Source organism: Henckelia pumila, chromosome 3 (genome assembly GCF_033568475.1).
Source record: "Henckelia pumila isolate YLH828 chromosome 3, ASM3356847v2, whole genome shotgun sequence".
Lineage (NCBI taxonomy): Eukaryota > Viridiplantae > Streptophyta > Magnoliopsida > Lamiales > Gesneriaceae > Henckelia > Henckelia pumila.
Genome location: NC_133122.1, coordinates 191,871,848 through 192,016,026, shown reverse-complemented (window position 1 = coordinate 192,016,026; position 144,179 = coordinate 191,871,848). Strand labels below are relative to the sequence as shown.

Here is a 144,179-nt window from a genome sequence, read left to right as displayed (position 1 = left end):
GATTTTTCCTTCTATAATCCAGAGCTGGTTAAGATTTTTTGGGTGATTACAATTTGAAGTAGGTTATTCTTGTATATGATAATGCAACCGGGAGTTAGTGGGGTTCTTGTCTTGGATGCTCCATCAAATTTTAATTTTCTTCAGATGTGAAGGACTACAGTTCGAAGACCTATGAACTATGTTATTAAAAAACAGTTGGTGTAATTTTGTTCCTGCGGTAATTTAGACAATGTAACGGTTATGCAGACCTAATTGTCTTTTTATTTGTTTTTTTTTTAAAAATTCTTTGATCAAACAAATGTGTATTAATATTGCAGACAATGTAACCATCGATTGTTATTTAGTTTTTTTCTTTTAGTTATTTATGGTTTGATTTGAGAAAACCATTTTCAAATATTGTCACAATGCCAATAGTTACATTCAATCCAAATTTTATTTGAGTTTTTTGTTTAAATTATGGCCACATATTACTACAAATGACTGGAAATTTTGAGGGAAAAAATCTCAAAATTACTCGTTTGCATTGCATTTTTTTCGTAAGAAATCTAAGTGAGTTATGCTAATTAATTAACCAACAATATTATAGTCCCAAACCAACAGTTATATATAAACACCAAATTCAAAAGCAAACGATGATCGTCGACTTTGCGTTCAATCTACATAGACGAAAATGTGCAAATATGAGATGCTAATCTTTACAATCACCTAAAGTTCGCAAAAAACTAATTGCACTGAACCGGTCTAGGATTACATTTTCTAACTAATTCAATCACATCTCTTGAAACTTTTTTTTGACGCATCCATTTTCTCTGCAATCTGCAAAGCATCCATTTTGTCGTCACTAGCCTTGGATGAAATAGTTGGATGCCGCTTTTTCACATATTCCTCACGAGCAATTATCGTTTTTTCTCTACTTGAGAACTTCTAGTATAAAGCACTTTAAATTTGTTGAGTTCAGCATGTATTCCTACCCAAGTCCCCTAAACACCAATATTTTCCCCTTTGAAAAGAAGGTACATTTTTCCCTGATAAGAAAAAATAATAATCACATTAAAAATAACTAAAAATTGAGTGACACACTGTTTAAATAAATAGAAGTATATCAAAAGCAATTGATCTAGCTAGGTATGCAACTGCAAGTGCACGCTCTGATAGTCTTCCAACCAAAAGCAAATAGTGTGGTTAGTATGATTTCCATCAATAATTATGTCATCGTGTTTTAAAGGATTGATTTAGTATCTAATTTGATAAGTGAAAATCCATCAACAACGAAGTATCACAACAAAAACTTTGGCTATTAACTTGATTAAATAGAAGACAAATTTGATGGACAACATACACTCGCATCAGCATAACCTTTAATCCAAGCATTTGTTGTTAATCATGATCCCGAAACTTGGAACTCTATTATGAGAAATAACCATCTCACATTTCACAAGATAAATGCTAAAAAGCAAGCTAACAAACACCAACATCGTGCTCATGAGCTCATGCACCGAACCAACTTATACATCAAAGAACATTATGTCATCATGGATCAATGCTTATGCTTCATGTTGTCATAATGGTGAAAAAAAAACACAAGCCAATATGTAACATGATGATTACGAAGCAACATAGTGCAAATATTGCAAGACTCTTTCTACAACAGAAAGTAAAAGCAAGAACAAATGCATCCAACTCGAAAAAGTAAAAAAGAAAAGAAAAAATGAAAAACAAGAAGACGTAGGGATGGAAATACCAGATATCTCGAGAGAAGAGAATGAATCAACAACGCAGTCGAGGGCCGAGATCTGTGCAGCAATAACGGTCACTGGAGGAATTAAGCTAGCGGCGGGCATCAGTGTCGGAGTCCGGGACGGAGGGAGTGAAAGGGAGGAGATCTGGGCGGCAGCAGCGGGTCACCAGTGGAGTGGATCTTGATGACCTTCACGAGAATGACCGAGGAGAAATGGTTTGAAGATTTGAATTGTTTTAGATTTAAATTAGCCTTTAACCATGGTTGGGTTTAAAGTGAGAAGTTGAGCGGCTCCTTCGAGAAATTAACCCAATTCAATGTTTTTTTAAAAGGTTCAAAATTAAATTCCAGATGTCGACATTTGAATGGTTATGGGCACTGCCGGTGTAGGCAACATCGACTTTCCCCATTTTTTTAAGTCTCGCCGTTTCCCATGGCATGACTCTATTTTTACTACACGTCGGTCGTGTGACTCCCGGGGCTGAAGAGGTAGGGAGTGATCGCCGGTGCCAAGAGGTTGCACGGACAATGAGCGGCTCCTGGTAGGCTTCTAGGCGGAGGGAGACATGAATGAACCGATCCCATGCCGGAATGAGAGGGATTCTGAGACTGTGTAGGTATGGGACTACATGGTTGAGGAGGGCTTAAAAGATTTCATATGTACTATTCATATCAAGAAGGTACATCTTCTTTTTGGAAGCTCATCACATAAGAACTTCAAAGTTAAGCGTGCTTGACTTGGAAAAATTATAGGATGGGTGACCCCCTGGAAAGTTTCTCAGGGTGCGTGTGAGTGAGGACATAAGCACGTTGAAAAGACCCGTCTTGATACAGTGGGCCGTTACAAATGGTATCAGAGCCGACCTCTCTTAGTACGGTATGGTTCGGGGATGAACCAAGCGGAAGCTGGTGGGCATGTGACGCCCGGGGCTGAAGAGGCAGGGAGTGATCGCCGGTGCCAAGAGGTTGCACGGACAATGAGCGGCTCCTGGTAGGCTTCTAGGCGGAGGGAGACATGAATGAACCGATCTCATGCCGGAATGAGAGAGATTCTGAGACTGTGTAGGTATGGGACTACATGGTTGAGGAGGGCTTAAAAGATTTCATATGTACTATTCATATCAAGAAGGTGCATCTTCTTTTCGGAAGCTCATCACATAAGAACTCCAAAGTTAAGCGTGCTTGACTTGGGAAAATTATAGGATGAGTGACCCCCTGGAAAGTTTCTCAGGGTGCGTGTGAGTGAGGACATAAGCACGCTGAAAAGACCCGTCTTGATACAGTGGGCCGTTACAGGTTGAGTAGAATTGCTACGGTGGAAACAAAAATTCTCCACAATTACTTTAAACACAAAATATTTTTTGGATTTTGCTATAAACAGTTAAAAAAACCGTAGAGAGAATGTAGCATGCGCAGCTTAAATAAGAGAAATGAGTTGGGGACAATTTTAGTGACGGAAAATTGTTGTGGTAGAGATCGGACAGGGCCATGGCAAAGGTGGTAATAAGTATTGAGATAATTAGGTCTTGGATGAAATTTAAATAATAGAGTCTCTTGCATTAACTTGAAATGTGATTATATTGAGAAACAATAGTTGAATATTGGAATCAAAATAATTCATTATATATAATTGAAAACTAGATATCGGGATGGATGATAGGACCGTTCTTTGCTGACTTGGGTTACTCGAAACTACCGAATAACTGATAATGCAAATCACTGAAGCAGTTGACCCTTCAAGACTCCTTGACTTGGTTCAGTTAAGGTTGGTCAATTTAACCATTTTCTTCTCATGTAAATTTATTTGAGTTAATGGAGGGTTGCTCAGAAGTTTGTTATTTGCTTGCATGAGTGATCTTCAAGAGCCATGAAGCAGTTTTCTTCATCATTATTTGTGATTTCATTCGAGCAGCAGGATTCTCCATTAGACTCGATATATGGACTCGTGCTATTTTCTGCTTTGATTTCCTCATCACTTGTTTCTAGTAGTTGCTGCCATAGATTTCTGGTTGTTGAACATGTCTCTAAATTTTTGGCAGAGCAGTTGTCAATGGTTGCACTCCAGAAACTCTTGGTCATAATTCCAAATGTGTCCATCTTACTACGTTCAGAAGTTCAGAAACGAGAAAAATCTTTGCTCTGATATCACTTGATAGGATCATTCTTTGCTGACTTGGGTTACTTGAAACTACTGAATAAATTGATAATGCAAATCACTGAAGCATTTGATCCTTGAAGACTCCTTGACTTGGTTCTGTTGAGGTTTATCAAATATTAATTGGCAAACAATTATATTGTGCAGAATGATGTCAACTAACAGATTTAAACTTGTAAAGTGATGGATTGTGTGTGTGAGTGATGAACAAGAAATATTAAGGACACAGATATCTCAAAGACTCATACGTAAACTCTTCTTCCACCTCGGAAGAATTCACCCTAGAAAACTTTGATTATTACAATCAAATTGCAACAGCTCACTCTAAGACTAGGACTTACACACTCTCTATCTCAGAACTCCTAGAAACTCAAGAACACACAGTTCACGACTACTTTTAGTTACAAAAGAGGTTTGCAGCACCTCAATTGATACAACAAGTGTGCTATTTCACAGCTTTAATCTCAACACTTAGCACTAGTATTCTTCATTATGCAAGATGTTCTTTTTAGTGTTCTTCGGCTCTTTGAAGATGTTCTTTTCTAAGCTTTTTCTTTCCTCGGATGATTGTGTATGGGTAGACTGGATGTGCTCAGATTATCTCTGATAGTATTGCGAGTATTTTTTCAAGCAGCCGGATGTTTGAAGTGTCCCAAAGATAGGTATTTATGCTTGACAGATAATGACATTATTCAAATTCAAATTATTGGCGTCAGCTTGTATTTTCCGCGACATTCTCTGGAAACATCGTACACTGATGTATTTCTACTTCTGCGCTTTTTTCGTAAGTTGAGTTAAGTTTGATAAACTGAATCCATTTTTCTTTATTTTATCAATTTAGCTCTGCTCAACTGTTCTAATATCTGAGTAAGACTGGTTCTATTATGACCAAGTTCAATTTATGTGTCACGCCATTGGCTTTGTTAACAATTTAACATTGAAACAACAAGCCTCGTAGTACAAATCTTGCCAAAAACTAGTATATTTCATAAACCATAACTATTTTTACAGAGAAAAACAAAAAGTGCGAAAACAATAACGTAGTAATAAATAAGACTAATATATTCTCTAATTTCCATATCTTGAACTTGATCACCAACCCCAAAATATGTGTAGTTCATCATCTTCCAACTGATCTTCGCTCGTATCTAGGAAGGGAAGTAAGAGGTGAGTGTTTTGAAAAACACTCCACAAGTAGGGGCTAATTGTACACACAAATATCGAATATATATACGTTATACGAATTCAAAAGGAGACATGTTCCAGAACATGTCGCAACAGAAGTAAATACAGGAGACAAACATAATTCGAAAAAAGAATCAAGACATATCATAACTGAATCATAACTTATACATGGTACTGTTATTCATCTCGTTAATGGTGACTACTGATCAGTCCCTAATTGTTATTCCTCTAAGGGAACGAGGCCTTAAATAGTTATTATAACCCACCGCATCAGGGTCTTATCATATCTTATCATATTTTTGGAAATTTCCTTACCATTTCTTAATTCAAATCATAACAGTGCATTTCAAGATCTCATAGCATAAAAGAGGAATAATACAGAGTGAAACATGAAACGAAATCAAAGGACATGAAACGAGGAATGCACGATCAAGTTTTCAAAATCAAGAACATCATTATCTTAAAACATATATATAAGCCCACTTACCTCTAATGCTTAAATAGGTTTCGGTAGTCTTTTAACTTGCTCAACTAGATTAAAAATGTGAAAGAAACTTTTCGACATGATCGAACATGAAAGCTTTAAAATCCTCGAACTTTTGCAGAATCTGGTGCTTTAAATTTGTAGTATCTAGTCGGTCTTGGGTAGTAGCTCCTTGTGTGATTCTTGGATGGAATTTAGGCCCTTGTTTGGCTTTGAAATTGGTCAGAAAAGGGTACGAGATCTGCTGCACTTCTTGCTCAAAAATAGGAGAGCTCTCGGATTTGCATATTCTTGATAACCAGTCATCTTGCAGAAGCGTTTGCGTCATGTTGAACCGTTGGATCGTCATGAAAATTTTAAAAAAAAACGTTTATAGAGACTAGAAAAAAATTCTGAACGGTGAGATTGACTTTTGTTGCAATTTGGATTGGTTTCCGGACAAAAAACAGAAGCTGCTCTCTTCTCACTTAGAATCTATGCAGTATTCTTGAGAAGACCTTTTACCAAAATCTAACCGTTGAATTGATTTGAAATGTGGATAGAACATGTATATCATACAAAAGTACATTGTGAACGGTGAAGATCATATTATAATCTTTGTAATGGCAAAAGAGGTTCTGGAAGATGATCTTATACCTACTGCAGAAATGCTTAAATTTTAGGAGCTTATGATCGAAATTTGGGAGGTGTTTTGCTGCGTTTTTGGGTGTGATTTCTCCCTTAAGCTGATGTATATTTATAGGTGCAGTATAAGAGCTTGAAGGGTCATTAAATCCTAGCATTATGGACATTATGTCTTGATATAATTATGAAATAATGGTGATTCATGACCCTTGGTTTTCTTGAAACTGAAATTAGCCTTCCTTATTGGTTTTAGTCTTGTTTAACTACCCACAAAAGCCAATCTAAATGATATTTTCGAAATATTCCTTGTTTGTGGTTCAAAATCAAAATGTAAATGTCATCTCCCTTCATGGTTGGTCCGAGTCTTCACATTACGTCTTCTCTTTCGATATGATGCAGTTGATGGTCAACTTAGTTGATCTCTTCTCTTTCCTTGAGAGGTTTGATCAGTTTGCCTCTTTAATGCTCGGTTCTTGATAGTTTCAATTGATATTTAGATGTAATCTGGAGGTCAATATCAAAACATTGTAGTTATAACATTAATTGATATTTTACATACTTTCTCAAAATAACTTATTCGAAAATCCACTGTTCTTGTGTTTTTTTGAAACAAAGCATTCAATTATATTGTCATGTGATATATCATCCAATATAATTTTTTACTTTTTCGTGTAAAAAATTGTCAACTCATTAATCTCTTGACTCATTATGTTTCTCAAATAATATTTCAGTATTTTAGGCAGGCGCTACCCTGAGGTAGGACGGATGGGGCGACCACCCAAGACTTCATCTTAAGATGGGCGAATTATTTTAAGTTAGTATTTATATTATTACTTTTATAATTTTAGTTAATAAAAAATTATATAACAAAATAAAAAAATTTTGATTGTAGGTTTTTATGGAAAAACTTTATTTTGAACGTATTGGGTTAAATCACGACAAACTCTCTTACGCTATTAACTTTTAATCTCATCTTTTCTCATGTACCCTGCAAACATTTTACTCTAAACACGAGCATTCATTGTTTTATAGATAGAAATATTGTTAATTTTTTTTCTTACTTATTATATAATTAAACTATGCTTATTACTCAGATTGTAAATTTGAAAAAAAGGAAACATTTTTTTATTTTTTTCATTTACTAATTAATAATTGATTGTTGCATTGTTATTTTATTAATTCATATTACACTAGTTTATTATTCTCATATATATGTATGTGTGTGTGTGTGTGTGTTTATGTATGTTCGTTTTTTAGTTCATTATTCAGTACTATTTTATATTGCATACGAGTTTAGTTAAAATATTTTTATTATTGCAAAATTATTCACTGTATGTAAAATGTAAAAAAAAAATGATGACTTTGCTTCAAAATATACGAGAATATTGCGTTCTAAATAATATTGTTTGTTGAATATGTTCTCATTTGAGAAACTATGTGGAACGTTTGTGATGTGTAATATTTTTTTTAATTACATATTATGGTTTACTTTGATTTATACATGTATATATCACACTATTCAAGTAATGAAATTAACAATTTTTTTTATTCACTCCGGGCACAATTTATCTCAAGACCATATATCCCTGCTTTTAGGGTTTTGAAGCAACCAAGGACGAAACTAATATATTCTTGAATCCATTCAAGAGTTCTTTATCTTTAGACAAAACCCAAAAGTGGGTTTGAAACTGAAAGATTTGCAATCCAAGGATAATTGTAGAATAACATAAAATATATTTAACCAACATTAATTATCTATGCAATATTTAAATTTGGTATATATAATTTAAACTTCATGAGAATGATATATACAATTCGAGTCCGACTATAATTCATCGAACCCTAGCCTTTCCTATATATATACTGTTAGATTATATTAGATTATATTATTATTATTAGGCTTTTCTATTTATTAGCTAATAAGGATAGAGTAGTCTTTTTATTGTTTGCTTGTATTTAATCTAACTATATAAACATCTTGTTGTGTAACTTTTATACACAATTTTTTATGATATAGAAAACCTAGTTTTCTCTCCTTTAATTTCAACATGGTATCAAAGCCTCCATCTCTATGGATTTCGATCGTTTGATTGTAGGACTGTTAATCTCGTCCACAGCTTTCGCGGATCGTCCTTCCAGTTTTTCTCCGCTCTTCGTATTTTGATTTTTTTTTCTTGTTCTCGCATCAACTTGGTTTTCTGCTTCCTATTTGGTTGTCCATGCACACTGTTTGTTGTCACCATGGCTGGTCGTAAAGATGATTCGCTTCAATCGATTAGTGTCCAATTGGATGGAAAAAATTATTCGTATTGGACCTATGTTATGAAGAATTTCTTGCGGCGAAAATCTATGTGGGGTTATGTTACTGGTGTGTGTGTTAAACCTGCTGACATCAAAGCTGCTGATTATGCAAAGTCGTTGGATACTTGGGAGGCCGATAATGCGAAGATTATAACGTGGATCAATAATTCTGTTACACACTCCATTGGTGCTCAGCTGGCCAAGTATGAGACTGCCAAACAGGTTTGGGATCATCTGTCAAAATTGTACACACAGTCTAACTTTGCCAAACAATATCAATTGGAAGCAGATATTCGTGCTCTTCGGCAGAGAGATATGGACATCCAAGATTTTTATTCTGCCATGTCTAAACTATGGGACCAGTTGGCACTCACAGAATCTTCAGAATTGCAAGCATTCTCGGCTTACGTCACTCATAGAGAAGAAAAACGTCTGGTCCAATTTTTGATGGCTCTTCGTGATGATTTTGAAGGATTGCGTGGGACAATCTTGCATCATAGTCCTCTTCCTTCCGTTGATTTGGTGGTACATGAATTGCTTGCTGAGGAGATTCGCTGTAGTAACCCAGATACCATTTTAAGATAATAATATGTTAAACATGATTAAGGGTTGGTATTTAACCAATTTCGAAGTGTTATTGGACTTCAGAAGTAAAATTTGGGCTTTTTCATTTTGGGCCGGATAGTAAGCTCCGATCGGAACGGAAGCTCCGATCCTGGAACGGAAGTTCCGATCCCCAGCTATCAAAAATGATCGATGACTCAGTCGCGAATTTTGACAAGTGTCGGTCATAGAGCAGATCGGAAGCTCCGATCGTAGATCGGAAGTTCCGATCCTGGCATGGCAGACATGCACGCAATGAGCTGGATCGGAAGCTCTGATCCCGAAATCGGAAGTTCCGATCCTGGCCGAGAAATTTGGCTATAAATAGGGCCGTTCAGAGTTTATTTTCAATTACGAATTCCCGAGTTTCCTTCTTCAGTTATATAGTGTGAGATATACACTTGAGGGCCCTATCGGTTATAATAGAGGTTCTGGAATAACCAAGATATGGTTATAGTCATCCGGGACTAGCGACTCCAAAGGGCTAACTACGGACGAAGGTATGGTTCGGGAATCTATTTAAGTTTTGGGAGTACTTATTAGCTTAGTTAAGGCTTATAGAACTTGTGTAGTGATACGGTGAACTTTTGAATATAGGCTTGGAATCTAAGATCCTATTATACTTGAACTAGCCTAGAGGTACGTACACATTGACTGAGATTGCCAGCGAGTATACATGTTTATATGTTGCATTGATTTGGCATTATTATATGGCATGATGTATGCTTTACCATTTTCTATACTCATATGTCATGTGCATATACACGTTGAGCCTATTCCTTGTTATACCTGATTATAGAGCCGCTCAGCTCTATACTCGATAGTCTGTCACTGAGAGTACCGCGACGGCGGGGGCATTTATGTCTGTCTACTCTGGTGTACTAGACGAGTGTGGTTGCACCCAGAGGTTGATCCGTGCGGTGGCAGCACTCATGTGGCGCCGGTTCTGAGCATGACTTTTTAGATGATCCTGTACCAGTCATCATGTTGCATGCATTATATACATATGTTTACTCATGTCTATGTACTGGGCGTAGCGCTCACATCCTAGTTGTTATCTTGGACACCCTATTCCATGGGGCAGGTCGCAGGATGGACGGAGCTGGTAGTTCAAGGCAGGACTAGGGAGCAGGAGCCTTGAGGATTTTATTATACAGCAGGATTCGATATAGCTGTATAATGTTTACTGTTTAAGATTTCGATTTGGTTGTATCACTACAGTATTAAGCCTGAATTATATTACTACGCTGATATGTAAATTATGGTTTTGTTTCCGCATGTCTTACTCTGTTAAGTATGTTGCTGTATTAAGTTTAATGCATGCTATTAGTTGCCAGTTAGTAGGTGATTCCATGCAGGGTCACTACATTCGCTTTAAGTCTGAAGCTGATAAGGGGACTCATGTCCCCTCCACGCCATCTGTTTTTGCCGCACCACAGCGCCCTCTGCCTCATAACCAAAATCGGTCTACTTTGAAGATTTCTACTGATGAGTGTGCTTATTGCAAAGAAAAGGAACATTGGAAGTCACAATGTCCACAATTGTTGAACAAAGGTAAACCACAGCCGCAGCAACAGAAACGACCACCGCAACAACGACCTCAGCAGCCGTCCTTGCTACCTCAGAATGCTTCATGGAAACCTGGTACTCAACCACAACAGTTTCCATATCGACCACCACAGTCCAGTAATGCAGTGGCTGCCCCCTCTTTGGATCCGTATCTGTTTGAGCAGTTTCAGCAGTTCCTTGCTTCACTGTCCTTTGCCCAGCCATCTGCCAAGCCCCTCTTGGATCCACCCGCCTCATCTAATCGCAAACCTGCCCCATGAAATGGGGTGTCCAGAAACACAGAGTACGAGACGTGAGCATAAAACGCTCAGCACGAGAGTATGAGTATACATGCATGCAAAGTGAACTCCCTATAAACTCGAGGTCAAGGATCAGATAACAGAGATAGACCGGGCCCTGGTATGTAGCACGCTGTGCCGTCGCTTTAGGAGGTGGCTCCCATACCATAATACCAGTGGATATACTGGACCCAAATCGATGGAAGTCCAACCACTAACAAGATAGGGAAAAACCCTACTAACAGACATCTCGAAGGAGATAGCTCAATATGCAAATGAATGCAGCATAAATCAATGACATATAAATCATGCAGTCACATAATACATGCATATTCAGTCAGGATATCTCGAACAGTACTTTCGTACCTCAAATACTAGGCAAGTGCTATCAGCCCTAGGTCCACGCCTATAATCTGCGCTACACTGCCAAATGATACTACTATCATTATAGCGCTCTAAAAGCCTTAACTAATCTAAAGCATACTCCTAAATATTTTTAGGAAGCAAAAGCTATACCTTCGTCCGTCGTTGGCCCTTTGCTGTCGATTGCCTCAAAACTAGGCCACAGCTCCGCTACGATGCCTGGATCGCTATGTCACTTCCGGATTCTCGATGGGACGCCTAGAATTCCCTAGATCTGAGTTAGAAGGCTAAGGAATCAAGAGAGAAGAGGTGATTGGTGCGTCTAAATCTGAATCTCGGCCCTCCTATTTATAGACGGAGTTCGGATCGTCCGAACTGGACTTCGAAGCGTCCAAACACGATCGGACCATACAATCTCGACTTTGGGTCGTCTGAACCCAAAAATACGTCATTGCTTATGTCAGCACAATGACGTCATCCATGACGACTGTCGGCAGCACGTTCGGAGCGTCCGAACCACTCTTCGGATCATCTGAACCCTGACTTCGGAGCCTCCGAACTCGATGACCCTCAAACCATTTTCAAGTGTTCTGAATCCAATTCGGACTCCGTTAACCTATTAAGAGTTCCCTTAATCACGTTTGCTCTTAACTAATAGGATTAATGAATTGATTAACATTTAATCACTGATTTCGGGTACGGGCTACTACATTCTCCCCCACTTAAGATGTTTCGTCCTCGAAAACAGATCTTAAGTACTGAATGTAAAACAAAAATCAGAAACATTCTTTATTCCAGTCAAACGCTTACAGAGTTTACAACTGAATACAACTCAAACCGAAATTAAAACAACTCAGGATGGTCTTCACGCATCCTGTCCTCAAGTTTCCAAGTAGCTTCTTCAGTGCCTCGGCGCTGCCACTGAACTAAAATCAAAGGAATGACTTTGTTCCGCAAAACCTTATCCTTATAATCCAGGATACGAATAGGTTTCTCAACATAGGTCAAATCCTTGCTCACCTGAACCTCAGACCGCTGCAGAATATGAGACTCATCCGCCACATACCGTCGCAACAGAGATACATGGAACACGTCGTGAATACTGAAAAGATGCGGTGGCAAAGCTAGTCGATAAGCCAAATCGCCAATGCTCTCCAAGATCTCAAACGGACCGATAAACCTGGGAGACAACTTGCCCTTAAGGCCAAATCTGAGAATTTTGCGAAAAGGTGACACTCTCAAAAACGCTTTCTCCCCGACATCGAACTGCAAAGGCCTACGCTTAGTGTTAGCATAGCTGGCCTGACAATCCTGTGCAGTCTTAATCCGTTTCTTGATCTGATCAACAATGTCTACTGCCTGCTGGATAAACTCCGGTCCCTCAGCCTGTCTCTTCCCCACTTCTTCCCAGAAGAGTGGAGTACAACAACGTCGCCCGTACAACGCCTCAAAAGGTGCCATCCCAATACTAGTATGATAGCTGTTGTTGTACGCGAACTCAATCAATGGCAAATGATCCTGCCAGGCTGAACCAAAATCCATGACGCATGCTCTAAGCATATCCTCCAAAGTACGGATAGTGTGCTCTGACTGACCATTAGTCTCCGGATGATAGGCAGTACTCAAACTGAGAGTAGTACCCATCGCACGCTGAACACTCCCCCTGAATCTAGAAGTAAACCTGGGGTCTCGATCGCTGACAATGCTCACAGGCACTCCATGAAGTCGAACGATCTCATGAATGTACAACCGAGCCATACGATCCACATTGTACTCCCGACTATAGGCAATGAAATGCGCTGACTTGGTGAGTCGGTCCACCACAACCCAGATAGCATCACAGTTCCTCGGGGATACCGGCAAATGGGTCACAAAGTCCATTGTGATAAACTCCCATTTCCATTCAGGAATAGGCAGACTGTGAAGCAATCCTCCAGGTTGTCGGTTCTCTGCCTTGACCTGTTGACACACCAAACATCTCGAAACAAACTGATAAACACTGCGTTTCATTCCCTTCCACCAGAAACGAGTACGTAGATCATTGTACATCTTGTTGCTCCCAGGATGAATGCTCAACTTAGTGTGATGCGCCTGAGACAAAATCTCCTCTCGCAACTCTACATCCTGCGGAATCACAAGCCTACTAGACAAACACAGAAAGCCATCTGACTGATAATGAAATCCAGACGAGCTACCCTCGTTAGCTAGACGAGCTAAATGCTGGGTCTTCGAATCAGACATCTGAGCATCTCGAATCCGCGAATACAAAGCTGGCTCAGATAATATCGCAAACATCTGGATACTATGCATACCTTTCTTATGCTTGAAGGTATAACCTGAAGTACAACAGTCACTGATCGCACTAAACATCGAACAAGTCTGAAGTGCGGATAGTCGCACCTTGCGACTCAAAGCATCAGCGGTGAGATTAGCAGCTCTCGGATGGTACTTAATCTCGCAATCATAGTCCTTAAGCAAGTCCATCCAACGTCTCTGCCTCATGTTCAACTCCGCCTGAGTGAACAAATACTTGAGACTCTTATGGTCGGTGAAGATCTCAAATTTCTCGCCATAGAGATAATGACGCCAGATCTTCAAAGCGAACACAATGGCTACCAATTCCAAATCATGGACTGGATAGTTGTCCTCATGAAGCTTCAGCTGTCTAGAAGCATATGTGATCATATGCCCATTCTGAGTCAGGACACAACCTAACCCCTGAAGGAAAGTATCAGTGTACACCACATATCCTCCAGATCCTGACGGTAATGCCAACACCGGCGCAGAAGTCAACTGCCGTCGAAGCTCACAGAAATTCTCCTCACACTCGAAGGACCACTCGAAATCCACACTCTTGCGGGTAAGCTGCGTCAAAGGTCGAGCTAGTTGAGAGAAGTTCAGAATAAAGCGACGATAATAACCTGCTAGACCCAGAAAGCTACGGATCTCAGCAACCGTCGTCGGACGCGACCAATTAATCACCGCCTCAATCTTGCTTGGATCAACAGAAATCCCCTCCCTGGATATGATATGGCCAAGAAAGACCACTCGATCCATCCAGAACTCACACTTGCTCAGCTTGGCGTACAACTGCTCATCTCGAAGAGTCTGCAGTACCAACCGCAACTGAGAAATATGTTCTTCCGTATTACGCGAATACACCAGAATGTCGTCAATGAAGACCATGACAAACTTGTCCAAATACTCCCTGAAGACACGGTTCATCAGATCCATGAATATAGCCGGCGCATTAGTCAAACCAAATGGCATCACTAGGAACTCGTAATGCCCATAGCGAGTACGGAATGCAGTCTTGGCTACGTCCTAATCACGGACTCTCAACTGATGATACCCAGATCTCAAGTCAATCTTGGAGTAAACTGAAGTGCCCTGCAGCTGATCAAACAAATCATCAATACGAGGCAAAGGATATTTGTTCTTCACAGTAACTCGATTTAGCTGCCGATAGTCAATGCACAACTGCATAGACCCATCCTTCTTCTTTACAAAAAGAACAGGATCTCCCCAAGGAGATACACTAGGACGAATGTATCCCTTGTCCAAAAGATCCTATAGCTGATTCTTCAACTCACGCATCTCTAACGGAGCCAGACGATACGGTGCTCGAGAAATAGGCGAAGTACTCAGCATCAACTCTATGCCAAACTCGACTTCCCTAACAGGAGGAAAACCAGGAATCTCATCAGGAAAAACATCTGGGAATTCATCTACAAGAGGAATACTCTCTATCCCAATGCTCTCAGCGGACAAATCAATTTCATAGATAAGGTAGCCTTCCCCGCCAGACTCTAGAGCTCGACAGGCTCTCAAAGCTGATACCAAAGGCATCGGGGGTCGCGCTCCCTCACCATAGAAAAACCAGCTATTACTCCCCTCCGGATGAAAGCGTACTAATCTCTGGTAGCAGTCCACTGAAGCTCGATAGGTAGTCAACATATCTATTCCCAGAATGCAATCAAAGTCGTCCATCGCAAGAACAATGAGATTCGCTAACAGAATGTTCCCTTCGAACTCTAAAGGGCAACCCATCACTAGACGCTTAGCCAAAGCAGATTGGCCCGTCGGAGTAGAAACAGACATCACTACATCTAGTGCAATGTATGGTAACTTATGCCTTTTAACAAAACGTGCAGAAATGAAGGAATGAGATGCACCAGTGTCAATAAGTACAAGAGCGGGTATACCATAAAGCAGAAATGTACCTGCGATGACTTTCTCATTCTCCTCCACTGCCTGATCATGTCTCAGGGCAAACACCTGGCCAGAAGCTCGTGGCCTCAAATGAGAACTCCCAGCAGGCTGTCCCTGCGACCTCTGCTGAACGGTTGCCTGAGAACCAGATCCTGAACCAGAACCTGAACCGCCTCCCCAGATAAAGGACAATCCCTCCATATATGACCAGTCTCCCCACAACGGAAACAAGCTCTAGAAGCTCTACGGTACTTGTCGGATGGATGGTTCTTCCCACAGTGATCACACTTGTCTTTCCTTCCGAAACGGACAACACCAGCAGAGCCAGAGGAAGAAGAAATAGATCCAGACTTCTTGAAAGATTGGGTACGGGGACCCAAAGAACTAGCAGGTCTCGACTGAGAGAAAGACCTGTTCCGTCGAATGCTGTCCTCCGCCTGGTGACAACGGCTCACCAAACCCTCATAGGACATGTCGTCACCAACCACCACACGGTCATGGATCTCATGGTTAAGGCCTTGAAGGAACAGATTATACTTCATCTCGGAGCTGTCGGCAATCTCGAGGAAATAGGATAGCAGATCAACGAACTTCTGCTGATACTCATCAATAGACATGGCTCCCTGTCGCAGACTCAGTAGCTCACCTGCCTTCGACTGACGGAGTTCAGGAGGAAAATACAGCTTCTGAAAAGCTGTGCGGAACTCGGCCCAGGTGGCCACTCCTCTCGCCGCAACAAAAGGTGCAGAAGTAAACCTCCACTACCTACGCGCACGTCCATCCAGAAGATAACCAAGGGTCTCCATCTTCTGCTCCTCGGTGCATTGGAAAGTCTGAAAATTCGTCTTCATACGGTCTAACCAGTTCTCCGCATCCTTCGGAGACTCATCTCCAACCAAGGGCTTAGGTGCCATCTGCAAGAATCGACGAACACTGAAACGGTCCTCATCTCGATGACGATGGCGGCGTTCCCGACGTGGCTCCCGGTCGGCATCACCCCAACGCCCACCAATACTGCCATGAGAAATCTGGTCGTCACGATCTGCCATCTACAAAATTAACCTGACGGTTATCTTTATGTAGAATCTAAATCCCAAGAATACTTTGCATGCTCTGATACCATAAATGTAGTGACCCTTACCTGGATCACCTACTAAACAGAACTTAGGCATGCAATTAACTTATTTAAATGGATATCAGAATAAACTGCGGAAACCATAAACAATATACAATCCCAAAGCAAGGAATCTGTAAATACCCAAATATTATACAACCATATCGAACAGTTGTATTAATTTCAAATGACAACAGAATAAAACCTAGGCGAAGCTCCAGCTGACCAACCACTGCCTAGCTCCTCTTGGATCCACCCGCCTCATCCAATCGCAAACCTGCCCCATGGAATAGGGTGTCCAGAAACACAGAGTACGAGACGTGAGCATAAAATGCTCAGCACGATAGTATGAGTATACATGCATGCAAAGTGAACTCTCTATAAACTCGAGGTCAAGGATCAGATAACAGAGACAGACCGGGCCCTGGTATGTAGCACGCTGTGCCGTCGCTTCAGGAGGTGGCTCCCATACCATAATACCAGTGGATATGTCGGACCCAAATCGATGGAAGTCCAACCACTAACAGGATAGGGAAAAACCCTACTAACAGACATCTCGAAGGATATAGCTCAGTATGCAAATGAATGCAGCATAAATCAATGACATATAAACCATGCAGTCACATAATACATGCATACTCAGTCAAGATATCTCGAACAGTACTTTCGTACCTCAAATACTAGGCAAGTGCTATCAGCCCTAGGTCCACGCCTATAATCCGCGCTACACTGCCAAATGATACTACTATCATTATAGCGCTCTAAAAGCCTTAACTAAGCTAAAGCATACTCCTAAATATTTTTAGAAAGCAAAAGTTATACCTTCGTCCGTCGTTAGCCCTTTGCTGTCGATTCGCTCAAAACTAGGCCACAGCTCCGCTACGATGCCTGGATCGCTATGCCACTTCCGGATTCCCAATGGGACGCCTAGAATTCCCTAGATCTGAGTTAGAAGGCTAAGGAATCGAGAGAGAAGAGGTGATTGATGCGTCTAAATTTGAATCTCGGCCCTTCTATTTATAGACGGAGTTTGGATTGTCCGAACTGGACTTCGGAGCGTCCGAACATGATCGGACCATCCGATCTCAACTTCGGGTTGTTCAAACCCAAAAATACGTCATTGCTTACGTCAACACAATGATGTCATCCATGACGATTGTCGACAGCACATTCGGAGCGTCCGAACCACTCTTCGGATCGTCCGAACCCTGACTTCGGACCGTCCGAACCTTGACTTCGGAGCCTCCGAACTCGATGACCCTCAAACCATTTTCAAGTGTTCTGAATCCAATTCCGGACTCCGTTAACCTATTAAGAGTTCCCTTAATCACATTTACTCTTAACTAGTAGGATTAATGAATTGATTAATACTTAATCACTGATTTCGGGTACGGGCTACTACACGCAAACTCAGAGGCTGATTGGGACAGGACGTAGGCAAGGAGGACTCTATGTCTTGGATTATCTCAAAGTACCAGATGTTGCAGCTTCGAGTGTGGATTTATCTTCTTTTCGTTTGAGTCGTTTGTCTTTTGAGTTTTATTTGTGTCATTCTCATTTAGGTCACGTTTCAGCGTCGCGTTTGCAGTTTTTAGCTTCTACAGGAGTTGTAGGATCTTTCAAAAGTTCTGATATTTCTGATTGTAGTGGTTGTAAACTGGCTAAATTCTCTGCTTTACCGTTTAATAAAAGTATTTCATTTTCTTCTGCTCCATTTGATCTTATTCATTCTGATGTGTGGGGACCCTCTCCTGTTTCTACAAAATGGGGGTCACGATACTATGTTTCATTTATTGATGATTTCACTTGTTACTCTTGGATTTATCTTATGAAACGTAGGACTGATTACCTTACTATTTTCAATAACTTTAGAGCTCTTGTGAAAACTCAACATTCTAGTGTCATAAGTGCTTTCGTTGTGATTTGGGGGGTGAATACACTTCGACTGAATTTTCCCGTTTACTGGCTTCTGATGGTACTATTCATCAAACCTCTTGTACGGATACTCCTGAACAAAATGGTGTAGCTGAAAGGAAACATAAGCATCTTGTTGAAACAGCTCGGTCATTTTTATTGTCTGCTAGTGTTCCTAGTGCCTTTTGGGGGGAAGCAATCCTTACCACTGCTCACGTGATTAATAGAATTCCAACCTCACACAATTCAGGCTTGTCACCTTTTTAAAAATTATATGGACATGCTCCTGACTATTCCTCTTTGCGTGTTTTTGGTTGTACTTGTTTCGTCCTACGTCCTACGTCCACATGTCGAGCGTAATAAATTAGCCCCTCGGTCTGCTCTGTGTGTCTTTTTGGGTTATGGTGTTGGTCAAAAAGGATATCGTTGCTATGATCCTGTTAGTCAAAAATTGTATATTTCTCGTCATGTTATGTTTCTTGAGCATATTTCATTCTTTTCTATTCCTGCTGGTTCACATAATATAACAAAGTTAGATCTTCTCTGCATTGATCCCTTCGAAACTGATACTGAAGAAGCTTCACAAACAACCCCTACTGGTAGCTCAACCGAATCTGGTACTGAGACACCTACAACACCTCCTCCTGCTTCTGTCACTACCCAACCATCTCCTGAGGTTGCGGATGATCCTTCTAGCCGTCGTCAGTCTACTCGTGTTCGTAAGTCTTCTAAGCTACCAGATTTTGCTTACTCTTGCTATTCTCGTTCTGTTGCTTCATTTATTACATATGTTCGTTGTCTATCTGAGCATGTTTCCTATAGAGAAGCTGTTCGTAACCCTGTTTGGCAGAATGCTATGGCCGAGGAACTGACTGCTCTGCATCAAACTCATACATGGGATTTGGTACCGCTGTCACTAGAAAAACACACAATTGGTTCTCATTGGGTCTATAAGATCAAAACTAAATCTGATGGGTCTATTGAACGATACAAAGCTCGTCTTGTTGCTAAAGGATATTCTCAGGAGTATGTCATGGATTATGAGGAAACATTTGCCCCTGCAAAAATGACGACTGTTCGTACTCTGATTGTTGTTGCTTCTATTTGTTGATGGAGAATATCTCAGACGGATGTCAAGAATGCATTTCTTAATGGTGATCTGCATGAAGAATTTTATATTACACCTCCTCCTGGTGTTCCTCACCAACCTGGTGAAGTTTGCAGGCTTCGTAAAGCACTTTATGGTCTCAAACAAGCACCCCGTGCTTGGTTTTAGAAGTTCTCTATAGTTATCACTTTGCTTGGTTTTCTGCCTAATAATCATGATTCAGCATTGTTTGTTAAATGTACTAGTGCAGGTCGTATTCTCTTATCATTATATGTTGATGACATGATAATTACTGGTGATGATTCTGATGAAATTGCTTCCTTGAAGTCTGAGTTGGCTCGTTGTTTTTTGCTATGAAAGATTTGGGTATACTACGCTACTTTCTGGGCATTGAGGTCGCTTCTTCGCCAAAGGGTTATCTCTTATCTCATTCAAAGTATATATCTGATCTGTTTGAGCGTGCACGTCTCACTGATAATAGAGTTGCTGATACTCCTCTTGAGACTAATGCTCGGTATTTACCGTGTGATGGCCCACCTTTGTCGGATCCTAGTTTGTACCGAACTATTGTTGGGAGTTTGGTTTATCTCACCGTGACTCATCCAGATATTGCGCATGCTGTTCATGTGGTTAGTCAGTTTGTCACTGCACCAACTACAGTTCATTGGGCTGCTGTTCTCCGTATTCTCAGGTATATTCGGGGAACTCAATTTCAAAGTTTTTTATTTCTTTCTACTTCATCTTTGGAGCTGCGTCTAGGGGTGCAAATGAGTCGAGCCGAGTCGAGTATCACACTGCCGCCATCTCCTCCTCCTACCGCTCTTTCTACTCCGACTGCTCTCTCTCCGCCAGCTACCGACTTCCGAGGCTAACCTGCTTATCAGACACCAAGAAACTAATATCCGCGGTCGATATCTACTACGACGATCAGGTGATATTCTCCAAAGTCCTGGAAACGGAAACCGTATCAGATGAGTTTCTCAGCAGTCCTTTGAAACGGAGCCTTTTGGAGACGGTACCGATTACGCCATTGAAATACGACACCGATGACCGCACATCCATGTACCTTACGAAAGAAAACTTGAGTGTAAGCTGGATTGTGATCGACCTGTCCACCAAACGGGCCATTAACATCGCGGTTAACTATGATATGTTGCAGTGCTCCGATCGTGTAGATCTAAGTTACGCGACTGTGGCAACCGCAGCGACTGGGAAACTGGTTGAATTCTCTGTGTGGATCAGTTGTGGCTGGAAAGGACGGGAAATAATAGTGAAAAACGTGACAATGGATATTATGGACCAATTTCATGAGAGTCTCAACGGGAGGGAGAGTATGGTGATTCTACAGGCCGCCATGGAAGGGAGCAGACAGAGGATCGATACCAAAATGGAGAAACATAATTATAACAAGTTAAAGTATAAGAGAAGGTGATTCTATCCTAGCTAGCTCATAGAATTTATTTTTATTAAATGTCCAAATTAGAGTGATTTCATATATATATATATATATTGGTGTTTATTTTCTCGTGCATAAATGTTAAATATATTGTGTTAATATGATTTTTTTTTTTGACATATAGCTGATTTGATATTACTTACATTATAGAAATTTAATGGATGTGATCAATAATATTTTTTTTTCTAGACCAAACAATTTCGTACGTGGATAAATTTGTTATATGTTACCTCAAATATCGTACTTCTATGTTCAATTGACATGATCCCCGCAAAATATAAAAAAGATTCATACATTAATGCTAGTCCATGCTATATCCACATATTTTACAGAAATAAAATTGCTTTATAAAAAAAAATTAAAAACCAATTAAGATGATAAATTAAATTATATTTAACTCATATTTCATTCTAAAGATATCCCCGCAAGATCGAAAATCCATGCATACGAGAAGATCGATTAAAATCTACAATGAATATATCCAATCTGCATCAAGTACAGCTAGCAAACGTATAAAACTGCGCGCGAACCTGAACTCATTGGCTCACATAAACAGTCTCCTCTTTAACTGTGTAAAGGTCCAAACTGTATATATATTCGGGCAGCCGCGCCTAAGAAACATGATCTCTAGTCCTAGGCCATCCAAATTTGATGAAGAGTCTTTTAACGTACACCAAAAAAAACCAGATAAGAGAAGCAGCTCTTCTGATGTTCACAAAGATGACATTAATTCGTAACCTCAGTCACAGATATGATCTGCTATGCTTCAGCTTAGTAAAGCCTTTTTTTTTTTTTTATGTTAGATTTCACCAATGGCAAAAATCTCAAGTTTAGCTGACAGATCAATCAATGTCGAAATTTAAATAAATAGGAGAACCGATTCATGCATCCACAACAATCCCAAGCGCAAATAAGTATCTTCTGCAATATATAGAATGGTCTAAGTGGAGAGCATTTTTTTAAGTTCTTCAAAACGTGCACGAACTTCTTGATCAGTTAGTGCACCAAAAATCATTCATTGCTTCCGGGCTTGTACTGCCTCCATTCTTTCCTCAACTGTGCCCTGCATCCTATAATTATTGCATAATTAAGCATATGTTGTCTCATAACAACATTGTGCGGCTCATTAACTATCGAAAAAAATAATTTGAGTTTGATTTCAACTCGAATAAAATTCCAACTTGTTCAATTTTGTATTTGATTCAATAATTTCACGTAGTAATTAAATATTTTTTGAGCCGAGTTCATTCGTTAACAAGTAACAAGCCTTAATTGTAAGTGATCCTCCTCACACTATTATGGCCATATTAGTATTTCATGTCATTTTTTCATGGTTGTAAATCCAATTTCTATTAACATCTATGCTGATCTTCCTTCGTGGTGTTTTTGCTAGCGGAACTACTCGTGAACAAGTAGAAGGGTGTTTGTGTTGTTCTGAAAAATAGATAGTACTTGATTTATAAAATAATATATATATTGACATGTACATAAGTTAAAAGAGAAACAATAATAAGTTGGAAATTAAATCGAGAAGATTGTTGTTGATGAGGTACAATAATTGTATTTGTTAGGTAGAACGATCGAACTATGATGCTTGTGTTGCTGTCGATTTAAAATATTTGAATTGCATCATTACAACCAACTATAATTCTTGTTAAAACAATAAGTACTTGGTCCTACATTATTATTTATTTATTCTTATATATGACAATGAAATCCTAGTCGTTACTCTTTCGTACACATGCACTAGATAAACTTACGAGCTAACACACTAGAATATTGTTATTAGTCACATAAAAGAGCAATAATAATATGATATCTTCCATAATTGAAAATAAGGAAGAATCTTATATTGGGTTAATATATAGTTGATGTTGGGACTTGGGAAAGCGATTAGAATTTATGCTTTGAAAATATTTGGAAATTTTTAATTTTAATTCTTATAAGATTTTTTATTTGAGAAAAATTAAAGAACGATAAAATCATATTTGTTTATTTTATTTTATTTTATTTTTATATAATTAAAAAATTTAAGGAAAAATTGAGGGGACTGGTGGAGGCATTTCGTCTCTATTTTCGAGGTTCTACGATAGAGATATATATTTGCGATATGAAACAAAGGCTTCAATATTTGCTTACAATTTTTATGGACTGGTGATATATGATTAGACACAATTTCTCATCATATTTAAGATTCGATTTAGACTTTGATTTATTGTATGAAATTTATGAAAGAGTGGGTGCCCGGTGAGCCAACTTGTGGCTAAGGGCTTTTATGACTCTATGTATAAACAATCTTTTATTTAATATAATTTACACTTTTATAATGGCATTTACTTTATCTTTTATCATATTATTATGTTGTGACATACTATAAGATGTTTAGATGAAGACCTTGAATATATTATAGTGTATGTAAGATGTGGTGGCACATGGGGATGGCTATCATGAAACACATCTTATAGTCACTGTATATTCTAAACAGTTCCTAGTCGATTGAGCCGTCCGTTAATAAGGATAAGGATCGCTCAAGATTGAGACTAGCATTTGCGATGCCGAGTACCACGTTTCATTGGTATGGAACATAGAGATGTTCAAAGCATGCAAATGGATATTCATACGATGAATGATCGAACTACCCTATCCGGACTTTCCAAGTGGTTATCACTTATCGAGTGGATAAAGTCCGCGGTTTTGGTTGTACACCATTAGTCCTTACTACTTGAAACATCATTGAGACTCTATATGCTAGTACTGTACTTTGACTCGTTTACCGACTCTATTGGGGTCATCAGGTGTCGGGATTGGGTACAGTTACGACACATATAAGAGTCGATGCTTTGTTGTCAAGGATTCACCACATACTTGCTAGTGTGGATATCCTATGCAATCTGAGGAGATATTAGTGTGACGAATCTCTGGCCAGAGTACATGATGTGTTTTAAGAAATGGTTTCTTAGTAGCACATGCGATGTCACTATTTGATCTTCAAGATGCATTGCATAGTTATCGAATCTCGAACAACTCTCGATTTACCAATAGTTGTTGATTCGATCGGGATATATGGATGAAGGGACCGTACTGTACGCTAACCAAAATCTATTGGTTCTTGCAGGCACTATCAGTGATACCTAGGGAATCATGGGGCGATGTTGCTAGGCGCTCTTACCATGATTCGATGGGCAAGTCGGAAATTGTTGTTCCGAGTCACAAGGAGTTGTGAGCCCACGGCTAGCTGTATCCCTGAACCATTGAGGGTCACACAAGTAATGGATTTCTAATTCCCGTTGAGATAGTTAAATTTAAAGAGTTAAATTTAATGAACAAAGAAGTAGGACTTCTTATATCAGAGTAGAAGAGTAAGATTTCCTAAAATGACATAGGGATGGGCATTTTTGAAAATCACTGAATTCGGATTCAGAAAATTTATCTTGACTTTAAAAGATGCAGAAATGGTTTCTGTGCACATTGGTGAAATTGGTTTATCAATCTGAGTCACGATGAATTTTATATTAATTTCTGAATATGCAGACTTTGCTTGTCAGACTTTAACTTATGACTAATGGGCCCTAAGCTGTTAGCAGCCCACATTATAAATAAGTTATTGCAGTGCAGAAATTAGACATAAGTCTCATAATTTTCGAACACTAGGGTTTTGAGACCTAGAGTGGCCGCCCCCCTCTCTGTGTTTTTCTCTCTAAAATCCAGTCTGTGAATTTCGAATTTGCAGTCTAGTTTAACGGATCAAATTCGTTAATTCTCTTCGTAGAAACTTCTGATAGATTTTCTAGTGCAATCTATCAGAGGGATTCGAATTCTGTTCGTGGACCTGATTGAAGAATTGTTCGTCCATCAGTTCCTGGGATATACAACAAGAGCAGAGTTATCTGTTGGTGTCCATAATCTCGTTTCGAGATTCAAGGTAAAAATTTAATTGTTATTTAATTTTTACATGCACAATTTAATCGTAAAGTTTTGATACCCATAATATGGAATCGTTCCATATAAAATTTTAAAACTTCCGCTGCACCGGGTATCAATTGTGATTGATCTGAACACCGTTTTCCAACAGTGGTATCAGAGCCAGGTTGCTCAGATCAAGCGATTAAATTAATCGATTGTACAAAATTTTTAAGCCTTGGTTTTTTTGAAACAAAAGGATTTTAAAAATTTAAAATTAATGGGCAAACCCGGGGCAGCGATTGGATCGCTGCCCAGGGCAGTGATTGGATCGCTGCCCAAGGGCAGCGAGTCCATCGCTGCCCATGGGCAGCGATTTGATCGCTTCCCGGCCCGAGCCCCTTTTGGGGCGCGGGCTGCCCGGGATCGTCCCGGGCGGCCCGGGAAAATTAATTTTTATTTTTAATTAAAATTTTAATATGTTAAAATTCTATTTTTGGTCCGATCGAAAATTGTTTTTGATTGGTCCACGAGGCGTCGGATCGAATTGTTCGAGTCCAAAAATTTTAAAATTGATTTTTGGATAAATTTGAATTTTTGGAAAATTTATAGATTTTATCTGTTAAATCAGATTTTATGAAATTAATTATTTTTGGTACAATTGATGATAAGATATGATCTTATGGAAATATTGAGTAAAATATGATTTTATGTATAAAATTGGATTTTATATGTAAAATATGATTTTATTTGATAAAAAGGTAAAATATGATTTTGTATGTAAAATAAGATTTTATATATGGAATATGATTTTATCCTTTTTAATTTAATTGTCATTGCATGTTATCCAATAAATTAATTTTGAATTAAATATTATTGGATAAGGATGATCGATTACCATGACCAATTTTGTAGGTGTATGTTAGGGAATTTACATTTGTTTTTATTGTTGTTGGATTTATTAATGGGCCTGGTTTATGGCCCAATATGAATTGTCATATGTAATAAAAGTGGGTCTGGTTTATGGCCCGTTCCCACCCCTTAAAATGTATCCCCTACTTATCATAGTTATTTATTGTAAATACATTATACTTAGTGGGAGATGAAGATTTGAAGACGAATGTGGGCCCAGCAGACAATAAAGACTGAAGAAATGTAAATTGGAAGCACAATGTAATAGGATTGCATTGCATACTTGCATATCACCTAGGATTGGACTTAGACTCGTGATTGGCAACCACGGGTCGATTAGTAATGGAATCGATCATCCTAAAATATAATATATGATATTATCGTTGTATGCATGTTTAGACTAAATTGTATGAATCCCGCAAGCATACAAATTTTAAATGATTAGACAAATTTTCAAAATTAAAATCCCTCATTTTAAATATGATTTAAAATTAATATCAAGATAAATAAAGGAAATTTAAATATTGTTTAAATGTTCCTACCTTCCATCAACGATCAATGTATGAGATGCTACCCGCGGATACGGTCCGGCTCATATTATTGGGGGGGCCCGTTCGTCGGAAAGCTGTACATTGGATCGACACATGTTGTAAGTTGGATGGAACTCCCATGGGATTGGCTCATATTATTGGGGATCCACATGGCGACCGTCCATCACAACTTGATATTGATGGGTCATCTTGACATGTCACAATAAACGGCGTCATATTATTGGGCCCTTATTGGACATGAGGTAAAAACATGGAGGTTGCTTTGGAAGCAATTGGGCTCTACCTTTTGAAAATTGTGGTTGGCTGATATTATTCGGGACTATAGTTTGTCAATTGGACTCCATGTTCCCACTAAAGAAAATGTTTCTCGTTTTCACTAGAGGGTAGTGAAATCATTAAAATAGTGGGAGTGAGATTCATAAAATAAATTTCGCCTATTTTATGTCTTAGTAAATTATTAAGCAAATCATCGATTATTGTCTGTTTCGTCTCAGTATTTCATTACAATGAATTCGTAATCCACATGTTTCAATTCTCGAACAAAACAAATTTTCTGGCGCAATCTATACAGGATGGTTCCATAAGTAAAGATTGTCATGAGTTCGGAAAAAATTTTCTAAGTGTTAGAAAAGGCTTCTCCGAAAACAGCCTCGGCTGATGTAACTGCCGAAAGGTTGGCCGAACTAGAGAAATGGTTGGACCATGATCTCAAGGCCAAATGTTACATGCAAAATTCGACAAGTCTAAACAAGTTTGCCATTACTGCAAGAAACCCGGTCATTGGAAACGTAACTGCAAGGAATATCTAGAGCAGTTGCGAACTGCGAAGGGTATGTTTTATATTGAAATAAATGTTTCACTTAATACTACTTCTTGGGTATTGGATATCGGATGTGGATCTCACATTTGCAATGATTTGCAGGTGATGACAAGAAGTCGCAAGCTTAGAATGGGTGAGACCCAGCTGAGGCTCGGAAATGGTTCTAGAGTTGAAGCCAAAGTTGTGGGAGACGTTTATTTAATTTTGCAGAAGGATTTTAAGTTACTTTTGAGAGATGTTTTATTTGTTCCAGACTTGATTAAAAATATTATTTCTGTTTCTATGCTTGATAGAGATGGTTTTTCTTGCAATTTTGTGAATGGGATTTGCAATATTTACAAGAATGAATGTTTGATTGGAAATGGACAACTTGAAAACGATCTATATAACTTAAAATTAAAAGACGTTCCAATAAATTATGTTGATAAACTGGTAACAACGAACAAAAGGAAAATCGATAGTCAAAACCCGGCAAACCTTTGGCATGCTAGGCTAGGTCATATTTCATCAAGGAGGATGAACAAGCTAGTGGGAGAGGGCATGTTTGATATGTCTGATATTAACTCTCTATCTACTTGTGAGTCCTGCCTGAAAGGAAAAATGACTAAATCTCCTTTCAAAGGAAAACCTGAGCGTAGTCAAAATCTATTGGATTTGATCCATACGGATGTTTGCGGACATTTAGTATTGGTACAAAATTTGGTCACACATACTTCATTACCTTTATTGATGATTATTCTAGGTATGGGTACTTATATTTGATGAAATATAAGTCTGAATCATTTGAAAAGTTCAAAGAATTCAAGGCTGAAGTAGAAAACAAACTAGGTAAGATGATTAAAGCACTTCGATCAGATCGAGGTGGAGAATACTTGAGTACCGAGTTTTTGAGCTATCTAAAAGAGAATGGGATTCTCTCTCAGTGGACTCCTCCTATGACACCTCAGCTTAATGGTGTTTCGGAGCGTCGCAATCGAACTTTGTTGGACATGGTTCGATCCATGATGAGCTTCACTGAGCTCCCACCTTCGTTTTGGGGCTATGCTCTTGAAACGGCGGTATTGTTGTTGAACAACGTTCACACTAAAGCAGTGAACAAAACACCATACGAGTTATGGAATGGCAAAGCTCCTAAGTATTCGTACTTGAGGATTTGGGGATGTCCTGCTTACGTGAAGCAGACAGTGGGAGATAAGTTGGATAGTCGATCCACCTTATGTTATTTTGTAGGGTATCCGACGAATTCAATCGGATATTATTTCTATCATCCTACTGAAACAAAAGTGTTTGTTTCAAGGAATGCCACCTTCTTGGAGAAGGAGTTCTTATTGGATAAGAAAGGCAAGATGATGGAACTCGAAGAAATTCGAGAAGAACCCAAGATACAAAATAATGATCCTACACCTCAGGAACCATTGATTGACACGCCTATTACTAAAAGATCCGAGAGGACTTCTAGACCTCCTATTCGATATGGTCTTCTTCTTGAAGGGGATCAAGATGAACCCGACGTTGGATGTGATCCAAAAAACTTCAAGGAAGCAATTTTTGATGCGGATTCAAATTTATGGCTTGAAGCTATGCAGTCGGAAATAGATTCGATGCATACAAACCAAGTTTGGACTTTAGTAGATCCTCCCGATGGAATTGTTCCAATAGGGTGTAAATGGATCTATAAGAGAAAACTTGGGCCTGATGGAAAGGTACTGATCTACAAGGCACGATTGGTGGCAAAAGGTTATACTCAAAGACAAGGAGTTGACTATGATGAAACTTTTTCACCAGTCGCAATGTTCAAGTTCATAAGAATCCTTATTGCCATAGCAGCATGGTATGACTATGAGATATGAAAAATGGATGTAAAGACTGCATTTCTTAATGGAAACATTAAGGAAGAGATCTATATGACGCAGCCTGAGGGATACACATCCATGGGAAGCGAGCATAAGGTATGCAAGCTTCAGAGATCAATCTATGGTCTCAAACAAGCATCAAGAAGTTGGAACCAAAAATTTGATTAAACAATAAAGGATTTTGGTTTCATCAAGAACCCGAAGGAACCGTGCGTGTACAAGAAAGTAGTTAAGGATGCTGTGACATTCTTAGTACTTTATGTTGATGACATCTTACTCATTGGGAATGATGTAGGGATGTTGCAGTCAACAAAGATATGGTTATCAGGTAGATTCTCGATGAAGGATTTAGGTGAGGCATCCTATATTCTAGGAATTCAGATCTATAGAGATAGATCTAAAAGAATGATAGGACTCACTCAATCAACTTATATCGAAACCATATTGAAAAGGTTTTCAATGGATGGGTCCAAGAGAGGACATCTACCTATGTGTCATGGAGTTTCTCTATCCAACTCCATGTGTCCCAAGACTGATGAAGAGATAGAGAAAATGACACATGTACCATATGCGTCAGCCATAGGTAGTATCATGTATGGGATGATATCTACCAGATCGGATGTAGCATTTGCTCTGAGTGTCACGAGCAGATATCAAGCCAATCCCGGTCAAATGCATTGGAAAGCTGTGAAGGACATTCTTAAGTACTTACGAAGGACTAAGAATATGTTCATGGTATATGGAGGAAGAGAATTGAGATTGGAAGGCTACACCGACTCTAGCTTCCAAAGTGACGTGGATGAATCGAAGTCAACCTCTGGGTTTGTGTTCATGCTCAATGGCGGTGCTGTCTCTTGGAAGAGTTCCAAGCAGGACACCACAGCGGATTCCACCACTGAGGCAGAATACATTGCGGCATCAGCTGCTGCTAAAGAGGCCGTTTGGATGAGGAATTTCGTCCAAGAGTTGGGCGTCATTCCTGAAGATGTTGGTCCAGTCCCGGTGTACTGTGACAACACGGGTGTCGTTGCTCAGGCAAAGGAACCAAGGTCTCATCAAAGATCCAAACACGTACTGAGGAAATACCACATCATCCGGGAGATCGTGGAAAGAGGAGACATCACTGTCGAGAGAGTGGCCTCTGCAGACAATATCGCTGATCCACTTACTAAGCCCTTGCCAGGACCATTATTTGACAAACATCGCAAAGCAATGGGACTACGTAGTATGACTAGTTGGCTTTAGGGCAAGTGGGAGATTGAAAGAGTGGGTGCCCGGTGAGCCAACTTGTGGCTAAGGGCTTTTATGACTCTATGTATAAACAATATTTTGTTTAATATAATTTACATTTTTATAATGGCATTTACTTTATATTTTATCATATTATTATGTGGTGACATACTATAAGATGTTTAGATGAAGACCTTGAATATACTATAGTGTATGTAAGATGTGGTGGCACATGGGGATGGCTATCATGAAACACATCTTATAGTCACTGTATATTCTAAACAGTTCCTAGTCGATTGAGCCTTCTGTTAATAAGGATAAGGATCGCTCAAGATTGAGACTAGCATTTGCGATGCCGAGTACCACGTTTCATTGGTATGGAACATAGAGATGTTCAAAGCATGCAAATGGATATTCATACGATGAATGATCGAACTATCCTATCCGGACTTTCCAAGTGGTTATCACTTATCGAGTGGATAAAGTCCGTGGTTTTGGTTGTACACCATTAGTCCTTACTACTTGAAACATCATTGAGACTCTATATGCTAGTACTGTACTTTGACTCATTTACCGACTCTATTGGGGTCATCAGGTGTCGGGATTGGGTACAGTTACGACACATATAGGAGTCGATGCTTTGTTGTCAAGGATTCACCACATACTTGCTAGTGTGGATATCCTATGCAATCTGAGGAGATATTAGTGTGACCAATCTCTGGCCAGAGTACATGATGTGTTTTAAGAAATGGTTTTTTAGTAGCACATGCGATGTCACTATTTGATCTTCAAGATGCATTGCATAGTTATCGAATCTCGAACGACTCTTGATTTACCAATAGTTGTTGATTCGATCGGGATATATGGATGAAGGGACCGTATTGTACGCTAACCAAAATCTATTGGTTCTTGCAGGCACTATCAGTGATACCTAGGGAATCATGGGGCGATGTTGCTAGGCGCTCTTACCATGATTCGATGGGCAAGTCGGAAATTGTTGTTCCGAGTCACAAGGAGTTGTGAGCCCACGGCTAGCTGTATCCCTGAACCATTGAGGGTCACACAAGTAATGGATTTCTAATTCCCGTTGAGATAGTTAAATTTAAAGAGTTAAATTTAATGAACAAAGAAGTAGGACTTCTTATATCAGAGTAGAAGAGTAAGATTTCCTAAAATGACATAGGGATGGGCATTTTTGGAAATCACTGAATTCGGATTCAGAAAATTTATCTTGACTTTAAAAGATACAGAAATGATTTTTGTGCACATTGGTGAAATTGGTTTATCAATCTGAGTCACGATGAATTTTATATTAATTTTTGAATATGCAGACTTTGCTTGTCAGGCTTTAACTTATGACTAATGGGCCCTAAGCTGTTAGCAGCCCACATTATAAATAAGTTATTGCAGTGCAGAAATTAAACATAAGTCTCATAATTTTCGAACACTAGGGTTTTGAGACCTAGAGTGGCCGCCCCCCTCTCTGTGTTTTTCTCTCTGAAATCCAGTCTGTGAATTTCGAATTTGCAGTCTGGTTTAACGGATCAAATTCGTTAATTCTCTTCGTAGAAACTTCTGATAGATTTTCTAGTGCAATCTATCAGAGGGATTCGAATTCTGTTCGTGGACCTGATTGAAGAATTGTTCGTCCATCAGTTCCTGGGATATACAACAAGAGCAGAGTTATCTGTTGGTGTCCATAATCTCGTTTCGAGATTCAAGGTAAAAATTTAATTGTTATTTAATTTTTACACGCACAATTTAATCGTAAAGTTTTGATACCCATGATATGGAATCGTTCCATATAAAATTTTAAAACTTCCGCTGCACCGGGTATCAATTCTGATTGATCTGAACACCGTTTTCCAACAATTTAATGCTTTTATGATTTTATTTATTTGTTATTGTTGGGTGCATATATATATCTTTTTCTTGGGTTTTTTTTATAGGCTATAGCTTAAACTCTGCCTAGACCAAACTCCACGAGAGAAAAGGAGAGGAAGAAAATTCACCCCAACTTCTGTTACAAATGTTGAATGACTGTGGTAAGTGTCGGGAATAAAGCATTTACCACCGGGGCGAATGGAGAAGCAGTCAACAGTAGTAAGTCACTCTCACGTCAGTCACCACTCTCTTGTATTGTTCGGTGTTATTTGTTAGTGAGGTAAATTTAATTATTTTTTCTTCATATTTTCAAATTAAATTAGTATTTCTAATTAAGGGGAAAAATCCCAAAATTTTTATTGAATATTAATGAGTAAACAAAGTGTTGTTTTGTTCAATTTATAATGATATATTATTTTGTCAGAAATTTTAAATGATATATATTTGACAATTGGTAAAATGACCGTTATATATTTTTAAATTATCTTTGTTTTCTAATTCGAATTTATCAAATGATAAAAGATATATATTATGCCAAATAATATTTAAAAAAATACATTAAAATGGAGAGGGACGGTTTTATTATAATAAAATTGAACGGAGATGCCGTTAATCGTTATAATAAATTCCCGATATAAGTTTTAACATCCTCATATATGACGTCCCTTCAACGTCCTCTAGTCTAAATATTGTTATCAAAAACCTTTCGATCTGTGTTATTCACTCCCAGACTCAAGTCTTTACCATGGCCGACGAGATCAATTCTGAGGACAAATTGAAATCTATGAAGGAGTTACAGAAGTTGAAGGTTGAATTGATGGGCTGGATTCAATCGCTTGAGAAATTTGCATTCTCTGTAGCAAATTTTCCTTTTGATTGCGTTTTTGTAGCGGTTGTCTCTTCGATGTTCTCCTGCTTCGATGCGTGGTATGTATGCATGCCTAGTGTCCATCCTTACAGGATTTCCTATATTAAGTGTTATTTTTGTAATCGGGGAGAAATACAAGAGACTAGTTGAAATATATGAAAAATTTATACAAAAAAACAACAACTTGGATGTTTGAAAGAAGAAACCGGCCGTTAGAAATGAGACTTGGACCTAACTTGCCTTTGTTCATATAAACGGCTCTCAGGTTATTTAACCAATCGATGTGGGACACAAATTAATCGATGTTTGAAAGAAGAAACTGGCGGGCGGCGAGGACTCGAAACCGCATGATCCTTGGCAAATAAAGCTCTCAAGAAAATGTCACCTCTATGACACTCCACTCATGGGAAAAATTGGTTTGATGTGGGTGGCGGTGTTATATCTGTTTCTTGCACTATTTATAATCATCACCCCGTGGTTCATTATATGCAAACATGACAAGAACTGGAGCCAAGAAAAAAAAGGTTTCGCGTGTTTTCCTCTGTGTAATCACTCTCGGTGCATCATGATATGCTATGACTCTCATTCTTAGCTAGAGAAGATTCGAGGTTTTTTTTGTCTTCTCGTCCTTGCTTGGAAAAATGAACTTTGACATAGGGTTTCTTTCCCCCCAAAACATTAACAGTGATTCTTGGTTGAAAGATCTTATTAGTTGGAATATTATGGTATTCATTAATATTTCCATGTCTTTGATATTCATTAATTCCTGGGATATTTTTCATTGTGTTTTATTTTGTTCCTAATTTTCTGTTTGATTAATGTCATTTAATTTGATTTTATTTTGTGGATGTCAACGATCATGGATGGAATTACCAGGATACTTAAGTTCTTAATTATACCAACAGATTTTGTTAATTATTGAAAGCTAACTTAAAAATCAAGTTATAAAGTTGGAAATCGAAATATTGTTACGGATTAATTAATCGATTAAAATTTATATAAGCTTATTCGTTTTTATTATAATATTTAAGATACATACAAATATAGGCTATAGCCTATAAGTAAGTTTTATAAATAATGGAATGACTCATTTTGCACTCTGCAGTGAGTCCTTCTCATCAAAGAATCCACAGACTTGCACAATTGCACTCTGCAGTAAGTAATGGTATGACCGTCGATTAGATTTTGTGGTGCCATGTGGTAAAGCAAGTGAAATGGGTTTTGCTTCTTAGGGCTAAATGGCTAATCGAGTTGTCGGCTATGTGGCTTGGATTGGAGCCATTTTACGAGGTCTTCTTGGAGCCATCAAAAAGAGGTTGATCTTCAAACAAGGAGTGACTTTTGCCAGAGAGAAACTGGGAAAGGATAAAAATGTTGAAAGTTATAATAAAGTCATTTTTAATGATTTTATTGGGAATTCTTGGTTTTGAGGTTGTAGCTTATTTCAAAGGGTGACATTATTTTGAGAATCCATATCTTTAAATTCCCCACACTTATGATGTAACGCCCCAAATTATCTTAATTGCCTTTATTTGAGATAATCAGTTATTTCAGAATTCGAAAGCCGACTATTTATTGATCAGGGTCTATTTTGAAATTTTCGGAAATTTCAGGGACTAAAACGCAAAGATGGATTTTGTTATAAGGTTGAGACTTTGACTAAGTCTTAACTTCATCCCTTCATCACCTCCAACCTTCCCCTCCTCCATTGAAGCGACAAAAGCTTCCCCAAGCTTTTGTGATTTCTTTTTTAGCTCGATCCGTCCGTTGGAATTCAATCTCGAGTAGATATCTGCGATCACAACATCAAGTGCTCCGTTTGGAAGTAAGTTTCTCTTATTTCTACGAGGTTTGAATTTTTGGATGTCTTTAGAATTGATTGATATTCGGAGAGGATGTTCTTAAGGTTGCTGTGATAGTATATCTAAGACGGTTCGGAGAAATTTCAACGATCGGATTTGATATGATTTTTCTTATGATTTTCGAAACTTAGATTTTTGAGATGTGTTGGGTTTGACTTGGAAATGATTTTAGATGATTGGTTTGAGTATTTGGAACTGATATTCTGCTGTCTGCGATTTCGGTTTGATCAGTTTTTAGCCGTTATGCCGTCAGTTTGAGTTTCGGGATATCGTTTCTATTGATTTGATTATACCGAGTTTGAAGAGGTTTTGCTATCGATATTGATCTTATGACTTCTTCTGTTAGATTGATTCGAAGTCCTTGGAGTTGCGAGATTGTAGATTCGATCAGTTTGGAAGATTGAGACGGTATAGTATCAAACTTTTTGTTTATCAATCGAAGAAGTTTGATTGAGTTTGAATTGAGAATTATTGTTTTACAGATTGAAGATTGTTTCACGACGAGTTGTCGGCTATGTGGCTTGGATTGGAGCCATTTTACGGGGTCTTCTTGGAGCCATCAAAAAGAGATTGATCTTCAAGCAAGGAGTGACTTTTTCCAGAGAGAAACTGGGAAAGGGTAAAAATGTTGAAAGTTATAATAAAGTCATTTTTAATTATTTTATTGGGAATTCTTGGTTTTGAGGTTGTAGCTTATTTCAAAGGGTGACATTATTTTGAGAATCCATATCTTTAAATTCCCCACACACTTATGATATCCAAGGCTTGTTCGAACTGTTTTATGTGGCTTGTTTGGAGTTTTGAGCTCGATATATTGCACCATTTGTGCTATCTTTATCGATTTTTTGTATTTTTATGTTCTTAATCCAATTGTTGGATCAGTTGATTCTGCATCTGTGATTCTTATACATCAAGTTGAAGAAGATATATATATATATATATATATATATATATATATATTAACAATGTCGTTTAATTTTTAGAATGACATGACGATGAGATCAATTCCATGTTATAAATATTTCGAAATTGATCAGTCTTATAAATGAAAAGGACTGATGTTAGGCAACAATGATTTAATATTAGGAATTTAAAATAGACTAATGTTGGTATATTTGAACTCTATCATGATTATTATACATTAAATATTTTTAAAATATTTAATGTATCTCAATATGTAATGTTCAATGATCTTGTTGGAATCGACTTATGGGGGTTGTGGCTAGAGTGATTGTTTACTTTGTCACTGTAGCAGTCTACCCCACAATCTTCAACAATCGAGTTCAGTTGGGGTTGGTCAACTGATCTCTTGTTTTCTCGGTGTCGATGTTAATCAGCAAACAATTGTTATGCGAAAAATGCCGATTAACATATTTGAACTCAACAATCAATTGGACTACTTGTTACGTGAGTGGGTGATAGTGATGAACTGAAAATAAGATTACGATAGTTGCTTATAGATAATCGGATATTTCAACGACTCCTACGTCATCCCTTCTTCCACCTCGGAAGGATTAACTCTAGAAGACTTTGACTATTACCAGCAAATTTGCAGCAGTCCACTCGAAGTCTAGGACTTATACTATAGCCTATCTCTAAAATCCTAGAATCAAGAACACAGCCCTAGACGGCTTCTTGTCACAAAAATAATGTTTTTACAGAACACTCAACTGATCTATTACAGAGTTTACAACTCGATTTAACTTTGCACAAATTGATCATGATCTGATCAGATAATACCTTAAGCGTGTGCTTGATCAGTCTGCTTGCTTGATGAGTTGTGTGTGAGCATTCAACATAATCTCTTTTTCGTGTTGTTGTTCATCGTCCTCTTTTTAATGTTCTTGAAGACAATTTATAGGCACCGGTTACAACGGTCATCTTGATTCAACTCTAATATCTTTTCAAATGAAAGATCTGATGTAGAGATTACGTTGTCTTATGGATGGCTCAGTCTAGCAATTGTTTAGTCTGGTGCTTCAGTTTGGTCAACGGTCAACTCAGTTTAGTTCTAAACCCTTCAGTTTAGCTCGGATGACTATCCAGTTTACCTCTCTGATTCTGCTTGTGACTTCGCGTAGTTTAGCTTGAATAAATGTTCAGCTTACGTCTCTTGCTTTGTTGACTTCAACTGGAGTGGTTTGTCAAACACCGAAACTTAGATACTCCAATTCCTAACAGATCCACACTATGTACTCGCAAGGAAAATAAATTTCTTTAATAAATTTTTAATGTTTTTAAATGTTTAAATATATGTGTTGTATGTGCAGGATAAGAAAACTTTATGTCACAAGTAATTAAACGCCTTTCAGTATGAGATACGACGCTTGCCACAAAGAGGACCAAAACTAGCTACACAAATAAGGAAAATTTCTATAAATAAAAAGTACGAGCCTAAAAATTGGTTGTAAATGAGGTAAAGTTTTTGAATTAAAACTTATTTGAGGGAAATTATGATTCTATCTTATGAGGAATTGGGACCAAAAAAACTCATTTTTTTTATTTTTTTTGTTGTTGAAGTATGCTTCTATCAGATTGAATGGGTGTAGAGAAGAGATCGGATCGAATAGTACAGATCAGATGAGCTCGGTGATCAGATGAGTTCATGGACAGATCAAATACTGGGATCAGATCGAAGTGATGGTTAGATGAGTCTTCGGATGAGTTCATGCAGATAGATTGCTCGAGTATTGTGACTTGGTTAAGAAGTCAGATGAAGTGTCCAAGAAAGATATACGCTTGCAGGCAGATCCATGCAGATCAAAATACGAGGGCAGATCAGACTGATGAATGAAGGCTTATCAGGCTGGACCAGGTTGACTTTATATTTGGGTCGTAAGTTACTGTTGACCTAAAGCCCAAGATGAAAGTCGGTCTAATTCTCTATATAAGCAGATGGAAGCTGGCCGCAACGAGAACAAGAGAAAATCAAAATTCTTCAGAATATATTGTGAGAGAAGAAGGAGAGATTTCGGAGGAGAAAACTAAGCATAGATTGTGACGGGAAGATTCAAGTATCAATAGCTTGAATCGTGTCTGTATCTAGCTTGATAGTTTGTCTGAGTCCATCTCTGTAATAAGCTCTGTTCTTGAGCTTGGTTGTTTCTGTTGGTAATTAATAAAAGTGTGTGTGTTGATCTCCCGTGGACGTAGGCAAATTCATTGCCGAACCACGTAAATACTTGCGTCGTTTAATCGCTTTCGCGTGAGTTGATTGATTGATCTGTGTGCGTTGGTTTTATCTGTTCTGGGATTGTGTTGTTGTTCTTGTGTGTTCGTTTTCTTGGTGAATTCTCGAATACCAAATTTTGGATTGATTCCTAACAAGTGGCGCCGTCTGTGGGAAACTAAGCAAAGATGGTGGGATCAATGAAGTTTGATATTGAGAAGTTTACGGGCAAGAACGATTTTTCGCTCTGGAGAATTAAGATGCGGGCAATCCTGATACAACAAGGATTGGTGGAAGCTCTTAAGAAGAAGGAGGAGATGTCGGATGAGATAAAGAACAAGGATGAATTACTCGAGAAAGCACACAGTGCAATTATTCTCTGTCTCGGTGATAGACCTCTTCGGAAGGTGGCCAGAGAAGAATCTGCAGCGGCTGTGTGGCTTAAAATTGAGAATCTATACATGACAAAATCCCTGGATAACCGTCTGTACATGAAACAGAGGTTGTATTCATTTGTGATCAAGGATGAGAAGAACCTTGAAGACCAGATCGAAGAATTCACCAAGATATTGGATGACTTGGAGAATATTGAAGTAAAGCTTGAGGATGAAGATCGGGCTTTAATACTTCTGAATGCTCTTCCTAAAGCATATGAAAATTTCAGGGATGCTTTGTTATATGGAAGAGAACAGACGATAACATTAGAAGAAGTTATGTCTGCTATTCAATCCAAGGAACTTCAAAGAAAATCGAACACAAACATTGAATCACATGGAGAAGGTCTTACGGCGAGGGGCAGAAGTGATAAGAGGACATCCAGTGGGAAATATAGGCCAAAGTACAGATCGAAGAGTCAAGGAAGATACCAGAATAGAAACTTGGGTAATATGAAGTGTTCTTCCAGTTAGAAGGTTGGACATCTGCGAAGAGATTGTCCTGAAAGGAAAGGGAAGCAACAGGAAAAACCCAAGGATGATGGTAATCTGGCCGTAGCTACAGATTGATATGACTCAGCAGAAGTATTGGTGGTTTCTAAAGGTGATCAAAACCACGAGTGGATACTGGATTCAAGATGCTCATTTCACATGTGTCCTATAAGATCTTGGTTTGAAAAATTGGAGGAATCAGATCAGGGCATGGTGCTGTTGGGGAATAATCAATCATGCAGAATAAAGGGCTCTGGAAATATCAGAATAAGGATGCATGATGGGATTGACAGAGTACTCACCAAGGTGAGCCAAGTTGAAGAGAAATTTGATATCATTGGGAACGCTTGATGCTCAGGGATATTCATTCAAATCAGGAGCAGGCAGTATCTCAGTGTCAAAAGGATCTCTTGTTGTTATGAAAGTTGTCAAGAGGAACCTCATGTATATACTACAAGGTGAAACGATTATTGGAAGTACAGCAAGTATTCAGGAACAGCAAGACAGGACCAAGCTATGGCATCTGAGGCTTGGATATGTAAGTGAGAAGGGATTACATGAGCTGTCTAAACAGGGTCTATTAGGTAGAGATAAGATCGAATCACTTGAGCTGTGTGATAGTTGTGCTCTTGGGAAATCAAAAAGAGTATCGTTTGGTCAAGGAAGTCACACAACTGAGCAACCATTGGCCTATATTCATTCAGATCTATGGGGTCCTTCTCGGACAGAAACTCATGGTGGAGGCAGATACTTCATGTCTTTGATAGATGATTACTCAAGGAGAGTATGGATATTCATCTTAAATACTAAGGATAAAGCATATGATAAGTTCAGAGAATGGCTGTTGGCAGTTGAGAACAAGAGTGATCGAAGAGTTAAACACCTGAGAACAGATAATGGGCTGGAATACTTATCAGATAAGTTTGTCAAGCTATGTAAGGAGAAAGGCATTACTAGACACAGAACAGTGGCAGGAACGCCACTGCAAAATGGTCTGGCAGAGAGAATGAACAGAACTCTTCTGGAAAGAGTCAGATGTATGTTTATCAATGTTTCTCTTCCTAAGTCCTTCTGGGGAGAAGCATTATCTACTGCGTGCTATTTGGTAAATAGGTGTCCATCCAGTGCGATTGGTTTCAAGACACCAATGGAAAAGTGGAGTGGAACACCTGCAGACTACTCAAACTTGAGGGTATTCAGATGTCTTGCATATGCTCATCTGAAACAGGACAAGTTGGAAGCAAGGGCAGTCAGATGTATATTCATTGGGTATCCGGATGGTGTGAAGGGTTATATGGTTTGGAACCTGGAATCAAGAGGTCCAAAGTGCTTCAACACCAGGGATGTGAAGTTTGATGAATCCAAACTGAGATATAAAATGAATACAGATGAAAAGGACAGTCAGATCAGTGTGAATGATAAACTACCGATTGAGGTGGAGTCTTCTGTGTCAGATGAAGGGTCAGAAGAGATGCAAGATGAGATTGTTACAGCAAGAGATCAAACAGAGGATTTGAGCACTTACAATCTTGCAAGGGACAGAACCAGAAGGGAGATCAGAGCTCCTAAGAGGTTTGGTGAAGCTGATCTGGCTTGGTATGCACTTACAGTAGCTGAGGAGGTGGAGTATTCAGAGCCAAATACTTATGATGAAGCTATGGCGAGTAAACAGAAAAACAAGTGGATTGAAGCTATGAATGAAGAGATGAACTCACTCGAGAAGAATCAAACCTGGAAGCTAGTAGATAGACCGAAGCATCAAAAGACATTGGGATGCAAGTGGATCTATAAACAGAAGGAAGGAACTCCTGGTATAGATCAGATCAAGTATAAAGCAAGATTGGTTGCAAAGAGTTTTGGTCAAGTAGAAGGGATAGATTTTAATGAGGTTTATTTTCCAGTGGTCAAACATTGTTCCATCCGGATTATGTTAGCACTGGTGAACCAGCTCAACTTGGAGCTTGAGCAGATGGATGTAAAAACTGCGTTTCTACACGGTGACCTGGAAGAAATCATTTACATGGAACAACCAAAGGGCTTCATACATCAGAAAACCCAGAACAAAGTCTGCTTACTGAGAAAATCATTGTATGGGCTGAAGCAGAGTCCGAGGCAGTGGAACAAAAGGTTTGATGAGTTCATGATTGATATTGGTTTTATGTGAAGCCAATATGACAGATGTGTCTATCTGAAGAAGGATGAAAGGCAGGTTATCTTGTACCTACTGATTTACGTTGATGATATATTGATTGCAAGTAAAAGTAGGACAGAGATATCATTCTTGAAACAACAGCTCAACACAGAGTTTGAGATGAAAGATCTGGGTGAAGCAAAGAGAATTCTGGGCATGGATATAGTGAGAAATAGGAAAAGACAGGAGATTCATCTGAGTCAGAGGAACTACTTGAAGAAGGTTGTTCTGAGGTATAACATGAATCAAGCAAAATCTGTCTTGACCCCTTTGGGGCAGTATTTGAAGCTATCTGCGAATCAGTCACCTGAAAGTGAGGAAGACAAGATGAAGATGGCTGGTATTCCATATGCTAGTGGAGTGGGGAGTCTCATATATGGAATGGTGTGTAGTAGGCCTGATCTGGCATATGCAATCAGTGTAGTGTCAAGATTTATGACTAATCCGGGAACATATCATTGGGAAGCACTTAAGTGGATTCTCCGATATCTCATAAACACAACTAGGTTGGGATTGAAGTTTGAGAAACAGCAAGATGGAATTGATCCGGTAGTTGGATATGTGGATTCGGATTTTGCTGGGAACTTAGACATGAGAAAGTCATTGACTGGTTATGTGTTCACCTTTTATGGCACAACGATCACCTGGAAGTCAAATTTACAGTCAGTGATTGCTCTTTCTACCACTGAGGCAGAATTCATAGCTGTTACTGAGGCCATAAAGGAAGGGTTGTGGTTAAAAGGGATGATAGCAGAGTTGGGTGTAAAACAAGATCAAGTTGTAGTACACTGTGACAACCAAAGTGCAATACACTTGACGAAACACCAAGTCTATCATGAACGATCGAAACACATAGATGTGAAGATGCATTTCGTGAGAGATGTAATTGAAAAAGGAGATGTGATCCTTGTGAAGATAGCATCAGAAGAAAACCCTGCAGATGCTATGACTAAGTTACTGCCGTATGCTAAGTTCAAGAAATGTTTGGACTTAGTTAATGCGGTGATTGGAAATTAGCCAAGGCGGCTAGGATGGAGAGCAGCATTCAACCTGAAAGAATCAAGGTGGAGATTGTTGAAGTATGTTTTTATCAGATTGAATGGGTATAGAGAAGAGATCGGATCGAATAGTACAGACCAGATGAGCTCGGTGATTAGATGAGTTCATGGCCAGATCAAATACTGGGATCAGATCGAAGTGATGGTCAGATGAGTCTTCGGATGAGTTCATGCAGATAGATTTCTCGAGTATTGTGACTTGGTTAAGAAGTCAAATGAAGTGTCCGAGAAAGCTATACGCTTGCAGGCAGATCAATGCAGATCGAAATACGAGGGCAGATCAGACTGATGAATGAAGGCTTATCGGGCTGGACCAGGTTGACTTTATATTTGGGTCGTAAGTTACTGTTGACCTAAAGCCCAAGATGAAAGTCGGTCTAATTCTCTATATAAGCAGATGGAAGCTGGCCGCAACGAGAACAACAGAAAATCAAAATTCTTCAGAATATATTGTGAGAGAAGAATGAGAGATTTCGGAGGAGAAAACTAAGCGTAGATTGTGACAGGAAGATTCAAGTATCAATAGCTTGAATCGTGTCTGTATCTAGCTTGATAGTTTGTCTGAGTCCATCTCTGTAATAAGCTCTGTTCTTGAGATTGGTTGTTTCTGTTGGTGATTAATAAAAGTATGTGTGTTGCTCTCCCGTGGACGTAGGCAAATTCATTGCCGAACCACGTAAATACTTGCGTCGTTTAATCGCTTTCGCGTGAGTTGGTTGATTGATATGTGTGCGTTGGTTTTATCTGTTCTGGGATTGTGTTGTTGTTCTTGTGTGTTCGTTTGCTTGGTGAATTCTCGAATACCAAATTTCGGATTGATTCCTAACATTTGTGACGTGAAAACTCGCAGTCGCTACCTTCGGTGCGCATTGGGTAAACTCTCGGACTAACGCAATAGCCTGCAAACTACGTTAGTCAGGCAAACCACACTTGACAAGTCTTGTGTGACATGCTAGTTCAAGAAGATGTTGGTATGGAGAACCGAACTCCTGACTTCTGACCAAAAGCTCACATACTCCACCAACTTAGGCACCCCCTTAGGGGAAAAAAATCAAGGTTCTAAAAAGCGTGAAGCGCGTCGAAGCATGGAGGTCAAGCTTCAAGCTTTTCAATCTTAAGCGAGCTTAGAACGAGCTTAAGCGTGAAAATTAAAGTGTTTTCAATTTTTACTATAATTTTAATTATTTTAAGACAAACATTAAATAAAATGTTAGATTAATCATAAATATATGATTTAATAGATAATTCAACTTTTAAACTATAAATATACATATTTATAAATATGTTTTCATTTTAAAAAATAAATGAAATCTTCCGTTCTAAAAAGCGGTCGCTTAATCGAGTTTAAACTTATTAAAGCTTAAGCGAGATTAAGCATCGCTTAAGCGAGCTTTTTAGAACATTGCAAAAAATAACTCATTTTAATTTGGCTAAAAGATGCATTATTAGAAGTTACGTAAACTAGGACTTTCAAAAATTCTTATCACTCTTTTCACGAGAGTTTGATTTGTCTGAATATCTCATCCAAACGAAAATATACAATTTTTTTTTAACTTACAGTATCGATGTAAATATGTAATCCTTTTCATTTGATGTGTGAATTATAAGACTAGTCTATTTTCGTTTTCTTGGCAGGGTACTTCCATTTCATACGTGTATGCATTATTTCATGAAACGAATTAGTTTAAAGTATACAAGCATGGTTTTATTTACCAAGTGATCAAAATGTTCTTGCATGGACATGATATTTTCCATTGTTTGAACTTTGAAGCACGAGTGGGTTGCATCACATGATCAACGATTTTTGAAAAAGAATGAACTAATTGAAATGATTTGAGATACGATGATGTTATATTTGTTTTGTGGTGCCAAGTACGGCAGAGACGAATTTAGGATTTAGAGTTGAGGGGGCTTGAAATATATTTGTTGATGAGTTTTCTTTCTCTCCTTTTCTCTCGTGGAGTTTGGTCTGACCTGGAGTTAGGTGTTGGCTTTAATGGATTGATTAGATAATAATAGGCAAAAAAAAAAAAAAAATAGGTTGGACTATAGCGCAGGATAGCACCGGAGAAGATCCGTTTCTGCAAGTACGCATCGACATTTGGGGTAGTATATCTGGAAATACTACATCAGATTGAGCATTCAGTGAGGCCTAACTCTTCCAACTTATATATGCGTATGCGACGTTTATGCTCTGGGCGTAGGGCATCAGAGAAATTTTATGATCCATCGGATGTAACAATGAGGGCTATTTCAACCCATGTAAGGATGCAATGTTTTTGCTCTGGGCACTGGATACCGAAGAAGTTCTATTCTACATCAGTTGGATCTTAATCGTTCACTAAGATCTAGTGGAGCACACGCAAACGGGGGGCTACGCTCCCCATAAACGATTGATGCTAGTTGCTACACCAAGTGTAGCATAGAACTTCCCCGTGCACGCCTATGCTGTCCAAAATGTCTTCCTTTTTTTCTTACGTTCGTCTATTTCTAGCTTGTAGAAAAAGAGTGACGAATTCTATGTACTTTATAGTAAAATAAAATGAGAAACAACGTATACAGAAAAATGCTAGAGGAGGTGTCATAGAAAAATGAGAGTTGTGCGTGGATATACGTACACAATCACACAAAAATAAATTACAAAGCTTGAACATCTAGAGCGTAACAAAGATCTTCCGAAAACTCGCGGGAAGATCACAAATCACACAACAAAATGGTGGTTAAAACAAGAACCAGAGCTAATGTCAACATCCGAATAAAGCCTGATATCTGTTGAGCGTCACTGTAATATGCTTGGATCATAACCTTAAACTGGCAACTCCCGGTAGACGGATTGACTTTAGTGACCGTCCCAAGACCGGAGAACTTGCAGGCCACGTCAAGCTGATTGTTCTTCTGGTAGTAACTGTTGAAGGCATATGAAATGTTACCCGCAGAATCCAAATTGCCACAAGAAGTTTGATAACCAAGGCTCGTGCAGTCTGCAAGCGAGCAGGCGTAGCTCACACTAGGAGCGATCTGGGGGTCGTCTGGGTTTGCATTCGGCTTCAATATGCACCATTTATTCTCCAAGTAAGTGACATTTCTGGCTGCGATCAAGCCGGAATTTGTGGTGCCAAGGTTGAGAGAGTACTTCGGTTGGCCATCGTACCCCAAAACACCCCAATGGCGCTCGAAATTCCCAGGGTCGATGCTTTTTTCATCCTCATCGATCAAACTGAATAGGTATGCATTGATCGGACTAGGCCTCATTGGGGTTCCTTTTCCACCTGATATATGAGTCATGAAACCTTGGTTGAATCGTTGGGCATACTGTAGGTTAGCATTTCGATCACCATCCGTAGGCCAACCGATTTCACCAATAATTATGGGCAAATTCCCAAAACCATTCTTCTGTAATGCCCAGACAAGGGTATCGTGGTTCGCATCAAACATATTGTAATAAGACATGCCACCATCATTCAAGGGGGAAGCATTTCCATCAAAAAAGGCATACTCCACAGGAAAGTTTGAGTCTGTGTAAAGGCTAATGAATGGGTAGATGTTGACTGTAAATGGTGCTCCATTTTCACTCAAAAACCGCACAATTTGGATCATAAAATCGTGGATATCGGTCCGAAAATCCCCTCCTGAAGGGAAGGTGGTTGAGGTCGAATAGACATCAGCGTTGAGGGGAACAGTGACCTTCACTTGGTTGCTAAGCCGTGCTTTGTTCAGGGCATCTTGAACATTTTTGAGAGCCGGGTAAGTAGTCCCAAGAAAGCTTCCATTATATGTTGCCAAGAAAGGCTCGTTCCCGACAGCAACGTATCTGTAAATCAATTGGAAGGCCGTTCGCATTAAACAAAAATATGATCGGACTCAAATAATTTCACAAATGAGACATCTAGGATGCGAATTGTGAACTGTGCAAACAACATGAGAATAAATATTTGCATGGTAGGCCCTAGTTGGAAAAAGATAATTATCTATATATCTTTCATTAAAAAAACAGATTCAAGACTACTCGATACAAAAATGAACCGGGTTACAAAATGACCTGATGATGACATTGTTTGTGGTCATATGATGAGACACATTCTCAGATACCCATTTTTCAGCAGCCTTCGGACTCGAAGCGAAAGATGAAAGCATGTCATTTGGAATTCCAACCATAACTTCAATCCCGGACTTGCCCAATGCTCGTAAAGTATCGTAATCAGCATCAAAAAGCTTAACTTTTTGAATACCATTCTCTCGTAGCATCCTCACCACTATATCAGGTGGCAAGTTATGAGACGTTTGTGAGCCCCAGTTGGCACCGATTCCACCCGCTGGAAGGCATTAAAAGTAATATTGTGAGAGCACTTGAATAGTACCCCAAACGACATTCGATGAATAAAACTGTTCGAATCAATGGAAATTTTGAAGTACTCTGACTACGGTTTCTCCAACCTCCTGAAAAGTAGCTTTGACGCAAACTAGGTCCAAAATAAATGACATTGATTAGTGTACTAGCACTTCAGTCTAATGTGATGTGCACCAATAATGTTATGAGCAATTCAGTCTTAAAATATAATTTGTATTCAACCTTCTTATCCCTTCATATATTTCTAGCTGAAAGTTATATAAGGCACACTAAGGTAGTTATCTAGAGACTCTCTCGCATAGCACAATAACAGTACTAGTACAAATGGGTATGGGTATGGGTATTAACTAGAGCTAGAAAAATAAATTCGTGAATCCAACTCCACTAATTGTACAGGTCTCTAGCATTGAAGTTTTGGTGGGGAATTTTAAACAGAACTCAGCAATTTCATAAGCAACCAACTACATTCTTCATCTTATAGCAGATGCATTTTGCAATGTTAACAACTAGATGTAACTGGGAAACAAAAGCCAGTTGTCCTAAATAAGTGAACAGTATAAAGCATTGGTGAAACCAAACACAACGATCGAACATAAATTATCAGACAAGATTCTCAGGGAGGCATATCTAAGGTACAAACCTGCCACATTTTGCCTTTCAGTAGTCACTTCGAATGAGCTGAATGATTCTATGTTCCCAGCTTCTGTACATATACGAGGAGAAAAATGGAAAAAACAAAGGGTGAGGAAAGCCAATTCCAACGAGTTAAGAGAAAATATCCAACAATAGAAAAGAATATCACTATAAAGTTATATCTGAATGCCTGTCCTAAATAGAAAACAATTAACAATCACAAAGAGAACATAAATTACAAGTTACAAACTTACCTGCCTTCTGAATTTTGTCTCAGTTTCAAGTTCAATGAATTAAATTTCTTAGTTTATTATCTCATTGAATATATTCTCTTCTCTGGACATCAAATTTCTTAAGTTGCAACAGAAAAACATAAAAAGATTAGAAGAAGCTTCTAGGAAAATAGTTTTAATAATGAGTGTAAATCCTATTAGCACAAAAGATAAGTAAAAGCTGATTCTTGACAAATGAGTAGCACGAATAACCAGTTTCACGAAACAATATCAAATTTAAATCAAATGTTTATGATACGAACTCAAAACCAGATCAAGTTTTGGTAATTTCAAGGATGATCCTGATACAAGGGCAAGTAGCTGCCTTGAGGTGACCAAAATCATTAACTTTGTTTGGCTTAAATGACGCGTGATCACTAACATCTGTAAAATTTATAGATTACTTTTATATATATATAAAAAAAACGCAGTGAAAAAATGCTCATAGTATAATCTCTTGGAAGATTAACAAATTGCATAAAAACAGTGGATATATGTAAGTACCATTGTCAACAATGGACTCGCCCAAGATTGGAATGAATCCATTCAACTGAGCCCCAAGCAGCTGAGATTGACATCACAGCATGAATCAGTACATTTTCATCAATATTCCAATAACAAAGCTCTCTCCACACAGGACACAAGAACAATATAATTATCAAATGGTTTCTAAATCAGAAATCTCTGCAAAAATAAAATCGCAATTTAAGTCTGATTATTGAACAAAATCAGTCTCCTAAAACAAAACAGAGGGCCCAAAAGATCATCTTTTGTACTTTGAGCAAAATATTCACCTGATATTTGAGTTTCTTTTTTCAGTTTTTTTTTCCCCTTTTTTGCAATTTAAATGAGATAACCTAACATTAGGGGCAATTAATCTTTTAAACACCATCCTATAAATATAGCCTAACCAAAGAAATCATCGAGTTAACTGCGCAAAGGCAAATTTAGAAACACAGCCAAATTTAATCACTTTCAGCAGGTAAAAGATACCATTTTATTAACAACTAAGCATGCCAAACACATCAAATAAGGAAAAAGAACATTTTTTTCCCACCATCTCCTTAATATATCAGCTTCTAAAAAACAAGAAAAAAAAAAGGGTTAAAAAGAGAACTTACCAGAAAGAATATGAAGAAGGGCAGAGAGTAAAAAACAAAGGAAGGAAACATCTGCATCAGATCTTTAATTTGAACTCTACTTTCTTGGCCAACAAAATCAAACTCGAAAAATAAAGCAAAAAAGCAGACTTAAAAATAAATCTTTTGCCTCTTCACTTCCCTTCAATAGATTTGAGGAGCTGGTAAGAGAGTAAAGAAAGTAGCAAGTACTGCATTCAAGATTGGAAGTTACAGAGTTTTGGAGAGAGAACTGAGGTGTAAAGGGTTCACATGAATGTTTTCAGAGGAGAATCCGCTCAAATTCGAACCTTTTGAAATGAAATGTGGGGGCATCTGGGTTTAGGACAGGTTCCTTTCCTTCTTGGTTTTTTGTCGCTTTTTTAGCCAAGATCATATTTTTCTGCGAGCTTTGAGGTTTATTTTTATATTTTCAGCGGACTAGATTGTAATGTTGTAGTCAAATCACTTGGGAAATCTCAGTGATGTTATATCGAATTGAGTTACAAGTTACAAACAGTTGGTTAAATTTGTGTCGCTCTAAGGATGAAATTATTTTATTTGTTTATTATTTTTATTACAATGAATCTCGAATCTATATCTTATTTTAGCGGTAAATCATGGATAAAGTTTTATTATTATTATTATTATTGTTATTATATTATTATATTATTACAGTGTCATTATTGGAGTTTTATCATGTGTTTGGATTAAAATAGCATCGGATGATATTTGAAATCCATTTTTGTTACTAATCTATTTGTCTAGTTCAATTGGTTGAATTTTTTTCAAGAGATTGCGATTTTTTAAAATCTATTGCACTGAATTTTATATTTGTACTTATTGGATATTATTGTAATCTTATATACCATTCTAAAAAAAAAACAAGGTTTAATCTTATTTATTGAATATTTTTTTCAAATTCAAAAATATTTATTGTTTGTATTTACCCTATTCATTTCTTATCTAAAATATTTTAAATTACTTCGATTAAAAAAAAAAAAAAAATCGGTGATGACTGACGTGGCTTGGACTTGTGGATAAAAAATGTAACAAATTATGAATGAAAAAGCGAAACACACTCAGCAAAAGAAAAGGTACCAAATTTTAAAAAGTAGAGAAAATGTAGCATGTGCAGCTTAAACAAGAGAAATGAGTCGGGGACAATTTTAGTGACGGAAAATTGTTGTGGGGGAGATCGACGGGCCGATGGTGTAGGCGGTATTGAGATAAATTAGGTCATGGATAAAATTTAAATAATAGCGTTTTTTTGCATTAATTTAAATGTCAGATTATAATGAGAAACACTAACTGAATATCGGAATCAAAATAAATCACTATATGTAATTGAAAACTAAATATCGAGATGAATATTTTACATAATTTCTTAAAATAACTTATTCGAAAATCAAAATTACTTAAATGCATTGTTTTTATGTTTTTTGAAACAAATCCTTCAATTATATTGTTATGTGATATATCATCCAATATAATTTTTTTTCTTTTTGTGTAAAAAATTGTCAACTCATTCAATCTCTTGCTCATTATGTTTCCCAAATAAGATTTTAGTATTTTAAGGTTCAGGGTAGAAGCAACAAAAGACGAAACTAATATATTCTTGAATCCATTCAAGAATTCTTTATCTTTAGACAAAATTTACCCATAAATCTAATTAATTTTATTCAAAACGGTTAACTTAATTAACTAAACCCTTAACCAAAATCATCAAAAGGTCAATTGAATTAAATTTGAAATAAATAACATAAGAATGCAATCTTAATATATTGCTCAATTGGAGAAGACAATTAAAATATGGTTTGGTCAAAGTGAAAAGTTTTGAGCTATTAAAACGCCGTCGAATACTCCATTAGGGTGTGTTTGAAGTGGTATATAAATAGTCTACCTATAAATTATTTTATCTATCTCATGTTTTTTTGGTCATATTATTATTCATCTTTTAATTATTTATCTTACATCAATCAAATCATAAATTATTTATCTTACATCAATCAAATCATTGAATTTAAATTACTATATTACCCTTTATAAATAATATTATTCATATTTTTATTAATTATTACAAGGATAAAATAATAATTTACTATTTTCATATAATATATAATCAATCAAATCAAACAAATCATAATCTATCAATCAAATCAAGTCTTATATTAACTATCATTTCTTATTTATTTTTTATTAAAATATATTACTTATCTCTATATTATTTATCTTATCTTCAACTCCAAACGGACCCTATATATATTTTTTTAATCTTTTAAGTTTTTAAATTAAATGTATAAAAAAACATAAATTAGAGAAAGTAGGTTATATATATAGTACTATCTTCTATAAATAAAACCCAACAAAGGTGTCAGTACTAAATAAATAAAAATTTTACGAAAATGGGAAAATTGTTCTTCAATTAGTTCCTGGTTAGTATAATTAAGCAGACTCTAAAAAAATATGTCTGATTCTCAATCAAGTGTAAATGGGCTGGGCTTATAAGTTGGATCAATTTTCAGTGGATTGGATCGGATTTTCACATGTACATACGTTAGTTGCTAGTCTATATATAAGAATTTTTTGAAATTTTATCGGGTTATTAATTAAACTAGACTACAAATATAACATATATATTATTTCAAAAAATAAATATATGACATCGATCGTGTATAATAACATGAAAAGTAAGATAATATAATTGTTAAAAATATATGGTAAACGGCGACTTTATTTCTTGCGTGAGATACACTCTTTACTGCATGTAATAAAAATAAATAAATAGCATATATATCGATGATAGATGCATAATTGTTGCGATTTTTAAATTTTTCCTGAAAAATAAATAATCGAATGATAAAAGATGACATTAATATGTGAAATACGTGTGTGTGCACGTGTGAACGGTTTTTTTTTTGTGTTCATGCATGAGTTTCAATGCGTTCGCTTGCGCGAGTTGAACTTGGCGCCGCGTGTACAGTGTGTCAAATATGCGGTTGTGTGTGTAGTAAAAATCGTGAAGAGGTGGTGAGAAAGGGTGCACGAATTGCCGGAAAATGAGTTGATCGCGTAATTTGTTTATTTTAAAATATCGTGAAAAAATTATTTTAAGCATTGAATTAAATCTTGATACATGCTAGATTGTTTTTCTTTCCAGAGTTTTCTTCAAATTCTAAAGTGTTGAGATTTAATCCAAGAACAGCATGCGAGAGAGATGAAAACAATTCAATCAAAGACAAACACGCCAGAAATAATAAGAACTCACGCGACACAAGATTTTACTTGGTTCGGATATGAATATCCTACATCCAAGGTTTTTGGGGTATACCCAATATGAATCCACTATAAGATTGTTCTTCAAGATACAACACTCTCAATCTCACGGAGAAACTATCGTACAAGACTTAAGATTCACTAAACTCTCTAATGAACATAGAAGAATATAGAAGCAGCTTCGATCTTCCTCGAGTTGATAATCTCGAGTTTTGTTTCAGAGAAAAGTGCTAATTCCCAGCAGCCTCAAAGTCGAAGATGAGAATGAAAGATTAATCCGTTAGTCTAACTAACTCTCGTGTTAACTATTTAAACTGAAGGCTAATCTTCTTCCTTCAATCTCAGCCGTTGAATAAGATTAAGTAGACACATTTAATCTTGGCCATTGATTCTGATATTGAGTCAAAAATAGTCTTCACAAATCTCCACCTATTTGGCTCAATCTCTTACAATCCAACGATTCAATATGAGTAACCCCAATATTACAATGTTTAGCATTCATTCCTGTATATTGAGCATTCTCAAAGCATCCTTGAGTTTGCTTACTGGAATCACTTTTGTTAACATATCAGCTGGATTCACTTGAGTATCTATCTTCTTCAAAGTGACAAGCTTTCTTGAAACAATATCTCTAACAAAGTGTAATCTCACATCGATATGCTTAGTTTTTTCATGAAACATAGCATTCTTTGATAGATGGATTGCACTTTGAGAATCACAGAAAACACTTGTAGACCTCTGATCATATCCTAGCTCAATGAGAAATCCCTTTAACCAAAGAGCTTCTTTTACAGCTTCTGTGAGAGAGATGTACTCAGCTTCTGTTGTTGACAAAGCTACTACATGTTGTAGACAAGATTTCCAGCTTACAACATTTCCTCCAACTGTGAAAATATATCCAGACAAAGACCTTCTCTTATCTAAGTCTGCGGCATAATCCGAATCACAATATCCAGCTACCTCACAAGTTAGTGAATCCGATGCAGAGTAAACTAACTTTAGTTTTACTGTCTCCTTCAAATACCTAAGCAACCGTTTTACAGCTTGCCAATGCTCTGCGCTCGGATTGCTCTACTAATCAGTCCTAATGCATAAGCAATGTCAGGTCTGGACGAAACCATGGAATACATTATGCTTCCAACTGCGTTTGAATAAGGTACTGCCTTCATCTTTATAGATTCAGCTGATGCTTCTTTCATCCTTACAGATTTTAGTTTGAAATGAGCTCCCATTGGAGTACTAACTCCTTTTGCATCCTTCATTCCGAATATATCAACCACCTTCCTAATATATCCTTCTTGAGAAATTGTCAAGGTTCTCATTTTCTTGTTCCTTTGAATATCCATTCCCAGAATTCTTTTTGCTGGTCCAAGATTTTTCATGTCAAACTCAGAGTTGAGAACATCTTTTAGCTTTTGTATTTCCTTATGATCTTTGCATGCTATAAGCATGTCGTCTACATAAATGAGTAGATATATGTATAAGCCATTTGGAAGATTTTGACAGTATACACAGCTGTCATATTTTGATCTTTGGAAGCCCCTTCGAAGCATAAAATCATCAAATCTTCGATACCATTGTCTTGGTGATTGTTTAAGTCCATAAAGAGACTTTTGTAGCAAACAGACTTTTCCAGCTTCTTCCTTTTTAACAAAACCTTCAGGTTGTGACATTAGGATCCTTTCCTCTAAATTTCCATGTAGAAAAGCTGTTTTGACATCTAGTTGTTCTAGTTCCATGTCATGAACAGCAGTGATGGCTAGTATGATCCTAATTGAAGTATGTTTCACAACCGGAGAGAAGACTTCGTGATAGTCAATACCTTCAACTTGAGAAAAGCCTTTTGCTACTAATCTGGCCTTGAACCTAGCTGATTCAACTCCTGGAATACCTTTCTTCCTTTTAAACACCCACTTACTCCCAATGACTTTAATTCCTTTCGGTTTGTCAATCAAAATCCAAGTGCTATTTTTTCTTAATGATTCAAGTTCCTCTTCCATGGCTCTCTTCCAATCAGGCCAGTTTTTACTTTTTACAGCTTTAATGTAATTGGTTGGCTCTTCAAGCTCAATAAGATCAGCTACATTCAATGCAAAAGCTGTAAAATTGGAACTTGCAAACCTTGGAGGCGGTCTTATTTCTCTTCTCACTCTGTCTCTAGCAAGCATGTAATCACCTAGTTGTTGATCACTTCGAATATCATTGTATTGTCCTTCCTCATTTAGCACTTCATATATCCTAGAGTTAGGTTCTGTTGGTTCATGTCCAGTAATTCCATCATCGTGCTTCTCAGGTTTTGCATGAGTTTCTCCACCTTAATCTTGATTCATTGTGTTTTTTGAATCAGAAAAGATGTCCAGATCTTGAGACTCCACCTGGAATCTTAAATCCTGTTCAGCTTGTTTAGAGCTGGCTGTGGCTGAATTTTTCATGTTAGAGATATAGGATTCATTTTCATTAAAGATTACATCCCTGCTAATTATGCATTTAAGATCATCCAACAACCATACTTTGTAACCTTTAACACCAACAGGATATCCTATAAAGACACCTTTCATTGCTCTAGGATTTAACTTTCCTTGATTAACATGAACATATGCTATGCATCCAAATACTTTCAAGTGATTATAATCTGGTTTTAGTTTAGACCATTTAAACTCAGGGACCAAGAAATCTATGGCAGAAGATGGTGATCTGTTAATAAGATAACAAGCTGTTGAAGCAGCTTCAGCCCAAAACTTGCTAGGCAGCCCACTTTCACTTAGCATGCATCTAACTTTATTCATAATTGTTCGATTTATACGTTCTGCTACACCGTTTTTTTGTGGTGTGTATGTGCATGTTCTATGCCTTGCAATGCCAAATTTCTTGCAAAAGTTATCAAAATCATGATTACAGAACTCCAGCCCATTATCAGTCCTTAATCTCTTGATTTTATTTCCTGTTTGATTCTCAATTAATGTCTTCCATTCAACAAATTTATCAAAAGCTTCATCCCTTGTTTTCAAAAAATAGATCCAAACTTTTCTAGAGTAATCATCAATCAAAGTGATAAAATATTGAGCTTTAGAAAGTGAGAATGGTACCTTTGGAGAACCCCACAAATCAGAATGTATATGGTCAAGAGTTGATTTTGTTTTGTGAGTTCAAGTGCTGAATTTCAGTCTATGAGCCTTACCAAGTATGCAATTTTCACAAAATACAAGATTGTTGATCTGCTTTGGATCGAGCAGACCTTGTTTTCCAAGCTCCTGCAATCCTTTGAGGCTCATATGACCGAGCCTCTTATGCCAAAGCTCAGTTTGATCCTTATTTGCCACCACTGTATTTGTTTCAGCTGTAATGGTGTTTGCTCGCAGAACATACAAGCCTTGCTCCAGAATTCCTTTCATTACTACTAAGGAACCTTTAATAACCTTTAGAACTCCATTTTGTGCCTTGTAGATGAAGCCTTTTTTATCCAGTGCACCTAAGGAAATTAAGTTCCTTTTAAGATCAGGAATAAATCTGACTTCAGTGATGATTTTCACTGATCCAGCCTCCATCCTTAGCTTTACAGAGCCTATTCCATGTAATTTGCATGATTGATTATTTCCCATCAGAACTTGCCCTGTATTTACTTCTCTAAAATCAAAGAACCAATCCTTTCTTGGAGACATGTGATATGTACAGCCGGAATCTAAAATCCATTCCTCCTTTGGATCATTTGTTGATATGGTTAGTACCTCAGCTTCCTCAAAATCCTCAAGCACATTTGCTGCTTCATTTACTTGATTTGAGTCATGTCTTGGACCATTCTTTCTTTGAGGACAGTATCTCCTGAAGTGGCCTTCTTTCTTGCAGAACCAACAAGTTTTCTTAGGCTTGGACTTAGATCTCGATTGTCTTCTGCCTCTCATTCCATAATCCTTCCTTTCAACTGATCTTCCCCGGATATTTAATCCTTCTCCAGCTGTCTTGAGTTGTTTCCCAGTTTCCCTCAAATCTAATTCCTTCGAGTAGGCTGCTCCAATTACTTCTTCAAGTGTAAGAGTTTCTCTCCCATATTTCAGGGTATCCCTCAATTGATCATAAGCCTTAGGTAAGGAATTTAGCAAGAAAATGGCTTGATCTTCTTCATCTACTGTTACATCCAAATTCTTCAGATCAGATAGCAACTTTGTAAATTCATCTGTATTTTCATCTATGGATTTATTTTCATCCATTTTAAATCCATAGAACCGCTGCTTCAGGTAGATTCTATTGGGTAGAGTCTTGGTCATATACAATTGTTCTAGTTTCATCCATATTTCACAGGCAGTCTTTTCCTTCACTACTTTTCTGAGAATTTGATCTCCTAAACTTAGAACAATTGTATTTCTTGCCTTTTTAAGTATCTCTTCTTTGTTCTTTATTGAATCGGGCATCTTTGACTCTCCTTTTAGAGCATCGTCCAGCCCCAAATTTCCAAGGTGAGCCATCATTTTTTCTCTCCAGAGGTTGAAATCATTTTTCCCGTCAAATTTTTCCAGCTCGAATCTTGATGTTGGCATATTGTGAGATAGCCCCTGGCCAGTAGACATCTTCTATAGAACAACTCAAGAACTTCACTTAGACAGAAAAACAAACACCTCTAGAGCAACTCAAGATAGACCTCTCGATCAATGAATAACCACGCTCTCTGATACCAGTTTGTTGAGATTTAATCCAAGAACAGCATGCGAGAGAGATGAAAACAATTCAATCAAAGACAAACACGCCAGAAATAATAAGAACTCACGTAACACAAGATTTTACTTGGTTCGGATATGAATATCCTACATCCAAGGTTCTTGGGGTGTACCCAATATGAATCCACTATAAGATTGTTCTTCAAGATACAACACTCTCAATCTCACAGAGAAACGATCGTACAAGACTTAAGATTCACTAAACTCTCTAATGAACATAGAAGAATATAGAAGCAGCTTCGATCTTACTCGAGTTGATAATCTCGAGCTCTGTTTCAGAGAAAAGTGCTAATTCCCAGCAGCCTCAAAGTCGAAGATGAGAATGAAAGATTAATCCGTTAGTCTAACTAACTCTCGTGTTAACTATTTAAACTGAAGGCTAATCTTCTTCCTTCAATCTCAGCCATTGAATAAGATTAAGTAGACACATTTAATCTTGGCCATTGATTCTGATATTGAGTCAAAAATAGTCTTCACATAAAGTAGATGTGTCAAGTCGTCTCGTCCATGCATAGCTCATTCGTTCCATGCTGTCATCTAAAAATATGGCTATTCCTATTGCAATTGTGTTTTTAATGTTCGGTACTTAATTGAAACTCGAAGCAAACCTAATCATCATATTGGTTTTTTTAAAATCGATTCTTGATGATGACTTGCAGCTCACCTAGCACAGTTTGAGACGAGATCTCCTGTTCGAGACTCAATTATAACAAATCTCATCTCCCAATTAAAAAAAAAATCTGGTATGAATCCAATAAGAATTTTTTTTAAAAAAAAATCAATATAAAAGTTGTAATTAATTTATAAAAAGACAAATCTCCCAAAACAAGGTAGCACATATATGGCAGTTAGAGCACCGACGCACCAGTGCAAGAATCTCATTCCCATCAATCATGCACTCGATTTACGTGATTTCGATTGCAAAAAATTTATGCACTTGATTTAAGCGCATTTTTCTATTAAGTTTCGGGTTTCTTTTAATTTTACTTTAATTTCAATAAAAAATATTTATTTTTTAAATATATTAAAATATATTTTAACTGTTTATATGATATGTTTCATAGTTATGATGAGCTAATTATGAATACTTTAGTGATGATTATTGATGTAGCAAAAAATTGATATTATTCGATTAGAAAAAAATTGGCTAACTTGTGAAGATTTGAATAGCCGAATCAATACTTGAACTATTTCAAATTTCAATTTTCGTGGGTTGTTATCTGCATCACAAAGCAAAGTGAGTGGCGCCGGGGGTTGCCCGGCGGACACTCCGACGTTCAAGCCAGTATTTGTTCAATAAAAGTTCTAGAGAACTAGAGCAGGTGACTATAGAGAGCGTACCTTAAAAATGAGAGAATTTGAATTATTTATAGATAGTCAAAGAGTTTCATGGGTTTGAGCATCTTATGGGCTTTTAGAAATTTATGACTCTTGATAGAATGTCCAAATAAATAACTAAATAATTTGAGATCCAAATGAATTGAGTCACTGAACTTGGGCCCGAAAAAAAGTCAAATTGAAAAATAACCTATCTGTTGGGGTTTGGCCCCACTAATAAATTAATTACCCAGCCCACTACCTTAGCCCCATATTATTCCCCCTACTTTGTCCCCTTACTTTATTCCAGTGTTTTCTGCTTGTGCGCCTCCTCCCCTTTTAATGCATGTGCCCCTCTCATTTTGTTTTCTTCTTCGTGAGGCTGTGTGCCCGTTCCATTCCTTCTCTGTGAGATTGAGAGAGAGCCGAGAGAGCGAGGCCGAGAGGATTGAGTGCTGGGCGAGAGAGTGAGGCGGCCGGGCTTAGTGTTGCTGCCCTCTCTCGCCCTCGGTTCTGTGTGAGCCGATCCCGTGTGCTCTCATTCGTGGACTGGCCAGAGATTCCTACTGTGTGTAGGTGTGTGTAGAGGGCAGTGAGTTTGGGGTGCTACTACTTTGTGTAGTGCGGGCAGAGAGCGTGAGTTTGGGTTGGGAGGAACCTTTGTGGTCTTCGTCGTGGATTGCCGGTGGTTTGGAGAGTTGTAGCATCTGAGCCCCGGAATCTCTTTGTGTTACTCACGTTATGGCTGCTCTTGTTTTGTTTTCCTTTGTTATCTGTTTTGTGCAGGTTAGGAACAAAGATGAAAGGTGGCGGATCGGTCGAAAAATTCCCAACACTATCAATCATGTTTTCTCGTATGGTACAAATCGGGTTTTCAGTAAGATTTAACATTTGCTTAGATCTGATTTGGCAACATATATATATAAGACGTTAGTTCACAGTGTGTTGAGTATTATCATTATTCAATGCATGGGCGGAGCTTGTGTAGGCCCAGTGTGGGCAGCTGCCCATACTGGGCCTCCAAAAAAAAAAGCCTATATAGTCATATAGGTTGGCCCAAAAAAATAAAATGACTAATATGTTTTAGTAGAAATAGGCTTTTAAAAAAAGGCTTCAACCCATCAAAAAAAGAAATAAACTTTACAAATGTGTGAGATCTAGAAAGGCTTACCCAAATTTTTGGATAATCACATCATACAAACAAACAAACATGAGAATTAAATACATAAATTTTACTAAGATTTAGGAATTAAAAAAAATATATCCGACATAGATTTATGTTATATTTCAGATATTTTTTTTAAAAAAAGAAACCACGTAAATACATATTTATTTCATGCACATAATCATTAGTTTTAAATAAGATTGAGTGGCATATGTGCATAACATATAAAGATTAAAATTTTATCATGTTTTGTGCTGAATAAAGAAAGAAAAAAAAGATCAAAAAACATTGAGCAAAATCTAATGTTTTTTTAATGAATTTCGACCCTAGCTAATGTCTCAATAAATAAGTTTAAAATGAAAAATATTTTGAAATTTTTTTAACAATAAACTATTGATTAAAAAAATTATCATTCCAAAGATTAAGAAGAAAGTATAAAGTCATTTTCACATAGTTAATAACTTAGATAAATTTTTTAAGAAAAAATTTTAAGGTAATTATTTTGTGGTGTTTTAGAATATTTTGTTTTATTTTTTGCTTTATTATTTATAGTTTATAATCGCCCACACTGAATTAAAATTCTAGCTCCGCCCCTGAATTTCAATGCATGATCTTATGATATATTCTTAATTACATGCACTTAGATTATTAAGAAAATATTTGCAACCACTAAAAAACAGTGACTATTAAATTGTGATTTTAAAAACTCATTTTTCTGCATTTCTTAAAATCAAATTATGTGTTAGCTTATGTTTAACTTAATTAAAATCCATAAGCTAATCATATGATGATTATGATTCTCCAAAAGTGATTCTAATAAAAAAAAGTCAATGTTAAAATCATTACTCTAATCACTTATTTATCAAACACTACCCAACTTTGATTTTTAAATTTTCACATTTGTTTCCAAACACTACCAACTTTTGATTTTTCTTAATTTTTATATAATCTATAAATTTAATCTCTTCTACAAAAGCATAATCTTTTGCAAACACTGTCTATATAAATAAATAATATAAATTAAAATAATCTAAAATATATATATGCTCTTATTCTTTTCCTTCTTTTTTTTTTTGAATGAATATATGCTCTTATTCAATATGTTTATAAGACTATAACTAAATGATTTTAAAAAAAAAAACTCTTAATAAAATTTTTTCATTGTTTTGACTCAAATACTAGTGAAGTGAATTTGTTAAACAAAATAATAAGGCGACGTATATCAAATATATAGACACAAAAACTAATAGAGTACATGGAATTTTTCAAAATATTCATAAAAATAGAAAAATTAATTGAGAGTCTTTACATTATTTGTATAAAAATCATCTCAATTTATCATGATAATCTCCCTTATCGCAATATAATTATTTTTATAATGTGTAAGAAGTCACACGTTTGTCAGATGATGCACACAAAACTTCTATGAAATAGTTAATTTCATGAGTCAATTTTATGATACAAATATCTAATTTAATCCGAGCGATGAAAAAATATTATTTTTTATGTTAAATTATTAATTTCATTATAAGTATGGACATGATCAACCCATCTCACAACAAATTTACTGAAAAATTAGGACATTTTATATGAAAACTAAAACAAAAATCTCGACCCTGTCAAAATCATTATTTTATTTATGTAGAAGCACTTTTTTCTTTTGATTGAGGAATTTAAAAGCAAGTACCCCATAATGTAACCTCTTGTTTCCTACAATATTAAAATAATTAATCGTTTTATAGTGCTTTTTGTTAATAATAATTAACATCAGCAACTAAAGATGCTTGTTTTTAACAGCCAATGATCCACCCGACAGCATTTGCTCCATCTACTATCATTATTAATCATTTATCATGATTACCATTAGGCTAAATATCATATTGTTATTGGATTAATGAGTGATGCGTGTACTACTAAAAAGTGAAAAGCTAGCAAGCTGGCCTAATCAACTTTGAAGATGGATGCAAATAATTTGGCCTATCTTCGGTTTTAATTAGGGGATTTTTTTCCAAGTTATATATTTTCTAAATTACATTATGTTCTATTTTCATTTTATAAATTATTAAAATAGGGTCTTAATTGTGTTAAGAATCAACATTGTTTTAGTGTTGAGATAACAATATTTACCGGTTAGAGTCGTTAGACTATATATCTAACTGGATTTATATTGGTTGTTGGATAAAATTATTGGATGTTTTCCTTTATTTTTCAGCTCACTCGGAGCAAGCCGAGTTATCTCATGTCACCCAACCGATCAACTTCAAGCTTTACGGTTGACTTATATCAAGCCATATATGTCAACTTTTACTAAAAAACACATTACAGAGACATGATGGGAGGCTTATATTATGGTAGTGTTTGGGAGAACTTTAGATCTGAGCCAAGTGCAGGGTCAAACCAGGAACCGGCCCATGATCAACGGGTTTGACCCGGAACAGTGACTGGCTAGCCGGTCCGATAAATGTTTTTCATTTTGAAAACAGTTGACCCGACGGGTTTGTCCGGGCCAATTAGGTGGGTCGATCTATTTTTAAATAATAATAATATTCACACATGTTGAATTTGAACCCAAAATCATGTTGGATTTGAACCCAAAATCAAACGGTATTGGAAAATCACTCTTATCACTATACTAAGATATCATTGATTAATAAAATGTGATTGAATATAATTAAATATAATAAATTCTTTATACAAAATCAATCCTATATATATATATATATAACTCAAATTTTAATAATAAAAGCTTAAACTTTAATTTTGTTTCACCAAAATTTTATTTTGAGATAAAAAACAAAAAATCTTAAAATTTAATATTAATAATTAATTTGTTTTATATTTTATGATTATCATATACTTCGGATGATATTAACAAAATAAAGTCTAATGAAATGAAAAACAACATTAGCTTCATTTTCTCTTTGTTTAGTTCATATCAAATATAACATATATAGGTTTATAATTTATGAGTTTTGATATGGTGATCACCTATCATGTGCACTTATATGTGTATCGTTGACGTGAGATTCTTTACATCCAATAAGTGAATGTTACATCAGCAGGAGAACAATCATATATATATATATATATATATACAATTTTGCTATCCTGCCCACTCACCGTGTCCACCTAATGTGCCCACCATGAGGTGGCACTCAGCTATTGGATGTGATGAATTGTGCGTCCAATAGTTGAGTGCCACCTCATGGTGGCACATTATGTGGGCACGGTGGGTGGGCAGGATAGCAAAACTCTATATATATATATATAACTCAAATTTTTAATAATAAAAGCTTAAAATTTAATTTTGTTTTACGCAAATTTTATTTTGAGATAAAACACAAAATATCTTAAAATTTAATATTAATAATTATTTTGTTTTATATTTTATGATTATCATATATTTCGGATGATATTAACAAAATAGAGTCTAATGAAATGAAAAAGAACATTAGCTTCATTTTCTTCATGTTGGGTGCTCATCATATCAAAACTCTATAATTTATATGTATTTAGTAATTTTGTTTACATCATTAATACATGTCTATAGTTATGAAAAATATGAGAACATTTTTTCATACATTAAACATGAATAAAATAAGAAGCTTTTATACATTGTTTTTCAGTAAATTTTTTTTATCTGTGTGAAGAAAAAACTAGGTTTATATAATTGAGATGGAAAGATTATGATATAAATTTTAAAACACATTATCGCGTCGATATATTTTAAAAAAATAATTAAATCATTATATATAATTTGTAATAAAATCATTAAGAGAATTTATGAAATAATAATTCATTTTATATGTGTAGGTAATAAAATTAAGTTTATCAATGATCAAATAAATTCTAAAACTTAATTTTAATACGATTATGTTGGGATCGGTTCAGAGGGTAGAGGGGGGGGTGAATACACTCTGAAACTTTTCTTCTTCTTCTTTAAAATGATCAAGTGAGGTTTAGTTCACTTAATCAGTTTTCTCAACTTCTAAAACGTTTTGAACAACTTAAATAGTGCGGAAATAGTTCAGAGGTTTTAGTGATGCAAAGTTTATAATGCAATGTATGAGCAGGATGTAAGATAAATGGCAGTAAATGCTAAAGCACGATTTTATGGAAGTTCGAAGGCTTAATCCTTCTACGTCTCCCCTTCTTCCACTTAGGAAGGAATTCACTAGAAGACTTTGGTTATTACAACGTCTTGTAATACACCCACTTCAGACTTAGGACTTATCCAATGCCTAATCCGAAACTCCTAGATTTACACAGATAAGATTCTCAGTTCTTATCAGACTGGTGGAAGCTTTCAGAGCAGCTTCAAGTCTCTTCAACACTGAGTATAGTTGAGTTGAGCTTCTCAGACTGCAGAGCGGTCGAGAGGCTTGAAAACCCTAGGATGATCCTTGACGATCAGATGTGTGAACTGTAGGCGAGGGTTTATTTGAGCAGCAGATGAATGATCTTGTAAGTGTGCTCAAGTATATCAGATGAGGACTTCTGATATTATTCAAGTGATTGAAATTTTTCTGAGTTGCTTGTCTCTCTTCGTTGTCTCGTATCACTTGTTGTTGTTCACGTTGTATATCTTTTCTTTTTGAGCAATCTTCCCTTTATATAGGTCAATCATCAACGTCTTTATTTTGAACGTTCTGATGCTGCATTGAATGCACATTTAATGCTCATAAATGCATTGATGATTCTGCATGAGGATCGTACACTGCAGACAACTTCCAGGGTCCAAAACTGGAATAAACGGTCGAATGCTTTATCTGCAGTCATTCTGTGTTTTTGCCATTTTGGTACAACCTGTTGTCTTGATTTGCAGGAGTCAACAAATCTTCTGAAACGCCGGTTCTGCTTTTAATAAAAGATCCTGCAAAGAACATCTTGTCACAGGTACTTGTCTCGAGATATCTAGATAGGCAGTTGGCATTCTACTGGTAGAGATATTTGTCCTCTGCTGGTTTGAATAACCAGTCGATAAGCTTGTGACTTCAACCGGTCGAGAGATAAAGGCGGTTGACAAGCTTCCGGTAGATAGATTTATCCTCTGCTGGTTTTGATAGCCAGTCGATAGGCTTGTGACTTCAGCCGGTCGAGAGCAAAGGCGGTTGACAAGCTTCCGGTAGAAGTTGTAGTAGATTCCTGAAATACAATGGTTGGCAGCACATTCCTATACAATGAGTTGTTGTTTGTTATCACCAAAATATCGGATTCAACAATTTCCCCCTTTTTGGTGATGACAAAACTTAAGTGCTCCAAGAACAATATGAAAGCATTAAAATGAACTTCATTGAGAGAATGAATTTCATTAAGTACAATAAGCATTTTTATTACACCTACAGAAAAAAAATAAGATGCGGCTGCGATAAGTAAAAAAGAGATAAGTTGTTCATCTTTTGAACCAACTGGCTCCTCCTGACCTATCGCCTTCTCTTCTTCTTCTGTCGGCTTCTTCTTTTCTTCTGGACTCTTCTTCACGTCTTCTTGCCTCTGCTGCTCTACGTTGCTCTTCTTCCCCCTTTTTGGCATCACCTTGGTTGAGCCGAAGGATGACCTCAGTGAGTTGAGTGCCAATGCAGGCTTGCATAGTGTCTATTTTTGCATCGATTTGAGCAAGTAGAGTGGCTTGCATAGTGTCCATCCGATCATTCAACTGCTTATGAAGGCGATTTTCGGATCGGATAACTTGTTCGGAGACGGTAGAGAGCGTGTTGATTTGAGTGCGATGATGATTAGTGATCTCTGTGGACAGACGAGCAAGGTCTCGAGACACGGTCTCGAAATGCCGAATCATCGTCTGGCGTGAATTATCGACCGATAAGGATGAGTTTGTTATGTCTTGAGAGAAGGACCTAACCGTTTGCATGAGCTCATGAAGCCGATTTATCAAGGTATGATCTAGAGCTGCGGCCATGGCTTCAATTAAAGAATCATCAGTCTGAAGCATTTGCCCTTCTGGGTCATTTCTTGGTGAAACCGGGCTAGACTCACGATGATGTGGTGCGGGTGAATTTGCTGGAGAGCTGCCCGATGGACCTTCCAATAATGGTACAGTTGGAGATGTAATAGTTTCGACTGCAGCCAATATGGTTGGTGGAGTACCAGGATCAGCACTTGGTTCATCCATAATGAGATCTTCCATAAACTTTTCAGTAGATGGAGACGGTTGAAGTGCTGGATCAGCATCAGTCACTTGCTGTTCTGGAGATGCAGGTGATACAATAGTGCTTGATATCTCCGTTGGGGGCACTGTTGCTTCACTACTGCAAGAAGCCTCTGTCACAGAGGTGACAGGTATCTCTTGTGCAACCACTTCTAAAACATCTTGTGAATGACCGGGAGAAGTGTGAGCGGTCGTCACGGGAGAGGAGTGAGCAATCACAACTGCTTCCGGTTGAGTAACTGCTTGGACTGCGGTTGAGGAGGGGTCGACCGATGAAGATGCTGCCACATTCGATCTTAGAGCATATGATTGAAAGAGGTCAGCAGTGATGAGATCGGTCAAAATCCCATCTGAAGAAGGGAGAGCATAGACGTCTTCTTCACCCTGATCTTGAGTGAGAAAGGTTTTCATCATCACTTGTGCTTCCAGCACATAAGCTTGTAAACAGGCTGCTGAAGCTGGTGTTTTGACATTGTTGAGAGCTTGGAAGTGCTGAAGTAGTTGAGTGATTTGACGTAGACTATCCTGTAGTCCAGTCAAAATCACAAAGTCATCGGCAGCGGTAGGACTCTTGGATTTGAAATTCTTGACACGCTCATTAATTAGCAGTGATAGCAGGCTTCCTCGAAGCTTCAAGTCTATGAGATGTCTTCTTCCCAGAGCCTCCACGATGTCTTCAGTATCAGCAAATAGAAGCATCTTCTGCTCAATGACGTTTAGAGATTTCCATTTAGGAAATATTTGAGCGAGTGTCAAGTGAGTGCGGGAGTGATGCCATCTGTCAAAACGTTGTAGATGACGCTTGACAGTACGGAGCACGTGAGAGATGATCATATTGAGTTCTATCGTAGCTGCTGGTTGAGCCTTGGGTGTGTATATCATCACACCTTTCCCTTTGTCTTTGGGATCAGCTAGAGTGACCTCAGGAGCTGATGAGGCACCTTCCCGGATTATCACACCTTTTGTAGGACGAGGAGCAGTAGAAGCAACAACGGTGGTAGTCTCGACCGTTGGCAGGGTAGGAGCAAGTCCAGAAAGAGACTTTAGCTTCTTGTGCTGCCTCTTCTTCTCGCCTGCAGGCGTGGATGACACAGCTGCTTTGGAGACCGAAGGGGATGACTTGCTGAAGGCTTGAATCAGTGGAACATTCTCACGTGATTCATCTTCAGAGTCAGATTCGATGATCAGTTGACGCTTGGCAGACTTTTTGGTATGGACTGGTTTGGCCACGACCGAAACCGTTGAAAGCGGTTGAGGGATAGCAATAACCTTTGCGGTTGAGGGCAAGGTGTCGACCGCAGTCTCTTTCTTGTTCAGGAATTTGAGAATCGTAGACTTGTTGAGCCATTTGGTGGGATGCAGAGGCTCAGTCTTGGAAAAGTCCACTCCAAGGACGCCCAAGATGTGGCAGATTTGCAAAGCAAATCCCTCGGATTGCCCTTTGCCCCTGATCATTTCACATAGAATATTGAACAGAATGTCTGACCAGTTTATGTTGATCTTGGAGGCAATACAAGCCATGTATTGAAATTTCTCCAGCGTCACCTTGTCGTAAGATCCAGCCTTGGCCAGAAGATTCTTGGCCACGATATTAGTCAGTAGTCTGAATGGAGCTTTGAGAGATGTCTTCTGGGCCGGCAGTTTGATCGGAGCATCAGTAGTTGAGAACTCCTTCAACCAATAAGAGCAGTTACCATCTGGAAGATCCGTGCATTTTGTCAAACCCCTGGAGGGCAGATCAAATGTGCTGGCGAAGAACTTCTGATTGAAGGAGTAGACCTCTGTCTTAATCAAGCATTTGATAGTCCCATGCTCGATTTGAGCGGTTGCGAAGAACTCCTTCAAAATAGGCAAATCGCAGATGGCGCTGCATTCCAGAAATTTCTTTAGTCCAGAGGCTTCAAGCATGGTGAAGACCTCAGTTATTCCTGCGTTGTTTGCCTTAACAACGGAATCAAAGTTGATGGCAAGGCAAGTCTTCTGGATCGACATGATATCTGTAGATAAGAACTCGAGCAAAGAGTAAGCAAGAGCTTGAGAGTAATTCGATGGAGCGTTTAATACAATATGAAAGCTTTTAGCAAAGGTGAAAGATTGATATACGAGTGTAAAGAAGTATATATAGGAACCTATGGGCCATAGGGTGACGTCATGAAAAGTATTTTTGAAATTCAAAAAGTTTTGAAGTGCATAATCACGGCGCCTCAATTAATGTCATTTGGTTCAAAGCACCAAGCTGCTAGTACGAAGCCTGTCAGAGACTAGTTAAAGGCGGATGATATGCCAATATTTATGGCAATCGTAACAGCTAATCTATTAATGTCATATTGACAATCATTCCCCCTAAACACATGCATACTAACTTAAATCTACTAAGCCAAGAATATTTCGAAAATATGAAAACTTAGCGTCCGGTAGAGGCTTGGTGAATATGTCTGCTGCTTGCTGATCGGTAGAGATGTATTCCAGCCTGATTTCCTTCTTTAAGACATGATCTCGGATAAAGTGATGCCTGACATCAATGTGCTTTGTCCGAGAGTGCATCACTGGATTGTGAGTGATGGCTATGGCACTTGTATTGTCACAGTAGATTGGAGCTTCACTCGACCGAATCCCATAATCATTAAGCTGCTGTTGAATCCAGAGTATTTGAGCACAACAGCTGCCAGCAGCAAGGTATTCTGCTTCGGCGGTCGAGGTAGCAATTGATGTCTGCTTCTTACTTGACCACGAAATTAGTCTATCTCCAAGGAATTGACATGTGCCACTTGTACTTTTGCGATCAATTCTACAACCTGCATAATCTGCATCTGAATAGCCAATAAGATTAAGATTTGAATCTTTGGGATACCAAAGACCCACATTAGTAGTTCCTTTAATATATTTAAGTATTCGTTTGGTAGCAATGAAATGAGATTGCTTAGGTGCGGCTTGAAATCTAGCACATAAACAAACTGAATACATGATATCCGGTCGACTGGCAGTCAAATAGAGCAGTGAACCAATAAGGCCTCGATACATGGTTACCTCGACCGGAATTCCCCCTTCATCTTTATCAAGCTTAATTGATGTACTCATGGGGGTAGATACAGTTGAGCATTGTTCCATTCCAAACTTCTTTACCAATTCCTTGGCATACTTGGACTGATTGATGAATATTCCAGTTTCAAGTTGCTTTACTTGAAGTCCAAGAAAGAAGTTTAGCTCGCCCATCATGCTCATTTCAAACTTCTCCTTCATCAGTTTAGAGAACTTTGAGCACAACTTGGGGTTAGTTGACCCAAATATAATGTCATCAACATAAATTTGTACTAGTAACACATGATCACCTTTTACAAATTTAAACAGGGTCTTATCGACCGTTCCAATTTGGAAATCATGTTCCAGTAAAAATTTTAGCAAAGTGTCATACCAAGCACGCGGTGCTTGTTTTAATCCATAGAGAGCTTTGTCAAGTTTATAGATATATTGAGGATGAGTAGGATTGACAAAACCTGGTGGTTGTTCAACGTACACCTCTTCTTGAAGTAGACCATTGAGGAATGCAGACTTCACATCCATTTGATAAACTTTAAAATTCTTGAAGGCTGCATAAGCAAGAAAGATGCGGATTGCTTCTAGTCTTGCAACTGGCGCGAAAGATTCCTCAAAGTCTATGCCTTCTTCTTGTCTGAATCCTTGAGCAACAAGTCGAGCTTTGTTACGCACAACAGTGCCATGTTCATCGAGCTTGTTACGAAACACCCATCTAGTTCCAATCACATTTTGATTTTTCGGTCGAGGAACTAGATGCCAAACATTGTTGCGGGTGAATTGATTCAACTCTTCTTGCATAGCTTCAATCCAGCTGGCATCTGATAGAGCTTCATCTATTTTCTTGGGCTCTACCTGAGATATGAAAGCGGCATGCAAGAATTCATTAATCATTTGACCACGTGTTTTTCGAGGAGCAGAAGGGTCACCTATGACCAACCCAGGTGGATGATCTTTGTTCCACCTAAAATAATTCCCTAAAGGGTTGTCATCAATTGGTTGATGAACGTCCTCGTTTACTGGATCATCATTGGCTGGAGGATTGTTATCAACCGGTGGATCCACTTCTGGCCTTGTTTGATCACACCCGGTAGAGGGAACTGGATCATCCTTCTTTGGAGGATATAGATCACTGTCACTCTCTTCCTGTAGATTTGTGTTTTCCAGTCTGTGACTCAGATCATTTATGCTCCCTTGAGTTTGTTCTGTACATAGAGTAGATTCATCAAAAACAACATGAATGGTTTCCTCGACCGTTAGTGATCTTTGATTGAACACTCGATAAGCTCTGCTAACGGCTGAGTAACCAATAAAAGTTCCTTCGTCTGCTTTGGCATCGAAGGCTGTCAAATGGTTTTTGCCATTGTTGTGGATAAAGCATTTGCACCCAAAAATTTTGAAATAAGAAATATCAGGTTTTGTGCCATTCCAGATCTCATATGGAGTTTTGTTAAATCGTTTATTAATCATAGATCTGTTTTGAGTATAGCAAGCTGTGTTAACTGCTTCTGCCCAAAGTCTTTGAGAAACATTTGAATCAGCAATCATAGTTCTGGCTGCTTCTTTTAAAGTACGGTTCCTTCTTTCAGCCACCCCATTTTGCTGTGGGGATCTAGCAGCTGACAACTCATGCTTGATTCCCTGATCATCTAGATAAGTCATAAGAGTGGTGTTTAAAAATTCAGTCCCTCTATCACTCCTGATTCTATCTATCACAGTAGATTGTTCATTTTGCAAGCGTTTAAAAAGCTTAATCAGGTGAGGTGCAGTTTGATCTTTTGAAGAGAGAAAGATGACCCAAGTAAATCGAGAAAAGTCATCTATAACAACAAGAGCATATCTCATTCCCCCTATGCTTCTTACTGGTATAGGACCAAATAGGTCCATGTGAAGTAAGTCTAAACATTTGGAAGAAGACATACACCCTTTATTTTTAAAAGTTGCTCTCACCTGCTTTCCTAGTTGACAAGCAGGACAAACTTTGTCTTTTATAAAATCTCCTTCGGGCAGACCAGAAACCAAATCATGCTTCCTCAAGTTAAAAATGGACTTAAAATTTAGATGATTTAACCGCTTATGCCACAACCAATGTTTATCATGATGAGCAGTAAGACAAGTAGGTGAAGAACTATGTGAGCAAGACCAGTTTACCTTGTAGGTGTTTAGGTCTCGTACACCGGTCATAAGAGTCTCACCTTTGTCATTTTTTATGAGGCAAGTGTGTTTGTGAAACTCGACCGAATGATCATTGTCACATAGTTGACTAATACTTATCAAATTATAGCATAGTTTGTCAACAAGTAACACATCTTTAATAATGATGTTACCATGGATGATCTTACCCTTACCCACGGTTTTACCTTTGGAGTTGTCTCCAAAGCTGATCTTTGGTCCTTTGCACAACACCACTTCTGTTAGAAGTTCTGGATTCCCTGTCATGTGTCGTGAGCAACCGCTATCTAAATACCAAGTAGTGTCCTTGATAGAAGTGGTTTTCTCGCCCGTTTGGACTTTTAGTACCTGCAAAGAGTGAAGAACTTTTGGTACCCATATCTAGTAGGGTCCAGGTCGGATTAGCCCTTTCGGGACCCACACCTGGAACACCCTTACAGGTTTGCCCGTGTGTGTGTCCAGAAATCTGTGCGGTCGATAGGCAGTAAATGTGTGTGCTTGTGAGGTTGCTGTGTGCTGCTTGCCTTTTTTATTTTCATCAGTTAGCCTGTACCTCTTTTGAACTGGCCTGCAATTAAAGTACTGGTAAGGCTTCTCCTTTGACCATCTTTTCTTAGAGTAGTTAGACTCATTCCATGGCCTTTTGAAATTAGATTGGTTTCCCTTTCTTCTTTCATTAGGTTTTGGTTTGATCCAAGTTCCTCTTTGATTAGAGGTCTGGGGATCCACATATCCCAGCCCTCTATGCTTAGAGCTTCGTTCGTTCGATACTTTCTGATTTTTGTCAAAGCTGCACTTATCGTGTTCATATATCGTGCTCGACCTGACAAATCTTATTTTGTTAAGATTGCCTTTGTCCAGGCTTGACTGAATACAGGATTCCATAGACTGTTCATTTGTTCCAAACCCTAGACCGGTTTTATCATGTACCGGTCTTTGGATTTCTTGAATCTTGTCAATGGTTACCGAAGATTTATTCCAAGCCTTAATGGTTTCAAGTAGTTTTTTATTCTCAATCAAGGTAGCTTGGAATACTCTTTTCAAGGTGTCGTTCTCAGTAGCCAGCAGACTTAGCTTGACCTTAAGACCATCAAGCTCTTTTTGCTGCATGCAGCTTGATTTGCTTGACTTATCTTTTAGGTCAGCTCTTTCTGCCTTTACTTCCTCGAACTCCTTGGATAATGCTTTGTATTCATTAGCCATTTCGTGTAAAGCAGTAACTAAATCATTGTGAGTAAATTCAGGTGAGCCAAAGTCAAATACCTCCTCAGCTTCTTCTTCGATGTCGGCCATAAGGCATTCCACTTTTTCATCATCGCTGTCATCTGAAGAGCTTCCGGTATTGGAGTTGTCAGAGTCAGACTCAGCCCACTTGTTTTTGCTTTCGTCTGCTACTAGAACCCTTTGGTCTCTTCCTTTTCTAAACGTCCTTTTATCCTCCTTACCCCTTCTTCTTTCGGAGAATTGCTTCTGATCATTGTTCTTAGGCTTGGTGCAGTCTGCAATGAAGTGGCCTGGCTTTCCACAGTTAAAACAAGTAGGACCATCGTTTGTATGGTCCGATTTATGATAATTTTTAAATTTAGAATTGTTTTTACGCATAAATTTACCAAATTTCTTGACAAAGAGTGTCATGGCTTCATTGCTGATTTGCTCAGCTGATCTCTTTGGAGGTTCCTCGACCGGTGGACGTATCACGGTTGAGGTTAAGGCCTTGGTTGGTTGAGATGTAGATGGTTCATCTTCTGTTCTCATGTTGAGCTCGAACTCGTAGGCTTTGAGATCTGCAAAGAGATCATGCAGTTCAACCTTGCTCAAGTCTTTTGACTCTCTCATGGCCACTGTCTTGATCTCCCATTCTTTGGGCAGAGCTCTCATAACCTTCACAGCAATTTCACGGTTAGTATAAGTTTTACCTAAAGCTATAAGATCACAGATGATACTACTGAACCGTTCATCAAATTCAGCCATGGTTTCCCCTGGCTTCATTTTGGCGTTGTCATATTTTTGAATGGCCAGAGTGAGCTTGTTTTCCTTTGTCTGGTCATTCCCTTCACACAGCTGAGTGAGCTTCTCCCAAATCTCCTTTGCTGTGGAACATGACTTGATTTTGCTGAACATATTCTTGTCCAGTGTTTTGTATAGGATGTCCCGGGCCACATTGTCAAGATTGGCCTTCTTTTTGTCCTCAGTGGTCCACTCAGCTCTTGGTTTCTCAATCATTTGTCCTGCACCATCGGCTAGAGCTGGGTTGACCTTCATAATTTTGATAGGACCGTCTGTTATGACATATAGCATGTCATCATCCTGTGCTGCAAGATGTGCCTGCATGCGAATTTTCCAATCATCATACTCTTCTTTAGAAAACATAGGAATTCTGTTGAAAGAAGTCATGATTTGACAACTTCAGATCAGCAGTTGAGAAAGGAACCCGCTCTGATACCACTTGTTGGGATCGGTTCAGAGGGTAGAGGGGGGGGTGAATACACTCTGAAACTTTTCTTCTTCTTCTTTAAAATGATCAAGTGAGGTTTAGTTCACTTAATCAGTTTTCTCAACTTCTAAAACGTTTTGAACAACTTAAATAGTGCGGAAATAGTTCAGAGGTTTTAGTGATGCAAAGTTTATAATGCAATGTATGAGCAGGATGTAAGATAAATGGCAGTAAATGCTAAAGCACGATTTTATGGAAGTTCGAAGGCTTAATCCTTCTACGTCTCCCCTTCTTCCACTTAGGAAGGAATTCACTAGAAGACTTTGGTTATTACAACGTCTTGTAATACACCCACTTCAGACTTAGGACTTATCCAATGCCTAATCCGAAACTCCTAGATTTACACAGATAAGATTCTCAGTTCTTATCAGACTGGTGGAAGCTTTCAGAGCAGCTTCAAGTCTCTTCAACACTGAGTATAGTTGAGTTGAGCTTCTCAGACTGCAGAGCGGTCGAGAGGCTTGAAAACCCTAGGATGATCCTTGACGATCAGATGTGTGAACTGTAGGCGAGGGTTTATTTGAGCAGCAGATGAATGATCTTGTAAGTGTGCTCAAGTATATCAGATGAGGACTTCTGATATTATTCAAGTGATTGAAATTTTTCTGAGTTGCTTGTCTCTCTTCGTTGTCTCGTATCACTTGTTGTTGTTCACGTTGTATATCTTTTCTTTTTGAGCAATCTTCCCTTTATATAGGTCAATCATCAACGTCTTTATTTTGAACGTTCTGATGCTGCATTGAATGCACATTTAATGCTCATAAATGCATTGATGATTCTGCATGAGGATCGTACACTGCAGACAACTTCCAGGGTCCAAAACTGGAATAAACGGTCGAATGCTTTATCTGCAGTCATTCTGTGTTTTTGCCATTTTGGTACAACCTGTTGTCTTGATTTGCAGGAGTCAACAAATCTTCTGAAACGCCGGTTCTGCTTTTAATAAAAGATCCTGCAAAGAACATCTTGTCACAGGTACTTGTCTCGAGATATCTAGATAGGCAGTTGGCATTCTACCGGTAGAGATATTTGTCCTCTGCTGGTTTGAATAACCAGTCGATAAGCTTGTGACTTCAACCGGTCGAGAGATAAAGGCGGTTGACAAGCTTCCGGTAGATAGATTTATCCTCTGCTGGTTTTGATAGCCAGTCGATAGGCTTGTGACTTCAGCCGGTCGAGAGCAAAGGCGGTTGACAAGCTTCCGGTAGAAGTTGTAGTAGATTCCTGAAATACAATGGTTGGCAGCACATTCCTATACAATGAGTTGTTGTTTGTTATCACCAAAATATCGGATTCAACAGATTATAAAACTTAATACTATGAATCCCTCTTGTTAAAAATATGATGTTTAATATGTGATCATTGGAACTATTATGTTGAGTGATATTTTAGAACTCTACTAAAACAATATTTTTAATCGTTGTGTTTTTCTATTTTTTATGCAGACTATGACAACACTTTTGTTAAACCATTGTATTTTCTTTTCCTTTATTGTTTAAGAAAAGAACTATGCAAATTGAGTTTTCTTCTTAATTATTTTAGCTCAATTTTTTTTTCCTGCTCGCAGTATTTGTAAAGACCGATGCTATTGATAAGATTTATTGATAGTTATTTTAAGTGCTAAATTAAAATAATTAAGTTAGATAATATAATTGTATGTTAAAAATATGTATTAGTAAATTTCGAAACAGATATAAATATATATATATATATTTAATTTTTATATAATATATAAAATAAGTTTAAAATATGTATTTTAGAATATCGATATAATGATATAAGATACATATTATATAGTTAAAATAACTCACGAGAAGTTGAAATTAATAGATTAAAGTAGTATTTGGGAAAGCTTTTAGGAAGCACTTCTCAGATTTTTCTTAACAAAAATTTGAAAATTTTGTTAAGCAAAAACTAAGAATTTCTAAAAGCTCTTTCAAATGCCTAAGTCAATCTTTAAGACTGTATTTATTTGTTATAATAAGTATACGATTATATTAATAATCAATCACATGTTGTTGAGAATTCAGCTTTGGTGTTTAAGGAATTTAAGTCTTAGTGATCTTGAAAAAACACAAGCTAAAATTGTTAGAGTAGATGCCCTGCAAGCCAAATGTTGGTCAGGGATTTTATTGACTCAAGTGTAATAACAATCTTTATTTTAATATAATTAATATTTTATCTGGCATTTTCTTTATCTGTATACCCATGCAAGTTGCATAGATAAAGACCTTGAATATACTATAGTAAGATATGAGGTTGTACATGTGATGGCAATCATGAAACACATATTATTAATTACTGTATATTCTAAATCAAGTTCCTAGTCGATTGAGCCGTCCGAAATAAGGATAAGGATCGCTCGAGTTCGAGACTAGAATCTGTGATGATGTGTACCACGTTTCATTGGTATGGACATAGAGATGTTCAATCATACAGATTGGTGCTCATACGATGAGTTCACTGAACTACCCTCCCTCGGACTTCCCAAGTGGTTATCATTCATCGAGTGGATAAGTCCGTGGTTATGGTTGTACACCATTAGTCCTTACGACCCGGGACAACACTGAGGCTCTACATGCTAGGACTTTACTTTGACTCGTTTACCGACTCCATGAGGGTCATCAGGTGGCGAGGTTGGGTATAGTTGCGACACATGTAGGAGCCAATGCATTGTAGTCGGGGATTCACCGCTCACCTACGGGTGTGGATATCCTATGTGATAAAATAAGATAATAGTGCATGGAATCTCTGGCCAGAGTGTAAGATGTGTAGTAGAGTAAAGTGTTTACCAAGTTACACATGCGATGCCACTATGTATTCTCAAAGACATCACATTGTTATCAAAATTCACGTGCAACCCTCGATGAACCAATGGTTGCAGTTTTGATCGGGATATATGAGATGAAGGGACTGTACTGTACGTTAACCATAATCGACTGGTTCTTGCAGGTACTATCAGTGATACCTAGGGAATCATGGGGCGGTGCTACTTAACGCTCTTACCATGATTCGATGGGTTAAATCAGAAATGAGTTCTGACATTTTATGATCAAGGAGTTGATGCATAGAATGAGGCTAATAAGGGTAAGCCTGGACCCACAGCTAGCTGTATCCCTGAACCATTGAGGGTTACACAAGTACTGGTTTTCCTGTTCCCGTTGAGATAATAAATTCAAAGAGTTGAATTTATGATGAAAAAAATTTGATTGGATCGATAGATAAGCTTTATAAATGGTTTATAAAAGCTTATAGAAATTTTGAGAGCAAAATTAATTAAAAGGGTTTAATTAATTTTTTCCGAGTTGGACTCGGATTTAAGGACTCACTCAATATATATATAAATGCATATATATATAGATATATATATATATATATATATACGATATATATATATATATATGGATATATATAATATATATATTTATGATTGTGGGACCTTATATTTATAATAATATATTTATATATTATATATATATATATATATATATATATATATATATTATAATATAAAAAAAAAAGTTTAAATGAGTTGTCGGCTATTATTGCCGACAACTCATTTATTCCCTTCAATCAATTGATTGAAGGGATTGAAAAATGGAGAGAAGCAGTGCATTAGATGCACAGAAAAGTTTTTTATCTCTCTGCTCGAAGCTCTCTGCAAGCTCTCTTCTCCAGTCGTCTTTCTTTTGTTTTTTCTTCGTTAAATTTCTTCTTCTTTTAAGTGCGAATTAGAAGAGGAACAGGAAATCCGGTCGTGGACCTGATTTGAAGAAAGGAGGAAAAATCCAGTTGATTGTTCGTAGGGATTTACAACAAGAGCTATTTTCGAAATAGTTGGAGCCATCGTCAATCTTTTAAGATTGATAGGTATAAATCTCTTAACTCCCTACGTACATTTATTTAAACCATACGAGTGTCCGAGAAAATTTTGAACGTCAAAATTAAATTTAAACTTCCGCTGCGTTTTGGGCACGATAGAGATCCGAGATCCAACAGTGGTATCAAAGTCAGGTTCTCTATATCGTATGGTTTATTTCATGTTGAGTATTTTTAATTTCTAACCGCATAAGAAAATATTTCAAAATCGCTACACCATAAAATTTATTTTATAGAATTTAAAATATATATATATAGATATATGTATGTATATATATATTACGATATATATATATGTACGTATATAGATATATATTATAAAATATATAGATATATGTATGTATATATATATTACGATATATATATATGTACGTATATAGATATATATTATAATAATATATATATGGATATGTTGTGAAAAAGTAAAAATTTACGGTAAAAAGTAAATATTCCAAAACTCAAAATATATCAACTCTACACTTTATAATATTTTTCTCTCAACTTCAATTGTATTTTTTATCACAAATGAAGACCTATTTATAGATCCACATTTGAGATTAGTCCAAAAATTAAAACATCATCATCTACATCATCACACACTAATTTTCCACATTTTACAACTCAATATTCAACATTCAATATTCAATATTCAACATAATAATAATATATTTTTCAACACTTCCCCTTGTGATGATGACCGTGATATGATGATTGTATTCATTACGTGTTTTATACTGCCTCGTTAAAAACCTTACTAGGAAAAACCCAGTGGGATAAAAACCATAGTAAGGGAAAAAGAGTGCAGCCACGTAAACTCCCCCTCATGTTAACATGAGTGATTCTTCACATATTCCGTAGATTGCGCATCCCAATGTTGTATATATGCTTTCTGAATATCGTCGTGGGAAGAGCCTTTGTGAAGAGATCTGATGAGTTCTCATTTGATTGAATGTAACAGATATCAATATCTTTATTCTTCTCAAGCTCTTGAGTGTAGGTAAAGAATTTTGGGGGGATATGTTTGGTTCTGTCACTTTTGATGTATCCTTCTTTCATTTGAGCAATACATGCAGCATTATCTTCATATAGTGTTACAGGCTTCTTTTCTACTGTCAATCCACACGATATTTGAATATGTTTGGTCATTGACTTTAACCATACACATTCACGACTTGCTTCATGTAATGCAATAATCTCGGCGTGATTTGATGAAGTTGTTACGAGTGTTTGTTTCTGTGAACGCCAAGAAATTGCGGTGCCTCCACGAGTAAATACATATCCGGTTTGGGAACGTGCCTTATGTGGATCAGATAAGTATCCAGCATCAGCATAACCAATGATACTTTGATTGGTGTCTTTTGAGTACAAAAGTCCCAAATCTGTCGTTCCTCGTAGATAACGGAATATATGTTTAATTCCGTTCCAGTGCCTCTTTGTTGGATATGAACTGAATCTTGCCAATAAATTTACAGCAAAAGATATATCAGGTCTAGTGCAATTTGCAAGATACATAAGGGCACCAATGGCACTTAGATATGGTACTTCTGGACCAAGAATAACTTCATCATCTCCACATGGACGGAATGGATCCTTTTCTATGTTTAATGATCTTACAACCATTGGAGTACTTAATGGATTTGATTTATCCATATTAAAACGTTTAAGGATCTTTTCTGTATAATTTGCCTGGTGAACAAAAATTCCACATTGTTTTTGTTCGATTTGCAAACCCAGACAATACTTGGTTTTTCCAAGATCCTTCATTTCGAATTCTTCCTTCAAGTACATCATAACTTCTTGAATTTCTTTATTCGTTCCAATGATGTTTAAATCATCAACATATACAGCAATAATTACACATCCGGATGTTGTTTTCTTGATGAAAACACAAGGGCATATTGGATCATTTACATATCCCTTTTTCATCAAGTGCTCACTTAGCCGATTATACCACATTCGGCCGGATTGCTTTAACCCATATAATGATCTTTGCAATTTTACAGAATAAAATTCTCTGGGTTTTGAACTTTGTGCTTCAGGCATCTTAAATCCTTCAGGGATTTTCATGTATATATCACTATCAAGTGATCCGTATAAGTAAGCTGTAACAACATCCATAAGACACATTTCCAAATTTTCAGACACTGCCAAACTAATCAAATATCGAAACGTAATTGCATCCATAACAGGAGAATACGTTTCTTCATAATCAATTCCAGGCCTTTGAGAAAAACCTTGTGCAACAAGTCTAGCTTTATATCTGACTATTTCATTTTTCTCATTTCGCTTTCGAATAAAAACCCATTTGTATCCAACAGGTTTTACACCTTCAGGTGTGAGGACTATAGGTCCAAAAACATTACGTTTATTCAGCGAATCCAATTCAACCTGGATGGCATCTTTCCATTTGACCCAATCATGACGAGTTTTACATTCACCAAAAGATTTTGGTTCATGATTCTCATTTTCATTTACGATGTCACAAGCCACATTATAAGAAAATATCTCATCAATATCTTCTATGTCTTTTCGGTTCCATATTTTTCCAGTATTAATATAATTGATAGAGATTTCACGATTCTCGTCAGTTTGTGGTTCTGACAGAATATTTTCATCATCAGGTGATTCTTCTGGAACACCATTTTCTATTTTATGATCGTCGTGTTTCTCTATGCCTTTTCTTTTCCGAGGATTTTTATCCTTGGAACCGACTGGTCTTCCACGCTTCAAGCGTTTTATGACATCATGAGTGTCTTCAATTTGTTTCTTTGGAATTTCAATTCGAGCAGGGGCATTTACAGCATGTATATATGATTTTGTTACCCCTTTTGTGTCTGCAAATGCATCTGGCATTTGATTTGCAATTCTTTGCATGTGCACAATTTGCTGTACATCTTTCTCACATTGTTTGGTCCTTGGATCCAAATGTAACAATGATGGTACATACCATGTGATTTCTTTTTCGATGTGTTTCTTTTCTCCCCTAACACTGGGAAGATTTCTTCATTAAAATGACAATCAGCAAAGCGTGCTGTAAACACATCGCCTGTCTGAGGCTCAAGATATCTAATGATTGATGGACTATCATAACCGATATAAATACCGATTTTTCTTTGAGGACCCATTTTTGATCGTTGAGGTGGTGCAATAGGCACATACACCATACATCCAAAAATTCTCAGATGAGAGATATTTGGTTCTTTACCAAATGCAAGTTGCAATGGGGAGAATTTATGATATGCACTTGGTCTGATGCGAATTAATGCCGCAGCATGCAAAATTGCATGTCCCCATATAGAAATAGGGAGTTTTGTTTTCATAATCATTGGTCTAGCAATCAGTTGTAGACGTTTAATCAATGATTCAGCTAATCCATTTTGCGTATGAACATGAGCTACAGGATGTTCAACAGTGATTCCCATTGACATACAATAATCATTGAAAGTCTGGGATGTAAATTCTCCAGCATTATCAAGTCTTATTTTCTTGATTGTATAATCTGGAAATTGATTCCGCAATTTTATTATTTGAGCCATTAATCTTGCAAATGCCACATTCCGAGTTGACAATAAGCATACATGTGACCATCTGCTAGAAGCATCGATCAATACCATAAAATATCGAAATGGTCCACATGGTGGATGAATTGGCCCACAAATATCACCCTGAATGCGTTCAAGAAATATGGGTGATTCTGTTTGGATTTTAGCTGGTGATGGTCTTATAATAAGTTTTCCAAGAGAACATGCTTTACATTGAAACTTATTATTCTGAAAGATCTTCTGGTCTTTCAATGGATGACCATGCGTATTTTCAATAATTCTTCGCATCATTATTGAACCAGGATGTCCCAATCGATCATGCCAATTTGTTAATATTGAAGAACTATTAACCACCATATTTGATTCGATTGGCCTTATATGTGTATAATGCAATCCAGTAGGGAGCATTGATAATTTTTCAACCACATATTTCTTTCCTGATTTATATGTGGTAAGACACATATATTTCTGATTTCCATCAGTTATCGTCTCAGTATCATACCCATGAGAGTATATGTCATTAAAACTCAACAAATTTCTTTTCGATTGTGGTGAATATAAAGCATCATTTATCAGAAATTTTGTACCATTAGGTAACAAAAAATGTGCTTTTCCACAACCTTCAATCAAGTCTACAGGACCTGATATGGTATTCACCATTGTTTTTGTTGGTTTTATTTCCAAGAAATATCTTTCATCTCGCAGAATAGTGTGTGTTGTACCACTATCTGGTATGCAAATTTCCATGATATTATTTCCATGTTTGCTCATAGCATTTTCCATATCAAACTTCACAAAAAATGCAATAAAGAAAAATTAAGTACAATACAAATGCAAAATATAACATGCTTTATAATACAAGAATGCATTAAAAATACAAATTTGTTACAATATAGTCCCACCAATCTTTTAATCAATGTCTTCGAAATCATTCAAAAAATCTGCAGCATTGAAACTAGTTGAGCCAATTAAATGGTCACTATTTTCAACAAAATTGGTCTCTTTTCCTTTTCCTTTTGTCGATTCTTTATAAAGCTTACATAGATGCTCAGGGGTTCGACAAATATGTGACCAATGTCCTGGAGTGCCACATCTATAACAAACACTCTCAGATCTTTTTGAGTGATTTTCATTTTCACTCGGGTTTTCATGCTGCCTTTTTGGTGGGTGGTTCGCGACGTTCTTTTGAGATGAGTTATTGAAGTAACTATCTCTATTATTTTCATATCCACGGCCGCGACCACGACCGCGATCATTTTTACGTCCACGTCCACGTCCACGCCCACGTCCTCGACCTCGTCCACGACCAAAATCTGGTCTATGCCTTTGATTTTGATTTTCATTTTTCATTACGACATTTGCTTCAGGAAATGCCGTTGATCCAGTGGGTCGGGATTGATGATTTCTTATTAACAATTCGTTGTTCTTTTCCGCCACAAGAAGACATGCAATGAGTTCGGAATATCTCATAAAACCACGCACTCTATATTGTTGCTGTAGAGTTATATTTGATGCGTGAAAAGTGGAAAATGTTTTCTCAAGCATTTCCATCTCTGTGACTTCAAGTCCACAGAATTTTAATTGTGAGACTATTCGATACATTGCAGAATTATATTCACTGACTTTTTTAAAGTCTTGGATTCTCAACGAATTCCATTCATCACGGGCGGTCGGAAGTATCACTTCCCTTATATGCTCAAATCTTTCTTTTAACCCTTTCCATAAAATCATTGGGTCTTTTTCTGTGAGATACTCACATTTCAACCCTTCATCAAGATGTCGGCGTAAGAAAATCATTGCCTTTGCTTTATCTTGTGAGGTTGATATATTAATTTCTTTGATGGTATCACTTAGACCCAATGACTCAAAATGCATTTCTACATCGAGAGTCCATGGCATATAATTCTTTCCAGTGATATCGAGCGCAACGAATTCAATCTTTGCCAAATTTGACATGGTGGTACTAGAAAAATAACAATACATTTTATTAGTTAATTTCCATTAATATGACAATACAAAATAATGGATAAACGAAGATTACAAGTGCGTATACAAATAGAGAAAAAATAGGTGGTGGAAAATCGCTGGTGAGTACAAAACTCGTGAACATGATGATCATAGTCGTTATGAAAAATATCCTTAGAAAAGCCAAAAACTCCATCTTCTTTTTTCGAAAAAAACCGAGGAGAATGTTTTGAGATGAAGAATGAATTTTGGTGTGATTGAAAATGAGTTTGAGTGAACATATTTATAGGCAAAAAACTAGCCGTTTATGACCGTTTGTGACCGTTGAGGGTAAGAAAAAAATGATTATGTGTTGAATAAAAATTCGTGATAATCATGTGATGCGTATAATGATAATCATAATTAAATATACGCAATAAAATATATATCATATCACGTTATTATAAGGTCAGTGTCCTAGACAACCTCTTATATAATAACATGAAATTATATATTGATATAGTTAGTATATATACATATATCATATCACGTTATTGTTTAAAAACCTTAGAGGCTTTTATACTTGTCGTATCCCTTACCGGGAGTGTGGGATGTCGTCTTAACATCCTCCCAGGATTTATAACAAGTTTTTAAAAACTAATTTTTTTTTTATAACATGATAATATATATTAAATATATACACAATAAACAATAAAATAATTATTCTTACTTGTTGAATATTTTTGACTTCTTCTTGTATTTTGGATCGTCGGAAAATATAGAGAACCTTCGAGCGATCGTGCTGATAACGTGTTGTGAAAAAGTAAAAATTTACGGTAAAAAGTAAATATTCCAAAACTCAAAATATATCAACTCTACACTTTATAATATTTTTCTCTCAACTTCAATTGTATTTTTCATCACAAATGAAGACCTATTTATAGATCCACATTTGAGATTAGTCCAAAAATTAAAACATCATCATCTACATCATCACACACTAATTTTCCACATTTTACAACTCAATATTCAACATTCAATATTCAATATTCAACATAATAATAATATATTTTTCAACAGGATATATATTATTATTATCTTATATATGTATAGATATGTGTATATATTTATTACGATATATATACATATATAGATATATATTTATTGTTATTATATATATTATTATATATATAGATATGTGTATATATATGCATTACGACATGTATATATAAACATATATAGATATATATATATATAATATAATAATAGTAATCATGCTTTGCATTAAATGCAAAACATGATTGCCGAAACAGCAATTGGGCTGACTGTCCGAATTTAATTCGGGCAGTGTTCGGTCAGTAGGTGTAGGGGTGAGTCTGAAAAATGTTTCGGGCAACCTTACACATATACATATTTTTCGAAAAGAGTTTCGGATCCGATGCGATTTTATAAAATATTTTTTTTATGAAATAAATAATTAGAATGTGATTTTAATTATTTATAGTAAAAGGAGTTTTACAAGAAAATCAATTATTATTGAATTAATTAGAAATTAAATAAAGGATTTTATTTAATTTGTTAATTCATTTAATAATTGTGGCGGTTAGTGATAAAATTACAAGATACATGAAATTGATGAATTATATAATATGTGATATTATATGCATGAAGGATGATTGAGAGCCATGACCAATGTGCTAGGTGTATGTTAGGATATTTTTCATGTCTCAACTTGTATAATTTTATTTGATAAAATTAAAGTGAGTCTGGTTTATGGCTCGTTCCCACCCTTGATATGTATCCCTTATGTGCCATGGCTATTCAAATGTAAATATTTGTAATAGTGAGAGATCAAGATTGGAAGATGGTGGACCCGATGATCAAGATGCGACATGTAAAATATTGGAAACTTATGTAATAAGTTGCATTTGCATCCCTGCATTTAACTAGGATTTGGACCTTGATCCATGCTTGGCTCGCATGGATCAAATAGTATTGGCAATCGATCATCCTTATTTAATTGTCATATTATGATATATGCGATATATAGTAATATGCATGTATGTATATTATTCGATAATATAGTTGCATGAATCCGGCAAACATACAAACTCATGGCACGCGATTTTAAATAAAATGATGAGACAATTTCAAAATTAAAATCCCTCATTTTGAATATGATTCAAAATTTATATCAAGCCATAAAAGTAAAAATTAAAAGAGTTTAATTTATTCTTGTCTTCCATCAACGGTGGTTGCATGTTAAATGCTACCCGCGGTCAGTGTCTGGCTCATATTATTGGGGAGACCTGGACGCCGGAAAGCTGTGACTTCCACTGACATAGGTGATGTGAATTGGGTGGAACTCCCATGACTTCGGCTCATATTATTGAGGGAACTCATGGCGACCGTCTACTACGATTCAACATTGATGGGTCGGCTTGACACTCGAAGATAAACGACGTCATATTATTGGGTCCTTATCAAGAGTGAGACGAAACACGTAGAGGTTGCATGAGGATGCAATTGGGCTCTACCTTTTAGAAATTATGATTGGCTGATATTATTCGGGATCATAGTTGTCTAGATTGGACTCTACATGCTCACTAAGGAAATACGATTTCCCGTTTTTCATCAGAGGGTGGTGAAAATGTCAAAATAGTGGGAGGAAATTTATAAAATCAAAGTCCATATTTTATATCTTATAATTATTTTAAAATAATTAGTAACGATTATCTGTTTTCAATTTCAGTATGTTTAAGATGTCGACACGCAATCCACTTTCTGCTATTCTTGAACAAAACAAGCTAACCGGACCTAATTATCAAGACTGGCTAAGAAATCTAAAGATTGTTCTAAACTCTGAGAGGATTGCGTATGTGCTTGAAAAGAAGCCACCGAAGGAAGCATCTCCTAACATCAGTGAGACTGAGTTAGCCAAGCTTGAGAAATGGTGGGACCATGATCTCCAAGCTAAGAGTTACATCCTGGCTTCTATGTCGAATGAACTGCAAAGGCGGTTCGAGGATGCTGCGAATGCTGCTGACATTCACTTTCATCTGAAAGAGTTATACGGTGTTAAAACTCGATCAGAAAGACACGCAACTGTGAAAGAACTCATGACTACATGCTTGCGAGAAGGGGCTTCGGTCCATGAGCATGGTGTTAGGATGATTGGGTTAGTTGAGAAATTAGTGGGACTCGATGTGGTTATGCCTCATGAGCTCTCGACTGATATTCTCTTGTTGTCTTTACCTTCCTTGTTCGACGGATTTGTGGTTAATTTTAATATAAACAAGATAGAGGCCACCCTTGAAGAGTTGGTCAATATGCTTGTTAATTATGAGGCCACAATCAAGAAAAAAAAAGCCTGTTTTGCTTTTGGGCTCGTCGTCTGGGACGAAAAAGGGATCCCAAAACAAGGGAAAGAAGCGTTCTGCCCCTGCAGTTAAGAACAAGCCTAATAAGAAGCCATACAAGAAACCTGCTCAAGGGCCCAAAAGGCCAAATAAATCAGAACAAGTCTGTTTCCACTGCAACAAGCCTGGACATTGTAGGCGTAATTGCACTGAATATCTTGCCCAGAAGCGTTCTGGCCATGGTATGTTTTATATTGAAATTAATATCTCAATGAATTCTTCTTCTTGGGTATTGGATATCGGATGTGGTTCTCATCTATGCAATGATTTGCAGGTGATGACAAGAAGCAAGAAACTTAGAGAAGGTGAGACCTTTCTAAGACTTGGAAATGGAGCAAGGGTTGCTGCCAAGGCCAAAGGAGATATTATTTTAATATTAAACAATGATTTTAAGTTGCTTTTGAGAGATATTTTGTATGTTCCTGATTTGGTTAAAAACATTATTTCTATTTCTATGCTTGATAGAGATGGTTATTCTTGTGTTTTTGCAAAAGGTGTTTGCAATATATATAAGAATGAATGTTTGATTGGAACTGGTGAATTACAAAACGATATCTATAACTTAAAATTAAAAGATATTCCATTAAACAATGTCCAAACAATAACAACAAATAAAAGAAAACAAGATAGTCAAAACCCAGCACATATATGGCATGCTAGACTAGGTCATATTTCTCAAAGAAGGATGCACAAACTAGTGGGAGAGGGCATGTTCGACATGTCAGATATAAACTCTCTACCTACTTGTGAATCTTGTCTGAAGGGAAAAATGACCAAGACTTCCTTTAATGGGAATGTAGAACGTGCACATGGTCTTTTGGATTTGATCCACACAGACGTATGTGGACCACTAAATGTTAGCACTAAATATGGGCAGTCCTACTTCATTACCTTTACTGATGATTTTTCGAGGTATGGGTATGTGTATTTGATGAAATACAAGTCTGAAGCATTTGAAAAGTTCAAAGAATTCAGATGTGAAGTAGAGAAACAATTGGGTAAAAGTATTAAAACACTCAGATCTGATCGAGGTGGAGAATACTTGAGTACTGAATTTTTGGACTATCTTAAAGAGAATGGGATTCTCTCACAGTGGACTCCACCAGGAACACCACAATTGAATGGTGATTCTGAACGTCGAAATCGAACTTTGATGGACATGGTTCGATCTATGATGGGATTCACTGAATTGCCTAGATCGTTTTGGGGCTTTGCGCTTGAAACTGCGGCAATGTTGTTGAATAATGTCCATACGAAGGCAGTGGATAAAACACCATATGAGATATGGATGGGAAAGGTTCCCAAATATTCTTATTTGAGAATATGGGGATGTCCTGCTTACGTGAAGCAGACAGTGGGAGACAAATTGGATAGTAGATCCATTTTGTGCTACTTCGTGGGATATCCAAAGAACTCTGTTGGATATTATTTCTATCATCCAAAGGAAGCAAATGTGTTTGTTTCTAGAAATGCCACCTTCTTGAAGAAGGAGTTTCTATTAGATAGAAAAGGCAAAATAATAGAACTCGAGGAAATTCGAGATACACCCACGACTGTAGAAGTTGAACCCAATCTCCAACAGCCAGTAGTTGAATCACACATACCTAGAAGGTCTGAAAGAATAATCAGACCGCCTGCAAGATATACGCTTCTTCATGAACAAGGCCATGATGAGCCTAGTGATGGATGTGATCCACGAAACTTCAAAGAAGCAATATCTGATGCTGAATCATCTAAATGGCTTGAAGCTATGCAGTCCGAAATGGACTCCATGTATTCGAACCAAGTATGGACTTTAGTAGATCCACCTGAGGGAATTGTTCCCATAGGATGCAAATGGATTTACAAGAGAAAACTTGGGGCGGATGGGAAGGTATTGACCTTCAAAGCAAGACTAGTGGCAAAAGTCTATACTCAAAGGCAAGGAGTTGACTATGAGGAAACCTTTTCACCAGTCGCTATGTTCAAGTCAATTAGAATATTGCTAGCCATAGCTGCATGGTATGACTATGAAATATGGCAGATGGATGTGAAAACAGCATTCCTCAATGGAGACATTAAAGAAGAGATCTATATGTCTCAACTTGAGGGTTTCACATCAGTAGGAAGTGAGCATAAGGTATGCAAACTTCATAGATCGATCTACGGTCTCAAGCAGGCATCTAGGAGTTGGAATCTCAGATTTGATAACACTATCAAAGAGTTTGGTTTTGTTAAAAATTCCGAGGAACCATGTGTGTACAAGAAAGTTAGTGGGAATGCAGTGACATTCCTAGTACTTTACGTTGATGATATCCTTCTCATTGGGAATGATATAGGATTATTGCAATCAACTAAAGTATGGTTAGCAAGTAAATTCTCAATGAAAGACATGGGTGAAGCATCTTATGTATTGGAAATACAAATCTATAGAGATAGATCAAAGAATATGCTGGGGCTCACCCAAGTCACGTATATTGATACCATACTTAAAAGATTCTCTATGGAAGAGTCCAAGAGAGGATACTTACCAATGTGTCATGGTGTTACTCTATCTAAATCAATGTGCCCTAAGACTGATGAAGAGATAGAGATGATGACACGTGTTCCCTATGCGTCAGCAATTGGTAGTATCATGTATGGTATGATATCAACGCGTCCTGATATAGCATATGCTTTGAGTGTTGCAAGCAGATATCAGGCTAACCCTGGTCTATTGCATTGAAAATCCGTGAAAGATATTCTTAAGTACTTGAGAAGGACTAAGAATTTGTTCATGGTTTATGGGGGTGGAGAATTAAAATTGGAAGGCTATACTGATTCTAACTTCCAATGTGACGTGGATGATTCGAAATCAACTTCTGGTTTTGTATTCATGCTTAATGGTGCTGCTGTCTCTTGGAAGAGTTCCAAGCAAGACACAATTGCGGATTCCACCACTGAAGCCGAATACATAGCAGCATCTGCTGCAGCCAAAGAGGCAGTTTGGATGAGGAATTTTGTCCAAGAGTTGGGCGTTATTCCAAATGGAGTTGATCCAGTCCCGGTATACTGTGACAACACTGGTGTCATTGCTCAGGCAAAGGAACCAAGGTCTCATCAGCGATCCAAACACATACTGAGGAAATTCCACATCATTCGGGAGATTGTGGGAAGAGGAGACATATCAATCGAGAGAGTTGCCTCTACAGATAATGTTGCTGATCCACTAACAAAGCCCTTGCCAGGACCATTGTTTGAGAAGAATCGCAAAACAATGGGATTAAAACTAATGAGTAGTTGGCTTTAGGGCAAGTGGGAGATTGTTAGAGTAGATGCCCTGCAAGCCAAATGTTGGTCAGGGATTTTATTGACTCAAGTGTAATAACAATCTTTATTTTAATATAATTAATATTTTATCTGGCATTTTCTTTATCTGTATACCCATGCAAGTTGCATAGATAAAGACCTTGAATATACTATAGTAAGATATGAGGTTGTACATGTGATGACAATCATGAAAATATTATTAATTACTGTATATTCTAAATCAAGTTCCTAGTCGATTGAGCCGTCCGAAATAAGGATAAGGATCGCTCGAGTTCGAGACTAGAATCTGTGATGATGTGTACCACGTTTCATTGGTATGGACATAGAGATGTTCAATCATACAGATTGGTGCTCATACGATGAGTTCACTGAACTACCCTCCCTCGGACTTCCCAAGTGGTTATCATTCATCGAGTGGATAAGTCCGTGGTTATGGTTGTACACCATTAGTCCTTACGACCCGGGACAACACTGAGGCTCTACATGCTAGGACTTTACTTTGACTCGTTTACCGACTCCATGAGGGTCATCAGGTGGCGAGGTTGGGTATAGTTGCGACACATGTAGGAGCCAATGCATTGTAGTCGGGGATTCACCGCTCACCTACGGGTGTGGATATCCTATGTGATAAAATAAGATAATAGTGCATGGAATCTCTGGCCAGAGTGTAAGATGTGTAGTAGAGTAAAGTGTTTACCAAGTTACACATGCGATGCCACTATGTATTCTCAAAGACATCACATCGTTATCGAAATTCACGTGCAACCCTCGATGAACCAATGGTTGCAGTTTCGATCGGGATATATGAGATGAAGGGACTGTACTGTACGTTAACCATAATCGACTGGTTCTTGCAGGCACTATCAGTGATACCTAGGGAATCATGGGGCGGTGCTACTTAACGCTCTTACCATGATTCGATGGGTTAAATCAGAAACGTGTTCTGACATTTTATGATCAAGGAGTTTATGCGTAGAATAAGGCTAATAAGGGTAAGCCTGGACCCACAGCTAGCTGTATCCCTAAACCATTGAGGGTTACACAAGTACTGGTTTTCCTGTTCCCGTTGAGATAATAAATTCAAAGATTTGAATTTATGATGAAAAAAAATTGATTGGATCGATAGATAAGCTTTATAAATGGTTTATAAAAGCTTATAGAAATTTTGAGAGCAAAATTAATTAAAAGGGTTTAATTAATTTTTTCCGAGTTGGACTCGGATTTAAGGACTCACTCAATATATATATAAATGCATATATATATAGATATATATATATACGATATATATATATATATATATATGGATATATATAATATATATATTTATGATTGTGGGACCTTATGTTTATAATAATATAATATAAAAAAAAAGTTTAAATGAGTTGTCGGCTATTATTGCCGACAACTCATTTATTCCCTTCAATCAATTGATTGAAGGGATTGAAAAATGGAGAGAAGCAGTGCATTAGATGCACAGAAAAGTTTTTGTTCTCTCTGCTCGAAGCTCTCTGCAAGCTCTCTTCTCCAGTCGTCTTTCTTTTGTTTTCTCTTCGTTAAATTTCTTCTTCTTTTAAGTGCGAATTAGAAGAGGAACAGAAAATCCGGTCGTGGACCTGATTTGAAGAAAGGAGAAAAAATCCAGTTGATTGTTCGTAGGGATTTACAACAAGAGCTATTTTCGAAATAGTTGGAGCCATCGTCAATCTTTTAAGATTGATAGGTATAAATCTCTTAACTCCCTACGTACATTTATTTAAACCATACGAGTGTCCGAGAAAATTTTGAACGTCAAAATTAAATTTAAACTTCCGCTGCGTTTTGGGCACGATAGAGATCCGAGATCCAACAAAAATGATATCTCATAAAGAAACTTAAGTAAAGCGTATGGGTGTCCAAACGGTTAAAAGCGCCCGAACCAAACTGATTTTTCGGTTAACCAAAATTTTGATTCTCCGAAAAATCAAACCGAAAACTGAACCGAATAGAGCGGTTCGATTCGGTTTTTAACCGAAAAAATTTCGATTTTTCGGTTAACCTTTTTTTTTTGGATTTGGTTTTGTTTGGTTTGAAAAAATTTTTTGATGAAATGATATTTAAAAAAGTGAACAACCAATTATATTGAGTTAAATATATGCGATTAACATTTAATTGCTTCAAAAAATGTATTTGAACATAAATCATTTGAGATTTAATTTTTAAGAACAAAAATTGAACAAAGATTCCATCATGACGTTTGGTTAATAATAATTTATAAATTTATAAAAATAATATTATATATAATGTAAATATATGCATATGTATAATTTTATAAAAATTAGCTTAATTAATTTTTATCTTTCTATTTGAAAAAACCATAACTCCACAAATGTTTATGTTTATATGTTCTTTTAAAAATAGATACACTTTGAGTTTGAGTTGTGTATTTTTTATTACTCTAAATATACTAATACTTATAAACTAAGATTTAAGTATTAATTTATTTCCTTCAACTTGGCTAAAAAGTGAAAATAATCCTAATCACTAGTCACTACAGCCCGCCGCAATTTGAATTTACAAACATAAAAAAAATAATTGACAAACTCATTGATTAATATTTAATACAATAAAAATATAACCAGAATCCACAAACTTATACATTCATACAAATTTTTTTGATTTAATATTTCAAAAAATGTATTTGAAAATAACTATACTGAGAACAAATAAAGTGCTAACGTTTCTAATTTTAATAATAATAATTTATTAATTTATAAAAATAATGTAATATATAATGCAAATACGCATATATATAATATAATAAAATAAATTAATTAATTTTTAATTATTTTTATTTGAAAATCAATATTCTTTAAAATCAATAAATCAATACATTTTTCAAGTTGAATCCACAATTGAAGATTTGAAATTAAAGAACGAATTATGGCTTTTGTTGTTTCAGTTTTTCCATAAAATTAATTTTTTGAGCTCACACTGATGCACGTATTAATTGATTAGTAAAAAAATTCTAATACCAAAATTACCAAAACAAAAAAAAAATGGTTTTTCGGGTCGGTTAACCGCAGAAAAAACCGAACGGAACGGTTTTTGGTTTTTGGATTTTCAAATTTTGGTTTGGATCGGGCGGTTATCCGAACCGTGAACACCCCTAGTAAAGCGTCAAACCGAGTTTCAGAGAAAGATATCGATTTTATTAAGAAAAGTGCTAAAAAATAAAAACGCAACTTTACTAGAGTTTAAGCAAAAATAACGTCTTCACATAAAAACGCTAAACTACCATCTTGAAGAAAAGTGCTAAACTAAAGATATGAAACAACATAAAGCGGAAGTACCAAACTGACGAAAGTAAACTTGTCAATTGAAGCACCTCACCGATGCATCAGTTTATCATCGCGAGTCTCATTGGATAAGGTTTTTCGTATTCTTCATACTCTGACACTTTTTTAAAAATAATGTCGCGATCCCAAGAGAATGTTGGATACAGAAAATGTCGATGAAAATGATAATACCATGGGAATAATTCAAATTGTATTATAGACATTTCAAATATATTACCGTTGGATTCCGAAGCATATAAATAGACATCTTGATCAGTAGAGGAACAACTTTTGATGAATTCTCGCCTTTGCGCATATTGAATTTTGAAGCTATCAAGTTCACAGAAACTCGAAGCACAACACTTAATAGATTATTCCGATCATTCAAGGATCATTCTTGTCCAATTTCTAAATTGAGTTGTAACAAGTGTTGTATCAGTCTAGGACTGAAACTGAGTTATAACTAGGAGTTCCAAGATAGGCTGTGTGTAAGTCCTAGTCTTGGATCGAACTTTTGCAAATCGCTTTCTAACAGTCAAAGTCTTCTAGTGATATCCTTCCGACGAGTAAGAATGGGTGACGTAGGAGTACTTGAAATCTCCGAACATCCATAAATAACTTATTATGCTCTTTCATTAGTTTACTTACCCACCTTCTTGCATACACATTTGAACCCAGTGTTTGGAATTTGTCGTTGACATATTTGCGTACATTCATTTGTTTGACAATCGACATTTGACATCAAGATAAATCATGAATTCAATCACTAAACTGAATGAATCCATACCTCGTGTTTAAAGAAAATTTTTATGGTGTATTCACCCCTTATACACTCTAAATCGATCCTAACACATGTTTTGATTTTTGAAGGCTCGTATTAACTCATAAAGCTCACTCATATTTATCTAATTTAAACTTTAAACCTTGATGATTTATCATAAACAAATGGTGTGATAAATAATCATCAATTGAAAAAAAAAATTTACACTAATAATTTCATTTAAAAAAATTATATAACATGGATATAAATATCAAATATTTTAATATATATTAATACATTTCATTTGATTTTTAATATATGAAAGATCCATTTAAAAATTATAAAACATGAATAAAAATTTTAATAATTTAAAATATAATTAATACATTTCATTAGATTTCATTCTTATTCATGAATAAAAAAATGTAACTAATTTATTAATTTTTGTTTTGAAAAATAAATAATATTTATATTTAATATTTTTGGTCACCTTCCACGCGAGGCCCACTGCATCCTCGCATGTGGATAACATCTGCCTACGAGGTGCGAGAAATGAAATGGGTGAGTTTCTCGCGTGGGGTTCCTACATTGTGTTTGGAATGCAGAATTTGAATGAGATTCGATGAGATTTGGAATTACAAATACCATTTTAGTGTTTGGTAAAATAGGATTTCCAAATGAGATTGATATTTAACGGAATTTCATGAAAAATGAAATTTTTATGAAATTGATCGGATTTCATGATATTTCATCGGATTTGAGTTTTATAATTATAATAAAAATTTTAAAAATTATATTTATATAACTTAATTGTAGATTTCAAATTTTCTTTATAAATTTTAAATAAATATTACATCCCTATATTTTAAATTCTTACCAAACACCAAAACGAAATTTCAAATCCACGAATTCCAACTTCAAATTTAAATCCTATTATTTTTTTATAAATCCAAACACAATGTAAATATATTAACACACGACATTTATACACACATGTAATTGTACGCATTGAAAGAAAGAAATAAAAGAAAAGAAAATCATGTCCCCAAACCGTCACTCTCTTCTCCCTCCGCGCAGCTGCGGTATTTATTTTGCTCATATCTCCTTTTTCAGCTGTCGAAACTTCTAATCGTTGGAGGGGTTTTCTTCCTTACATCTGTAGATTCGATTTAAGCCATGGATCGCTGGTTTTGATGGTTGTTTCTGCCCAAATCGCGCTATGTTCGCGGCTGGAGCTGCGCGAGATTTAACACCGTTTGCAAGGGGTAAGCCTCGTATTCGAGCTTTTCTGCTCCTACCTTTTTACGGGTCTGTCTATAAATCTTTAGATTTATTTTAGATAAATTTATTTGAGAAAGTATTGATATGCTTAGTTATAGATGCAAACCTTACGGCCGCTTGATTTGTTGCATCTCACTTTTGCATTTATTTCTTCTTACGTCTGCTTGATTACATTGGTTTTATGCGTCGAGGTAGGCTGTGAATTTACCATATTCCGGTAGCTCTTCCTTTCAGACAGTAACTGCTGTTTTAGGTGAAGAAACTTTCTTTCTCAATATTTTACTTGCTTCTTGTGCATGATTCCCGAAAATATACTGACCTCGTTGAGGATTGTTGTTGTGATTGTGAAACAGTGGACACCATAAATGAGGAGTTCTGCATCCTTTACTTCAAGAGCCGGTTAAAACTCCATTTTCCCCATATTTTAAGGTTGGGCATCAACTTTTGTTGTCAAATTTAAGATATTTTTAATGGCCTGATTCCAAAATTGGTTTATGGTAGATATTGTCTCACAAATAATTTTAAGGTCCACCACCATATGTTTACGCATAGCTGTTACTTAAAAAAATAACTTACAATTTGTTAGGAACGATTTGATGCAACTAGAGGTTTTTTTTTTTGGTGATTGATTCCAATGCCAACAAATTTTATGTTCTGAAAATATTTTGAGCATATTAGATGTTGTTGGGGACTGGGGAGCCTGCTCCTTCCATTTACACCCCTAAATTCAAATCTAACAATTTAACATATCAAGAAATGTGAGCATCAATTACATAAACAATTAAACTTATTTAAAAAAATTAAAATTGGACAGAAATTTTTTGAATGAATGAGTATTTCGATTTAATATAAATTGTACTTGATCCTAACTTTGTTAATATTATTTTATTATTTCAATTACTGTTGTTAAATTTTTTAATCTCATTATTTTAATATTTCTAATAATAAAGCTTTTATTTTGTTTCACATTATTTAGTTTAATCATAATATAATTGTTTTATTTGTCATGTCATATGTGTATTAGTAAAGCATTTTTGAAAATTAAATTTTCATATCTTTTATTAATAATAAAAATAATAAAACAGATAAATTAATTAGAAATTGGAGAGAACAAACAATCCTTGTTTCGAAAATCACTGGCGGAGTCGATCTGCGACTTCGAGAAGCCCTTACCATTTTTCGAGTCCCTGAAAATTGAAATCTTGAAAATAAAGAGAGTTGATTTTTGGCAATTTGATTAGGTTTTAAGATTTTCGTCAACTTTTTGTAGTGTATAGGCTAGGAAGCGGCGAATAATTCGGAGGTTACTGTTATTCAGTACGCATAATGGATGAAACAATGAAGCAGTTCCAACTGGGACTTGAAGAAGTTGAAGTTGAAGCTGAAAATTTTCTATTGGCGCGCCATGAGGTACTTGGAAATTGTGTAATGCGTGTATTTTTTTCCAGGAAAATAATTTATTTACTGATAATTGTGGTTGCAGTTGGTTGAGATTGATAGAGTAAGAAATGGTAATAGGGAAGCCTTAACGGCACTAAGAAGGAGGGCTAGAACGACAAAGACCAGTGTCCCTTTGCCTTTCGAGCCTATGATGAGAGATATTGAATCAAGGCCACTGATTAAAGAGGTCTGCACAACCTGCGGCGATCACAATTCGAGGGAAAAGACATGGTTTATGTTCCCCGGAACTGATGTATTTGCCACCATGCCATTTCACGCTGCTCATACCATTTTAGAGAAAGGTATTTTTTGGCAATGAATTCTTTGTGATAAAAGTTTAGTATTTTTAGAGAAGTATTTCGTCTTTTAAGATATCAAGTCATTTCACACTGTTCTTTTTATGTTTTCCATTTGGCCACATGCAATGTTTTTTCTTGACTCTTGGAGAGATAAAGGAAGGGAAGATAACTTCTGATAGTAGTCCGTGTCGCAGTTTGTTGGAAAAAGCTTATTATATGCTGCAGTGATTAGGAGAATGGTTAAGGAGATAAAGCAGCCATGCCAAATTTCTTGTTTTTTTTTTTAACTTAGTAGTTCCTGTTCTTGACCATTTATTTTATCACCAAGTCTTGGAGAAAAGTATGTTCATGCTAGATGTGTTGTTTCTAAATTTACCTATCAACGTCAGTGCTAAAATCATGTTCTTCTTTCTCATTCTGATGGTTTCAATATTTTGTAGATCAAGCTCTCCTTGATTATGAATCTAAGAAACTTCAGAGCTACGTGAAAGAGAAATCCTTCTTAATTTCAGAAAAAGGTGTTCTTTCAGACAAAATCAGTCCAGGTGTGCTGAGATCTCTGGTGACCTTGTCTGACAAGCCGAAGTAAGTTCTGCTCAAAACAATCTTTTAGCATCTTATCAGATGTTATGGCCTCAATGTGCATAGATCATGGTTCCTCTTTTGGTTTTGATCCAGGATCGTGGAGAAAGATTGATCCACTAAAGTTGCTCTAGGGACTTGAATATTTCTGATAGGGTATTTCGATCCAATCTAAACGTTGATCTGTCCGGTCCCTTCTTCTTTGCTTATTCCCGAGCCAAGGAAATTGAGTGAAGCTCAAATCTGGCACCTGAGGACATTATAAAGTATGAAATGAGTTAATTAATATATGATTCACTTGGAGTAATTTTCTAAACATCGATACCATTGAATGACACGAGTTCCTCGTTTTTTTATTTGAAGTCATTTCTTGTTCTAGAGATTCAGAAAGCTAAGATTTGACCACGAATTACTACTTATTAAACATAAGATATATAAAACCCCGATGGAGACTATGATGATCGATATACATATATGGTGTGGGAAGAGAGATCAATAAGATCACCACGTACAAATTACTATATATATATATATATATATATATATATATATATATATATATATGAAAGTTCAAACTAGATATATATATGGTGTGGGAAGAGAGATCAATAAGATCACCACGTACAAATTACAATTGTGCTGTCATATTTTGGGTGGTAGATTTGTTTCCGTGAGACCCCAACTGGGCCAATCGAATCAAGTAGTTGGTGACAAATAAAAAAAAAAGTTATTTAATTGTGTAAAATATCAATGAACATTTATTTGGGTAGACCAGACCCCATTATTGATGGGATATTTATCTCATGTCATTTTTTTTAATGTATATATAGTCACCAATGACTTCTCTCTCCGTCTCTATATTTTTTTCTGACAGATGAAATTATTAAAATTAAAAATAAAAAAAATTATTTTTGTTTCGAATTTGGTTTTAATCATATAACTTTAAAAAAAAATTAGTTTTTAGTGTTATTTTTTGAATGTTAACGTGACATCAAAATATATTGAAGTTATATTAAAAATTTATATTATTTGTTTTGAAATATATATAATATAAAATAAAAGATTAAAACTTGGAGACAATGAGCAGAAAGATATTTTGTCGCTTTTTTTATGTCCAATGATGCGATAGACTAAACATACTCATCTTATGGTTGTTGGAGGCGATGAGATAGATGCATGTGTGCGTGTGTATGATAATATATATCTTTCATGAATATTCAAAATCGATTAGAATAAAATTACTCATTATTGGAAATCAATGAAGAAATTGTATAATCAAGTAGTTATCATTTTGCAACAAAAAAATTATAAGTAGTGTCGAGGTGAGTGAAATCTTTTAAACTGTTCGAGTTTTGAAACATCGACATAATTTGATTATTTTGCGTCAACAGAAATAAGAGTAGATTTCCTCCTAGATGTACATGTCCATCCAATCTATATTTCTAAAAAAAAAACAATTTTTTTCATAAGGATTAATAAAAGATCCGTCACATACAATAAAATAGTCTTATAAGAGTTTTTGTGCAGAAATAATATCATAAAAAATAGAAAAAGACCAAAAAAAAAGAACGTAATTATTTAAAAAATTCCCACATCGATCGGAATATTGAATTGAATGTATTCGGACAGCAATGTTTTATTATTATTATTTTTTATTTTTGACAGCAATGTTAGAGGTAGAGTGAGAAGAATAATTATTGAATATATATAAATTATTATTTTTTAAAAAATATATATTATATATAAAGTAATTCATCTAATAACCATGAAAATAATAGAAATGGCAAGCCTATCACAATTCTTACTCCATCTCTACACAATCACCACAGTCTTCTTCTCCATCCTGCTCCTTCAACTCCTCATACTTCTCCGCCTCGCCATGGGGTCCATCGTCCGGCGCCGCCCCATAAACACCGCCAAGTTCCTCAAACTCGTCGAAGAGAAAAGCCCGGCCCGTCGATACAGCTCCGGGCTCGAAGTTGACTCCTCCGAATGCGCCGTGTGCCTGTCGCCGTACGAAGAAGGGGAGGAGATTAGGAGACTCAAGTGCAGGCATACATTTCACAAGAGCTGCCTGGACACGTGGCTGCGGCAGGATGCCGCCACCTGCCCCCTCTGCCGGAGAACGGTGCTGCCGGAGGAGGTGGCGGTGAAGCACCGGCGGAGCGAGGAGGAGGAGGAGGAGTACGAGGGGAGTGGGGAGGAGCTGGTGTTCTTGCTGCATGCATTGCACGGTAATTTCTTACGTAGATTTTCGCAAGCCTGATTTTGTTTGCAGTTCAGAATCAATCACATATAGAGTGTTTGTTAATTCCCTTCTCATAGCCAACCTTTTTGTAAATATTTCTTCTTCTTCTTTTTTTAAGTGATGATAATTATAATATAATGTTTTCTTTTTAATTCCACATCTGAATTAATAATTATATATGTATGTGTATGACACATATATAATATGTTGATAATTGAATTCGATCTCAGTAAGAGTACGCTTCTCGCCGACACAAACTGATGATGAAATAGACAACATTAATTAATTACATCGTCTGTCCATTATTGACATATATATATACATATATTCTGGAAAACCCATTTCACATGACTTGATGGGTCCATACGATGCACCACGTACGCACTTATTCTACACTGTCTTGTGTACATCTCATGTGATCTAACTTTATATTCATCGATCATATTAATCGGCTCAATTCAAGCGAAAAGTTTAATATAAAAATTTCATCATAAGTTTAATTTGGTTGTGTTGGTAATCCATATCTCATGAAATTGACACTAAGATCTTAGAGTTTTAGTATCTTATATATTACTTGTACGAACATATTTATAAATATAATCACCGGATGAAGTAATATTCATATGTTGGATGTATAAGACGTCACTTTACTTGATTTTCATATAAATATCTACATATGTTTATCATATAAAAATATATATTTGTTTAGGCAGAGAATTCCTTCCCTAAGACCGGTGTTCCAAAAAACCAAAAAAACACAGTTTGTGTAGAATAAATAGCTGTCCATATGTTGGAAACTTGATTATTTGGATTAGTGGTTATATTAAATATTAACATATATAATATTAGTATACAGATATATACAATATTATCCTACAGATCGATGGGTTAAGAACATTTAATTAATTAATTAAGATGTCGATTTTTATTAATTGAAAATATGTTGGAGGAAGAATATTGTTGGTACATTGATTAAAACCTAAGGCTTGATGGATATGAATTAGGGCGTGTATATATAATTGTGTAATTAAATAAATACAATGACATAATTATATCCATCGAATGAAGTCGTGGATTTAACATATTGCAGGAGATACAGGTTTTAATTGAATATACATCCATTCCCCCTAGCTTGTTATTAATTGGCAACTTGACAATTAGCCAGGCTCACATCTGATCCCAAATCATTCCAACTTGTATATTTTTATTTCTTGCTTTTGTTAGTTTTTTCGATTACCATTACAATCATCATAAAATTATGTTATCAAGCGTTTCGGAATATTTGAACCAATGAACTTTTAAGGAGGTTTAATGTTTGTAACAGCATGGATAATTATTGCAACCTTACAAATAATGAGAATCGAACACGTGATATTGACTTTGATAACAATTTCACTTTCCTAAATTTATAGTCGTGATAACGTTGCAACCCTAATCGTTAAACAACACATAAAACACACAACAGCTGTAAAATGGCTCTCGGATCCTAGCAAAAGCAAATTCTGCACCCCCAACAAATTCGTAGTTGCATATATTACAATGATAACAGCTCAGGGATTCAACCGTGCAGTATAAATTCATGTTTTGACGTACATAATCGAGTATTACATTCGAGCGAAACCTATCGAAAACGAGCATGTTTCAATGTCAATGCCACATAATTACCAGAGCATATTAACAGAGAATAGGAATACCGACTGAAGAGCAGTTCCATGTATAGACGTGGGAATACTATGTTAAAATTGTGGCAGGTCAGAGAAGTCCAAGAGCTTTCAGCTGCTGAACATTGTCAGGAGGCAGAGAAGGGGGTGACCAAGTGGCTTCATTAATCTCATCATTCACGTTCAAAACAACATATTCCTACCAAATCAACATATATAGCAGAGAATTAAACAAACTAGTGGGGAATGCGAGGTAGATATAGTCTCGGTTCCTCAAACAGAAAATGTCAAACACTATTTCATTGGCAACATTGAACAGAAAGCATGCGAAGTCTAACACGGAATCACGATTTGTGCAATATTTCACTGGAGAGCTCATTGTAAACAGATCTTGGCAAAATCAAACAAATAGAAAGATGCAGCACTATTGAGATTAAGATTGCTAGAGCAAGAACGATGGAGAAGGAATGATCATCTTCTCTATATCTTCAAGTATGAAAATAAAAGAGTAAAGAGTATATAAGCTATTTATATGAGAAAATAATAAATACCTAATGAACCAAGTAACTGCTCCATTTAGCATAACTAATAAGATAACTGGACTTTAACCAACTAGGAATTAATCGTAAAAAGCACCAACTCACTTCTGTTAGCATTTTTTTTGCAAGTATGTGGTAGTGTCGCTGCCAAATCCTTTGCCCAACCATGGTGGCCACCAATACGCTGTAAAATATGCCGATTAAAGAAAACAAACATATAACAATTATAGCCACAATCAATAATAACGGCAGTCCAGCTTCATGATTTTCTCCCAGGCAACCACATTCACAGGATGCACAATCACAACTGTCACCCGACGAGCTATTACTAGACCACGAACTAAGAGCAAAAGGCAATTGGCAGTCAACGCACATCCTGAACAAATGGCACAAGGGTAAACAATTTTAACTCAAAATACAAAAGATTATCAGGTTCAGCAGAATTCACAACCACAAGAGCCATCAGGTAATAGCATTTTCACTGACTTCAGTGTTCAAAAATTATAACAGAAGACAAAAAAAATCGATCATAACAGAAACATAAGATCATTGTTAGATGAATAGATCAAACTGATTCGAACTATTTGTGGATTAATGCGAAGCACATCGTAAAAGTGGTTTACGCACTAGGCTATGCCAAAATGGAGCTTCGTCCTCGGCATAACATATAGGTCTAACTCCATGCAAATAATCCGGTTACCATTTTGTACGACAATAAGAATTGCAGATCAAAGATTTTTTCTTTAAGTCGGTTAAACAAAGTTTGATAAGAAAGAGTGTAGATACAAGGAACAAAACACAACTATGAGAGTAACCAATGACCACCAGCGGTGATTATAAATTTACAATATTATGATAAATTGAAAGATAGCATATACTAAAAAAAATTAATACCCAGGATCACAACAGCAACGATGCAAGTCATGACATGGTAGGGCTAGATCGCTGTGAATTCTTTGATCGAAACAAGTAATGAAACACCCAGATAAGCCGAGAAAAGCGAAAAACAATACAGTCCCTGGGAAAAAAAGTTGGATGTCATAAATGTGCTTGCAACAGGAACTTAGTATGAAAGCCAGTACTCAGAACAACCATTCTTCAATACTTAATATACGTACAGATAGGACCATTGCATCTGTGCCAAATATAGATTATTCACAATGGCATATTTCAGCTCTGACAATAAATTTCATATCCTTCTTTCCAATCTGTTGTTCTTTATTCAGTCAATGTGAATTGTTTATTTCTTGTTGGATACAAATTGAGAGAACCATGATGAGAATCCCAGAAGTGTGCTAAATTAAACCAAAATAGAGTATAAAATAATTGCTGATAACAGTAAAATATTCAAGAGTTATGACCAGCCATATTTTTCGTGATACATTCCAAATTTCAAACCAAGCTACAGACAAATGACCACTTGAAAGATAAGTCTTGACAGTGGCATCATAATCAATCTGAAGCTCAAGAAGTATTACCACACACATAGTAGAAACTAAGTTCGCTGCCAAAACCCAAGCTTAGACGAAGCCGAAATTGCTGGCTACCATCAATAAGATACACCAAGTATGCCAATAAAGCAATAACCTATAACAATTGTAATGAAAATTGTAAAAATTCTACAAAGGGAAGAGCTGATGGCATTATCATGCACAACATAAGCTCAAGAAAATAGATGGGAAGGAACAGAAAATAAATTGGAAAAGGTGTCCAATAATCAACTACCATCTGAACTGCCAAAAATATGAATGTAATATCCCTTGTAACAAAAAATCTGAACTTCAATGTTCGCCATCTCCTATCAGGAAAGTTATCAGCTCTCAAATAATAGGGAGCCTTGCAAGTTGTGCAATTAGCAAAAGCAAACCCTTCCTGCACCAACAAATACAAACAAGGAAATATAGATCAAATATCCTAATGCTAATTTTTTTTGAAAAAGAAAATACAGGAGTAGCATTAGTTTAGACAGTTCGACTCAACGAACATAACAGAAAATGTGTTTCAAATACTTTGCCGTATCAACTAACAGGAATCATGATGAAATAAAGGGAACAATTGACAGGCAAAATAGGCAGACAGATTTAGGAACTAAATTAACAAAACTAATATACTACCACCAAAAAACAAGAAAAAAAAGAAAGAAAATCATATGCACGAGTAGAACAGTAACAGAATCCAGTGGGCTGACAGAAGTAGAATTAAAAGAGAATGCCGAGTAAACTTGATTTGCAAGAAACTCAAATGATAGGGAATATAGAAGATTAACTTTTATGCTACTAATAAATATGTACCTTAACAGCGCGCCAATGATTCAGACAAGCTCTGTGCACATACTTAGACGTCCCTTTGCATTTGCAGGGAGCAATGAAATCCCGACCTATTAGGATCAGAAAATGTAGCTTGTAAATCTAAAAACTCACGCAGTGAAGTATATGTTAATCAACCTTAGCGTCCATTTATCCAACACCATCAATCAAAACCTCCATTTTGCATCAGTAAATGGCCAAATATTTTTTATGCTACCAGTGATTTTAGGCACCCAAAAAAAAAGATTAAAGTTGTGATTAAAAAAATATTTTATTTTTTAAAAATTAAAAATAAAAAAACTTTTGAGTATCGCGTCCTTCCACTATTTTTAAAAGTAAACATCTCACCAATCATGCGAAACTCACGACTTTGTCAAAGTTAGCTGCTTGATTTGCCAGAAGTAAATCGTCAAAAATTGAAAAATCGAGGAGATTGGAGGAGTCATACCGTCGGTTTCGAGGCATATTCGGCATTGGATTTGGTCCTCCGTGCCACTCTCAAGGTCAATCTCCGGCTGCGGGGTGATCGGAGTCGGTGCCAGCAATGGTGAAAACTCGGTGTGCCCACGACCCATTAACACAGAATTTGGTGATAAATTCCGAAAATTTCAGCTCAAATCAAGCGGCGGACCCCAAAAAAAACCTCTCAATCCCACCTAAACACAAACTCTTCAGTTGCTTCCCCAAAAAAAAAAAATCCAACTTCCAAATATGATTTTCACAACCACACCAACAACAATAATAATAATAAAAAAAGAAGAAAGTAATAGAAAATATTGTGACTTAGAAAACAGAAAGTCAATTCTTGGTTTTCATGGTTTGCCCAAGTCTCGTCGACTCGTTCTCCATCTTACTTTCGTTCCACAGTGGGCCGACGAGAAACTGAACCACGCGGGTTGATTATTTCAATATAAATATTTAATGAAATGTTATAATTTTAACTTAATATTTTTGATACCCCGATGAGAAAATCACCTCAGCTCAAAGACGACCTCAAGATAAAGATCAATCCTTAGATAGACAGGATGGTCCAGGAGGTCGGCTCGGGAGATCCGTCAAGCTCCTCCACCACCATCACCCAGCTCGGGAGCTCGGGAGCTCAGTCAAGCTCCTCCACAACATCATCCAGTTCGGCTCGGGAGCTCAGCTCGGGAGCTCAGCTCGGGAGCTCGGGAGCTCAGCTCGGGAGCTCAGGACCTCCTTCAAACTCCTCCACCATCATCTCCATCTTAGGTTGGGAGCTCTGGAATTCATCTCAGCCCCGATGTCAGTAGGGAGTTAGCTCGGTAGAGGGGTTGGACAACCTTGATGAGCTAGCTATGATGTTAGGATCAGTGCTCGGGTTGAGTTCAGGGGTTCAGCAATAGATCACTCATCCCTTTTCCATATGACCTCAGGTAGTATAGCGTCCTCATGATAACAGTTCAGCTCAGATTAAATGTTTGTTATTTCCTTTGTCAGACAAGATTCGGGCGAGATCTCAGCCTAAATATTCGGGATTGTGATCCCGGGATTCACGGATTCTTGATAAGGAAGGTAGACGTTAAATCCGGAGTTCTCTCCTATAAATACCAGGTTCATTTTCATTATTTGCATCCTAATTCTTCACTCGTGGGCACACACCACTCTCTATATTTTCGCTATCCTAACATCTGACTTGAGCATCGGAGGGGATACGCCGGAACACCTTCCGGCCCCCCTTAACATTCTTGTTAGTGGTTTCAGGTCAGCAGCAGTTCATCTCTTATTTGAAGGAGTTTCTTCAGCTCGTCCAAGGAGATCACTTTATTGAGGTATATCAATTGGCGCCGTCTGTGGGAACATCGAGCTAAGACGTAGATATGGCAGGAAGAGGAAGAGGAAGGGGAAGAGGAAATGTGGCGGATATGACTGTAGATCAGCTCAGCCAGTTCATCACTCAAACGGTGCAAGCGGCCATGGGTCACAATCCACCACCTCCTCCCGTGGGTCAGCCAAACCCAATGGATGCAGTGTGGGAAGAGATTAGGAGACTAGGTCGGCAAGTAGGAGGTCGGCCTGGGCCTATACAAAGGGAAAGTCCTTTTGCTCGGGCTATTCTAGATGAGGAACTCCCTGCAAATTTTAAGCAGCCTACTTTAGGGGAGTATGACGGGAGCTCAGATCCGGAGGAACACTTGGGGAGATTTGAAAATGCAGCCTTGTTGCATAGATATTCAGATGCAATTAAATGTCGGGTCTTCCTCACTACTTTGGTAAGGTCAGCCCAGCAATGGTTCAACCTTTTACAGACCGTATTCAGAGTTTCAATGACTTCAGCTCAGCTTTTCTACACCAGTATGCGAGTAGCAAGAAATATTTGAAGACTTCTATCAGTTTGTTCAATATGAAGCAATCTGAGGTGGAATCGTTGCGGGAGTATGTTCAGCGCTTCAATACAGCAGCTCTGGAAGTACCTGCTGCCACGGCGGACACCTTGGTCAACTCTTTCACTCAAGGGTTGAGAGGAGGGGAGTTTTTCAGATCCTTACTCAAGAAGCCTCCTTTGACTTATGATGAGCTCCTTAGTAGAGCTGAGAAGTACGTGAATTTGGAGGATGCACAGAGGCAGAGGAGACAGGAAGGAACGTCTGGAAGTAAGCCTAGTGCCAAGGTGGGGGCAAAGGCCGAGGGGAAGACAGAAGGAGGAAGGAAGAGGGTGGCAGAAGAGATGAACAGGGCCAAAGGACCCTACCCCTATGTACCCCTATCGGTGAGCCTGGAGAAGGCAATGCAAGTATGTGAGGATAGGCGAGCACTTGTGAGGCCCCGCAATGCTGAGAAAGGCCCGCGGTTACCGCCATCTGACAAGTTTTGCGATTTTCATCAGGAGTATGGGCATATAACCAATGATTGTCAGAGGCTAGGTGAGGAGGTTCAAAGGATCATGTATGATGACCCTCGAATCAGAGCTGAGCTGACTCGAAGAGCAAATCCTCCTCGCCAAGGCCGAGCTCCCCAATGGAGGAATCAAAGGAATGAAGATAGAGAGAATCAAGGTGATCATCAGGGAAGAGCTCCTCCAAACGGTCGAGGAGATAGGGTGCAGCAGATTGCAAATCATCCCGATCGGGGTGTTATCCATATGATCTCCGGGGGTAGTACGGATGGAGATTCGGGAAGGGCTCGCAAAGCTCACGGGCGTAGGTTGGAAAGTTTTGAGGTAAGTTCGCAACTCAGCTGTCCCACTGACCCGAACATCAGTTTCGGAAGGGAAGATTTAAAGGATGTGGTGCTACCTCATAATGATCCCCTACTGGTCACCTTGACTATAGCCAATTATGACGTGGCTCGTATTTTTGTGGATACTGGGAGCTCAGTAAACATTATCTTTAAAGAAACTCTGGACCAAATGAAATTTGAAGGATTTGAATTGGATCCAATCACCACAGAGTTGTATGGGTTCACGGGTCATGCTCTGCAACCATTGGGACAGATAGTGCTCCCCTTGTCCCTTGGGAGTGGAGAGCAGAGAGTAACCAAAATGGCTTGCTTCACCGTGGTGGAGGCACCATCCTCTTTCAATGGAATATTGGGGCGCCCTGCCCTGAGTGATTTCCGAGCCGTGGCATCTACCTATCATCAAAAGTTGAAGTTCCCAAGTGGAAGAGAAGTGGGGGTTGTTCGGGGTGATCAGAAAGCAGCTCGGTTATGCTATGTGAATGAGGTAAGGATTGATTCAAAGAAGAAGAAGAGGGAGTTAGGAATGGTTTCAATAGGTCGAACATTGAAGGCACACGGACAGAAGGTGCTTCTGATGTCCGAAGAAGGTCATGAGAAGGTGGAATTAATCCCGGGAGCTCAGATTGTCAAATTAGCTGCTGATCTGAGCCCATCAGTGAAGCAAAATTTGGTTGGTTGCTTAAGGAAGAACAAAGATGTTTTTGCTTGGTCTGTATCGGAGCTCACAGGGGTCAGTGCAGAAATTATGGTTCATCGATTAAATATTCTTGCGGGAGTAAGACCGATAAAACAGAAGAAGAGACACTTTGGTCCAGACAAGGATAAGGTCATTAAAAAAGAGGTAGAGGAACTTCTTAAGGCAGGACACATTAGGGAAGTGCAATTCCCTACCTGGTTATCCAATGTGGTCCTCGTCCCTAAGAGTTCAGGCAAGTGGAGGATGTGTGTTGATTTCAGGGACCTAAATAAGGCATGCCCAAAGGATTGCTATCCCCTGCCTCGAATTGATCAATTGGTTGATTCAACTGCAGGTCATCAGTACTTGTGCTTCATGGATGCATATCAAGGGTATCATCAAATTCCTCTGGTGTAGGAAGATCAGGACAAAGTAAGTTTCACCACCTCTCATGGAACTTTTTGTTACAGAGTGATGCCTTTTGGTTTGAAGAATGCAGGGGCCACTTATCAAAGACTCATGGACAGAGTGTTTGCCTCCCAAATTGGCAGAAATGTGGAAGTTTATGTAGATGATATTCTGGTAAAGTCTCAGGATGATGTGGGGTTGCTGGCCGACCTAGAGGAGACTTTCTCGACTTTGAGGGCTTATCAGGTGAAGCTTAATCCGGAGAAGTGTGTGTTCGGAGTCAGGGGAGGTAAGTTTTGGGGTATATGGTTACTGAGAGGGGCATAGAGGCCAATCCTGAGAAGGTGCAGGCTATTCGATCCATGTCTGCTCCCCGTAACTTGCAAGAAGTTCAAAGGTTGGCAGGAAGGATTGCAGCCTTGTCTCGATTTATATCAAGATCAGCCCATAGAAGCTTACCTTTCTTCAAGGTGCTTCGCAAAGCCAAGAAGTTTGAATGGGATGATGAATGCGGGAAGGCATTTGATGACTTAAAAAGTTACCTAGCTGAGCTCCCTGTGTTGGCTAAGGCAATTCCTGGTGAACCATTGTACATCTACTTATCAGCTTTGGAAGGGGCCGTTAGCTCAGTACTTATTAGGCAGGAGAGAACAGCTCAACACCCTATCTATTTCTTCTCACATGCCCTTAAGGGTGCAGAACTTCGGTATTCAGAGGTGGAAAAGTTAGCATTAGCCTTGGTTATGACAGCAAGGAAGCTCAGACCTTACTTTCTATCACATCCTATTGTGGTGCTAACCAACAGCCATATTGGGAGGATATTAACTCGAGTTGATATTTCGGGAAGGTTGGTAAAGTGGACTACGGAGCTCAGTGAGTATGATATCCAGTATGAACCAAGGACGGCCGTTAAGGCCCAGGCGTTAGCTGATTTTATTGCCGAAACGAGACATATGGAAGCAGAGGATTTGTGAAAAGTATACGTTGACGGCTCTTCTAATAGTGAAGGATGTGGGGTGGGGGTGTTTTTGATCTCCCCTCGTGGAGATGAGATCAGATTAGCAGTTAGGTTGGATTTTCGAGCTTCTAATAACGAAGCAGAGTATGAGGCTGTGTTGATTGGCCTCCGAGCAGCTAAACAAGCTGGGGCAGCTCGGGTGCACCTCTACTCTGATTCACAGTTAGTAGCCCAGCAGGTAAATGGAACGTATGAAGTCAAAAATGAAAAGCTGAAGGAATATATGAGGACGATAGAGGAAGCTAAGGGTTTCTTTGATGAGGTGTTGTTTGAACAAATTCCGAGGGAGGACAATGAAAAAGCAGATTATCTCGCCAAGATGGCTAGCTCACTTCATAGCTGGAAGACCAGGGAAGTTGTTGTGCAAGTGGAATTGACACCCTCTACTGAGCTCGCACCATTAGCTCAGGAAGAGAGTGACTGGAGAAAGGAGCTCTTGGATTGCATAGAGAAGGGGGAGTTACCAAAGGATCCGAAGAAGGCATATCAGTTGAAACAGAGGGGTCTCCGCTTTGTGATGATGGAGGGAATTCTTTATAAGAGGTCATTTGCCGGACCTCTTCTCAAGTGTATAGGCCCCAAAGAAGCTCATTATGTCCTAAAGGAGATACACGAGGGGTGTTGTGGTAATCATTTAGGGTCTTATTCTCTAGCTCGTAAGGTTCTCTTGGCGGGATATTTTTGGCCCACTATTCTGAAAGATGCCATAACTTTGGTGACTTCTTGTGATAGTTGTCAAAGACATAGTAGACTTCAGCACCAACCGGCAGCGTTAATAAAAGGGATAGTAGCAGCATGTCCTTTCGATCAATGGGGAATTGATATTGTGGGTCCTTTCCCTCCAGCCCCAGCTCAAAAGAAATTCTTGTTGGTTGCCATTGATTACTTTTCTAAATGGGTTGAGGCTGAGGCTTTAGCTCGAATTACTGAAGGGGAAGTCTTGAAATTTCTGTGAAAGAATATTGTGTGCAGATTTGGAGTATCACGTAAGCTCATATCTGACAATGGGACGCAGTTTCAAGGGGCTCGAGTGCAAGCTTGGTGTAAAGAAATGAAAATTCAGCAACACTTCACATCTGTCCATTATCCTCAGAGTAATGGTCAGGTGGAGGTGACTAATAGGTCTTTGGTGCAAAGCTTGAAGACGCGTTTAGGCCAAGCCCAGGGAAATTGGGTGGAAGAGCTCCCTAGTGTGTTATGGTCATATCGTACCACACCAAGAATTGGAACTGGAGAGACTCCATTTAGTATGGTGTATGGAAATGAGGCCGTCCTGCCAGTAGAAATTGGAGAGGAGTCGGCTCGGATCATTTTCTATGATGAAGAAAATGGAAAGAGAAGGAGGGAAGACTTGGACTTTTTGGGTGAAAAGAGAGAAGCTGCTGCTATCAGGATGGAGGCATACAAGAACAGGATAGCTCGGTCCTATAATCGTCGGGTGCGCAGGAAGGATTTCCAGGTAGGAGATTTGGTGCTGAGAAAAGTTCAGGAGGTGGCTGTAGGGAAGCTAGACCCTAAATGGGAAGGACCATACAAGGTGGTGATGAGGCTCAGTTTGGATGCTTACTACTTGGAGGATTCAAAAGGAAAGATGTTGAAGAGACCTTGGAGCGCTTACAATTTACGCAAATATTATTCTTAAATATTGCAAGTTCAATTTTCCTTTAAGTTGTAATTTGTACAAGCTACTTTCTACGTTTATCTATAAGCAGTTATTTTTTCAGAAATATTGATGTAAATGTGCCTCAGCTCATCACCTTAGTCACGCTCCTTGAGCCCCTGACTTGGGTTCAGCTCATCACCTTAGTCACGCCTCTTAGGCCCCTGACTTGGGTTCAGCTCATCACCTTAGTCACGCTTCTTAAGCCCCTGACTTGGGTTCAGCTCATCACCTTAGTCACGCTCCTTGAGCCCCTGACTTTGGTTCAGCTCATCACCTTAGTCACGCCTCTTAGGCCCCTGACTTGGGTTCAACTCATCACCTTAGTCACGCTTCTTAAGCCCCTGACTTGGGTTCAGCTCATCACCTTAGTCACGCTCCTTGAGCCCCTGACTTTGGTTCAGCTCATCACCTTAGTCACGCTTCTTAAGCCCCTGACTTGGATTCAGCTCATCACCTTAGTCACGCTTTTTAAGCCCCTGACTTGGGTTCAGCTCATCACCTTAGTCACGCTTCTTAAGCCCATGACTTTGGTTCAGCCCTTTGCCTTAGTCTAGTCACCTCGACCCTGATTTTCGGGCGCAGTTCAGTTGCGGGTCACTTCATAGTGGTCTCATGTAGATGAGCTGGCGGTTCAGGAATATTGGCTGGGGAGCTCGGGAGCTCGGGAGTCCAATTAGGCAATCTGAGAAAACATTTTAGGTCAGCTCGGAAGTTTGGTTCCAGAGGCTCAGCTCGGCTCCGGCAGCTCAGCTCGGCTCCTACAGCTCAGCTCGAATTCCGGGTGTTAGTTTATTTTAAGACAAGTGCTTTGCTCCCCTTAAGGAGCTCAGCTCTGTTCAACGCCTCCGGGTGTTATCTTATTTTAAGACAAGTACTTTGCTCCCCTTAAGGAGCTCAGCTCTGTTCAGCGCCTCCGAATGTTAGTTTATTTGTAAATCCGTACTGTGCTCTCTCCGGGGAGCTCAGCTCAGCTCACCTTCGGGAGTTAGTTAATTTTTAAGCATTTATTTTGCCTCCCTTCAGGAGCTCAGCTCAGCTCACCTTCGGGAGTTAGTTAATTTTTAAGCATTTATTTTGCCTCCCTTCAGGAGCTCAGATCAGCTCACCTTCGGGGGTTAGTTAATTTTTAAGTATCTATTTTTCCTCCCTTCAGGAGCTCAGCTCAGCTCACCTTCGGGAGTTAGTTAATTTTTAAGCATCTATTTTGCCTCCCTTCAGGAGCTCAGCTCAGCTCACCTTCGGGAGTTAGTTAATTTTTAAGCATCTATTTTGCCTCCCTTCAGGAGCTCAGCTCAGCTCAGCTCACCTTCGGGAGTTAGTTAATTTTTAAGTATCTATTTTGCCTCCCTTCAGGAGCTCAGCTCAGCTCACCTTCGGGAGTTAGTTAATTTTTAAGCATCTATTTTGCCTCCCTTCAGGAGCTCAGCTCAGCTCACCTTCGTGAGTTAGTTAATTTTTAAGCATCTATTTTGCCTTCATTCAGGAGCTCAGCTCAGCTCACCTTCGGGAGTTAGTTAATTTTTAAGTATCTATTTTGCCTCCCTTCAGGAGCTCAGCTCAGCTCACCTTCGGGAGTTAGTTAATTTTTAAGCATCTATTTTGCCTCCCTTCAGGAGCTCAGCTCAGCTCACCTTCGGGAGTTAGTTAATTTTTAAGCATCTATTTTGCCTTCCTTCAGGAGCTCAACTCAGCTCACCTTCGGGAGTTAGTTAATTTTTAAGTATCTATTTTGCCTCCCTTCAGGAGCTCAGCTCAGCTCACCTTCAGGAGTTGGTTAATTTTTAAGTATTTATCTTGCCTCGCTTTCAGGAGCTCGGCCACCTTAGGGAATTCGGCTCGGCTACCTAGAGATCAGCTCATCTCAAGGCCTTTTAGGTGTTGTTTTATTTTTAAGTGGTTATTTTACCTCCCCTTAAGGAGATCAGCTCGGCCACCTAGAGGTAAGCTCAGCTCAATGCCTTTTGGGTGTTCGTTTATTTTTAAGTGTTAATTTTGCATCCCTCCAGGGAGCTTGGCTCAGCTCATTTTAAGGTGTTAGTAATCGCAACTCAAATTGTGATGACCTAAAAGAATAATAATAGAACTGAGTTTGCATAATCTGACAAAAATTTAAATGTTTACATCTCCAAAAACCCTAAATTAACTCTCATTCTCTCCCTCACCCTCATCCTCACCCTGTTCATCTGCGCCCCCACCCTCTTTTGCTGCCTCTGCTGAGGTAAGGGAGAGGGCAAACCCGTCTAGGTCCAGGAAGTCCACAGGGGTCCCTTCAGGAGGATAGCCTGCCGCCCTGAACTGCTGAGTGCAGCCGTCGAACCCTTTGGCCAGATAACCATAGGCTTGAGCAGCCACCTCGTCCATATACTCATCAGACTTCAAGAATGCCTCCTTGAAGCCTTCAGCTCCCTTGAAAAGCTCAGCTCGGGAATCTTCTAGTTCTTGAAGGGCCTGAGCAAGTTGATCATGGGACCCCTTGAGTTCGTCCCGAAGATTCTCCTTCTGCACCTCGGAAACCCGGAGGTCATTTTGATGCTTCAGCCGCTCAGTTTGGAAGCCCATCCTCATTTCCTCCATCTGGGCTCAGAGATTGGCTACCTCCTTCTCATAACCAAGCTTCGCCTCCTCCGCTAACTGGCTAAGCTCAGCAAAATGAGCTTCATAACCTCGGGCATCCTTAGAAAGTTGCTTTCGAGTCATGGAAGCTCGGAGGGACATCTCGGCGTTCAGGACAGCAGCCTAGGAAAGGAAAAGGACAATTAAAAGAGAATGCAAAAGAAGAACATAAAGTACTGAACAAAGGATGGTTACCTCAGCTGAGGCAGTGTTAGAATGTTGCATCAGCTCAGCCCATCCAAGGCTTTTCACATAATCGGCATCAGCCTGGGAAATCATATCCCGGAGGACTGACCCAGCCGTGGGAGTAGGCCCGACCCCCACAATGCGCAGGGCATCGTGGTACATTTCGAAGAAATTGGTCCTGCACCGGACCACGGGAGTCTGAGGCTTCTCCGCCCTGAACTGACGAAGGGGTGCCACCTCCGGAATAGAAGACTTCCCGGAGTCCAGCTCCACTACCTCCGGGTGAGGGCTTGATGGTGCCCGCCTTTTGGAGCCTTTGGACGGGGTGGCAGAAGGCTCTGGCTTGTTGGTGGCCCGTGGTGAAGGGGCTTTAGATTTGGCTGAGCTCCCTGCAGCTCGGCTCCCTGATGGGGCAGTTGTTTTCTTCTTCTCTAACATTCTCCTCATTGCTGAGTCCATAACCCTTTTTTCTGCACGAGACATAGGGAAGGTCAAGACAAGAAATGAGATAGCATAATATTAGTAAAGCGGAGCACATGCGGGGGAAGGGCCGTACCTAAGTTTCCTCGAACGGAAACATCTGCCGAGCTGAGCCCATGGTTGCAGAGCAGGTCCTCTGCCAAAAGGGCAGAGACATCAAAGCACCTTCCCCCTATAGCCCTTTGGGCTCCAGTAAACAATTTCCCTTGACAAAAGCCCGGGGTGGGAACAGGTAGGAGGGGGAGAACATCCCTCCAGGCAAAACATATGTCCCAATCGTCGGAGGGACATACAAAAAAGAAGGCATTTTTCCAATTTTTATTGAAGCTGGGAGAACCCTTAAAAAATTTACAGTTGGGTCGGCAGGAAAAATAAAAGGGGCCCTCCTCAGAACGTTTGGGCAGCAGGAAGTTACAAATGGTAAAACAGTTAACTTCAAAGCCTAGAGTCCTAAAAAGAACTACAAAACTACAAAGAGTTCGGAAGGAGTTGGGGGTGAACTGTCCTAGGTGAAGCTCATAATATCGGCTGAGCTGTTGGAAAAGTAAGGGGAGGGGAAATCTAAGACCTGCCTCCAGCTGATCTAAATAAAAAGTATAAAATCCTGGAGGAGGGTGGTTAGCTCGGTCTGTGGGGTCAGGAATGACAAACTTGTAATTTTTAGGGGCGTGGGATAGAGCTCTTATCTTCTCCTCATCCAAAGCATCCAGCTCGGAGGGGTATTGCTCATACCACGGCACCACAGGGGCTTCAGGGTCGTAGCCCAGGTCATCATCCTGAGCAGGGGATGATGCGAAAGCAGGATCCTGGCCTGTAGGCTCTCCTGCAGTAAGAGCGAGGGAATCAAATCGATCCACCTCAGCAAATACTTCGTCTGAGCTTCCAGAATAAGCTCGGGAAGAAGTAGCCATGAGGAGTGTTTACTTACTTAGGGAGCTCAGAAACTTTGAGAAGGGAAGAAAAGCAAAGGAGATCGGAAAAAGAAAGGAATTCAAGAGAGAATTCACGAAAACAAGAGACGGAGAAAGTAAAAATGAAATTTTTACAGTGAGGCCTATTTATAGAAAGTTCGGATCAATCCAGGTCGTTGATCTTGGGACAGGTGGACGGCTCAGATCGAGTAGAATTCAAAAAAAATTACTGTTACATAGTACTGGCCGGAATGACAGCTGGGCTCGGTGAGGCACCTTAGCTCGGCATCCACTTAGGGTCATCTCAACATAAAAACGAATTTCGAGTCTTTGACCTCAATTCGACTTTTAGGGGAGGGACTTGTGATACCCCGATGAGGAAATCACCTCAGCTCAAAGACGACCCTAAGATAAAGATCAATCCTTAGATAGACAGGATGGTCCAGGAGGTCGGCTCGGGAGATCCGTCAAGCTCCTCCACCACCATCACCCAGCTCGGGAGCTCGGGAGCTCGGGAGCTCAGTCAAGCTCTTCCACAACATCATCCAGTTCGGCTCGGGAGCTCAGCTCGGGAGCTCGGGAGCTCAGCTCGGGAGCTCAGGAGCTCAGCTCGGGAGCTCAGGACCTCCTTCAAACTCCTCCACCATCATCTCCATCTTAGGTTGGGAGCTCTGGAATTCATCTCAGCCCCGATGTCAGTAGGGAGTTAGCTCGGTAGAGGGGTTGGACAACCTTGATGAGCTAGCTAAGATGTTAGGATCAGTGCTCGGGTTGAGTTCAGGGGTTCAGCAATAGATCACTCATCCCTTTTCCATATGACCTCAGGTAGTATAGCGTCCTCATGATAACAGTTCAGCTCAGATTAAATGTTTGTTATTTTCTTTGTCAGACAAGATTCGGGCGAGATCTCAGCCTAAATATTCGGGATTGTGATCCCGGGATTCACGGATTCTTGATAAGGAAGGTAGGCGTTAAATCCGGAGTTCTCTCCTATAAATACCAGGTTCATTTTCATTATTTGCATCCTAATTCTTCACTCGTGGGCACACACCACTCTCTATATTTTCGCTATCCTAACATCTGACTTGAGCGTCGGAGGAGATACGCCGGAACACCTTCCGGCCCCCCTTAACATTCTTGTTAGTGGTTTCAGGTCAGCAGCAGTTCATCTCTTATTTGGAGGAGTTTCTTCAGCTCGTCCAAGGAGATCACTTTATTGAGGTATATCAATTTTTTTCATTAATAAGATCGATCGAAAATATATCTTATAAAATTATTTCATAAGATAAGATAGTTTTATATATAATTCTTGAGATAATTTTAATAGGAGTGTGTTTATATATTTGAAATTTTAATTAGTTATGATTTTATATTGATTTAACATTAATCAAATAGATACCATTTTGTTGGGTTCAAAATATAGCGTTAAGAATTCGAAACCAGACCGATACGGTAAATTAGCCATGGTGCACATCTTCATTCGATTTTTTTTATATAAATATATAATTTTTTTCAATTATCAAAATGTGTTATAGCATTTGTATCAATTAATTTGTTATAAATGTTTTATTTATTTTTAAATCTATGGAGTTATTATCTTAAAAAACATTTATTGATTTATTATAATTAGATCAAGATATATTTGTTCATCTATATATATATATATATATATATATATTCTTTTATGGTGCCCAACACTATATGCCCACTTCATGTCCATCATGTACAATAGATGAGTTAACCGGTACAATAGATGAGTTAACTTGTACATGGTGGGCATAAAGTGGGCATATAGTGTTGAGCATCATAAAAGAACTCTATATATATATATATATATATATATATATAAGTAAAGTTTTTTTTACCAAAAATAGTAGTTTCTCATCAAAACATGTATACTATAAAAAATAATTTTTAACATTAATTATATTTACCTACCAAATCTAAAATTAATTTCAAAATTTTCCAACTTCATATAATCATATTAAAATTTAAACTAAGAATGTTGAGAATACAAAATAACTTTAAATATCTGAAACATTTAATTAAATTTTTTATTTTTGGTTTATCAATTGTTTCCTTATTATTTTATTATTTATCAATAATTGATATAATTTAAGAATATAATATTCATATTTATTTATCATATATTTATGTGAGTATAGTGATTGTTAAACAAAATAATATTAATATATTTGTACATGTGATCAATATAATAAATAAATCAATAAATTATTAACAACTATACAATAAAGAACATAAGTTGGAACGGATAATATATATATATATATATATATATATATATATATATATATATATATATATATATATATATATATATATATATATATAGAGAGAGAGTTCTTTTACGGTGCCCAACTCTATATGCCACTTCATGCCCACCATGTACTATAAATGAGTTGACCGGTACAATTGATGAGTTGACTTGTACATGATGGGCATGAAGTGGGCATATAGTGTTGGGCACCATGGTGGGCATGAAGTGGGCATATAGTGTTGGGTGCCATAAAAGAACTATATATATGACAAACACTCCTATGAGACGGTCTCAAGGGTCATTTTTTTTAGACGGGTCTCTTGTATGAGTTATCCATTAAAAAGTATTACATTTTATTCCAAAAGTATTACTTATTATCATAAATATGGGTAGGGTTGACCCGTCTCACGAATGAGACTGTCTCACAAGAATGTTACTCTATTATTATTATTATTATTATTATTATTATATATATATATATATATATATATATAAAACAGAATTTTTGCTTAAAATAGTAGTTTCAAGCCAAAATATGTGTAGTACTATAAAAAAAAATTATTTTTTAACATTAATTATATACATTTACGAAATCTAAAATTAATTTCAAAACTTTCCAAATTTATATTAAAATTTCAAAACAATTTATATTAATTAACTTAAAAGTTTTGATAATATAAAATAACTAAAAATATTTGCAACGAATCAAGAAATTTCATTAATTTTTTTTAAATGAAAAGTTTTTATTTTTCATTTATCAATTATTTGCTTATTATTTATCAATAACTGACATAATTTTAAAAAATAATAATATTCATAAGTAGTTCTCATATATTTAAGTAATTATATTATATTGATTTTAAAATAATAGTACTATATTTACACACTTGATAAACATAATAAATATTATCATAACTAATTTTTTTCTGATAAATGTCATAGATAATTATAACAATATAATAAAAGATATAAATTTTAACAAATAATAACAAAATAAGTAAATATATAATTTGATTAGTCATTACTCATTACGAATTTGAATAATTAAATAAATAAATAAATATTATCAATAAAAGTTAAAATAATTATTTGAAATATTATTAATTTAATTTTAGTTAATTTTACATATATGTGTATTTAAAAAATTCATTAATGACATATATATTATAATTTTGGTTCAAAATATGGCATTTGAGTAGATATTTCAAATTTTAAAATTTGATTGGATGTTTCAATATTTCGGTTTAAAATCATATCTATATCTATATATATAAGTGGAGTTTTTGCCATTTTTGGCAAAATCTCGTCAAAACCGTATTTCTAAAAACAGAAATAAAAAATTTCATAATTAAATCACAATATTCATGTAATTAAAAATTTCGTAATACTTGTATCTATATATTTATATACATATATATACATTTAAAATTACACAGGATTATTTTCATTATTCCTTTGATTTCAGCATTCTCTTTCTAATATATTTTTATTTTCCAAAACATTTAAAAATCATGAATAAGAATTTCAATTAAAATCCAACCTAATATTCGACAAATGGAAATATTGAGAACAAAACCGGATATAAATATTGTATTTAAAAAATCATACTTTTACAAATTATTAAATCAATGTCGCATATTTTGACTAAGGAGGAATATTACAAAAAAATCCAATTCCAAATTTTATCACAATATTTATGTAATTAAAAATTACATAATATTTGCATCTATTTATATACATATATATCAATTTAAAATTACACAAGATTATTTACAATATTACCTGATTTCACATTCCATTTATAATATTTTTTTTCCAAAAAGTTTGAAAATCATGAATTGACATTTAAAAAAAAAATCAAAGATTCGAAAAATTTATAATATAAATATAAACATATATATATATATATATATATATATATAGACATATAAACATCATTTCGTAAAATATATATCAATATTTAATTACGTATGAATATTTACACACACACACACAAATATATATATATATATATATATATATATATATATTTATAAATATATATATATACAATTATATAATTTTCTTAATATTTGTGTATATTTCTGTAATCTTTGAATACATATATATATATATATATATATAATTCCGTAAATAAAAACTATACAAAATCAATAATGATTTTTTAGCCGGCAATTAAATACTATAAAGTCTAAAAATAACAAAAATATAAAATATTTTCGATCTTGATTACAGAATTAAATCCCAATATTCATGCAATTAAACATTCCATAATATTTGCATCTATTTATATACATATATATCCACTTAAAATTACACAAGATTATTTAAATAATTATCTGATTTAAGCATTCCCTTGATAATATTTTCTTTCAAAACAAAATTTAAAAATCATAAATAAACATTTAAAGTTAAATCCAACCTAAGATTCGAAAAATATAAATTTTAAGAACAAAATCGGAAAAAAAGAATGTTTAAAAAAATAATACTTTTACAAATTATTAAATCAGTTATTTTATATTTGGCATATTTTGATTAAGAAGGAATCTTTACAAAAAAATTCAAATTCCAAACTTAATCACAATATTCATGTAATTAAAAATTACATAATATTTGCATCTATAAATCCGTAATTAAAAACTATACAAAATCACTAATGAAATTTCAGTCCGTTCTTAAATACTATAAAATCTAAAAAATAACAGAAGTATAGAACATTTCTAATATTGAGTTGAGCACAATAATTGTATAAATATAGTTATATTTTCAACTTCAATCAAATAATCACAACATAGTCTTAACTCGGTACACGCGAAATGACACATTTGTTCAAAGTTATTCGTGAAATAAATCATTCAGACTGACATTGAGCACTGAAATTACGATTAATATGTTGTTATGATCTACCTCCATATAAAAGCTAGGAAGATCCGACAATGGAATATACCTATTCCAAGATGTTGAGGTACACAAACTTTGTGTGATTTATATTCATCTTCTATTTTAATTCGATTTGTTATGTTTTCTTTATGGAAAACCTTTTGTGATTTATTTTATCATCAATCTAACTTTGATTTATTATGATTTTTCTCATTTTTAGAGAACACGCATACATGCAACCATAAGGGTTTTAAAATCTTGATATGTGATAGTAAGTCCAACAAGAAAAATTCAACAATAAACGTTGTATTTAAAGAAATTTTTCAAAATTTATAAGATAATTTGTTTGTTTTCTAATTATATGATATATATAATCCATATTTTGATTATTCGTTCAAATGTTAATTCTTACTATTTTTTATCATTAATTGTATAAAATAACATCATGTGCATCACACGAAATATTTTTGTTTTAAGAATTTTTGCCGTTTTAAAAAGCATTTTTTAAATATTATTCTTATTACTCACTGTAAAATTAAATTTGTTTATATTTTAATTTTATTGTCAATATTTTTATTTAATCCAATTTATTTATATTATACACAAGATATAATTCGTGCATCGCACGGGTGAAATACTTTTTTACTAAAAAAACTGTAGTTCCCGCCAAAAGTGATAAAATATAAAAGGAAATCTTTGTCATTGTTACTACCAACCATATTAAATACATTAGGCGAGTTGGTAAGGCCTAAGGTGACGTGGAAAGAAATTTTTCAGCGTTGCGAGTTCGATCCTCGTGTGGAGTATATTTCTTGCTGAAATATTGTGGGGTATGCTCTGAAGATTTGCCACGTTGTTCCCTCCTTCAGGTCTCTGCCGCTCGTGCACATCCCTCGATTTAACCCCTAAATGAGCCAATGGACCTCTGACTCATGTGGGATGGGGTCTCCTTCGGAGTCAACTTTTTTTTTGATTAAATCAATATTTTTAAAATAGAAATTGCATTTAATGTCCATATTAATTGTATTATGTTAAATAATTCTTATTTGACTAATTTTTTATATTTAATTATGTATCACTTACAAATAATAATATTGTAATGGTTTATCATATTTTTTAATAGACGTGAAAAATATTGGTTTATTAATCATTATTATATATAACAAGAGTTTTTGTCATATTTGAAAAATATTATCACAAAAAATAATTACTATAAAAAATATTTATCAATATGATAATTTATCAATTTTCAGTTCAAATTTGAAATTTGATTAAATATTATCATTATTTTTTAATTTTATTAAATTTTGTTGTGTCCATATATATGTGAAAATTTCTTTGATAAATATTATATATTACCAATGAATCAGTTTTGGATTCAAAATTTGAAATCTGATTGGATGTTATCGATATTTTTAAATTTCATTTAATTTTTTGTGTCAATATATATTTAATATTTTATAAATTCTAAATACGATATATTGGGTCTAAAAATTTTAATCGTATATTTCAATATTTTTTTTTAGATTTATACGATATATAGTAAGTTATCTTCAAACATAGTAAGTTCATGTCAAAACATAATTATTAAAAAAAGGTGATTAATAATGATGATGATGTTTTTCAGTTCAAAATTTGAAATTCAATTAGACATTATTATTATTTTAATTTTGATTAGTTTTTTTGCGTATAAAAATATCCATAAATATTATATATAATAATGTACCAAATTTTCGATTTACAAAATTTGATAGGATGTTATCATTATTTTTAAATATCAATTAATTTTTGTGTGTCATTAACTCAATATGTATGTGAAAATATCTATAAATTATATATAATGATAGTGAGTAGGTTTTTTGTGACTTGTTAGACGGTCTCACGGATCATAATCCATGAGACGGGTCAACCCTACCCATATTTACAATAAAATATAATCGTATTGACATAAAAAACAATATTTTTCATGGATAACCCAAATAAGGGGTTATCACTGATTTTTTATTTCATTTATTTTGAGTAGGTATACTGTGAGACGGTCTCACGGATGAGACGAGTCAACCCTACCCGTATTTACAATAACAATTAATACTTTTGACATAAAATATAATATTTTTTAATGGATAACCCAAATAAAATACTCGTCTTACAAAAACGACCCGTAAGACATCGACCGTCTCATATGAGTTTTTGTCTTTTTTTTTATGTCCACTTATATGGAAAAATTTTCCTAACATGAAAATAAAAGTTGTATATTATAATATACCAATTCTTAGTTTAAATTTTGAAATTTGATAGTATATAATCATTACTTTTAAAATTTAAATTAATTATTGTATTCAGATATATATGCGAACTCATAAATTTTATATATATGTTAATTAACCAAATTTCAATTCACAATTTGAAATTAACTTGATTTATTATTATTTTTAATTTCACTTAATTTTTTATGTCTATATATATGTGAAAATTATATAATATATATTTTTGGCCAATCGTTTCAATTTTGATCTGACGTTATTATTGTTTTTTATTTTCTTTAATTTTTGTGTCCTTGAAAATTTTCATAAATGTTGTATAATAATGTACGAATTTCTGTTTCAATTTGAAAATTTGATAGAATAATATCACAACCTTTTTAATTTCAAATGATTTTTGGATGTACATATATATGTGAAAATCTTCATAAATAATATTAATGATAATATTCTAATTTTTGTTCAAAATTTAAAATTTTATTGGATGCTATCACTGATTTTTCATTTATGTTAGTTTTTTATTTCCATATTTGTACAAACATTACATAAATGCTAAATATGACAATGTACTAATTTTGGATTCAAAATTTGAAATTTGACCGGATGTTATCACTAATTTTTTAATTTCAATCAATTTGTTGTGTCTGTGTATATATGAAAATTTTCATAAGTGATATACATCAAAATATATTCAGTTCAAAATTTGAAATTGATCGGATGTTATCGCTATTTTTTCTTTTATTTTTTTGGTGTCATATATGTGTGAACATTTGCGAATGCTATTTCATGATGTACTATATTTCGGCTCAAATGTGAAATTTGATTTGATGTTATTAATATTTTTTATTTCAATTATTTTTTGTGTGTACATCAATGTTACATATGATAATGTATTAATTTTCGGTCCAAAAATTTAAATTTGGTCGTTTTTTCTTAGAGAAATCGTTAATTTTTCTGTCAATATATATATATATATATTAAAATTCTCATAAATTCTATAAATGATAATGTACCAATTTTTGGTTCAAAATGTGAAATTTGATTGGATGCTATGGAGTATCAAATCACGAATTAGGCTTGAATGTTGGAACTCAGGTTATGTTGCTGCGAAACATAGATCATTCTCTTAGATTATGAAATGAAACTAGATTGAACGTGATGAAACTCGAAAAACAAGTTTTGAAATCATTCTCTTGGATTATGAAATGAAACTAGATTGATCGTGATGAGACTTGAAAACCATGTTTTGGAATGACAAATTATGAGAGGACGTGATGTGAGTCTTAAAAGTGAAGTGCTTATTTCATTAATTTCATCGACCCCTTTTGATCTAAATACTTCCTTTTTCGATTCCAACGGAAACAATATATTTTGATCGTATTATACACAATGACAATCAACAAAAATCGGAGTCAATCATTATCTCATTTAGAAATTCTTTTGAACAACTACCCTATTTTTAGTCATGTCAATTGTACGACCTTGTATCTAGATTTTAGCTAGAGATCTAATAATTTTGACATGTGATTATCGGAACAAGAAAACAAGAACGACAAATGACGCAATATTTAAGAAAATTTTTCAAAAATTTTAGAATAAATGTTTTTTTTTTGTTTTCTAATTGTAGGATTTATAATTCATTTAGTTTAATTATTTATATTTTATTTATTTATTCAAATGCTCGTACGTAAAAATTTTAATATTCAATTATATAAAATAATATTTCGTGCATCGTAGAGGTGAAATACTAATATAATTAACACCAGATATAATGAAATAAAAGTATATTTTCTGAAAAAATAATCCGTGAGACATTCTCATAAGATTTTATAATAATATTTATGCGAATGATTTGACTTACTAGAATTCAATAGTTTACCTCAGCAATATGTTCATAAGATCTCTAATTTTTATAATTATTTAAAAATTGGGTAAGTTTTATTAGGTTTTTTTAAAAAGAAAATAAAATAAAGAAAGAAAGAAATTGAAAGTAATATTTAGAAGTTGGGCCCAACCTATATCTGGGCCTTTGAACCCTAACTACTCAACCTATGTTGTTTTGACAGAAAGTATGGTTCCCTCAACTCAAGGCATTAATTCAATGGATTAGGCCCAATAAAATAACGAAGAAGACGCAAAAATGAGGCAAGTGTTTGCTTGGAAATAGAATAATAATGCGAAGCTATTCAAAATCTATTCCACTCGAAGAAAGTCAAATTAAATATGAGTTGGAATGCCTATTTTAACTACTACCACAAGTAGTGTGATCCACAATGCCTTGTTCCTTTCGACTGTTATGATCATCGTGTGTAGAGTGCATTAGAATGTGATGCTCTCTAAGTATGTCTTCATATACAGTCGACACAATATTAATTCTATATATATATACTTGAATTGTAATAGTTGTTCATTTATTTTTATACGACCCGAAAACTTGTAGTTACTACGAAATAACGCGTATTGAATAACCGGTCAATACAGCAGTCTGCAAATCAAATTAATTAGATAAACGGTATTAGACAAGTCATGCACAATATGTTACTTGGAGAAGATGCTGATAAAGGTAATCAAACCCACTAACCCTTGAGAGCACTATCACTCGCTTTTTTTTTTTTTTTTTTCGTGACGTGAGAACCCACAGCGCTATCTTTAGTGCGCTCTGGATAAACCTTCGGACTAACGCAATATCCTGCAAACTACGCTAATCAGATAAACCACACTGATCAAGTCCTGCGCGACAGACTAATTCGAAAAGGTGTTGGCAAGGAAAATCGACTGACCAAAAATTCACATACTCCATGCACTAACTTGGACACGACATAAAAATAGAATGCTAGGATTGATAGTATATATTATTTAACTTATTGAATCGCACAATCACACAACCATTTATAATTGCAATTTTTCCATTGGTTGAATCAATTATGAGTTATGACTGATATACGGTGTAATTAAAATGACAAGAAAATACACACTCGTAACTAATTGATCAACATATATACCAACGATGCTATTTGGTTTTTATTTTCATGCGTGAGGTTTTGGATTCGAGTCACCTTCCATAAAAGAAGAGAAAAGAGAGAAATGAAGGGCATGAAGGACAAATGGAAAGGCATATAACTTTAAGAGTAGTGTACCCTCTTGCTCAGAGATGTGCCAGAAATCCAAACTCACGGGAAAGGATCTCATTCAAAATTGGAGTGAATATTCTCCATTTTTATTGGCACACATTAGCCACCCTTAGTGGGAAAGAACTTTACAAAGTGCAAGCACCACAATTACATTTGGAAGCCAAAAAGGCGTATGAAATGGTTGTGTTGCGTGACGTATCTTTTCATTTATTCAAACACACAACAGTGAGGGAATATGGAAAGGGGAATCCCTTTAGAATCAGCCAATGTTCCTCCATTATTATGGTATATGTGTGCGCACATTTCAATACCATCACCACCATGGCCTAATTAACCCTATTCGTCTTCATTCCTTGTCGGGATACAATGCGCCCGAGCTCAAAAAAAAAAAAAAATAGTTTGATTTTTATTTATGATTGTAGTTTTGCCAATTTCAGAATTTTCCCCATTTTTTTTGTATATTAAATGCAATATATTTCTATATAAATTGAAATTGTTGTGCTCAGAGGATGGCATCAATGAATCAAATTAATTAAAAAAAAAATTCATAATCACTTATTTTTAGAGGTTGCAAACTAACTTGAATATAAGTAAGAGGAATTAATTAATTTCCTTGTTTTGTTAGGTAGAAGGCAAACTTAATTCGAAAGACCAATGATTCCTTCGGTCTGGGAAAATGCATATATGATTTATATACATGAGTGAGATCATTCAAACAAGACATTGTTAGACTATCTTAAAATGAAACATTAGTTAATTCGCTTTAGGAATGATGATTTGGGGTGGGGTATATATATATACACATACATATATTGACTAATAATTTTATAATCTATTTTTTAAAATATTATTATATAGATTTTGTGTGAAATGATATATAAAAATATAACATATTTAGTTTCACCATTACCGTAAAAAATATTTGAATGAATAATATACTAAATTGGGTAAAGATTCTATATCTTTTGTGGATATTATTCTTTCAAGCATTAAAGAAATTAGCGAATGTTGAGCCCTGTTGAGGTTCGACTTGAACGAGGGAAAAGAAAAAGATTCAAATACCTGAAAGCGAAGCGAACTTGGAACTAATTAATGCTAAGCACTTGCACCCAGAATAATATATATATATATATATATATATATATATATATTGGACCATTGGTAGACTATATGATCTACTTAATTAATACCAAAAAACACAAAAAAATTGTGAAACAAATATTCAATTCGACCTGACTCATGAAAAAAATATTAGTTCTCACTGCAGGTGTAAATAAGTGAGACTTATCTCATGATATACCTATTTACCAAATAAAACGTCTACAAATTCCAAAACATATATAAGAAGTTGAAAAAAAATATACATATATCTGAACTTGGGTGAAAATTGTTAATATGTTCCCTTTTGTTTTAAAAGTTTAATTGCCCTAATTTTTTATAAAAAAAAATTATTTTGTCCGAAAACCGTGTGGCCACCACGCACTTCCATTGATTGCATGAGGCTGACCAAAGTGAAAGTAGACCTACATGATTGACTTAGCTAACTCGCTTACACAATAATATTTATTAACAATACATAAATGGACCATCTCAGGTTTTTGTTGGATGAAACAAGGATGAAGAGCCCTATTACTCGCACAGAAATCAAATCCAATTTAATCCGCTTTGATCCGGAACCGGTTTGATCGGTCCGGATGGTATTGAATCTAACATAAGTGTTGAATTGGATTGAGTTGCTTGACGACGAATCATGAAACATTTTTATCTGATCCGGTTAAATCCGATCTTTTAATATATTTCATTTTTCATTGCTTTTCTTTGCAAAATATAATTTTTGATGGAAAACATGAAATATTGATTCCAATCATGTTTTAATTGCTTCAATTCGATTCCGATCTCGGTTTCGGATTGGATTAAATTCCTCGTCTCGTAAATTCAATCAAGTCCAATCAGATTTCCTACAAGATGGTTCAATTTCATTATCCCACGGTTCGAAACCGGTTTAATACCATAAAAAATCGGCTCAATCCAGTCTAGTAACATCGAGTGGCACATGAAGAAAAGAGAAGTTACAAATTGATTAGTGACAGTGCGCATTTACAGTAAACAACTTGTATTCACTTGCTAATGGTGCACATTGGTATCGGTGTACCACAAAACACATTGAATAATATCCCATCATACTTGCATATTGAAGTTTTGGAGTTAAATATAGTTTTTTTTTTCCTTTTCTTTTCTATTTTTAAATCTTGAATGAAGCAAGAGAAAAAGTACTTGATCATAATAATTTCATTGAACCAGTTTGATCATTTGGATATCATTTCATTAAGCCAAATTTAAATTATAAGAATATTAGTCAGATTCTTTCTACTTGATATCGCGTCTTAGGCCCAAGACGCACATGGGCAAGTGTACATTGAGTCTCTATAGCAACTATATATGATCGCCTTTTTATGAAAATAATTAAATCAAGTTGTTATATAAGTCAATTGTATCCACTATTAATTCATTTTAAATTTTCAATGACAAGAGTATTACAATTATTCCTAACGCGACTTTCTCGTCGTGGCATGTCCTAAATCCATGGTCCACCAGCTTGGGGAATCGAGTGATGGTTCCTACGGGTTCAAGAGGCAACTCTTGTAATGTAGCACTTTTGTCCCACAAGTTCAAGATGTTGCTCTCACCCACGTAGCACTTTACCCTGCATAACATTTATTTTTTGGTATTTTTGTTTGCGACCTTCTCTAAACCAATGTGTCACACACCAGGCTCAGGCCCAGGCCCAAACAAACACAATTGCATAATGAGCTTCGATAGCAACTAATCTATAAGACACCGTTCTGTTCATCATATTACTAATTTATGTATAACTCATCTCATCACATCCAACGTTCTTCTCATCATATTATTTATCCATATATTAATTATTTATTTTACATCAATCAAATCATTAATTATTTATCTTACATCAATCAAATCTTTGAATTTAAATTACTATATTACCCCTTATAAATAATACAATTTTTATTTTATTTATTGTTAAAAAAAAAAATAGTCAATTAACATTTTTATATAAAATTTAATCAATCAAATCAAATAAACTATAATCTATCGATCAAATCCAATAATATTTTAACTATCATTTATTATTTATTTTTTATTATATTATATTACTTATTTATATATTACTTATATCATATCTCAAACTAAACAGTGCCTAATTGTTACAGTTCTACGAAAATTGTTAATCCAAGTTATAATATGAATCAATTGTATCTCAGTGTAAACCTCATTCTAGATCTTCAGTTTAATAATGATATTACCCTCGAAATATAATTTATGACCCAAAATTGTATATATTGAGCAAACTTTATTTGAAGTTTCTTTTTTTTCCCCTTTGAAGTTTTTCCATATAATTGATTTACTTAGAGTATATTATGATACGAATTGACTTGTGTCACTACAGAATTCGAAAGGTCGTCCTATCACGCTAAAAAAAAAAAAAAAAAAAAGGTACGGCACAACTATAAGAAACATATATTTTTGCAAATTTGAATATATATTAATTAAGTATATAAAGACTCTGACTTTTGGTTTATTTATTTATTATTTATTTCTAAGGATAAAGATAAAAAGCAATCAATCAATAATATATAAAATGGGTAGTTAATTTAGTGGATTGAATGTGCTCGTTTTGGGAAATTAATTAATCATGGGTTAGCTCGTATATTACAGAAATTGACCAAAAGTTTTTGATAAAAGCGACCGTTTCAGTTACATGGTGGAAAAAACTACGTGAGTTACTAAAAAAAAATTAACCGAAGAATAAGGATTCTAATATCGTTGAAAATTATATATTACATTTATAAGAGATGCATGTAGGTAATATAAATGATTATAAAATAAATTTCAATGATAAAATTTTAATAAGTTGAGGGGCGTAACCGCGTAAAGAATCAAGCGGTTCGCGAGTTTTTCGAATCGGGTTGAAAAATATTGTATTAGGATTTGAAATTATCGAATGCGAGTCGAACTTAATATGTTAGAATTTTTTTCGAATCAAATTCAAATCAAGTTATTCTGTTCAATAGTTAATGAGCCGAACATGAGCTTTAATATAATATAATTACACATTAAATAAGTATATTTCGACCTTTTATTTTCAAGTAACTCCCAAATATGTTCAAATATTACGATACAAACTCGAGCGAAAAATATTAAAAGTACATCAAACAAAGGAATGTCACTGAAATATACAGGACACCGGATAGAGATCCTCTACTGTTATCCTCCCATATCATTTGGTGCTGTGGGAGTTATTTAACTTATTTATGGAGATTTCTTGATTTTAGCCATTTAGGAAATTAATTGATTTTAGCCATTTAAGAAATTAATTATGTTAACTTAAGTAATTTTAAATTATTGTTAAATTCAAATGTTAAACAATAGTTATATATATTCTTCTACGAAATTTGTGTTAATTAATGAGTACATTTTTTAAATAATTATATATATATATATATATATATCAAATTCTTTTTAAATTTATTTAATATGAAATAATATATATAATTTAATTCTATTAAGTGAAATTAATGATTTTACAATTAATATTATTATATTAAATTTTTACTTGTTAAAAAAATTACTTTGTATATATCATTTTTTCTGAATTTGATTAGTATTTTTATTTTTATTTTTTATTTTTTTGCCAATGAATCAATATTTTTAACAATAAAAGATTAAACCGTTTGGTACTGTTATTATTAATCTCGATATAATTTAGCTTATATGAACGCGCGTTTTTCTTGTCATATTATTATTCATCTATTAATTATTTATTTTAAATCAATCAAATCATTAATTGTTTATTTTATATCAATCAAATCATTGAATTTAAATTACTATATTATCTTTTATAAATAATTAAATATTATCATTCATATTTTATTTATTGTTAAAAGGACAAAATAATAATTTAAAATTTTTATATAAAATTTAATCAATCAAATAAAATAAGCTAAAATTTATCGATCAAATCAAATACTATATTTATTATCATTTATTATTTAATTTTTTATTACATTACATTACTTATCTATGTATTATTTATCTAATCATTCAAATTACCAAACGATAATAATATTAATTGTAAAATAATTAATTTAAGTTAATAGAATTAAATTTTATATATTATTTCATATTAAATAAATTTAAAAATAATTTTATATATATACATAATTATTTAAAACTCTACCCATTAATTAACACAAGTTTCGTAGAAGAATATATATAACTATTATTTAACATTTGAGTTTAACAAGAATTTAAAATCACTTAAGTTAACATAATTAATTTTCCTAAATGGCTAAAATCAAGAAATCTCCATAAATAACTCCCACAACACCAAATGCTGTGGGAGGAGAACAGTAGAGGATTTCTATGCCAGGACACCGGACACCCAATGTTTTTTGGCCCTTGGATTTTTGCCCTAAAAATATTGAATGAGAACTTCACTAATGACATCAAAATTCTGCAAAAATCAATCATTTGTCATTAATGTAGTGTTTGAGAGAGATTTTAGGAAGCACTTATCAGCTTTTCATCAACAAAGTTTTGAAATTTTGTTAAGAAAAAGTTGAGAAGTGCAAATGGTTGCATTCACTAAATTTTCGGTATTTTATCTTCACACAATTTCTTATCGTGATTTATTGTGTTTATTGTATTTGGTTTTTTACTCGTCATAAAAAAATGTTGAGACAGTTCTACAACAATTCTTTTGAATTGGATAAAAAAAATGTGCATAATGGAACCATCATTAATGTTGACATCGAAAAAGGAATAACCGAAAGGTAAAGAATGTCGTAAGTATCATAATTCTTACAATCAATTCATTAAGTCTAGTTGGGTCTTTCCGAAATAGTGCACAACATGGCTATTAAGAGAGTGTTAAAGTTCTCCAAAAAGAAGGATACCATGGTGGCATATACATGAAGATCCCTTCTCAGCTCTGACATCTGTTAACATTTACATGATGGAGTTACGTACGATCTATTTTTGACAAATGCAGAGAATAACATATATATCTCAGTTCTAATTGTAAATTTCGATTGTCATTTCCAGTTTTTAAAATCTTAGGTTTTCTGGTTTTCACATAATTTTAGTTGTAATTTTATGCACTTTTTGAACACAAGGATAAAATTAATTTTAATGTCTTGTGTGCTTGAAAGGAATTTTATTCCTTGATATTTTCGGCTCTTAATTAATTGGATATTATAAGATTTTGCTTTTTAGACAAGATAAAATATATGATAAATATCCTATACATATATATCGATTATGTTAAAGATATATTTGCAAAGTTTAAATCATGTCTTGATAAGGTGATTATTTGATATAATATAATTCGATATTATCAAGATTTGATTTGCAAGATTTGATAGAGTTTATTTCCTACTAAAATATAGTTGTTTATTCTTGTAGGACTCTATCTAAGAAAATCCTCAAGATTTGAAAGCTAATCTATAAAAGGGGATTTCACGCACAAGATGAAAAAAATGCTTCAGACGTACAATTCTCTGCGCAAACTCTGAAGAATTCCATTGAAGAATTCTGAAGCAAGGTTTGCAACCATCGTTGTTGCATGTCCTCGTGTTGCCGTTCGTGTTGAAGACATTAGAGACAACACTGTGGGAACTGTGTTGTTGAAGATCTTTTCTGTCTCTTCAATTTAGGCTACGGGAGTTGCATCCAATTTCTTTTATACTCTGTTGTATTTTAGGATGCAAGTTTGATTTCTTAACTTGTTGAAAAATTTAGGATTTAATGACTTTTCGTAAAATTACTAGGATTGCTTTGTAAGATTGATCTTACGTTTACTAGTAATATTTAGCCCTAAGGAACTCGCACGAGTTTTTATACTCGTGCAAAATTATTTACTTGTGTTTTATTTACGCTTTAAATTTCCGCTGTACTGTGTTGTCTGTGGTGTTACCACACAAAGGACAACACTGCCTATTTTACATAACCAACCACGCACACCGTTTCTTTCACGTGGTATCAGAGCCACTACTTGACTTTACTAAGTGAGTTCCTGGTTTGTGTTACAGGTTAGTTATGGACACTCCGTACACAAGTGCAATTCGTCCACCTATTTTGGATGGAACAAATTACGGCCCTTGGAAATTGAAGATGAGCATGGACATTCAATCCATTGAGTCCAGGGCTTGACAACGTGTTCTTGACGGTTGGTCACCACCTATGAGAGATGATGATGTACCAGGACCAAAGCCAAGATCACAATGGACAGTCGATGAGAATACTGCGGTTATTTATAATGCTAAAGCTCTTAATGCTATGTTCACTTCAGTTGATATGAACATGTTTAATCTAATTGGTACTTGTACTTGTGCTAGAGATGCTTGGGAGAAACTGAAAACCCACTGTGAAGGCTCGGCAAGTGTTAAGAAAACAAGGATGCGTCTCATAACTTCAAAATTTGAGAAAATGAGAATGAAAGAATCAGAGACCATCATGGAATATAATGGAAGATTGAAGAGCCTTACAAATGAAGCATCTGTTCTTGGTGATGCTATTTCAAACGAGAGACTTGTATCCAAAGTGCTTCGTTCTGTCCCCAAAAGATTTCACACCAAGGTTTGTGCGATAGATGAATCCAAAGATATATCTATAATGGGTTTGGATGAGTTAATAAGTTCTCTTCGCACATATGAGATGGAGTTGGAAGTCGAAGATGACTCCAAAGGTAAGTCTATTGCTTTTCAGGTTTCTAATGATGTTTACAATGATTTTTCTGAAGTTCAACAGGAAGTAAAGGAATCTGATCTTGAAGAGAATTCAATTGCTTTGATCTCGAAGAAGTTCACTGATTATCTCAAGGTAATGAAAGAAAAGAAGGATGTGAAAGGTGCACAACCTTCAAAATTTTCTAAATTGCCTACTTCAGAGAAGCCTCAAAAACCTGCTGCTACTCGGGGATCTCGACAAAGGTATGAAGGTAAGGTTCAGTCCTCAAGTAAAAATTTTGATAATGTTCAATGCAGGGAATGTAAGGGATATGACCACTATGCTTATGAATGCGCAAATCGCCTTTGGAAAGGTATGAATGTTTCTCTAAGTGATGATGATTCGGAAGAAGAACAAGAAAATGTTGAACAGGCAGATCTCATATCTTTTACTGCTTTACTGAAAAGTAAGAAAAATTTTCAGATCAATCCACTCGGTGTTGGCTCTGGTGTTGCAATACCTGGACGCAACACAGTTCAAAAATCTGTTTGTTTTGTTGCTTCTAACCTTGATAATTCCAGTAATCATGAAAAACAGGTAGCTGATCCTTATACTCTGGAAGGTATTCAAAAACTCTATGAAGAGTTGTACTGTAATTGAAACAAGAGGAATCAGTTGAACACAACCCTCGCAAAAGAGAATACTGAATTGAAAGCTGCTGTGGCTAGATTGGAAGTTCTCATTAGTAAGAAAGATCTGGAATTAGGGTTGCTGAATTCTGAACTTGAAAGAGAAAAAACAACACTTGATAAATTTAATTCCAGTTCAAGCAAACTTGATTCCATTTTTACTATGAGTAAAAATGATAAGTTTGGTATTGGTTTTAAAGAAAGTGTTTTTGAAACTGGTGAATCTTCCAAAACACCTGTGTTTGTGAAGGAAGGTAATGATTCCTTGAACCATCGTTCAACTGCTTCGAAAGGTAAGAAACCCATTGTTGAAAAGAATGTTTCTGTCCCTAAGCCAAAACAATGGAAGCGTCCTTTTGTATGTCACTATTGTCTCAAATCTGGTCATATCAGGCTTTTTTGTCGAAAGCTGAAAAATGACTATGTGGTGTGGGAATCTAAGCAGGTGTTGCCCCCCGTGTTTTCCAATACCAAGAGCAACACTGGCAGAAAGAGGCCCACTGTGAATAAAGTTTGGATACAAAAGCCTGATGTTAGATGTTTTGTTATTTATACTTCCTTGAAAGCTAACACTGCAGGTAATTGGTATTTTGATAGTGGAAGCTCTTGGCACATGACAGGCTTGAAAGATCACCTCACTGATTACGTTGAACAAAATGGTGGTAGAGTGACCTATGGAGGTGGTGCAAAGGGAAGAATTGTTGGCAAAGGAACACTCAATGTGGAAGGGTTTCCAAAGCTTCATAACGTCTTACACGTTGAAGGACTTAATGCAAACTTAATTTCAATTAATCTACTGTGTGATGACGACTTGCATGTGAAGTTTGATAAGAATATTTGTGAAGTTTTTGATAATACTAATCGTTGTGTTATAACAGGTACAAGATCAGTGGATAATTGCTACCAACTTGGTGAGGAATTGACATGTAGACACTCAAAGGTTGATGAGTTTAGTCTATGGCACCAAAAGCTTGGACATGTGAATTTCAAGACCTTAAAAAATCTGAGTAATTTTAAAGCTGTCAGAAGTCTTCCAAATCTAAAGTCTGGTGTTCCATATGTTTGTGGTGCATGCCAAAAAGGTAAGCAAACCCGTGTTGCGCACCCCGTGTTACAACACTGTGGGACAACATGGTGTCTTGAACTTTTGCACATGGATTTGATGGGTCCCATGGAAGTCGAAAGCTATGGAGGTAAAAGGTATTCCTTGGTATGTGTTGATGATTTTTCTCGTTTTACACGGGTAAGGTTTCTTAGAGAAAAATCAGATACTTTTGATATTTTTAAGAAGTTATTTACCAAGATTACTAACCTACATACTTTGACTGTAGCAAGGATCAGAACTGATTATGGAAAGGAATTTGAGAACTCATCTTTTTCTTTTTTGTGTGATAAGAAGGGCATCTCACAGGAGTTCTCTGCCCCAAAAACTCCTCAATAAAATGGAATTGCCGAAAGAAAAAATAGGACGTTGCAGGAGATGGCTAGGGTGATGATGAGCTCAAAAAATATCTCCAAGAGATTTTGGGCAGAAACATTAAACACAACATGTCATATTTCCAATCGTGTGTATTTGAGAAGTGGTTCTTCGATGACTTCCTATGAAATTCTCATGGGAAAGAAGCCAAATCTCACTTATTTTCATATCTTTGGCTGTGTATGCTATGTTTTGAATGATAGAAATCACCTATCAAAATTTGATTCCAAAAGTGATAAGTGTTTGTTCCTAGGTTATTCTACAGATAGTCATGCATATAGGATGTATAACCTTAGGACCAGAACAATTATGGAATCTATTAATGTTGTTTTTGATGATGGTGCAAATTTCAAAGGAAAAATTGCTGAAGATAATATTGAAGGCTTGCTGGAAATTCCTCATGAAGAACACAGTGTTGTTCCTGATGTTGCAACACCAAACACAACACTGGTTTCTCCAGAAACTGTTCATGAGGAAAATTCCCAAAATATTGAGGAAGCTGAGATGATTACTGAAAAGGAAATTTCAAGCAAGATACAGAAGAATAATCCATCATCACATATTATTTGAGATGTTCATGGAACAAGGCAAACCCGTGCTAAGGACAAAATTGACTACCGCAAGATGGTTGGGTTAGTATGCATGAGTTCCGTGTACTCACAGGTAATGCATTCCTATTTTGTTTCCAATATTGAACCCAAGAATGTCAATGATGCTTTGAATGATGAATTTTGGGTAAATGCCATGCATGAAGAACTTGAACAATTTGTCCGAAATGATGTGTGGTTTTTGGTTCCACCTCCTGATCATGGTAATGTCATTGCTACAAAATGGATTTTTAAAAATAAAACTGATGAATCAGGAAACATAATTAGGAACAAAGCAAGGCTGGTTGCTCAAGGGTATACTCAGGTTGAGGGGGTTGATTTTGATGAAACCTTTGCTCCTGTTGCCCGCATTGAGTCAATCCGACTTTTGCTAGCTATTGTATGTCATATGTGTATAAAACTTTACCAAATGGATGTGAAGAGTGCGTTTTTGAATGGTATTTTAAATGAGAAAGTGTATGTGAAGTAACCCAAAGGCTTTAAGGATCCACACCACTTGGATCATGTTTACAAGTTGAAGAAGATACTCTATGGCTTGAAGCAAGCTCCACGAGTATGGTATGGTAGGTTAACCGAGTATTTGCTCGAAATTGGCTTCAAACGAGGTGAGGTTGACAAAACCCTTTTTATTCAAAAGGCCAAAGGTAAAATTCTTATTTTTCAAGTTTATGTGGATGACATTATATTTGGTTCCTCTTCTCAAAAGCATGTTGATAGTTTTGTTGAATGCATGTCTTCTACTTTTGAAATGAGCATGGTAGGAGAGTTAACTTTTTTCCTTGGACTGCAAGTTAAGCAATCAAATGATGGGATTTTTTTTTTGTCAAATTAAGTCTGCAAAAAATTTGGTAAAAAAGTTTTGCAAAGAGAATGTTAAGAACATGAAAACTCCAATGGGTTCGAGTGAAAAATTGGGAAAAGATAGTGTTGCGGCTGGTGTTGACAACACCATGTATCGCAGCATGATATGAAGTCTTTTGTATTTGACTGCTAGTCGTCCTGATATCATGTTCAGTGTGTGTTTATGTGCTAGGTACCAATCTGATCCAAAGGTAACCCATTTAAAAGCCGTTATGAGAATTGTGAAATATGTTTCGGGTACATTGGATTTGGGATTATGGTATACGAGGGAAACCAACACTAACCTTGTAGGTTTTAGTGATGCTGATTGGGCTGGTGATGTGAATGATAGAAAGAGCACTACGGGTGGGTGTTTTTACCTTGACAATAATTTGGTTTCATGGTATAATCGTAAGCAAAACTGTGTGTCACTTTCGACTGCTGAATCTGAATATGTGGCAGCCGAAAGTTGTTGTTCACAACTTCTTTGGATGAACCAAATGATTGAAGATTATGATTTTAAGAGTGAACCCCCCATTGTTTATTGTGATAATTCGAGTGCTATTGATATATCAAAGAATCCAGTTCAACACTCACTCATAAAACACATTGACATTCGTCATCACTTTATTCGAGATTTAGTAGAAAAAGGTATGATTCGAATAGAGTTTGTTGGAACCAATAACCAATTGGCAGACATTTTTACTAAAACATTAGATCATGAGAGATTCTCAACTCTTCGGAGGTCACTCAGCATGTGTGCATTATAATTCATTGCATGTGTTGTCTGCAGTATTACAACACTACCGACAACACTGTTGTTTTTCTTGTCATGCATATTTAGGATTTTAGGCATTCTGCACTCACTCTGTTATGTGTAATGTTTAAATCTTTGTGTCATTGATTCAATCGATGACAAGTTTTTCTGCAAAGTTTTATTGAAACACACAGGCCCTTGCAAATCGAACTCTGACTAAACCACTAAGTAGTTGAGGGATGTACGTGTATTCCATGTTCTTGTCCCATGTGAAAGATGGTTTCGCAAATTCAGTGTTCAGTTTTTTAAAGTTTGATGACCAATGTCATATATACAAGCTTTATAAATAATCGGAAGAAAATGGAAAAAGCTACCTAATTGAGTCCAATGAAGACTGTTCTTTTAGTGTGCAGACTACCACTTCTGGATTTTTTCTGAAAACAAGGGTAATCAAGTGTGTAAGTCTCAAATGCTTTTTGAAAAATTATGGTGTTATTGATGATGTTGGAAACATGAGAGGCAACACTACACTTGTCAACATATTGTTTGCTTGTGATTGCATTCTTACTTTATGTTACATTATGTTTAGGCATAAAATAGGCCATGCATATGCATTTTTGTTAATAGGGTTCTGTTTTTGGGTAAGGTTCTAAATAGACGAATTTTGATGATTTATCCTATTTACTAAAAATTGAATTTTTGTGATTGCCTTTTGTTTCAGTGGAGTTAGGCTGATGTGGAGGTAATTTTGGAAGATTTGGGCTGAAATATTTATCTCGAATTATTGCCTTATTTATGGGATTTTATCTCTTAAATCTCGGATTTTAAAAATTTGGCCGTATAGGAAAGTTACCGTTGTAACTTGAGGGAGATCAGGGATCAGGGCAATTAAGAGTTTGTTAGAGGGAAATTGTTACCATTTTGTGATAGGATTCTTATATATTTGGTTCCCTTTTTAATCGGGTGTTATCATTCTCCTAATTTTTTCATTACCCGATTGAGTTTTCTGCAAACCCTAATCTCTCACTTTCAAATTTTATTGTAATGGCAGGCCTTGATCCTCAAGACATTCGAAGCAAGATGGGCCATAAAGAACCCGATGTTGCTGCCAGTGTTGCAACACCGGAGAACCCAACTTCCAACCCTTCTCTGCCGATCGTTCCAGTACCCATGGAACCCGTTCCTCTTGCTGTTCTCATGCCTGAAGAACCAGGGAACGCGATTGATTTGGAGAATCCTCCTGATTTCTCCGTTTTGAATAGGGTTAATCCTCCTCCATCAATGGCTCGCCGATCAAAAAGGCAGGCAGGTTACAACCCTGATTTCACCCAGTCTAAAAGGTTTTACAAGGGTCCTCGCATCTCCATGGCTGAAGAAGATCGCAGCTTCGGTGATGATTCTGATGATGCCAACTATGAATTTGTGGCGAGGAAGAAACCCTCTGGTTCTGCTGCTGCCTCTGCCTCAGCTCCTATTGTTGAATCTGCGTCTGAGAGTGATGATTCAAACACCTCTGGTGATGCTCTGCCTAAGGATGCTCCTGAAAAAATTGTACCTCAGGAACCTGATGGTTCTGACGAAGATGCCACTCTGGCTCAAATTTTGGAAATCCTGAAGCAAGAAAAGTCTTCCTCGTCTGTTTCTCCCTCTGCTCATCTCTCCGATGATGAGCCTGATGCTGAGATGATGGAGGAGTTTGCTGCAAGCAAAGCCCATCAAGCTAATGATCCTTCTTCCTCTTCTTCTTCTGCCGACTCTGATGCTGACTCTTCTGATAAGAGTGCTGATATTGGATATGAAGAAGACTCTGAAGATATTTCCAGCATGGATGCTGATGAAGAGCCTTTAGAGATAGAGGATGTTTCTGCTACTGATGTCAGTGTTGTTGTTGGTGTCGTCAACACCCCGGACAACACTATTGATGAGGACTATGACATGGATGCTGCTCATTCCCTCATGTTTTATTCTGGTGATGCTGCTGCTGTTTGGCCTCTTTTCGTTCATAGAGGACTATTGGATGAGAGGAACATTGATGTACTCTCCTATGATAGGTACAATTTGATTGATTTTTTGATGCTTCGACAGCTCTATTCTACTGTTGTTGCCGTGATACCCTATTGTAAGAGGGTGATTCTGGAATTCTATGCCAACCTGACTGCTAGCATTGAAGATCCAGAATCTGCAAAATATGGCTTGGTGTATCTATGGGGTTGGCTGTTCGAATTCACTCCAGCCGTGATCAACTCTCTCTATTCCACCCCAGACATTGATGAAGGCAATCCTCCAGAGATCAATGAAGTGATTACTGTTCTCACTGGTGGTATGGTCAAAAAATTCTCTGACCATTTTTCTGCAGCTAAGCTCACCTCATTTTATTCTGTGTTGCATAAGATAGCTGTAAGGAATTGGACTCCTTCATCCAACTCAACAGTTATCACAAGACCATAGGCGGTCATTTTGTATGCCATTGGGACTGGGAGTCCCTTAAATTTTGGAAAGATGGTATTCAAGACAGTGCTCCAGTTTGCTGATGGAGGACTCAAATCTACAAAGCTCTCATTCCCATCCTTGATCTACGGCATTTTAGAATCTCAGGATTTCATCCGTAATATTACAGAAGATCTCACTGATCAACCTGAGATTTTAAAGTTAGCAGCTGGACTTCTCAAGGGAAATCGAGTTCTGGATTTGCCCTGGACTGCTACTCCTACTCCTGCTGCTGAAGCTGCTGGTGTTGCACCTGGTGTTGCCAACACGGGTGACAACACTGAAGAAACAGTGCCTACTCCTACTACCCTGGAATTCACCACTGCCACTATTCAGCTGCTGATGACTCGTGCTGAAGAGAAAATTGCGCAAGCACAGGAAGATATTGCGTTCTACAGCATGATCTTGGCTGATTGTCGGAGAAAACTTGACATTTCTGGCCAAACAGGGGGAGATAATAGTGCACAAGCTGAAGCTGGTCCATCTGGGACTAAAGATGATGAGGATGAAGCTACTGATCAAGAGGGATCCGATAGTGATCAAATTTAGATTTTGCTTCTTCTCTCATCTTTGCTTATTTGTTTTATTTTGATTATAATATAATTGTTTCTGTTCGTTCTAGTTATGTGCTTTAAGTGCTCTTACATGCTTTAACTAGACTAACATCTTCTACCCCACTTATGCTCTGATATATGAATTAAAGAATCCCATGTGTTATTGTCCATGTTATCCACCGTGTTACGACACGAGGGACAACACTTCAGGGGGAGACTTTAAAATTCAGGGGGAGAAAATTTTTAAACTCAGGGGGAGTTTATGATTATTTCATACTTGTGCAATGTTTTGTCCAGAAAGCAAAAAGGGGGAGATTAAAAGGAATTTTATTTCTGGATATTTTCGGCCCTTAATTAATTGGATATTATAAGATTTTGCTTTCTAGACAAGATAAAATATATGGTAAATATCCTATATATATATCGATTATGTTAAAAATATATTTGACAAGTTTAAATTATGTCTTGATAAGGCGATTATTTGATATAATATAATTCGATATTATCAAGATTTGATTTGCAAGATTTGATAGAGTTTATTTCCTACTAAAAGATAGTTGCTTATTCTTGTAGGACTCTATCTAAGTAAATCCTCAAGATTTGAAAGCTAATCTATAAAAGGGGATTTCACGCACAAGATGAAAAAATGCTTCAGACGTACAATTCTGTAGTGACCCTGCATGAAATCACCTACTAACTGGCAACTAATAGCATGCATTAAACTTAATACAGCAATATACTTAACAGAGTAAAAACATGCGGAAACTTAACTATAAATTACATATCAGCTTAGTAATATAATTCAGGCTTAAATCTGTAGTGATACAACCAAATCGAAATCTTAAACAGTAAACATTATACAGCTATATCGAATCCTGTTGTATAATAAAATCCTCAAGGCTCCTGCTCCCTAGTCCTGCCTTGAACTACCAGCTCCGTCCATCCTGCGACCTGCCCCATGGAATAGGGTGTCCAAGATAACAACTAGGACGTGAGCGCTACGCTCAGTACATAGACATGAGTAAACATATGTATATAATGCATGCAACATGATGACTGGTACAGGGTCATCTGAAAAGTCATGCTCAGAACCGGCGCCATATGAGTGCTGCCACCGCACGGATCAACCTCTGGGTGCAACCACACTCTTCTAGTACACCAGAGTAGACAGACATAAATGCCCCCACCATCGCGGTACTCTCAGTGACAGACTATCGAGTATAGAGCTGAGCGGCTCTATAATCAGGTATAACAAGGTATAGGCTCAACGTGTATATGCACATGACATATGAGTATAAAAAACGGTAAAACATACATCATGCCATATAATAATGCCAAATAAATGCAACATATAAACATGTATACTCGCTGGCAATCTCAGTCAATGTGTACGTACCTCTAGGCTAGTTCAAGTATAATAGGATCCTAGGTTTCAAGCTTATATTCAAAAGTTCACCGTATCACTACATAAATTCTATAAGCCTTAACTAAGCTAATAAGTACTCCCAAAACTTAAATAGATTCCCGGACCATACCTTCGTCCGTAGTTAGCCCTTTGGAGTAGCTAGTCCCGGATGACTATAACCACACCTTGGTTATTCCAGAACCTCTATTATAACCGATAAGGCCCTCAAGTGTATATCTCACACTATATAACTGAAAAAAGGAAACTCGGGAATTCGTAATTGAAAATGAACTCTGAACGGCCTTATTTATAGCCAAATTTCTCGGCCAGGATCGGAACTTCCGATTTCAGGATCGGAGCTTCCGATCCAGCTCATTGCGTGCATGTCTGCCACGCCAGGATCGGAACTTCCAATCTACGATCGGAGCTTCCGATCTGCTCTATGACCGACACTTGTCAAAACTCGCGACTGAGTCATCGATCATTTTTGACAGCTGGGGATCGGAACTTCCGTTCCAGGATCGGAGCTTCCGTTCCGATCGGAGCTTACTATCCGGGATCGGAGCTTACTATCCGGGATCGGAACTTACTATCCGGCCCAAAATGAAAAAGCCCAAATTTTACTTCTGAAGTCCAATAACACTCTGAAATTGGTTAAATACCAACCCTTAATCATGTTTAACATATTATTATCTTAAAATGGTATCTGGGTTACTACATTCTCCCCACCTTTAGATATTTCGTCCGCGAAATAACATCTAAAGACAAATCAAGATAACAATATGAAACATCAAACCATGTCTTATTACAACAACGGTAATTACATCTTACATGGTAATCAAAAATACAAAGCAAACAACTCAGGATATTCTGCTCGCATACGACTCTCAGTTTCCCAAGTTGCTTCTTCAACGCCTCGGCGCTGCCACTGTACCATCACAAGTGGTATAGACTTGTTCCGAAGAACTTTCTCCTTCCTGTCTAGGATAAAGATTGGTCGTTCATCAAAAGACAGATCTGGCTCTAGCTGAATATCAGTAGACTGAATCACATGAGATTCATCAGCTATGTACTGTCGAAGCAACGACACATGAAAAACATTGTGTATACTGGAAAGAGATGGCGGTAAAGCCAAACGATAAGCAACATCTCCGATCTTCTCCAGTATCTGGAAAGGCCCAATGTAACGAGGAGACAACTTGCCTTTCACACCGAATCTCATCACCTTCCTGAAAGGTGATATTCGCAGAAAAACATATTCACCAGACTCAAACTGAAGTGGCCTGCGGCGAATATTCGCATAACTGGCTTGTCTATCTTGAGCAACTTTGATCCTATGCTTGATCAAATCTACCTTGTCTACAATCTGCTGCACCAATTCAGGACCCTCGACTTGCCGTTCCCCGACTTCATCCCAGAATAACGGAGTACGACACCGTCGATCATATAATGCCTCGAAAGGTGCCATATCAATACTACGATGATAACTGTTATTGTAGGCAAATTCAATCAAAGGTAACTGGTCCTGCCAAGATAAGCCAAAATCCATGACAGAAGAACGTAGCATATCCTCCAGCGTACGAATAGTGCGCTCTGACTGCCCGTCAGTCTCCGGATGATATGCAGTACTCAAACTCAGAGTGGTACCCAACGCCTGCTGAAAACTACCCCAAAAATGTGAAGTAAATCGCGGATCTCTATCACTGACAATACTCACTGGAATCCCATGTAATCGCACAATCTCCTGGATATATAAGCGTGCCATGCGATCATAAGAATACTCCTGGTTATAAGGAATGAAATGTGCTGATTTTGTCAAACGGTCAACGACAACCCAGATAGCATCACACTGACGTGAAGTCATAGGCAAGTGGGTAACAAAATCCATAGTCACGTGCTCCCACTTCCATTCGGGAATCTCAAGATTCTGCAGTAATCCACCTGGTCGTCGATGTTCAGCCTTGACCTGTTGACAAACCAAACATCTCGAAACAAACTGATAAACACTTCGCTTCATTCCCTTCCACCAGAATCTAGTTCGCAAGTCCTTATACATTTTCATACTTCCAGGATGAACTGATAATCGACTCCTGTGAGCTTGAGATAGAATATCATTCCTGAGCTCCGCAACATTAGGTACAACCACTCTATTGGATAGGCACAATAAACCATCTGCCTGAAAATGGAATCCAGATGTATTAACTCCATTGGCTAGACGTGCCAATCGCTGAGTCTTAACATCAGATATCTGAGCATCTCTGATCCGAGAATACAATGCTGGCTCAGATAGAATAGTATACAAATGAATCTCATTCCTCCCTTTCTTGTGCTTGAGCGTAAAACTCAATGAACAGCACTCTTGAATCATATGAGA

At 36.4% G+C, this 144,179-nt stretch overlaps 6 protein-coding genes and 1 long non-coding RNA gene across 13 annotated transcripts; 5 read left to right on the top strand and 2 right to left on the bottom strand.

Moving 5' to 3' along the window:
- Nucleotides 1-8,427: 8,427 nt before the first annotated feature.
- LOC140890242 (uncharacterized) lies at nucleotides 8,428-10,468 on the top strand. The gene is made up of 2 exons (XM_073298001.1): nucleotides 8,428-9,043; nucleotides 10,449-10,468. Exons 1-2 carry the CDS (start codon nucleotides 8,428-8,430, stop codon nucleotides 10,466-10,468), a joined length of 636 nt encoding a protein of 211 aa, XP_073154102.1.
- A 34,369-nt stretch (nucleotides 10,469-44,837) lies between these two features.
- Nucleotides 44,838-49,101, bottom strand: LOC140890612 (glucan endo-1,3-beta-glucosidase 6-like). Its single transcript, XM_073298528.1, has 5 exons — nucleotides 48,703-49,101; nucleotides 48,086-48,146; nucleotides 47,317-47,379; nucleotides 46,368-46,641; nucleotides 44,838-46,139 (listed from the first exon to the last, which is right to left on the bottom strand). Exons 1-5 carry the CDS (start codon nucleotides 48,757-48,759, stop codon nucleotides 45,023-45,025), a joined length of 1,572 nt encoding a protein of 523 aa, XP_073154629.1. The 5' UTR covers nucleotides 48,760-49,101; the 3' UTR covers nucleotides 44,838-45,022.
- Nucleotides 49,102-76,665: 27,564 nt separating this feature from the next.
- Nucleotides 76,666-86,220, top strand: LOC140890580 (uncharacterized). Its single transcript, XR_012152217.1, has 3 exons — nucleotides 76,666-76,901; nucleotides 84,241-85,997; nucleotides 86,090-86,220. It is a non-coding gene; the product is annotated as an uncharacterized lncRNA (long non-coding RNA).
- Nucleotides 86,221-90,650: 4,430 nt separating this feature from the next.
- Nucleotides 90,651-97,157, top strand: LOC140890579 (uncharacterized). Of its 7 annotated transcripts, none has more exons than XM_073298470.1 (8): nucleotides 90,651-90,823; nucleotides 94,340-94,442; nucleotides 94,654-94,711; nucleotides 94,812-94,887; nucleotides 95,729-95,868; nucleotides 95,942-96,200; nucleotides 96,638-96,782; nucleotides 96,876-97,157. In XM_073298470.1, the coding sequence occupies exons 5-8, from the start codon at nucleotides 95,785-95,787 to the stop codon at nucleotides 96,892-96,894; spliced, it is 507 nt and encodes a 168-aa protein (XP_073154571.1). In that variant the 5' UTR covers nucleotides 90,651-90,823; nucleotides 94,340-94,442; nucleotides 94,654-94,711; nucleotides 94,812-94,887; nucleotides 95,729-95,784; the 3' UTR covers nucleotides 96,895-97,157. The 7 variants fall into 7 exon arrangements, with proteins under 7 accessions (XP_073154571.1, XP_073154575.1, XP_073154572.1 ...); XM_073298471.1 differs by lacking the exon at nucleotides 90,651-90,823 and adding an exon at nucleotides 94,166-94,259; XM_073298474.1 differs by lacking the exon at nucleotides 94,654-94,711.
- Nucleotides 97,158-100,543: 3,386 nt separating this feature from the next.
- On the bottom strand, nucleotides 100,544-104,406 carry LOC140890457 (uncharacterized). The gene is made up of 7 exons (XM_073298244.1): nucleotides 103,982-104,406; nucleotides 103,519-103,604; nucleotides 102,953-103,099; nucleotides 102,706-102,814; nucleotides 102,122-102,245; nucleotides 101,333-101,603; nucleotides 100,544-100,887 (listed from the first exon to the last, which is right to left on the bottom strand). Exons 1-7 carry the CDS (start codon nucleotides 104,106-104,108, stop codon nucleotides 100,780-100,782), a joined length of 972 nt encoding a protein of 323 aa, XP_073154345.1. The 5' UTR covers nucleotides 104,109-104,406; the 3' UTR covers nucleotides 100,544-100,779.
- Nucleotides 104,407-105,374: 968 nt separating this feature from the next.
- On the top strand, nucleotides 105,375-109,791 carry LOC140890240 (uncharacterized). Its single transcript, XM_073297999.1, has 5 exons — nucleotides 105,375-105,767; nucleotides 105,851-107,802; nucleotides 107,881-108,107; nucleotides 108,224-108,665; nucleotides 108,822-109,791. Exons 1-5 carry the CDS (start codon nucleotides 105,375-105,377, stop codon nucleotides 109,789-109,791), a joined length of 3,984 nt encoding a protein of 1,327 aa, XP_073154100.1.
- A 22,711-nt stretch (nucleotides 109,792-132,502) lies between these two features.
- Nucleotides 132,503-135,724, top strand: LOC140890239 (uncharacterized). Its single transcript, XM_073297998.1, has 7 exons — nucleotides 132,503-132,898; nucleotides 133,070-133,259; nucleotides 133,306-133,361; nucleotides 133,472-133,585; nucleotides 133,655-133,895; nucleotides 134,298-134,744; nucleotides 135,510-135,724. The coding sequence occupies exons 1-7, from the start codon at nucleotides 132,503-132,505 to the stop codon at nucleotides 135,722-135,724; spliced, it is 1,659 nt and encodes a 552-aa protein (XP_073154099.1).
- Nucleotides 135,725-144,179: the final 8,455 nt, after the last annotated feature.

Excerpts from the sequence above, each read along its gene's own strand:
- LOC140890242 (XM_073298001.1), top strand. The coding sequence starts at position 8,428 with ATGGCTGGTCGTAAAGATGATTCGCTTCAATCGATTAGTGTCCAATTG. Across the intron at positions 9,044-10,448 it reads GCTTGCTGAGGAGATTCGCT|GGTCACTACATTCGCTTTAA; the intron begins GTAGTAACCCAG and ends GATTCCATGCAG.
- LOC140890612 (XM_073298528.1), bottom strand. The coding sequence starts at position 48,759 with ATGCAGATGTTTCCTTCCTTTGTTTTTTACTCTCTGCCCTTCTTCATA. Across the intron at positions 46,642-47,316 it reads TGAAAGGCAAAATGTGGCAG|CGGGTGGAATCGGTGCCAAC; the intron begins GTTTGTACCTTA and ends AATGCCTTCCAG. Across the intron at positions 46,140-46,367 it reads ACAAACAATGTCATCATCAG|ATACGTTGCTGTCGGGAACG; the intron begins GTCATTTTGTAA and ends ATTGATTTACAG.
- LOC140890240 (XM_073297999.1), top strand. The coding sequence starts at position 105,375 with ATGGCAGGAAGAGGAAGAGGAAGGGGAAGAGGAAATGTGGCGGATATG. Across the intron at positions 105,768-105,850 it reads GGGTCTTCCTCACTACTTTG|TATGCGAGTAGCAAGAAATA; the intron begins GTAAGGTCAGCC and ends TTTCTACACCAG. Across the intron at positions 108,666-108,821 it reads CGAGTTGATATTTCGGGAAG|TGAAGGATGTGGGGTGGGGG; the intron begins GTTGGTAAAGTG and ends CTCTTCTAATAG.
- LOC140890579 (XM_073298474.1), top strand. The coding sequence starts at position 95,785 with ATGGATGAAACAATGAAGCAGTTCCAACTGGGACTTGAAGAAGTTGAA. Across the intron at positions 95,869-95,941 it reads TTCTATTGGCGCGCCATGAG|TTGGTTGAGATTGATAGAGT; the intron begins GTACTTGGAAAT and ends TTGTGGTTGCAG. Across the intron at positions 96,201-96,637 it reads TCATACCATTTTAGAGAAAG|ATCAAGCTCTCCTTGATTAT; the intron begins GTATTTTTTGGC and ends AATATTTTGTAG.
- LOC140890239 (XM_073297998.1), top strand. The coding sequence starts at position 132,503 with ATGAGAGATGATGATGTACCAGGACCAAAGCCAAGATCACAATGGACA. Across the intron at positions 133,362-133,471 it reads CGCAAATCGCCTTTGGAAAG|ATCAATCCACTCGGTGTTGG; the intron begins GTATGAATGTTT and ends AAAAATTTTCAG. Across the intron at positions 133,586-133,654 it reads CCAGTAATCATGAAAAACAG|AGGAATCAGTTGAACACAAC; the intron begins GTAGCTGATCCT and ends AATTGAAACAAG.
- LOC140890457 (XM_073298244.1), bottom strand. The coding sequence starts at position 104,108 with ATGGGTCGTGGGCACACCGAGTTTTCACCATTGCTGGCACCGACTCCG. Across the intron at positions 102,815-102,952 it reads TATTTTTGGCAGTTCAGATG|GTTATTGCTTTATTGGCATA; the intron begins GTAGTTGATTAT and ends CAATTGTTATAG. Across the intron at positions 102,246-102,705 it reads TAGTTTCTACTATGTGTGTG|GGACTGTATTGTTTTTCGCT; the intron begins GTAATACTTCTT and ends TTTTTTTCCCAG.